Source organism: Chenopodium quinoa, unplaced genomic scaffold (genome assembly GCF_001683475.1).
Source record: "Chenopodium quinoa cultivar QQ74 unplaced genomic scaffold, ASM168347v1, whole genome shotgun sequence".
Taxonomy (NCBI): domain Eukaryota; kingdom Viridiplantae; phylum Streptophyta; class Magnoliopsida; order Caryophyllales; family Amaranthaceae; genus Chenopodium; species Chenopodium quinoa.
Genome location: NW_018745024.1, coordinates 4186930 through 4309985, shown reverse-complemented (window position 1 = coordinate 4309985; position 123056 = coordinate 4186930). Strand labels below are relative to the sequence as shown.

Below are 123056 nucleotides of genomic sequence, written 5' to 3'. Positions count from 1 at the left end.
TGCATGCGTTAAATTCAATGGTGATGTCAAAATTGCTCACAAGAAGTAGAAAGGTTACAATTGATGGTGTAGGATCAATGGTTGAAGCTATGATTGTAAAGCTGAGTATATGCATTTTCTAATTGAACTTTGAATGAGCCTTTTTTGGCTAAGTTTGAGGCTTGGGATCTAACTTTCATGGTTAGAAGTTAATATTTTTGTTGGCATAGTAAATGAGTGTAAATTTGACGATCATTGAGAATTACTTATTTCTCAAGGTACTCAATTAATTATTTAAGTTTACTTGAACATTTTCCTCTTGATTTCAGTTGTTTAACAAAGGATATTAAGTTCTTTTTTAAAATAGATTCTCGTAGATTTTAGGTTGTTTAGAGGCTAGTTAAATTGCATGCTCATTCATAAAGTTATATATCACCCCTAGCTAATTGTTCCATTAGCCTTCCATTAAGTAGGTTTTTAAATGATGGTACTATTAAAACATAAAATAACAACAATTAAATTTCTAAATAAATTGTATATGTGGAGCCACCATTTTCTAGCTCCAACGAGGGTTTTATTTATTTATTTTATTTTTGTTGATTATAGCAAAGCTTTAAATATTCTTATGAGATTGATCTGACATATGTGTTTGTATTTGATTTTTCATTGATCACCAGCCGTTTCAAAATTGTATGTATATCTAGTGAATACAAACAATGTTACAAACACTAAAATAATTGAATTTAACTTAATCATAGACAACTTTCCTACCTTTTATTTAGCGTCCATAAACATGGTAAACTGGTAAAGTACAATAATTTAGTACATGTTTGATACAATGCTTTAGGGTCTGTTCATATTTACTGAACTGAGCTGAACTGAACTTATTGGAGCTGAACTGAACTGAAAAATTAAAATGCATAAAACTGAACTGAACTGAACTGAGCTGAACTAAACTGGTTGGAGCTGAACTGAACTGAAAATAAGTAAATATGAACAAGCCCTTATTTTATTTTATTTTATTTATTTATTTTTTTTTGAAGAAAAGATACAATGGTTTATTGTAAACTGGTAAACTTGAATTTTCTCTGTTTATTTAGTTCATCAATTACATTTCTTTTTTCTTTTTTTTTCATTATATGTATGGATAAACCCTTAGTCATGCTAAAAGATTATTGTTTATTAATTGATGTATATATAGAAAAAGCTGTGGATTTAGCAAGTAAGGTTGGTGGAAAAGTTATCAAATTTGCTGAATTAGATTAATTCGCTCCGGAAGAGGGCATGATTTTGGCAAATGCTACACCTGTTGGAATGCAACCAGATGTTAATAAGAATAAGATGGTTATTTCTAAGGTAACCATCTTTCCTAATACCTTCACACCTAAATAAGATACCTTACTATACTTGACTCTTTATCGTCAATAATGATCTTACCATAATTTATATTTTAGGTACGTAATTATATACTTTGTAATATGCTTCCTAGTACAAAATAGTATTCTTATAACCATCTTTCCTAATACCTTCACACCTAAATAAGATACCTTACTATACTTGACTCTTTATCGTCAATAATGATCTTACCATAATTTATATTTTAGGTACGTAATTATATACTTTGTAATATGCTTCCTAGTACAAAATAGTATTCTTATTCATGAAAGTACTTCATGAAATTGAAATTTACTTACCAAACTATACTGCTATGTGATCAAAAAAGTTGATAAAGTTTACCGTCTTTCATTAAAATTGTCTGATGGGTATATTATGTAGAAATAGAGGAAATATAAGTTGAGAAATTTGAGACACGCATAATCCAAACCTTATGTCGCATTAGCTATCAAGCATTGATTAGTCTAGTGGCATGGTAACTATTCGGTATTGATGACCTTAATGTCACAGATGAACACGAAAAAATAGATGAATGAATTAAGCATTTTAAGGATACGATTCTCTTATTAAATTATTTTCCTTTCGTTCTCAAAGAGTATTACAATGTAATGAAATAGTAGTAGTAGACTAGTAGATATACATGCACATGTTTTTTTTTTTTTTTTTTTTTTTTTTTTTAAGGGTTTTGTTCAATTCAACATCGATTAGGAATACATGCATATAAATTTGCATTAGTTTGCACTAAATTTATTTTCATTATACCCCATATTACTAATGTGAATTAAATTTGCGTTTCTTTTGCAGAAAGCTCTAAAGCATTACTCCCTTGTATTCGATGCAGTTTATACCCCAAAACTAACCAAACTATTGAGAGAAGCTCAAAATTCAGGAGCTACTATTGTTTATGGAACAAAAATGTTCATTAATCAAGCTTTCATACAATTTGAAAAGTTCACTGGTTTGACAGGTAAAATACGGAGTGTATATATATATATATATATATATATATATATATATATATATATATATATATATATATATATATATATATATATAACCTCTTAATATAATCTAACACTTCTGACTTCTTAATATCATTTCCTTTCTGTGTGTATTCTCATGACGTTTGTTTTCGCTTGATTACACAGCCCCAAAAAAGCTTATGAGAGAAGTCTTGGCAAAGAACACATAATAAGGGTTGACATGAGCTATATTTGACTTCTAATTTTGAGAAATTTGTAAAATCAAGTATTATTGTATGAACGTAAGCTACTAATGTATAATAATGTTATCGTAGCGTATAGTAGTATTTGATTTATTTTCCATATTGACATAATTAGAAGAATAGTTTTTTTTTTTTTTTTTTTTTTTTGAAAGAAAGAAAGAATAGCAGTATATAAATTACTGAAATTAGGACCAACAAGAGTTGGCTTAAGTGGTAAGCAACTTGATGCCCTTACTTAAGGGAGGTCTCGAGGTCAAACCTTACCGAACGCAGAATACTCTTGTTGGAAGACTCACCAACTATAAGTCAAATGTGCAACCCGAGTTGGATCCGAATGTAGGTGAAACGGGTGGGGCAAGCTCAATACGATATTATTTAGTAAGTGGATATAAGATAGTACATTTATAAGAAAATTGTTTCTTAATTTGTGAGTGTAGGTTTATTTTTGTATAAATATTCTACCTTTCGATCAATAATACTCAAACCATACTATTAACTCTTTACCCTAATTAACAATGCCTAATTCGAAAAATAAGTCTGGGTAAAAAAAAAAGGATTGGTATTGGTGGATGACTGGATGATTATAGAATGGAGTATGTATGAATAAATCTAATATATATATAAAGGAGAGTTTTTCTCCGAGTTTTTAGAGAGCCACGTAGGATTTATTTTTCTTAGCGCGCCATGTAGGATTTTGAATTTAAGTTGTAGCCAATTAAATAAAAGATAATTTATTTTACAATTAAATAATTCAAATGCCACGTTAGCAAAATTGACGAATGAAATTTTAAAATAATTAAATACAAAATATTATCTTTTGAGATTAGTAATTTTATCTAATATTTTAAAGCTAATATAATACGCAGTAACAAAAATCACATAAATATGAAAAATATTTTTTTAAAAAAATACTAACAAACCGTGCATCGCACGGACTTCATCTAGTTAATTTATAATAGGGTGCATACTTTCTCCATACTCCGTATTATCGTGTTTGAATTAACAATATTAACACACTACCCTTTTACCATGTATAGTACTTCCCTTGGTTCCATTTTATTTTTTACAAATCGACTTTTATGTTTGTCAATGCATAATTTTAATTTTAATTATTACTATCTTTATTAACATCACAATTTAACATTATGAAAATATAATGTATATCTATATAAATCTAACTCAATTCTGGAAATTGATTTTAGCATACTCTTAATTAATTTTGGCACACCTATCTGAGAGCACAATTTTATATGCTCTTCTCGCATAGGGTTGTGCCAAAATTAAATTGGGTTAGTCAACAATTAGATTTTTAGAGTTGATAGCGGCATGAGACTCGTGATCACATCATAATCACCCCCACCCACCACCACCATGACCGGTGGCGGCAGGAGCGATTTCCTCCTCTGCCTCGTCCAAAATCGCCAACACCAAAATTACACTTTCTATTATCAAGGGTTTCCGCTTCCTGTTGATTCAGTTAAAGGTGAGGATCAATCGCCATTGATGAGAAAAAGGGCAAAAGCGTCTTATAGGAAAAATAAAGAGACAAGGGCAAAATCGTCAGCACACTATTCATTTTCAATAGTGAATTTGCTGCTACTTTTTACAAGCTACATACAATAAAAGGGGTTTTGGTTTACCCCTGTTCCTCTCTCTCCTTTCACCTCAATCCTCCATTTTTTCTTCTTCTTCGACGATCGGTCAAACCAATTTTTATTAGTTATTCTTCGTCTTCGTTTCGCCTTCGTTCTTTCGTCGACTGTACCTTGGCGCTGCTGGTCATTCTTACACTGTTAGTTTTCTTTCTTTCTTCTAAAATTTATTGAATTATAATTTGGTGTTACAAATTGAGGATATTGAAATTGTTTGGGGTTAAATTCATATTAAATTGTTTTCTTTTTTTACTTTTCACTATCATATCTTGGGATGTCTCTGAAGCTTCAAAGTAGCAATTTCTCTTTTAATCTACATTCTACACCGAAATTGCTCTTGAAAATGTATTTAATTGGGTGAAAGAAAGATAATATTGAATTAAAAAAACAAAATAGTATTACCTCTGTTTCGGCAATTCTTATTATATGCAAAATAATATTCATTTGTTGCATAATAACTAATAAGAAGCGGAGGTAGTATTAATAAGTTAATTGCCATATGAAAGGATGAGAAAGTGCCATTGACTCCCCACCAAACCCATCCACTATTGCAGTTCTACTGGCACCTAACCTCCCTTGTTCAGTCACCTCTACCTAACCTCATACTTTAAAATTTTCACAGTCCAAAAAGATTTTACCTTTTTCAATTTTGAGTTTCCCCTCTTCCTCTCTCCTCCATTGAAGCAGCTTCCGAGGTAAATATGTTATCTTTTTATAATAACCGAATATCAATTAATTGAATTTTGAAATATATATATACTTTCTCCGTTCTATTAATATTGCAACAAGGAGATTACGCATCTCAAAACACATTTTATATGCTAAATATCTATAGTTGTGTAAGAGTAAAAATTATATAAAGTTGATATTGTGAAAGTATTTTATGAGACGAAACCAACAAGATCTTACTTGAGTATATTTTGCTTAAGATATAAATCATATTATATGGTCAAACAAGAGTGATGAATAGTGTAAAAAGTCCATTGTTGCAATATTAATAGAACGGAGAAAGTATATTTTTACGTAATTTGTTAATTTATAAAGGGAAATTCTCTTTGGTAGACCTCTAATAATAAACATTCTCAGTGGTCAAATACAAAAAAAGTTATTATCTTTGGTGAACCATGTTTTAAAAAGTTTTATCAATGGTAACATTAAGCAAGGTAATTAGGCATTTTAAGCGTAACTATGGTTAACTAATGATGTAATGACTAATTTGACCCTATAGTTAACCCTTTCTTAGATTTTTTTAAAGGAAAAAAAAACCCCAAACCCCTCACCTAGCCACCAGCACCACTGCCGGCGGCTAATCCCCAGTCGGCTTGCCTTCCGACCTCCGGTCGGTGACGCCTGACCTCTACCACCTCCGGTCGGCGACGCCCCACCTCGGCCTCGTTCCTCCTCCCTTTCCCATTTCCCCCATCAATCACCACCTGCCCCACCTCCTCTCTTTCCCAGTTCCCCCACCACCGTTCGTGTGCCCTTATCGCACCCAAAACCACCACGAAAACCAACACCCCTCCCCGACAAAACCACCACAAACCCTTGAAATCTACCCAAAACAACCAGAAAACCGAAACCCATTTCCTGGGTTTGGTTTCGAAACCCTAAACGGGTTTGGGTATTTTCTGGTGTTTTGGGGTTTTTAAGGGTTTTTGGCCGGCGAACAAGGGAGGGGGGGTCGTTGGGGAAGGGCGCCGGTTTTGTGGTGGTTAGAGTGATCGGCGGTGGGCATTGGGTGGGGAAAACAGGAAGGGTCGAAAAGGGGGGAGAGAGAGAGGAGGTGGGGGCGGGGGAGGCGGAGCGTCACCGGGGGAGGCGGGGCGTCACCAGGGGAGGCCGGCGCACCAGCGAAAGAAGAGCTGGGCGCCGGTGCCGGCGTCGGTGGGGGTGTAGGAGGGGGAAGGGGAGGGGGAGAGGGAATGGTGGGGAAGGTGGTGGTAGGGTGGTGTTTTTATTTTTTATTTTTTTAATTAATTTTAAAATGGGGGTATTTTAGGCATCACAACTTTTTTTTTACTTAGAATGATTAACCATGGTAAAGAAATGCCTAATTACCTTGCTTAATGCTACTATTGATTAAACTTTTTAAAACATGGTTCACCAAGGATAATAACTTTTTTTGCATTTGACCACTGAGAATGTTTATTATTAGAGGTCTACCAAAGAGAATTTCCCATTTATAAATAATCTTGATACTATTTGTTTCATGTGGATTTGAATCTAATTATAAAAAACTAGATTTAAGCTCATAAGATATATAATAATTTTAGTATTTATTTTGATCTATGGATCACTATAATATTTTTATTTTAATTCTTTAATTTTTTTTTAATAGAATTCTTTAATTTTTTCTGTGTACTCTTTAGTTTGTTTTTTTTTTTTTGAAAATATATATAGAGAAAATAAATGTTATACAATAGTAAAATATTAGTACAAAAGATACCTGATATGTTTTTCAGATTAGGTGTTACTTTTATTTTCATCCTTAGTTTATATTTATGAGATGCAGACAAATCATTAGGTATAAGAATGATAGAACCAAATCACGTAGCTGGAGATTCGAGTCAGCTTCCACCCTTAATTGACTCAAAAAAGGACTCACCTTCCCAATCAAGCTGTCCTAATATGTATGAGTGTCATCTGATCTTGTATTGGGTCGGTGGAATCAAAGAAGGAGGTGGAGGAATCTTTTCCTTCGGATTTTTCGACCTCGCTCCACGTAAGCTGCCTGTCATGCCCTGTTCGCTATTGTGAATCCTCCGAATGTCAGTTTCATAACTTGCACATACCTACACACATAACTATTAAAATGAGCAAAACTGGTTCAAGTGAATATGTGTAGGTTTACAAGTACATTTCTTTAACATTGAGACAAATATATAATTGATTGACATTATAAGTTAATATTTTGTAAAGATATACTTTGTTAACAAGATAATATTAACCTATTATCTATCGTAGACCAATATAAAACATGCGGGTTTTTTTAATAAACATATACGGAGGACTTCGTAGTATTAATAAGTTAATTGCCATATGAAAGGATGAGAAAGTGCCATTGACTCCCCACCAAACCCATCCACTATTGCAGTTCTACTGGCACCTAACCTCCCTTGTTCAGTCACCTTCACCTAACCTCATACTTTAAAATATTCATAGTCCAAAAAGATTTCACCTTTTTCAATTTTGAGCTTCCCCTCTTCCTCTCTCCTCCATTGAAGCAGCTTCCGAGGTAAAGATGTTATCTTTTTATAATAACCGAATATCAATTTCATAATGTAGTAGTGTTAATCGTTTATTATATCTTCAGTATATTCAATTTAGGTTCTTTTAAGGTAGATTATTGAGCTAATTGGGTAAAAATTGCTGATAATTGTGTTTCTGGGTCTGTTAGCAATCTAGAATCTTCAAATGGGGGAATATATTGGAAGAAATCCGACATTGCAATTCCTAACTACATTGGAAGTATCATTTCCTAAGTTATTTAGTTGTTTATTGCATTATACGCTAAATTTTTGCCTCAAGGCTAAAAATTGGCAAAATTATAGTATTTAGTTTCTCCATGACAAAGTAGTACTACAGTTCTCCTAGCCGCATGATACTATGTTCTCCATAACAATATAGTACATACACGAAATATGTTTCTACCACCAATATTTCACCATTTCAAGGGCAAAAAAGTAACATGAACAACAAGAACATCATTTCACAAAAGTAGTACCCAAAAAATGGTGATTTGCTCAATTCTCCATCAAATCATGCAATTTTTGTCTCAAATTTCACATAAACACACATACAAGTAAATTCATGGCAAGAACTTCAATATAAAACCTCAAAATCAAAAATCCCCAAATTGATTTTTAAGGGTTTTTCATGAAATTACTCATTTGAAGCAAATTCGAGACAAAAATTAAGAGGAACTTACATAGATCCTTGTAGAGGTTCGAATATGAGGAGTATGGCAAAAATTTGGAGTGAATTTGGTGAAAAATTGAGCAACAAAAGCTCGAAAAAACTCCGGCAACCCAGCAGACCACCGCGACACGGTCAGTCAATGCCGTGACACCGTGAGCCTGAGAAGAGACGGAGCTCCAGCGACATCGGCGGCAACTTTAGGCAATAGCAGCACGACAAGCAGCAGTGATTAGCAGCGAGTTGCATCGAAAATAAAAAGGGGGGAAGCAGAACCGCCGTGACACGGTAATTTATGCCAGCCGACGGTAGAAGCTCCGAGCACCGGTGAGTACGTGCCGAGACACGGTAATCCGAGCAAAAAGATTTTTCTTTGGGTGAAAATCGGACAAGAAAGAGGAATGGTGGATGAGCAAAATGGGAGAAATGGTTGATATTTAAAACCAAAAAAAAAAAAAAAAATCCTGTGCAACGAACCCCGTTCCCACGTAACGGTCATATATTGTGTGGTGCACATGCTTTGACTGGTCAAAGATGCCAGTTGATCGATTTTTCAGCCAACAAATTTCCCGCGCCACGGGAATTTGTTCCGCGTGACGGGCCCCCCTGCCGCGTCACGGGAAACTGCTCCGCGTGACGGGGACCCGTGCCATGTCACGTGAATCTTTTCGTGACACGGTGGCTTTGTGCCTGCCCTACACAGTTATCTGCGAATATTCCTCACATTTTGACTAAAATTACCATTTTACCCATGGCAAGCATCGAAGTCTATTTTTCGGCATTTTAAACACCTAATATGGTCGGATAATCGATTTGAAGGTGTGAATCATCTGCGGCCCACATTCGGGGATAATCGAACCATCATATACTTGCAAATTTCAGCAATTGTCGGCTTTCCTCAGGCATGGAAAGCTTTATCGGTGGATTTTTCTTCAAGTATAGAAAACCGCCAAGTCGGCTTTCCTCAGGCATGGAAAGTGTTATCGGTGGTGTAGGGAATAATTTCAAGCCTTTAAATTCCACTAGCTTGAACCCCACTGTGATCATACACTAAAGTACGGTGGCGTCCAAAAGGGAAGAAGATAGAGCAAAAGAGTCGCCAACAAAATTTTAGGAACTTGTAAACCGTTCATAGGATGAAGGTTACACCCCTTAACAATCCAAGAGATCGTCAACTCCATAAGCTCTTGAACCAAATAAGGGTTCGGGGATGATGGTACAAATCCAACCTAAAAGAGATTGAACCTGCCCTAATAATAGGCCTCTAGTTTATTCTGATCGTATTCATGTGCGCTTTTTAATTAACATGCAATCAATAGGATTAACTCTAAACCTGTTTAATCTATGTTGGTTGAATTTAATGCACAAATAAACTATTATTGGCGATCACTTGAAATTATAATCAAATTAACCCTAACAAGATTATTAAATATCTTATTAAGCATGATTACAAGTACAAATTACCTTTAAACATGCAATAAAGGTGATCAAGCAATAACAATGAAATAACAAACAACATAATAAATAATCAATATCATGAATAATAATTAACAATCATATCATCATAAATAAAATAATCATCATCAAAATAATAATATATTATAACAATTATAATTAAATCATGTTCATGTTAACATTAAAGCATAATAATAGCAAGATCCTAGACATGATACTAACAAGATTAATAACAAACCCTAGCATGTCACTAAGCAATAAAAATCAAAGCTTTAACCTTAACATGATACTAACAATCATAAATATTAGGAAGAACATAGGAAGCATCGCAACAATCATATTTAATATTAAAATTACCCTAGACATGATACTAGGAATATCATAATGACAATTGAAACATGATTTCTACATCATAACATCAATTAATCAATTAAAGTACTTACTTTGATGCCTCGTACCTCTTTCTAATAACAAAATACGCACGTTAGTAACTTCAAGGAAAATAATAAACAAACAATTAAATTAAATAATTGAAAGAGAAATTTGGGACCAAACCCTTGAAATTAAACCTTTCACGTTTAGGGTGAAGGCAACTTCGAATATGGCTAGGTGTTTCTAGATCTTGTGAATAAGGAATTTTGTATGAGAAAACCAAGTTTAGGAGGAGATGAATGAGAGATTAAAAGAATGCCAATGAATATTGAGAATTGATAAATCTTGATGAAAATTGGTGCATGAAAACAATTGGTGAATGAAAACGGAGTTTTTAATACGATATTTATAGAGAAAATCAGCCAAAAAAGATAAATTAACAAAACAGAGTCTGACGCTCAGGAAACAGAGCTGGCGCCAACCCTGGCTAGCTGGCGCCAGGCACCAGCACTAGCGCCAGGCGCCAATGGCTAGCGCCAGGTGCCAGGCCTGGTTCCAGGCTCCAAGGCTTGGGGTTGGACGCCAAGCTTGATTTTAACGCGTTTTCGAATATCCGATAAGTTTACCGTACTGGAGGATAAAATAATATAATTTCTTCGAAAATGCTATTTGATTTTGATTAAAACTCTGAAAAGTCAACAAAGTCAACTTATCAATGCTAATTGATTTAGGAATGAAAAGAACCTTCTAGAAGAATCTAGAAGACTAAAACTATTCCTAATTGCATTAGGAATGATAAATCATATTAGGCCCTCCCCGAGATCATTGGGCCGCATATAAAGCTCAAACCGGGCTCAGTTTGGTAAATTGGCCATAACTTCCTCAATATTCATTGGAATTGGGCTTATAATATATCGTTAGAAAGGTCTTTGCAAGCCCCATCCAACTACACTACTATTGGACCCATATCATGGACCAACCAAACTGGATTGAATGTTTTCTTAAAATACAGTTTTCAAAAACAGAGAGAAGAGAAAAGAGATAAAAACTTTCCGCAACACTAGACTTTCCACACTTTCGTTTCATTCGATTATGATTCGACGTGAAAGGTACTCATCACTGGGATTGGTTTTGGGGAGACACAAATGGGTGTCTACAGAAGCCCCCACTTTGATTGAGTTTGGAGAAACGCGAGTTTCAAAAGACGAAAGCCAAAGTAGAGATAGGGACGGAGAATGATTCAGAACGTTCTGCGATCCTAAATCATTCTTGTAACGCCGATGCCTGCAAAACTAGCATTAGTCAAACAGATAAAAGAGTTAAGAAACGCGTATCTTGCACCGTCGAGCATACGTCTCTGAAAGTAACCGATTGTTTTGATGACCTCCTGCAAGCTAGAGAATGCCATCCTGCTTGAAAATCGCTACGCCTGTAACTGCTTCCAAATTTGGAAGATTGCTTCGCCCGAAACAATCCTCCTCCGCATTGACAATATTACACATCCTAGGGAATACCATCGAAGATTATTTCTCTTAAAACAATATCTATCCGCATTGATAATATTCCACATCCTAGGGAATACTATCGAAGATTATTTCGCTTGAAATAATCCTCATCCACATTGATAATATTCCACATCCTAGGGAATTCCATCGAAGATAACTTCGCCCGAAATTACCTCCAGTTGTTCGTGACAACTCTCCGCAAACTAGGGAAGGTTGTCAAAGATATCTTCTCTTGAAGTCATCCTCATTTGATGCGATAATTTTCCAAAGGAAATTACCGAAGATCCACGCCTGTCGATCTTTAAAAGTTCGCCTGAACTTTGCTTCCGCTATGCCTGTACGTCGGTGCTCTTTTGCTTTGAACCTGTATGTCGGTGCCCTTTTGCTTTTGAACTTATATGTCGGTGCTTTATTTGCTAATGAGCCAATGCTTAGGCGCTTTAAGCCAAGTAAGACGATCTCTTATCCGGTCGATCACTTTATGTAATCAAGCCGATGACTAAATCATGTCAAATTGCTTAGAGGGGCTAACTAGCGTACCAAGGAACCCAAAAATATGTTGCAGAAGGCTAGCACAACCTCATCAGGTGGCTGGATGCTTTGGCGTCGCTGAAAAACCATCAGCGCCAGCTATTTGGTGTTAGCCAGGCGCTGATGTTGGCGCCAGGAGCCAAGCCTAATTTGTGACGCCAATGCATAGGGACTGGCGCCAGCACGGAATCTCCCTTAAATACCCCTTTCCTCTTCATTTTGCTGCTCCATTCGTCGCGAAACTGCTCGAGGAAACCGAAAGCTTCAATTGCTCATTGCTTGCTCGTTTCTCAACCGAATTCGCTCAAATTTGTTGCAAATAAAAGCTCTTCTCATCTATTTTCCTGATGTATGTAAGTTTTCTTCAAACTTAAATCAGTTTTTATGAATTCTTGGCATGTTTATTCACGAATTTCATGAAAATTAGAAATTTATAATGCTCAATTTGCTTTGTTTGTCAAGTTTTATGCCATGAATTTGCTTGATTATGTTTTTATATTGCCTTGGGAGTAATTTGAGACTTGTTTGACTCAATTTGGTGAAGAAATGAGCAATTTGCCATTGTTAGACCTCTTAAGGTCGTGAAGAACAATGTGACTCGTTCTTGATGTTTTTGCTAGCAATTCTTGTCCAATTTGTCACAATAATTACTATAGTATTGCAAGAAATTGTTTGATTCCTTGAAAAATGTCGTTATGCTAAATTTGAATTTGTGCTCTGTTTTAGTACTACGTACTCTGTTTTTTTTGCGAACATAGTATCATGCAGCTAGGCGATCCTTAGATATTATAGAACCTTAATTCATGATAATTCTGCACAATGTAGCATGGCTAGAAAGCGAGGCTCGGGTTCAAGGTCCCGAAACACTAGACGGGAGCATGAGCCCGTAGAGGACGACGCCACGCCGTCCACTTCACTCGGTCGACTTCCGGAGGGGGACGAGCGAACTCTGTTCTTTGTCCCTGTCCACCACATTTCTGAGAGGGTGAGACAAGGTACCGAGCCCGGGAGGACACGACATCACGACTCTGGATGTGACGGTTTAGGCGATTTATACAGCATGCACATCACCAGGGATCCTGAGACGAGGCTCCTATGGGAGTCTTACGGGCTAGCTACTCTATTTGAGGTCTCCGAGGCTATGGTCGCCTCCAGCGGGGGTCATCACGTAGTGCGCGCTTTGGTGGAGTTCTTCTAGGACACCACCAACACCTTTCATTTCCCTTGGGGCGAGATAATGGTCACCCCTACGGACTTCAGTCTCATCACAGGACTGGAGTTCACTTCTGTGCCACTACCGTTTGACGGTGGGATCGACGTCTTCTCTTCATAGGTCGAGGAGTTGTTGGGGCCGATTGCTATTCGGGCCCGAGCTGAGGTCGAGGCGACTCAGTTCAGTGCTAGGGGAATTTGCCGCTCGACGCTGGCAGCGGCTCTTGACGACAATGTGACCACCCGAGAGTAGTGGGTGCGCATCTTTGTGCTGATGTTGTTGTCAGGGACATTCTCTCCTGACAAGGGTAGTAGGTCATTGCTTTACTACCTTCCTGCTGTCCGTGATCTCCTGCGGATCGGGACTTATGACTGAGCCAACTTGGCCTATGCTGACTTCGTTCGTGCGCTGAGGGACTCGTGTCGTCATCAGTCCTTTAGGACGAACGTCGCTTTGTATGTTTTTTGGAAGGTTGTAGAGGTAAACATTATTCCTTATAAAGTTTAGCCCTACATATTAGTTAGCATTTTACTCACACTTTTAACTCCTTGTAGATCTGGTTCTACGAGTACTTTCCTTCCGTTGCGCCGGCGAGACCATTGCCGCGGGGATTTCCAGTGAGTGCCTCTTGGGGCGGCCACCATGTGGACATGTCTACTGCACGTGTCCGGAGTTGGATCATCTCGGTACGACTTTTATCATTTATCTTGCTTTTCCGCGGTGTTTTAGATATATTCTTGCCTGATTGATGCTTTTTATAGGGACCTGAGGTGGTATACCGACCGTGGGGCGGTTGGACAGTCCCCGGATTAGCCGCACAGTACTCTGCTGAGCGTCGCTATTTTCTGGGGACCTATGGAGCGGTCGCGTACTTAGGAGAGAGGGTCGCTAGACATCACTCTTCTGATGTCTTCGTCGTCCCTGCCGCTCCACCACGTTATATGTTCGACGAGGCGCGGTTATCGAGCATGTTTGAGGGAGCTGGTACCCCTTGGCGGTCCCATGTGATCCTCGGGCGGTGTTATGCTGAGGAGCTACTAACTTTGTTAGCTCCAGCCCCCGTACCGGCTGAGGATGTTTGGGTAAGATTTTCAGTTCTTTACTTTTCACTAAGTAGCCCCCAAGTAATGCTTTACTGATTTTTTCTGCTTTATCAAGATGGTGCTGCTGAGTTCGTGCCACCCCGTATGTCTATCCACTATCAAGGGATGTACGGGCCGATCGAGGAGATGATTTCTCCGGCTCCCGAGGGCGAGCGCTTCGTAGAGCGGTGGATTCCTCGCCACCAGACTCGAGTAAGCCTAGTTCTTTTCAGAATTTTGTGTTCATATATCATGCATTTTTATTGACTTATTTTTCTGACAGTTTTCACGCGAGGTGGTTTTGGCTATGGCACGATGCATAGAGCCTTCCGGAGCCAGCTCGTCCGGATGAGGAACGCGACCACCTGTCGTCGGGATGATGTCGTCCGAGAGGTAGCCTTTCTTTACTCATTATTTTTGCATTGCTACTTCAATTTTACTTTGTTTCTGATTTAACTCTTTTTGCAGGGCTAGCCTATCGCTTCTCACACCCGCACGAGACCTGAGGGGCGGAGGGATCTAGCGAGATCTAGCTCGAGACGTCGTCGCACTTCGTCAGGGGGTAGAGGCGGTCGCTTTGAGGCTGCTCGAGCCGATGTTGCAGAGGGCTCGGGATCTTCTTCTGAGGGTAGTCACATTGCACCGGTAGGAGAGGCTACCTCGGCTTTCAGAGGTGGTGGGATGTACGAGGTGGGCTCGTCATCGCAGCAGCCTCCGCGGCCTCAGCCTCAGGTTGATCCTGGCTGGAGTGGTCCTATCTTGAGTCTTCCTCCTCCTACGGAGACTGGAGCTGGTGCTGGAGCTGGAGCCGGTGGAGAGGTGACTCCTCGTACGACACAATTTTACAACATGACGGGCCTACGTCCTCCGGCGCCGTAGTTTGTTCCTGTATATATTTTATTTTGACTTTTTTATAGAACTTTGCCTTTGACTCATTATTTAGACACATTTTGTATTATTACGAATTTATTTATTGTTGTGTGTTTGTTTGTATGTGCAAGAAAAGTGTGACAACAATTTTGCGCAAAATTTCCGTCATTTTTATTATTGATGGAGGGTATCCGACTCTCCCCGAAAAAGAAAAAATAAAAAAAAGGAAAAAATTAAATAAAATGTCGGGTGTTTGGAATTTAAAATAAAGTCCAAAAAGAATAATATAAATTAAAAAAATAATAGCTATATTTAATTAATTAAGAAAAGGATAAAAAAAAAGATGTTTATGAGAATTAAACGGAGCCATAAAGTCATTAACCGACTTGAGTTTAATATTAAAAACGCAAGCTGAGCACGCGCGACTGTCTTGGTGAATTGGCGCCAGCTGGCGCCACACTATGGCGCGTGGCGCCAGGCGCTACACTTAGCGTGTGGCGCCAAGCTCTGGTGGTTGGCGCCAATCACGGGTGTGACGCCAATTGAAGCTGAATCCGTGTTTCATTCTGATTAAATCTCTTCGCAATTTGTGCATAAATAGCCCCCTGCCCAGCCGATTCTTCTCATAATTCCAGCGAATAAAATTATTATCTTCTTTAGAAAAAAATAATAATCATGTCTTTAGCCATCAAAACCTTCACCCAATACACTCATGAATGGTGTCGATCTCTTAATGTTAGAGACAGAAAAGAATTAGATTTATTTCACTTGGGGGGAATTTATGGCATCAAAGGGGTAGATCTAGACCTCGACTTCATACATACTGCTCTAGAATTTTGGAATGTTGATACTCATTGTTTCAGAATAGGGTATGATGAGATTAGCCCTTTGCCAGAGGAATTTGGTGCTATTTTAAGGTTCCCTGCAATAGACCTCGTAGCAATCCCTAGAGTAGATGCATACTATTATAAGGGTTTTGAGCGCTTCTTTAATTTAAAGGAAAAGGATTTATCAAAAATAGTGAATGGCAACATAGTTAATTTGAAAGAATTCGCATGCCATTATTTTGATAAACCTCTTTCTGAATCTTTTCATATATACAGAAGAAGGGCGTTCTTATTTTGCATGCTCAATCAATTTTTTCTTAGTAGTGGTAAAAATAATGAGGGTCAATAAATTATAACCACTGTTTTAGAACAAATTGAATCAGGGAGAAAACCAATGCCATTAATAGTTGGAGAGACTATGATTAGTCTAGATGAATTGAAAAGGGACCCAAAAGCGCCTCTTCGCGGTTTTTCAATTTTATTACAGGTAGAAAAATAATATTTTTAATTACAGAAATCAAAAAATATAATTTTATATTGTAATAATTTATTTGCATTGTAATTTTTTTTATAGATGTGGTTAATGGAGAGGCTAGGATTAATTAGCCCTCCGGACGACATTGAAAAGTATACTCCCAATTGCTTCGTGAGAAGGAAGAAGCGCATCCCTAAAATTGTGCGCCATGGGTGGAGAAAAGTATTTGAATCACGTGATTTTGCTATCAAGTGGGTCGTCCCATGGTGGAAAATAGAAAGGATGGTTAGTGTTAACAAGCAACCTTTCTGCCGTCTTCTTCTCGTGTTACTTATTATTATCCATGCAGGGTAAAAAGACAATACGGCTTGCTTCAGAATATTCCTTCCAGGCATCTTCGTCCTCCCTATGAGTACCCTGTATCTCAAGAAGTAGATAGATTCAATGCTTAATGGAGCGCTAGACCTTTGTGGGAAGTGATTACCCAAAAAGTTCCTCCTTCTTTGCCTAATGATGTAAAGAAGTGGTTGCTGAAGAAATCTTTGATTGATCAAGGTAGAACCGATGTGAAGAATCGTCTAGGTGATAGGGTGACTCCTGCCAAAGAACGCTTAGGTGCAAGAATTGAATTCAAAACACCTACAATGCCAAGGAAGAAAAATACTACCAAAGACAAAGGAAAAAGGAAAGCTAACACCACAGACAAAAAAGTTTGGGTGGAAAAGAAGCATGGAGTGCTAGCTGAAGGGGAGACCATCTACTCCAAGATTGAATGTAGGTCCTCTAAAGGATGCCTACTAGCTAAAGTAATGGATGAAGAGGAGGAAGCAGAAAAGAATTGGAAAAGAGCTAGAAAAAAAAAAAAACATTGCTTAGCTTTAGATTTATTAGACTTAGATTGTTATTTTTATTTAAAGTTAATTTATTTCAGCCTTATTTAAATTCCATCAATAATGTAATTTTATTTTATTAATGAAATTTTAGCTTTCAATTAAATTGTTTTACTTTAAATTTATTTTATTAAAGCAATGAAAATCGAAAAAAATTAATGTTCCAGAAATTCTTCGAGTACGGAAGTCGAAAATTTTCCGAAAAACACCGAAATTCGCCCAGATTTTATTCCTAAATTGGCGCCAGTCATTGGCATTTGGCGCCTCCCATTGAAGTCTGGCGCCAGGCGCCAATTCCATCGGCTGACGCTGATGACTTCTGGCTGGCGCCAGGCGCCAATTCCATCGGCTGACGCTGATGACTTCTGGCTGGCGCCAGGCTCTGTTTTGCGACGCCAATAATTCACCGATTTTCTGTTGACTTTTTAATTTATTTTGGAATGCGGAGATGTCGAAAAATAAAGTGGCCGCACCCGTAAAGGGTTGCCTACATATCCTTTCTTAAGGAATCAGGCCGAACGTAGCTCTCTTGAGTATCCTACTCAAGTAATTATGGGTAGTATTTTTTAAGTTGGTCAAGATTAGTCATGTTCGAGAATTCATTGCCATCCATATCAGTTAGTTTTGCTGCACCTCCTGACAGGATTGTTTTGACAATGTAGGGGCCAGACCAGTTAGGTCTAAATTTTCCCCTTGGGTCTAAAACATTTTTCCTTAGTGCTTTTAATACCAAATCTCCTACTTTGATATTTCTTGTCTTGACCTTATTATTAAAATGCCTAGCCATACGAGTTTGGTAACACTGAGTGTGATGTAGAGCTTCTAGTCGTTTTTCGTCGAGTAGAATCAATTCTTCATATCTTGCCCTAATCCATTCAACTTCATCGAGTTTACTCTCTAACGCAATGCGTAGAGATGGTATTTCTAGTTCGAAAGGTTGTACGATATCCATTCTATATACTAAGAAAAATGGTGTATTTCCCGTTGATGTACAGATTGACGTGCGATAACCCCACAATGCGAAGTGAAGCTTGTCAGGCCAATCTCATTTTCTTGATGATAGTCTTTAGATTTTTATTAGCTGCCTCGACTGCTTCGTTTGCTTGAGGTCTATAAGGGGAAGAATGATGATGTTGAATGCCGTATTTTTGTAGCAATTCTTCACATTCGGCTTGAAAGTGAGTTCCATTGTCCCTTATCATTTCATGTGGGACTCCATATCGACAAACAATATTTCTCTCGATAAAGAGTGCTACATGTTTTGCAGTGAGTTTAGCGTATGATTGCGCTTCGACCCACTTCGTAAAGTAATCGATTGATACTAGAATAAATTCGTGGCCTCCTATTCCAGGGGGAGTGATTTTGCCAATTATGTCAATTCCCCATGTAGAGAATGGCCATGGCGATGTGTAGGTGTAGAGCAAAGATGGAGGGATATGTTGTAAATTGGCATAAATTTGGCACTTAGGGCATCTTTTTACGTATTGATGGCAATCCCTATTCATTGTAGTCCAATAATATCCTTCTCGCATTATTTTCTGGACTAACATTTTGCCATTTACATGAGTGCCACAGATTCCTTCGTGAACTATTCTCATTACTCTTTGTGCATCCACCTTTCCTACACATAGGAGAGCTCGACCTTTAGGTACCCTTTTATGTAGCTCGTTGTCTATGAGTACGTATTGAGAAGCCAAAAGTCTCAATGCTCGCTTTGCTCTTTTGTCAGCATGAGGAGGGTATTCACCATTGGTGACATAGTTGAGTATGTCTGTGTACCACGGTTCTTCTTCTTCTTCTTCGCCTTGGACTAAGTCGTCGTCTTCTATAACCTGGATATATGCTGGTTTGTGCCTTTTTTCGATAGTTAGAGGCATTTGCTCGATTTCTGTGGGAATGCTAACCATTGAGGCTAATCTTGCCAAGGCAGCAGCAAATTGGTTTTCTTCTCTAGGTAGATATGTGTATTATACCTTCTCTAACTGATAGGTAAGAGTTTCCAGATAGGTTTAGTAAGGGGCTAGGCTTTCGCTCCTCACTTTCCACCTTTTAGATATCTGATTGATGATCAAAGAAGAGTCTTCGAATATCCTTAGCTTCTTTAATCCCAATGCCAAAGCTGTTTCAAGACCTACCACGCATGCTTCATATTCAGCAGCATTGTTGGTAACGTCGAAATCAAGCTTTATAGAGATTGGAACGTGCTCTTCTTTAGGTGATACTAGTAGCACTCCGACGCCACATCCCTTTTGGTTTGAGGCTCCGTCGAAATACAAGGTCCAAGTATCATCTTCAGTGACCATTAAGTCTTCATCTGGAAATTCATTTGTCCTGTATTGGTGTCGAGTCTTCTATTAGAAAATCTGCTAGAAAGTCCGACACCACGGATCCTTTAATGGCTTTTTGTGGCATAAACCGTACATCGAACTGGGCTAGATTGACTATCCATCTTGATATGCTTCCATTGAGTGTAGATTTCTCGAAAAGATATTTGAGTGGATCCAATCAGGAGACTACGAAAACGGTATGTACCAACATGTAATGTCTTAACTTAGTTGTGGCCCACACCAAGGCGAGGCACAATTTCTCGAGCGGTGTATAGCGTGTTTCGTATTTGAGCATCTTTTTACTTAGGTAATAGATTGCGTTTTCTTTGCCTTCTACCTCTTGTGCTAGCATGGCTCCCATTGTCTCTTTGGTAACCGTCAAGTATAATCTAAGAGGTATTCCGGGAAGTGCTGGCGCTAATATGAGAGGATTTGCGAGATAGGCTTTGATCTTTTCAAAGGCTTTTTGACACTCGTCATCCCATATTACTGGTACGTTCTTCTTGAGCTTCTTGAAGATTGGTTCACATATCGTCGTCAGTTTTGATATGAACCTACTTATGTATTGCAACCGGCCAATAAATCCTCGAATTAGTTTCTCGGTCTTGGCCGATGGCATTGACATGATTGCTTTAATCTTGGTTGGATCTACTTCTATTCCTCTAGAGCTTATGACGTATCCCAAGAGCTTGCCTGAGGTGACTCCAAAAGCACATTTTGATGGATTCAACCTCATGTTATATTTTCTTAGCCTTTCGAAGAATTTCCTTAAGGCTATTTGATGGCCTGGACGGTCTTTTGATTTTACAATCATGTCGTCGACATATACCTCGACTTCTTTGTGCATCATGTCATGAAGTAAGGCAGTTGCTGCACGTTGGTAAGTAGCACCCGCGTTTTTCAACCCGAATGGCATTACCGTGTAGCAGTAAGTGCCCTATGGTGTTATAAAGGTTGTTTTCTCCATGTCTTCTTCTGCCATGAGAATCTGGTTATACCCTGCATATCCATCCATGAATGAGTGAAGCGCGTGATTTGCCGTGTTGTCTACCAGAATATCGATGTGTGGCAAAGGGAAGTCGTCCTTTGGACTTGCCTTATTTAGATCTCGATAGTCGACACACAACCTTACCCTTCCGTCCTTCTTTGGAACTGGGACGACGTTGGAGACCCATTCGGGGTATTTGGATACCTTGATGAAACCTGCAGTTATTTGTTTTTGAACTTCTTCTTTTATTTTAAGTGCTACGTCAGGTTTCATTTGACGCAACTTTTGTTTTACGGGTTTCATTCCTGGAATTAGTGGTATAGTGTGTTGAGCTATTTCTCTATTAATGCCTGACATATCTTTATATGACCAAGCAAATACATCGATAAATTCTTTAAGCAAGTTAATTAAATCGGTTCTTTCTTGTTTATTCAATGTTAGTCCGATTTTAACTTCTCTTTTATGAGTTGAATCATTCGAGATGTCCACTGTTTCAGTTTCTTCAATTACCGGTGTTTTCTTTTCGAGTGTTTCCATTGCTTTAATAATTTATTTGTCTTTTTCGTCGTTAGCTAAGCAATGCTCGTCATCTTGGGTTAGAGAAGAACACAAGAAGTAAGGAGAATGAGAAATATCATTGTACTTTGAGATCATTACATCAAAGAGTGATATGTCCTCAGGGATTGGATCACTAACTATCCTAGGAGAAGAAATAGGAGGGGAAGGTGTTACTACTAAAGACTTAGAAGACTCTAAAGGGGAAGACTCAGACTCAGACTTAGACTCATACGACTCTTCGAACATCGGTCCTTGCCCTGTCGTGATTGATATCTTCCTTCCGCTTGGAGTAGTCACTTTGATAGTCTTGCGCCACCCTTGTAGTGATCCTTCGGCTGGAGTAATTAGCTTCGAGGGGTCGAAGCTTTCACTTTGTAGGACCGTTTGAATGAGCGAGGAGTTATCTTCTTCGTAAGTTGGCCCATTCTTTTCTCGCCCAAACAATAGTCCCATGAAGTTAAAGTCAAAGCATGGGGGTGCTTTCTCCTTGTGGACGGGAGTTGGGATTTCATCAGTGAAGTAGTAATCCAAGAAGATCTCGAATCCTGGTTGTCGTATGCCGTTTACAACAAATGGCTCGGGAAATTCATGGCATGGATAATCCTCTCCTTCTTTTATGAACTGACAATTAAGCGTAAGAGGGTACTGATCCATTGGAATTGCTTTCTTTTGAATGCGAGCGTCCCTACGTGCTTTCAACTTGTCCTGGGCTCGCTTGAGATCTTTCCGAGTCGGTTCGAAACCAAGTCCGAAAGTATCTAGCTTAGGGAGGCCAGGTGACTCCAGCGATTTTGCGATCCCTTTCTTCTTTCCTAGGGTCATCCCAGGGAAATGTCCTTGTTTCTTCAGCATGGTGTTGACAATCATGTTGGAATGGGGGTCATGGCAAAGAGATGTCCTTTCATCCTCCTTTATTAAGGAGACTTCTTCGTTAAAGCCCCATAGGTCTTCATCATCTTCGTCGTGCTCCACATTAATGATTTGATTTTCTATGGATTTGATTCTCATTGGCGAAGCATCGATAGTGATTGGAATTCCTCCAACTATGGCTTTTACTTGTTGATGGAGAGACGAAGGGACGGCCTTTAGATCATGAAGCCAAGGGCGTCCCAACAACAAGTTGAATGAGGCTTTGATATTTACTACTTGAAAAGTAGTAACATGTTCTATTGCTCCTGCCGTTACATTTAGGGTTATTTTGCCAAGAGCTTGACGACGAGTATTATCGTAGGCTCTTATTCCTTGTGTGGACGGAGTTAAATCTTCATCCTTTATGCCGAGCATCCTCGCAGTTCTAAGTGGACAGACATTGATAGCCGATCCATTGTCTACAAGAGTCATGGGAACATTCATCCTCTTGCAGACTACCGTGAGGTTTAATGCCTTGTAATGTCTGTCACCTTCTGGGGTAAATCTTTGTCAGAGAAGGTGATTAAATTAATCGGACTAGGAAGGTCACTTGTGAGGAAGTTGACTAGTCCCTCAGGAGTAGTGTCAGAATCTATCCCGATTTTATCCAAGGCATTCATTACAGCCAACCTATGTTCTCGAGATGTTGCCAGAAGTTTCCACACATTCATCTCAACTTTTGTCTTCTTAAACTGTTTAATAATATCATTGTCTTCGATGATAGGTATGGGAACTTGTTGTATAGTGGGCATAGGTTGCGATGAAACGGGAAGTTGCATTCTCCCAGATCTTGTGAGGACATCTATTGATGAATCTTCTTCAGCCCAAATGTCATATGTGGTGTATGATAGAGAAGGTGAAGGTCCTAATATGTCCTTTAGGTAGACATCTTCTTCATCACTGTCTTAAACTCCATTGATGGTTATATCCTCTTCTTGTTGGGTTTGGACTAGTTTCTTTTCATCAATCATTTTTTGTACCAAATCCTTGAATTTGAAACAGTTTTCTATAGTGTGCCCCCTTGATTGATGATATTGGCAGTAATATCTATCTGTCCTTTTTAATGACTCGAATGGTCTTGGTTCGAGAGGTTTGACCTCGCCACTCTCGGAGAGCATTTAGAACATTTGCGTATATGGGATCCCAATTGGAGTGTAGATTCTATTGCTCTTCTTGGGGTTTTCAGTGACTTGTAAGGGAAAATACTTTGCCTCATAAGTCGTTCTCACTGGTGTGAATTCTCTTTTAGGTTCTTCTTTTGGAAGTGGAAGCTCATCATATTTCTTATGGAGTTCGTTCATAACTTTGAGAGCTTCATGTAGTAGTTGCGATGCCTCCTTCATGGGCAGTGTGAGCAATTGTATGTCTTCCTTATTTGCCGGTTCTGGAAGGCTATCTTTGACATCGAAGAAGGTCTCCTCTTCTTTTTCTATGACATTGATTTCTTCAACAGGTTTAATGAGAGATGAGGGGTCAATCTCGTTTTCCTCGTCGGAGATAGCCAGAGTATGAGCTAGAGGTGCATTGTCGATGCTTGGCTTCTTACTGGAAGGGGGCAACGACAGTTTGTTATTGTCGATTAGGTCTTGGATGGCTTCTTTAAGCTTCCAACAGCTTTCAGTAGAATGGCCCCTACCTTGGTGATACTTGCAGTGTGCGTTGGGGTTCCAGTTAACCGACCTCTTCTCGATTGGTGGGTCCCCAAATGGTCCAATGGGAGTTATATGACCTTTTGAATTTAATCGATCAAATGCGGTGTCATAACTCATGCCAAATAGGAGTGAAGTTCCTCCTAAACGATTTCTTCTGTCCTTGGTTGTTCATGGCAAGAACTTCTCCTAAATTAAAGGTGCTAACATTATTTGAGTGGACGGTTTTGGAAGAAGAAGGATTATCGTTCTTCTTTCCTTTCCAGCCACTGTTGGAGTTATTGTTGGCAGCATTTGACTTAGCCAAGTCATCTTCAATATTGATCCCGATGTCATAAACAGCCTTAAAGGTATAGAGATTATTTTGATATTTAAGATGCTTGGAATATTTTTCTTGGAGATTCTTGATTAACAGTCTCACAGAGTCTTTTTCACTTGGCACCTCAATCATTTTAGCTGAGGTTTCTCTCCACTTGTTAAAGAAAGAGGTGAAGCCTTCATTCTCTTTCTGTTTGAGGATTTCAAGTTCTCTATGGTCAGTCTCGACTTGAATGTTGCACTTGTACCTATCAACAAAAACGTTTGCTATAGACTCCCAGGTAGAGGTCTTTTCTTTCTCGAGAGAAAAGAACCATTGTTGGCAAACGGTCTCGAGAGATAATGAAAAAAGAGAAGGGAAGACCTTCTTATCAATACCCTTTATACTCATTATTGTTTCAAATGCTCTTAAATGGAAGTAAGGGTTGTCAATTGCTCTGAATTTTGGGATGTCGTTGGCGTTGAAGTTCTGCGGAAGAAGATCTTTGTCCACCGAGACCCCTTGTGATGTAAGCTCTTGAAACTTGTAGTCACTAGACAACTTGCTTAAACTCTCTTGCATGAGGTCCATTTGTTATTGCTTCACGGGATCGTCAATCCTAAGTGCGAGAAGCTTAAGTGTCTCAATCACAGTAGCCAGTTGGTTCTTAAGATCATTGACTTCTTCTTGAGTTGCCATTATGACTCTTGCTTTCCTCTTGTGAGCTATAGGTTTGTCAAAAAGTTGGACTTGTACGAAGAGGTTATCTTTGATTAATCGTCCTTCTTTTCTTGACCACGCGCTGTAAATTAAACCATTTTGCGTTTTAATTACTTGACTCGAATCAACTTGACTTTATGGTTTATTTTAAGGGAAAAAAGAGAAAAAGGAAAAGGGGGTGCATATTTTTGGCAAAAATAATGTATATATTTTTATGTTGGAGGATTAATATCCGACTTACCCCCCTAAAAAAATGACGAAAAAAACGCACACACAAGACTCTCTTAATCATGGTCAAGGTATGTGTATTGGTGTGTGCGTTGAGTGTAAGTGACATGCTTGGACTCTTGTGTAAGACCATGGGACTTAGTGCCTAAACTCGATCATTGATTCAATTAAACATTATTGACAGCAAAATTAACCGAATTAAACAGAAAACTGATTAATTAGACCTTAGGTGATGACTCGACAAATAATCTGAACTGTCGGCCAAGCGACAGGACTGGCGTCACACTGTGGAGCTTGGCGCCAGACAACATAGCTGTCGTCAGGCGCTACACTCCATAGTGTGGCGCTACAGCTCAGACCTTGGCGCCAATAGTGCACAACTAGTCAAGTAGGCACAATATGATGCAATGCGTTCGCAACCTAACCATGGCTCTAGTTCTCTAAAGTTCAGGATATGGTTTAGTCAAAGAGGGTCCATGGTTAATTGTCCAGATGCACTGCGCGGAAGCCTAACCGTGAAGGGTTGGCGCGAGTGGATGGGACACCGCGAGTTTTAGAAAAAACTCGCTTCCATGGTTTGGTGAATTCAACATCTCGGATGTACCCTTTATTGCACGGAGCGTTCAATCGGGTAGATTGAGCATGAATTCCCAGAGGGTTATATCCATATGTAGAACACATACGAGTTTCAGAAAAGTGAGAAAAAATTCAATCAGGAAGTAGGATCGAGCAAACAATATGAAAAACCGGTTGAAATTAGAACGCATATTTCTGGCTCGGTATTGGGGGAAATTGGCGCCAGCAATCAGAGACTGGCGCCATTTTTTAACTGTAGCGCATGGCGCCAATACTGGCGTCTGGCGCTACGGCTAAAAGTCTGGCGCCAAGCTCTGGCCCCTGACGCTACATCCCACATGCCTCAGCAGCTTTCCGTGCTCGATAAAATTTTCCAGTTTCGCGCGGTGTTATTTCAGTCCTAGTTGTGAAAGACGTTTCTCAAATTTCCTACGTGTTAAATCCTACGTTTTTAAATCATTACGGATGGTCTTTTGCATATGACAATAATGTTAATCAAAATTACGCACATGAAATACTTAGAACTTTTCGAGTCTCATCCACTCATTCTAAATCATTACCGAAACAAATTCAGGAATTAAAATAGAAATCCTCCCCAGCAGAGTCGCCAAAAACTGTAGGGAATAATTTCAAGCCTTTAAATCCCACTAGCTTGAACCCCACTGTGATCATACACTAAAGTACGGTGGCGTCCAAAAGGGAAGAAGGTAGAGCAAAAGAGTCGCCAACAAGTTTTTTAGGAACTTGTAAACCGTTCATAGGATGAAGGTTACACTCCTTAACAATCCAAGAGATCGTCAACTCCATAAGGTCTTGAACCAAATAAGGGTTCGGGGATGATGGTACAAATCCAACCTAAAAGAGATTGAACCTGCCCTAATAATAGGCCTCTACTTTATTCTGATCGTATTCATGTGCGCTTTTAATTAACATGCAATCAATAGGATTAACCCTAAACCTGTTTAATCTATGTTGGTTGAATTTAATGCACAAATAAACTATTATTGGCGATCACTTGAAATTATAATCAAATTAACCCTAACAAGATTATTAAATATCTTATTAAGCATGATTACAAGTACAAATTACCTTTAAACATGCAATAAAGGTGATCAAGCAATAACAATGAAATAACAAGCAACATAATAAATTACCAATATCATGAATAATAATTAACAATCATATCACCATAAATAAAATAATCATCATCAAAATAATAATAAATTATAACAATTATTATCATAATCATGTTCATGTTAACATTAAAGCATAATAATAGCAAGATCCTAGGCATGATACTAACAAGATTAATAACAAACCCTAGCATGTCACTAAGCAATAAAAATCAAAGCTTTAACCCTAACATGATACTAACAATCATAAATATTAGGAAGAACATAGGAAGCATCGCAACAATCATATTTAATATTAAAATTACCCTAGACATGATACTAGGAATATCATAATGACAATTAAAACATGATTGCTACATCATAACATCAATTAAAGTACTTACTTTGATGCCTCGTACCTCTTTCTAATAACAAAATACACACGTTAGTAACTTCAAGGAAAATAATAAACAAACAATTAAATTAAATAATTGAAAGAGAAATTTGGGACCAAACCCTCAGAAATTAAACCTTTCACGTCTAGGGCGAAGACAACTTCGAATATGGCTAGGTGTTTCTAGATCTTGTGAATAAGGAATTTTGTATGAGAAAACCAAGTTTAGGAGGAGATGAATGAGAGAATTAAAAGAATGCTAATGAATATTGAGAATTGATAAATCTTGATGAAAATTGGCGCATGAAAACAATTGGTGAATGAAAACGGAGTTTTTAATACGATATTTATAGAGAAAATCAGCCAAAAAAGATAAATTAACAAAAAGAGTCTGACGCTCAGGAAACAGAGCTGGTACCAACCCTAGCTAGCTGGCGCCAGGCACCAGCACTAGCGCCAGGCGCCAATGGCTAGCGCCAGGCGCCAAGGCTTGGGGTTGGACGCCAAGCTTGATTTTAACGCGTTTTCGAAAATTCGATAAGTTTACCGTATTGGAGGATAAAATAATATAATTTCTTCGAAAATGCTATTTGATTTTGATTAAAACTCTGAAAAGTCAACAAAGTCAACTTATCTATGCTAATTGAATTAGGAATGAAAAGAACCTTCTAGAAGAATCTAGAAGACTAAAACCATTCCTAATTGCATTAGGAATGATAAATCATATTAGGCCCTCCCTGAGATCATTGGGCCGCATATAAAGCTCAAACCGGGCCCAGTTTGGTAAATTGGCCATAACTTCCTCAATATTCATCGGAATTGGGCTTATATATCGTTAGAAAGGTCTTTGCAAGCCCCATCCAACTACACCACTATTGGACCTATATCATGGACCAACCAAACTGGATTGGCTGTTTTCTTAAAATAAAGTTTTCAAAAACAGAGAGAAGAGAAAAAAGATAAATACTTTCCGCAACACTAGACTTTCCACACTTTCGTTTCATTCGATTATGATTCGACGTGAAAGGTACTCATCACTGGGTTTGGTTTTGGGGAGTCACAAATGGGTGTCTACAGGTGGATTTTTGGACCCATATCATGGACCAACCATTTTTGCATGTTTAAAGGGAATATGTAATTGAAAATCACGCTTAATAAGATAATTTGGACAACCGGTTTAGGTTCCTTTTTAATCTTGTTAATTTATTCAAGTGATCACAAATATTTTAGAATTATGTGTTGCATTAATATTCAACCAATTTAGCTAAATAATAGTTTAGAGCGAATTGAATATTTTGTTTGCATGCCTTTGAGATCGCAAGAATGCTTTTCACTATAAGAATCGAGTAGAGGCCAATACGGGCGAATGTGATTCTATGAATCACTTCGTACCATCATCCTTGATCCTCCTTTCGTGGTTCCGAACCATATGGAGTTAGTAATCTCATGGATTATGAATGGGCTGTAACCTTCATGGGACAATCGTTGTTGCCTTCGTTGTCCCTTTATCGTGGCTGCCTTAAATGATCCGTGAACGGTTTACAAGTTCCTTAAAAACTTGTTGGCGGCTCCCTAATTTCCTTGTTCCTAATCGTATTATGTCAATTCCCACTTCCTATGAGTGCCAAGCACATTCACAACATGCTTTTAACGTAGGCGCACTTCAAACGACGCCTACAGTTTGGCGACTCCACTGGGGACAACGAAGACGGAAATGGCCATGGATCCATATCCGTTCACCCTCAATGGCCAGTACATCAAAGAAGGGGAAGACTTCCCATGCTATGAATTCCCTGAGCCATTTGTCCACGATAGGAAGAGTGAACCAGGATTCGAGATATTCCTCGATTGTGACTTTGTTAATAAAGACGAAGAGCTCTTCACAACCGAGAAGTTAGCTAGCCCGAGTTCTAATGATCTAGGCATCAACCTGCTTTTTGGAAGGGAAAGGAATGAGTCTAAGCCCGTCTGCAATGATAAATCCGAACTCGTTCAAGCTGTCATAACAAACAAGGATTTTGACCCCTCCGAGTTAATCGTCCAAGCTGACAACATTTCAAGGGGATGGCGCAAGACATTGAGGATCATTACGCCAAGTGGAGAGAAGTTGGAAATAACCGTTGGCGAAGGCCCTATGTTTGATGAGTCTAAGTCGTCTAGGTCCAAGTCCGAGTCTGAGTCTAAGTCTGTAGGCGAGTCCTTAGAGTCTGAGGCCGACCCTCTTTCTGCTATAGAGTTCAATCCTGAGTCTCTTGTTGAGTCCTTTCTTTCTAGTCCAAATAATTTCGGTGAGGTCGCAGCCGACCTTGCCCCTCTTGATGTATTAGCCAATGAATTCAATAAAATGAGTACCTTTGCTTACGATGCGTGTCATTCCCCTAGCCCCGATCAATATTGCTTTGCTAATGATAAAAATGACAAAGAAATAATAAAAGCAATGGAAGAACACGAAAATTAAACATCAGTTATCGAAGATACAAAAACAGTTAACATTTCCAATGATTCGACTATTAAAGAAGTAAAAATTGGATTAACACTAAGTCAAGATGAACGCAAAGAGCTAATTAACTTTCTTAGTGAATTTGTTGATGTATTTGCTTGGTCATACCAAGATATGCCAGGAATTGACAGGGATATAGCTCAGCATACGATACCACTCATTCCAGGTATGAAGCCTATCAAACAAAAGCTGCGCCGTATGAAATCGGATGTGGCTCTCAAAATCAAAGAAGAAACCAGAAAGCAGTTGGCCGCAGGTTTCATCAAAGTATCCTAGTATCCAGAATGGATAGCAAATGTGGTTTCGGTTCCAAAGAAGGATGGAAGGGTCAGAATGTGTGTTGATTACAGGGACCTCAATAAAGCAAGCCCGAAAGATGGGTTCCCTCTACCTCACATTGACATTTTGGTCGATAACAGAGCAAACCATGCACTCCTATCATTCATGGGCGGTTACGCCGGATATAATCAAGTATTGATGGCCGAAGAAGATATGGAGAAAACCACATTCATCACGCAATGGGGTACATATTGCTATACGGTTATGCCATTCGGGTTGAAAAACGCGGGTGCCACCTACCAAAGAGCAGCTACAGCATTGTTACATGACATGATGCACAAAGAGGTGGAGGTCTATGTCGATGATATTATCGTTAAATCTAAAGATCGCCCAGGACATATTATTTCACTTCGCAAGTTCTTTGAGAGACTCCGCAAGTACAACATGAGATTAAATCCAGCAAAATGTGCATTCGGAGTCACGTCAGTCAAATTAATTGGATACGTGATCAGTTCTCGAGGGATTGAAATAGATCTCACAAAAGTAAAGGCGATCATGGCCATGCCACCGCCTAAGAATGAGAATGAGATTCGAGGTTTCATTGGAAGGTTGCAATATATAAGTAGGTTCATATCAAAGCTCACAGCGATATGTGAACCTATATTCAAGAAGCTCAAGAAAAATGTCCCAATCACATGGGATGACGATTGCCAAAAAGCTTTCGATAAAATCAAAGAGTACCTGGCAAACCCACCCGTGCTAGCGCCAGCAATACCTGACTTTCCTCTTCGACTCTACCTTACGGTCACAAGAGAAACGATGGGGGCAATGCTAGCACAAGAGATCAAAAGCAAGGAGAATGCAATCTACTACTTGAGTAAGAAGCTTCAAGGATATGAGACACGATACACACCACTTGAAAAATTGTGTCTCGCACTTGTGTGGGCCGCACAGAAACTGAGACATTACATGCTCACTCATACAGTGCATGTCGTGTCCAAGATGGATCCTCTCAAATACTTGTTCGAAAAAGCGACACTCAATGGCAGATTATCAAGGTGGATAGTTGTAGACACCCATTTGTGTCTCCCCAAAACCAAAACCAGTGATGAGTACCTTTCATGTCGAATCATAATCGAATGAAGCGAAAGTGTAGAAGGTTTAGTGTTGCGGAAAGTTTTAATTTTTTTTCTCTTCTCTCTGTTTTTGAAAACTTATTTTAAGAGAATAGTCAATCCAGTTTGGTTGGTCTATGATAAGGATCCAATAATGGTGTAGTTGGATGGGGTTTGAAAAGACCTTTCCAACGATATATTATAAGCCCAATTCCGATGAATATCGAGGAAGTTATGGCCAAAATACTAAACTGGGCCCGATTTGGTTTTTATATGCGGCCCAATGATCTAGAGGAGGGCCTATTATTAATTATCATTCCTAAAGCTATTAGGATTGATTATAGTCTTTTAGAATAATCTAGAAGGTTCTTTTAAATTCTAATGGAGTTAGGATTGATAACTATGTTTTAAAGAGTTTAATTGAATAAAACTACTCCTTTTAAGAATCCTTGTTTTGTACGAAGTGGAATATATTCAGATACTATTTTCATGCCTCATAATATTTATCCAAATTTTATATGGTTGGATAGATCTTGAAATTATCTTTCCAATGATACATTATAATATTAAATCCGAGTTATAACGAAAAAGATATGAATGAGACATGAAACTTTATCCAAAACTGACACCCTTCCACTATTTTGAATAGAACTTTTTATCTACAAATATTTTAATCTGATTCTAATTAGTTTGGAAAGTAGACTTTAAGAGCTTTCCAAAGACATATTATATGCCTTATTTAGACTTCCGGATCAAAAGATATGATAAAAAACAAAAACACGTTAAAAACAGGCTTGGCGCCTGACTCCAGGCATTGGCGCCAGGAACCAGGCCTGGCGCCTGGCGCCATCCATTGGCGCGTAGTGCTAGCCATTGGCGCCTGGCGCCAATGGCCAATGTCTGGCGCCAACCTCGTTTTGCGTGCGCCAAGTGCTCTGTTTTGATATTTTATCTTTTTGGCTGATTTTCTCTATAAATAACGTATTAAAAACTCCGTTTTCATTCATCAATTCACCAACTCTCATCAAGATTTTCTTGATTATTCTCTCTCTCTCTCTTTTTCTAAACTAGCCTTTTCTCAAATACAAAATTCCGCATTCACAAGACTTAGATACACCTAGCCATATTCGAGTTGCCTTCGCCCCAGACGTGAAAGGTTGAATTTCTGAGGGTTTGGTCCCAAATCTCTATTTCAATTATTTAATTTGATTGTTTTGTTTATTATTTTTCTTGAAGTTACTAACGTGTGTATTTTGTTATTAGAAATAGGTACGAGGCATCAAAGTAAGTACTTTAAATGATTTTAATTGATGTTATGATGTACAAATCATGTTTATATTGTTATTATGATATTCCTAGTATCATGTCTAGGGTAATTTTAATATTAAATATGATTCCTGCGATGCTTCCTATTTTCTTCCTAATATTTATTCATGTTAGTATCATGTTAGGGTTAAAGATTTGATTTTTATTGCTTAGTGACAAGCTAGGGTTTGTTATTAATCTTGTTAGTATCATGCCTATTGTAGGGAATAATTTTAAGCCTTTAAAATCCCACTAGCTTGAACCCCACTGTGATCATACACTGAATTACGGTGGCGTCCAAAAGGGAAGAAGATAGAGCAAAAAGTCGCCAACAAGTTTTTTAAGGAACTTGTAAACCGTTCACAGGATGAAGGTTACACCCCTTAACGATCCAAGAGATCGTCAACTCCATAAGGTCATGAACCAAATAAGGGTTCGGGGATGAAGGTACAAATCCAACCTAAAAGAGATTGAACCTGCCCTAATAATAGGCCTCTACTTCATTCTGCTCGTATTCATGTGCGCTTTCTGATTAACATGCAATCAATAGGTTACCCTAAACCTGTTTAATCTATGTTGGTTGAATATTAATGCACAAATAAACTATTATTGGTGATCACTTGAATTATAATCATATTAAACCTAACAAGATTATTAATTATCTTATTAAGCGTGGTTACAAGTAACAATTCTCTTTAAACATGCAATAAAGGTGATCAAACAATAAAGAATAAATACCAAGCAACATAATAAATAATAATCATAACAATAATTATAATCGTTATCAAAATAATAATAATAATAATAATCATCATAAATTATAACAATTAAAATCATAATCATGCTCATGCTAATTTTAAAGCATAATAATAGCAAGATCCTAGGCATGATACTAACAAGATTAATAACAAACCCTAGCATGTCTGTAGGAAATAATTTCAAGCCTTTAAAAATCCCACTAGCTTGAACCCCACTGTGATCATACACTAAAGTACGGTGGCGTCCAAAAGGGAAGAAGATAGAGCAAAAGAGTCGCCAACAAGTTTTTAAGGAACTTGTAAACCGTTCATAGGATGAAGGTGACACCCCTTAACGATCCAAGAGATCGTCAACTCCATAAGGTCATGAACCAAATAAGGGTTCGGGGATGATAGTACAAATCCAACCTAAAAGAGATTGAACCTGCCCTAATAATAGGCCTCTACTTTATTCTGATCGTATTCATGTGCGCTTTCTGACTAACATGCAATCAATAGGATTAACCCTAAACCTGTTTAATCTATGTTGGTTGAATATTAATGCACAAATAAATCTATTATTGGCGATCACTTGAATTATAATCACATTAACCTAACAAGATTATTAATATCTTATTAAGCGTGTTTGCAAGTACCAATTCCCTTTAAGCATGCAATAAAAGGTGATCAAGAAATAAAGAACAAATAATGTATCAAGAAACATAATCAATAATAATCATGAATAAAATAATCATTATCAAAATAATAATAATAATTATATTCATAATCATCATAAATTATAACAATTATAATCATAATCATGTTCATGTTAATATTAAAGCATAATAGAAATAGCAAGATCCTAGGCATGATACTAACAAGATAAATAACAAACCCTAGCATGCCACTAAGCAATAAAAATCAAATATTTAACCCTAACATGATACTAACAATCATAAATATTAGGAAGAACATAGGAAGCATCATACTTTTAATCATACTTAATATTAAAATTACCCTAGACATGATACTAGGAATCAAAATAACAATCTAAGCATGATTTCTACATCATAAAATTAATCAAATCAATTAAAGTACTTACTTTGATGCCTCGTACCTCTTTCTAATAACAAAATACACACATTAGTAACTTCAAGGAAAATAACGATCAAAACAATTAAATTAAATAATTGAAATAGAGATTTGGGACCAAACCCTCAGAAACTAAAACCTTTCACGTCTAGGGCGAAGGCAACTTCGAATATGGCTAGGCGTTTCTAGATCTAATGAATGCGGAATTTTGTATCAAAAAGCAAGGAAGAAAAGAAAGAATGAATGTTAATGAAAGTTGAATGAATATTGATAATTGGTGAATGAATAGAATTGATGGTCGATGATGCTTGTTGATGAATGATGAAGATAGTTGGTGAAAACTTAAGAATAAAGAGAATTGGTGAATTAATGATAGATGTAGTTGATCAATGAAGAGAATTAATAAATCGTAATTGATGATGAAAACGGAGTTTTTGATACGATATTTATAGAGAAAATCATCCAAAAAAGATAATTTATCAAAACAGAGTCAGAAGATCAAAAACCAACCTTGGCGCCAGCCCTGGCTCATTGGCGCCAGGACCAGTGGCTAGCGCCAGGCGCCAATGGCCGGCGTCTGGCGCCAATCCTGATTCCAGGCGCCAAGGCCTGGGCTTGGACGCCAAATTGGATTTCAACGCGTTTTCGAAAATCTGATAAATTTCCCGTACTGGAAGATAAAGTAATATAATTTCAGTCGAAAATGCTATTTGATCTTGATTAAAACTCTGAAGAATCCTAATTGAATTAAGAATGATAAGAACCTTCTAGAATGTTCTAGAAGACTAAAACCATTCCTAATTGCATTAGGAATGATAAATCATATAAGGCCCTCCCCTAGATCATTGGGCCGTACTTAAAGCTCAAACCGGGCCCAGTTTAGTAAATTGGCCATAACTTCCTCAATATTCATCGGAATTGGGCTTATAATATATCGTTGGAAAGGTTTTTGCAAACCCCATCCAACTACACCACTATCGGACCCATATCATGGACCAACCAAACTGGATTGGCTGTTTTCTTAAAATAAAGTTTTCAAAAACAGAGAGAAGAGAAAAGAAATAAAACTTTCCGCAACACTAGACCTTTCCACACTTTCGTTTCATTCGATTATGATTCGACGTGAAAGGAACTCATCACTGGGTTTGGTTTTGGGGAGACACAAATGGGTGTCTACAGAAGCCCCCACTTTGACTGAGTTTGGAGAAACGCAAGTTTCGAAAACGAAAGCCAAAGTATCGATAGGGACGGAGAATGACTCAGAACGTTCTGCGATCCTAAATCAATCTTATAACGCCGATACCTGAAACTAGCATTAGTTAAACAGATAAAAGAGTTAAGAAACGCGTATCTTGCACCGTCGAGCACACGTCTCTGAAAGTAACCGATTGTTGCCGCTTCGCTGTTTTGATGACCTTCTACAAGCTAGAGAATGCCATCCCGCTTGAAAACCGCTACGCCCGTAACTGCTTCCAGTTTGGAAAATTGCTTCGCCTGAAACTATCCTCCTCCGCTTTGATAATATTCCACGTCCAAGGGAATACCATCGAAGATTGCTTCACTTGAAACAATCCTCAGTTGTTGTGAAAACTCTCCACAATATAGGGAACGCCACCTTACTGTTTGTTTTGACGATCTTCCGCAATCTAGGGAACGCCGTCTATCAATGTTGCTACATCTTGAGCCTTCTCTTGAATCAGAGTGACAACTTTTCCAATCATAGCAAAAGTCGTCGAAGACTGCCCATCTTGTGCTATCTTCTCAAATCTTGGGTGACAACCTCCACAATCTTAGCGAATGCCGTCGATGACCGCCCATCTCGTGCTATCTTCTCAAATCTTGGGTGACAACCTCCACAATCTTAGCGAATGCCGTTGAAGACCGCCCATCTCGTGCTATGTTCTCAAATTTTGGGTGACAACCTCCACAATCTTAGCGAATGCCGTCAAAGACCGCCCATCTCGTGCTATCTTCTCAAATCTTGGGTGACAACCTCCACAATCTTAGCGAATGCCGTCGAAGACCCACTGTGATTGACTCGAGGTTGACTCGACTCAAAGTGTTTGACACATGTGTTAGACTCATGACCCGTGTGTGCATTGTAATGTGATCGTGCGACTTGAAAATGCAAAAAGCAAAAATTTTCCGTCATTTTTGTTTTGTGGAGGGTACCGACTTTCTCCCGGAAAAGAAAGATGTGAAAAAGAAAATCAAAAGTTTGAAGATGCATGTTGAATGAGCTTAGTCAAATGTTGTTTGATACTATCTCTCAAGGTGCAAGGATTAATCCATCCTAGGCTATCTCAATGGTTGACTCAATGATGAAAGTATTTAGGTAACTTAGGCACGGAGGCTAAGCACTTCATACTTTGTGATGCAATGATGATAATGATTGATTTTGACGAAGCATGCTTCAGCGTTAAGATTTCATGACAAAGGGTTCCTAAGGGAAGTATATTTGGTCATGTATTTTCGTGCAGTGTGTGATAGTGACACTAAAGCTAGGCCGCAAGAGCTAAGTGTGTGGAAAAACATATTATTGAAAAGAGTCAAATGGTGGCGACTCTTAGGCTAGGTAAGCTAATAATGTAGGGATCAAGCCCCCAAGTCTAGCTCTAAATGAATAGGGATGAGCATAGGGAATCCCTTGATATGATCATGGTGTAAGTGTGTGAATGTGAATATGAATGCATGTTTATTACGGCCGCACCTCGATGTGAGGTTGCCTACGTATCCGTTAGGAATCAGGCCGAACGTAGCTCTAGCCAAACCTCGCACAAGTGTGTGTATACCTCAAAAAGGTCTTTTAAGGGTTGTAACGTGGTTAGGCTAAAGGCTGAAGAAGAAGGGGATAAAGGCTCAAGACCCTAGATAAGCCCCCAAGGTGTGCAACTTCGCTTTTGAATATTTGTATTTTTATGCTTGAGGTTTTCTACTCTTTTTTTAGCTCTTTTTGTTTTAGCATTTATTTTATTTTAATAAGTGTGAGCAATCTCAATCATGCGGTCTATCACTCACTTGGCATTCATGTTTCTCAGGCACGGTACCGAGCACTCGATAAGAGACGCAATCTGAGACGTGTTCTTATCGAAGATATTTTCATATCAAAGACATTGGAACACTTGCCCTTTTGTACACTTGTTTTGTTGTTTTTTTTATTATTGCCTATTTTTTGCTATTGCTTTCTTTTAAATTTGCTCAAGCTTTCTTTAGAATTGCATAAGTTGCACGCCATCCCATCCCAAGGTTAGGTAGATGTAGGTTGAAAAAAGAAGGGTCTATCGTTATACGAGGCTCAAAGTGGTTTATGAAGAAAGGATGTAAATTAGAAACGCGAAAGGAGATATGATGTGGCTACAAGGGGTGCCTCAAATCATTGGTATACCTTGTGCTTAATTTGACATGGATTTTTTTTTTTTTTAATTTTTTTTTTATTTTTTTTTTAATTTTTTTTTTGCAATGCAATGAAATATACAAGGAAATAAATTCTCATTTTATTAAAAAGGGAAAAAGGAAAAATCAACAAAATTAATCTAAAGGAAAAGAAAAGGTGCCTATGCTAGACTTATTGGGGAAAGAAATGATGAAAAAGAAATAGAAAAAAGAGGCCATGAAATCTTGTCGTAGCAGCTCGCCTCTTGTCTTGTGTTGTTTCCTTTATCATCACTCGCTCTTCTTGTTAACTGGAGGCATGGGAAGCTTGTTATTATCAAACAAATGTTGGATAGCCTCCTTTAGCTTCCAACAGCTCTCAGTAGTATGACCCCTACCTTGATGGTACTTGCAGTGTTCGTCTGGATTCCAACTAGGCAATCTCTTTTCAGGTGTGGGATCTTGAATAGGTCCAATGGGAGTAATGAGTCCTTTGGCATGGAGTCGACCGAAGGCAGTATCGTAGCTCATCCCAATGGGGGTGAAGTCTTTCCTTAGTTGCTTCTTAGATCCTTGGTTATCCATGGCTAAAACTTCACTGAGATCAAAGGTACTAACATTGTTACTAGAGTGGGCGTTTTCGGAAAAAGAAGGATTGTCGTTCTTCTTTCCTTTCCAGCCACCGTGGTTACTATTGTTAGTAGCTTTTTTCTTTACAAGGTCATCTTCGATTTCAATTCCGATGTCATAAACGGCCTTGAAAGTATTCAAATTGTGTTGATATTTTAGGTGCTTCGAATACTTTTCTTGGAGATTCTTGATAAACATCCTCACAGATTCCTTTTCTGTGGGGACTTCAATCATCTTAGCGGAAGTTTCCCTCCACTTATTAAAGAAAGAAGTAAAGCCTTCATTTTCTTTTTGTCTTAGCATCTCAAGTTGTCTATGATCGGTTTCAACTTGGATATTGCACTTGTACTTATCAACAAAAGCGTTTACTATCGATTCCCAGGTAGAGGTTTTCTCCTTGTCAAGGGAGAAGAACCATTGTTGGCAAACGATTTCAAGAGATAGTGGGAACAGAGAGGGGAAAACCTTCTTATCGATACCCTTAATGGTCATTATAGTTTCAAAAGCTCTTAGATGGAAGTAAGGATTATCTGTTGCCTTGAATTTTGGGATGTCGTTGGCATTGAACTTCTGCGGAAGAAGTTCCTTGTCCAGCGAGACCCCTTGCGAACTCATGCCCTGAAATTTATAGTCACTAGATAGCTTTCTTAGACTCTCTTGCATGAGATCCATCCGTTGTTGCTTCACGGGATCATCGACCTTAAGTGTGAGGAGCTTCAATGTTTCAGTCATGGTAACCAATTGGTTCCTAAGCTCATTGACTTCTTCTTGAGTTGCCATTATCTTCTTAGCCTTCCTCTTTTGACGAATCGGTTTATCAAAAAGCAAGACTTGAATAAAGAGGTTGTCCTTGATTAATCGCCCTTCTCTCCTCGACCAAGTACTGTGGGAAAGGAATTTGGGGATACTTATTGTTAATTATTTGACTCAAACTTTATTCAACATGCAATGGATGGAGGAGGTGAAGAAAGATGGAAGAATGTGAAGAGGATTTAGATGGAGGGATATGAAGGATTAGGAGTAGAATGTTCCCCAACTCAAATGGCGGAAAAGACCGACTCATGCATGAACCTAGGACATGGCCATTGCGATGTATACTCAAAGTGTGTGCTAAGACTAGTGAGTGCAGGTGACATATTAAGACTCGTGTCATGACCATGTGGCTAGACTATGTGACCAAGACTCGATTAATGACTCGACAAGGTGTTATTGACGGCGAAAATTAACCGAATTAATTAGTAAACTGGTTAATTAGACCCTAGGTGATGACTCGACAAATAATCCGAACTGTCGGCCAAGCGACAGGGCTGGCGTCGCATTATGGTGATTGGCGCCAGACAATTTAGTAAATTCTGGCGCTACACACTATAATGTGGCGCTATAGCTCAGACTTTGGCACCAATATTGGGGCTTCGGTCTGGGACTGTTTTCGGTATTATTAGTCAACTGGGGTATGCCTAAAGTCGTACTAGGTCAATTCCGATAAAAAAAAAGACTTTATTGACTCAAATTAATTAATTAATTAGGCAAAGTTCTTTAAGTCATTAATTATAATCTCAACACAAATCAACAAACGGTTAAGAGGAGCATGGAATATATATGCACAACAAATAATGCACAAGTAGTCAAGTAGGCACAATATGATGCAATGAGTTCGCAACCTAACCATGGCTCTAGTTCTCTAAAGTTCAGGATATGGTTTGGTCAAATAGGGTCCATGGTAAATTGTCCAGATGCACCGCGTAGAAGCCTAACCGTGAAGGGTTAACCCGTGTGGATAGGACACCGCGAGTTTTTAGAAAAAACTCGCTTCCATGGTATGGTGAATTCAACCTCTCAGATGTACCCTTTGTTTCCAGGAGCGTTCTATCGGGTAGATAGAGCATGAATTCCCAGAGGGTTATGTCCATATGTAGAACACATATGGGTTTAAGAAAAGTGAGGAAAAATTCAATCAGGAAGTAGGATCGAGCAAACAATACGAAAAACTGGTCGAAATTAGAACGTATATTTCTGGCTCGGTATTGGGGGAAATTGGCGCCAGCAAACAGAGACTGGCGCCAACTTTTAACTGTAGCGCCTGGCGCCAATACTGGCGTCTGGCGCTACGGCAAAAAGTTTGGCGCCAGGCTCTGGCCCCTGACGCTACTTCCCACATGCCTCAGCAGCTTTCTGTGCTCGATAAAATCATCCAGTTTCGCGCGGTGTTATTTCAGTCTTAGTTGTGAAAGACATTTCTCAAATTTCCCACGTGTAAAATCCTATGTTTTTGACTCATTACGGATGATCTTTCCAATGAGAACCTTTTTATGCATACGACAATAATGTTAATCAAAATTACGCACATGAAATACTTAGAACTTTTCGAGTCTCATCCACTCATTCTAAATCATTTCCGAAACAAATTCAGGAATTAAAATAGAAATCCTCCCCAGCAGAGTCGCCAAAAACTGTAGGGAATAATTTCAAGCCTTTAAAAATCCCACTAGCTTGAACCCCACTGTGATCATACACTAAAGTACGGTGGCGTCCAAAAGGGAAGAAGATAGAGCAAAAGAGTCACCAACAAGTTTTTAAGGAACTTGTAAACCGTTCATAGGATGAAGGTTACACCCCTTAACGATCCAAGAGATCGTCAACTCCATAAGGTCATGAACCAAATAAGGGTTCGGGGATGATGGTACAAATCCAACCTAAAAGAGATTGAACCTGCCCTAATAATAGGCCTCTACTTTATTCTGATCGTATTCATGTGCGCTTTCTGACTAACATGCAATCAATAGGATTAACCCTAAACCTATTTAATCTATGTTGGTTGAATATTAATGCACAAATAAATCTATTATTGGCGATCACTTGAATTATAATCACATTAACCTAACAAGATTATTAATATCTTATTAAGCGTGGTTGCAAGTACCAATTCCCTTTAAGCATGCAATAAAAGGTGATCAAGCAATAAAGAACAAATAATGTATCAAGAAACATAATCAATAATAATCATGAATAAAATAATCATTATCAAAATAATAATAATAATAATATTCATAATCATCATAAATTATAACAATTATAATCATAATAATGTTCATGTTAATATTAAAGCATAATAGAAATAGCAAGATCCTAGGCATGATACTAACAAGATTAATAACAAACCCTAGCATGCCACTAAGCAATAAAAATCAAATATTTAACCCTAACATCATACTAACAATCATAAAATACACACGTTAGTAAATTCAAGGAAAATAATGATCAAAACAATTAAATTAAAGAATTGAAATTGAGATTTGGGACCAAACCCTCAGAAACTAAAACCTTTCACGTCTAGGGCGAAGGCAACTTTGAATATGGCTAGGCGTTTCTAGATCTAATGAATGCGGAATTTTGTATCAAAAAGCAAGGAAGAAAAGAAAGAATGAATGTTAATGAAAGTTGAATGAATATTGATAATTGGTGAATGAAGAGAATTGATGATCGATGATGCTTGTTGATGAATGATGAAGATAGTTGGTGAAAACTTAAGAATAAAGAGAATTGGTGAATTAATGATAGATGTAGATGATCAATGAAGAGAATTAATAAATCGTAATTGATGATGAAAACGGAGTTTTTGATACGATTTTATAGAGAAAATCATCCAAAAAAGATAATTTATCAAAACAGAGTCTGAAGATCAAAAACCAACCTTGGCGCCAGCCCTGGCTCATTGGCGCCAGGACCAGTGGCTAGCACCAGGCGCCAATGGCCGGCGTCTGGCGCCAATCCTGATTCCAGGCGCCAAGGCCTGGACTTGGACGCCAAATTGGATTTCAACGCGTTTTCGAAAATCTGATAAATTTCCCGTACTGGAAGATAAAGTAATATAATTTCAGTCGAAAATGCTATTTGATCTTGATTAAAACTCTGAAGAATCCTAATTGAATTAAGAATGATAAGAACCTTCTAGAATGTTCTAGAAGACTAAAATCATTCCTAATTGCATTAGGAATGATAAATCATATTAGGCCCTCCCCTAGATCATTGGGCCGTACTTAAAGCTCAAACCGGGCCCAGTTTAGTAAATGGCCATTACTTCCTCAATATTCATCGGAATTGGGCTTATAATATATCGTTGGAAAGGTCTTTGCAAACCCCATCCAACTACACCACTATCGGACCCATATCATGGACCAACCAAACTAGATTGGCTGTTTTCTTAAAATAAAGTTTTCAAAAATAGAGAGAAGAGAAAAGAAATAAAACTTTCCGCAACACTAGACCTTTCCACACTTTCGTTTCATTCGATTATGATTCGACGTAAAAGGCACTCATCACTGGGTTTGGTTTTGGGGAGACACAAATGGGTGTCTACAATGTCACTAAGCAATAAAAATCAAATCTTTAACCCTAACATGATACTAACATGAATAAATATTAGGAAGAACATAAGAAGCATCATAGAAATCATATTTAATATTAAAGTAACCCTAGACATGATATTAGGAATTAAAATAACAATCTAAGCATGATTTCTACATCATAATATCAATTAATCAATTAAAGTACTTACTTGGATGCCTCGTACCTCTTTCTTTCACGTCTAGGGCGAAGGCAACTTCGAATATGGCTAGGTGTTTCTAGATCTTGTGAATGCGGAATTTTGTATGAAAACCAAAGTTTAGAAAAGAGAGAGAATAAATTGTAGATGAATACTCAAGAATGAGGAGAATTGGTGAATGAAAACTTGTGAATCAAGAGAGTTGATGATTGATAGACGTAGATGATTATCCGTCTCTGAAAACGGAGTTTTTAATACGATATTTATAGAGAAAATCAGCCAAAAAAGATAATTTAACAAAACAGAGTCTGAAGATCGCAAAACAGTATTGGCGCCAACCCTGGCTAACTGGCGCAAGGCACCAGTGGCTAGCGCCAGGCGCCAATGGCTAGCGTCTGGCGCCAAGCCTGGTTCCAGGCGCCAAGGCCTGGGGTTGGACGCCAAACTGGATTTCAACGCGTTTTCGAAAATCTGATAAATTTACCGTACTAGAAGATAAAATAATATAATTTCTTCGAAAATGCTATTTGATCTTGATTAAAACTCTAAAAAGTCAACAAAGTCAACTTATCAATGCTAATTGAATTAGGAATGAAAAGAACCTTCTAGAAGATTCTAGAAGAGTAAAACCATTCCTAATTGCATTCGGAATGATAAATCATATTAGGCCCTCCCCTAGATCATTGGGCCGTAAATAAAACTCAAACCGGGCCCAGTTTAGTAAATTGGCCATAACTTCGTCAATATTCATCGGAATTGGGCTTATAATATATCGTTGGAAAGGTCTTTGCAAGCCCCATCCAACTACACCATTATTGGACCCATATCTTGGACCAACCAAACTGGATTAGCTATTTTCTTAAAATAAAGTTTTCCAAAACAGGGAGAAAAGAAAAGAAATAAAACTTTCCGCAACACTAAACCTTTCCACACTTTCGTTTCATTCAATTATGATTCGACGTGAAAGACACTCATCACTGGGTTTGGTTTTGGGGAGACATAAATGGGTGTCTACAGAAGCCCCCACTTTGATAGAGTTTGGAGAAACACGAGCTTCGAAAACGAAAGTCAAAGTATTGATAGGGACGAAGAATGATTTAGAATGTTCTGCGATCCTAAATCAATCTTGTAATGCCGATAACTGCAAACTAGCGTTAGTTAAACAGATAAAAGAGTTAAGAAACGCGTATCTTGCACCGTCGAGCACACGTCTCTGAAAGTAACCGATTTGCTGCTGTACTGTTGCTTTGATGTTTTGATGACCTCCTGCAAGCTAGAGAATGCCATCCCGCTTGAAAACCGCTACGCCCGTAACTGCTTCCAAATTAGAAGACTGCTTCCTCTAAAACGTTCCTCCTCCGCAATGATAATATTCCGCGTCCTAGGGAACATTAGCGAAGATTATTTCTCGCGAAAAAATCCTCATCCGCATTGATAATATTCCGCGTCCAAGGGAATACTATCGAAGATTATTTCTCTCGAAATAATTCTCATCCACATTATGATCATCTTCCATGCCTAAGGGACTATGATCGAAGACAACTTCGCCCGAAATTACCTTCAGTTGTTTATGACAACTTTCCGCAAGCTAGGGAATGATGTCGAAGACATCTTCTCTTGAAGTCATCCTCATTTGATGAGATAATCTTCCAAAGGAAATTACTGAAGATCCACGCCTGTCGATCTTTAAAAGTTCGCCTGAACTTTGCCTTTGCTATGCCTGTACGTCGGCGCTCTTTTTCTTTGAACCTGTATGTCGGTGCCCTTTTCTCTTGAACCTATATGTCGGTGCCTTTTGCTAATGAACCTATATGTCGGTGCCTTTTGCTAATGAGCCAATGCTTAGGCGCTTTAAGCTAAGTGAGACGATCTTTTTATCAGGTCGATCACTTTACGTAATCAAGCCGATTACTTAATCATGTCAAATTTCTTGGACGGGTTAACTGGCGTACCAAGGAACCCAAATTATATTGCAGAAGGCTAGCACAACCCCAACAGGTGGCTGGCTGCTTTGGCGTCGCTGAAAATCCATCAGCGTCAGCATAATGGCATTAGCGCCAGGCGCTGGCGTTGGCGTCAGGAGCCAAGCCCATTTTGTGACGCCAATGCCTAGGGACTGGCGCCAGAACAGGATTCTCTTTAAATTCCTGTTTTCGTTTCATTTCTTGCTCTGGTTCGTCGCGAACGCTGCTCGAAGAAACCGAAAGCTTCAATTGATCATTGCTCACTCGTTTCTCAACCGAATTCGTTCAAATTTGTTGCAAATCAAAGCTCTTTTCATCTATATTCCCGATCTATGTAAGTTTTCCTCAAACTCACACCGGTTTATATGAATTCTTGGCATGTTTATTCACGAATTTAATGAAAATTCGAATTCTATGATGCTCAATTTGCTTCGTTCATCAAGTTATATGCCATGAAATTGCTTGTTTATTCTTGTATATTTCCTTGGGAGTAATTTGAGACTTGTTTGGCTCAATTTGGTGAAGAAATGAGCAATCTGCCATTGTTGGACCTCTTAAGGTCGTGAAGAACAATGTGGTTTGTTCTTGACGTTTTTGCTAGCAATTCTTGTTCAATTTGTCACAATAATCACTATAGTGTTGCAAGAAATTGTTTGATTGCTTGAAAAAATGTTGTCATGCTCAGTTTGAATTCGTGCCCTGTTTTAGTACTACGTACTCTGTTTTTTGCGAACATAGTATCATGCGGCTAGGCGAACCTTAGATACTATAGAACCTTAATTTATGATGATTCTGCACAATGTAGCATGGCTAGACAACGAGGCTCAGGTTCACGGTCCCGAAACACTAGACGGGAGCACGAGCCTGTGGAGGACGTTGCCACACCGTCCACTTCGCTTGGTCGGTTCCCGGAGTGGGACGAGCAGACTTTGTTCTTTGCCCCTGTCCACCACATTTCTGAGAGGGTGAGACGGGGACTCGAGCCTGGGAGGATACGGCATCACGACTCTGGCTGTGATGATCTAGGAGATTTTTATAGGATGCACATCGCCAGAGATCGCGAGACGAGGCTCCTATGGGAGTCCTGCGGGCTAGTTGCTCTGTTCGAGACCTCCGAGGCTATGGTCGCCTCTAGCGGGGGTCACCACGTAGTACGTGCTTTGGTGGAGTTCTTCTGGGACACTACCAACACCTTTCATTTTCCCTGGGGCGAGATGATGGTCACCCCTACAGACTTCAGTCTTATCATAGGACTGAAGTTCACTTCTGTACCGCTGCCGTTCGACGGTGGGATCGATGTCTTTTCTTCAGAGGTCGAGGAGTTCTTTGGGTCGATTGTTGTTCGGGCCCGAGCTGAGGTCGAGACGACTCAGTTTAGCGCTAGAGGGATTCGCCGCTCGACGGTGGCAGCGGCTCTTGATGATGATGCGACAACCCGAGAGCAGTGGTTGCGCATCTTTGTGCTGATGTTGTTGTCAGGGACATTCTCCCCTGAAAGGGGTAGTAGGGCATTTCTTTACTACCTCCCTGCTGTCCGTGATCTCCAGCGGATTGGGACTTATGACTGGGCCAGCTTGGCCTACACTGATTTCGTTCGTGTGCTGAGGGACTCGTGTCGTCACCGGTCCTTTAGGACAAACGTCGCTTTGTCTGCTTTCTGGAAGGTCGTAGAGGTAAACATTATTCCCTATAAAGTTTAGCCCTACATGTTAGTTAGCATTTACTCACACTTTTAACTCTTTGTAGATCTGGTTCTACGAGTACTTTCCTTCCATTGCGCCGGCGAGACCATCGCCGAGGGGATATCTGGTGAGCGCCTCTTGGGGCGGCCACCATGTGGACATGTCTACTGCACGTGTCCGGGGTCGGATAATCTCGGTACGACTTTTGGTGTTTATCTTGCTCTTCTGTGATGTTTTATACATGTTCTTGCCTGATTGGTGCTTTTATAGGGACCTAAGGTAGTATACCGACCGTGGGGCGGTTGGACAGTCCCTGGATTAGCTGCGCAGTACTCTCTTGAGCGTCGCTATTTTCTGGGGACCTACGGAGCAGTTATGTATTTAGGAGAGAGAGTTGCTAGACAACACTCTTCTGATGTTTTCGTCGTTTCTGCTCCTCCGCCACGTCATATGTTCGACGAGAGACAGTTGTCGAGCATGGCTGAGGGATCTGGTTCCCTCTGGCGGTCCCATGTGATCCTTGGGCGGTGTTACACTAAGGAGCTACTACCTTTATTAGCTCCAGCCCCTGTACCGGCTGAGGATGTGAGGGTAAGAGTCTTAGCTTTTTACTTTTCGCTAAGTAGCCCCCGAGTAATACCTTACTGATTTCTTTCTATTTTATCAGGATGATCCTACTGAGTTTGTGCCGCCCCGTATGTCTCTTCACTACCAGGGGGTATACGGGCCGATCGAGGAGATGATTTCTCCAGCTCCCGAGGGCGAGCGCTTTGTGGAGCGATCGATTCCTCGCCACCAGACCAGGGTAAGCCTAGTTTTAATTCAGAATTTTGTATTCGGTTATCATGTATTTCCACTAACTTATTTTTCTGATAGTGCTCACGCGAGGTGGTTTCGGCTATGGCACGATGCATAGATGCCTTCCGGAGCCAGCTCGTTCGGATGAGGAACGTGGCTACCTGCCGTCGGGACGACGTTGTCCGAGAGTTAACCTTCCTTCACTTATTATTTATGTATTATGACTTCAGTTTTACCTTGTTTCTAATTTAATTCCTTTTTGCAGGGTCAGCCTATCGCTTCTCACACCCGTACGAGGCCTGAGGGGCGGAGAGATCCGGCGAGGTCTAGCTCGAGATGTCGTCGTACTTTGTCAGGAGGTAGAGGTGGTCGTTCCGAGGCTCCTTGGGCCGACGTTGCTGAGGGCTCAGGATCTTCTTTTGAGGGTGCTCCTGCTGCACTGGTAGGAGAGGCTACCTCAGCTTTCAGAGGTGGTGGGATGTACGAGGTTGGCTCGTCATCGCAGCAGCCTCCGGGGTCTCAGCCTCAGGTTGACCTTGGCTGGAGTGGTCCTGTCTTGAGTTTTCCTCCTCCTACGGAGACTGGAGCTGGTGCTGAGGCTAGAGCTGGTGGAGAGGTGAGTCCTCGTACGGCGCAGTTTTATGGCATGATGGGGCTACGTCCTCCGGCGCCGTAGTTTGTTTCTGTATATGTATTTTATTTTGACTTTTTTATAGAACTTTGCCTTTGACTCATTATTTAGACACTTTGTATTTATCTATGTTATTGTAAATTTATTTGATTGTTTATTATTATGTTAGTGCGTGTTAGTGTGTGCAAGGGAAGTGTGATAACAATCTTACGCAAAAATTCCGTCATTTTTATTATTGATGGAGGATATTATCCGACTCTCTCCCCCAAAAAGAAAAAATAAAAAAGGAAAGGAAAACGGAAAAAATGCTGGTTTTTTTTTGAAAATTAATATAAAATCCAAAAAAAGAAATAAAATTAATTAAAAATAATTGCTATATTTAATTAATTATGGAAAAAGATAGAAAAGATATTTAGAAAAAATTAAACGGGGCCATATAGTCATTAACCGACTCAAGTTTAATGTCTGTGTACCATGGTTCTTCTTTTTGTTCTTCTTCTTCGTCTTGGACTGAGTCGTCATCTTCTATAGCCTGTATATACGCTGGTTTATGCCTTTTTTTGATAGTTAGAGGCATTTGCTCGATTTACGTGGGAATCCTAACCATTGAGGCTAATCTTGCCAAGGCATCAACAAATTGGTTTTCTTCTCTAGGTAGATATGTATATTCTACCTTCTCTAACTGATCGGTAAGAGTTTCCAGATAGGTTTGGTAAGGGGCTAGGCTTTCGCTCCTTACTTTCCACCTTTTAGATATTTGATTGATAATTAGAGAGGAATCTCCGAATATCCTTAACTTTTTTACTCCTAATGCCAGGGCTGTTTCAAGGCCTACCACACATGCTTCATATTCAGCAGCGTTGTTGGTAACGTCAAAATCAAGCTTTATTGAGATTGGGACGTGTTCTTCTTTAGGTGACACTAGTAGCACTCCGACGCCACATCCCTTTTGGTTTGAGGCTCCGTATAAATAGAAGGTCCAAGTATCATCTTCGGTGACCATCAAATCTTCATCTGGAAATTCATTGTCTTGTATTGGTGTCGAGTCTTCTATTGGAAGTCTGCCAGAAAATCTGACACCACATATCCTTTAATAGCTTTTTGTGGCATAAACCGTATATCAAATTGGGCTAAGTTGACTATCCATCTTGAAATACGTCCATTGAGTGTTGATTTCTCGAACAAATATTTGAGTGGATCCAATCAGGATACTACGAAAACGGTATGCACCAACATGTAATGTCTCAACTTGGTTGTGGCCCAAACCAAAGCGAGGCACAATTTCTCGAGTGGTGTATAGCGTGTTTCGTATTCGAGCATCTTCTTACTTAGGTAATAGATTGCATTCTCTTTGCTTTCTACCTCTTGTGCTAACATGGCTCCCATTGTCTCTTTGGTAACCGTCAAATATAACCTTAGAGGTATTCCGGGAAGTGCTAGCGCTAATACGGGAGGATTTGTGAGATAGGCTTTGATCCTGTCAAAGGCTTTTTGACACTCATCATCCCATATCACTGGTACATTCTTCTTGAGCTTTTTGAAGATTGGTTTGCATATCGTTGTCAGTTTTGATATGAACCTACTTATGTATTGCAACCGGCCAATAAATCCTCAAATCTGTTTCTCGGTCTTGGGCGGTGGCATTGACATGATTGCTTTAATCTTGGTCGAATCTATCTCTATTCCCCTAGAGCTTATGACGTATCCCAAGAGTTTGCCTGAGGTGACTCCAAAAGCACATTTTGATGGATTCAACCTCATATTATACTTTCTTAGCCTTTTGAAGAATTTTCTTAAGGCTACTTGATGAATTGGACGGTCCTTTGATTTCACAATCATGTCATCGAAATATACTTCAAATTCTTTGTGCATCATGTCATGGAGTAAGGCAGTTGCTGCACGTTGGTAAGTAGCACCTCCGTTTTTCAACCCAAATGGCATTACCGTGTAACAGTAAGTGCTCCATGGTGTGATGAAGGTCGTTTTCTCCATGTCTTCTTCTGCCATGATAATCTGATTGTACCCTGCGTATCCGTCCATGAATGAGAGAAGCGTGTGATTTTCCGTGTTGTCTACCAGAATATCGATGTGTGGCAAAGGGAAGTCGTCCTTTGGACTTGCCTTATTTAGATCTCGACAGTCGACACACATCTTTACCCTTCCGTCTTTCTTTGGAATTGGGACGACGTTGGCGACCCATTCGGGGTATTTAGATACCTTGATGAAATCTGCAGTTATTTGTTTTTGAATTTCTTCTTTTATTTTAAGTGCTACGTCGGGTTTCATTCGACGCAACTTTTGTTTTACAGGTTTCATTCCTGGGATTAATGGTATAGTGTGTTGAGCTATTTCTCTATTAATGCCTGGCATATCTTCATATGACCAAGCAAATATATCGATAAATTCTTAAAGTAAGTTAATTAAATCGGTTATTTCTTGCTTATTCAACGTTAGTCCGATTTTAACTTCTCTTTTATTAGTTGAATCATTCGAGATGTCAACTGTTTCAATATCTTCAATCACTGGTGTTTTCTTTTCAAGTGTTTCCATTGCTTTAATAATTTCTTTATCTTTTTCATCATTAGCTAAGCAATGTTCGTCATCTTAAGTTAAGGAAGAACACGAGAAATAAGGAGAATGAGAAGTATTATTATACCCTGAGATCATTATATCAAAGAGTGATATGTCCTCAGGGAATGGATCACTAACTATCCTAGGAGAAGAAATAGGAAGGGGAGGCATTATTGCTAAAGACCTAAAAGATTCTAAAGGGAAAGAATCTGAGTCAAACTCTGACTCCGACGACTCACCGAACATCGGCCCTTGCCCTGTCGTGATTGATTTCTTCCTTCCACTCGGAGTAGTCACCTTGATAGTCTTGCGCCACCCTTGCAGTGATCCTTCGGCTGGAGTAATTAGCTTCGAGGGGTCGAAGTTTTTTCTTTGTAGGACCGTTTGAATGAGTGAGGAGTTATCTTCCTCATAAGCTTGCTCATTCTTTTCTCGCCCAAACAATAATCCCATGACGTTAAAGTCAAAGCATGGGGGTGCTTTCTCCTTACGGACGGGAGTTGGGATTTCGTCAGTGAAGTAGAAATCCAAGAAAATCTCGAATCCTGGTTGTCGTATGCCATTTACAACAAATGGTTCGGGAAATTCATGGCATGGATAGTCCTCTCCTTCTTTTATAAACTGGCCATTAAGCGTAAGAGGGTACTGATCCATTGGAATTGCTTTCTTTTGGATGCGAGCGTCCCTACGTGCTTTCAACTTGTCCTGGGCTCGCTTGAGATCTTTCCGAGTCGGTTCGAAACCAAGTCCGAAAGTATCTAGTTTTGGGAGGCCAGGTGATTCTGTCGATTTTTCTATCTCCTTCTTCTTTCCTAAGGTTATCCCAGGGAAGTGTCCTTGTTTCTTTAGTATGGTGTTGATAATCATGTTGGATTGGGGGTCGTGGCAAAGAGATGTCCTTTCATCCTCTTGGATTAAGGAGACTTCTTCGTTAAAGCCCCGTCTTCGTCATCTTCGTCGTGCTCCACGTTGATAATTGGGTTTTCTATTGATTTGATCCTCATCGGCGAAGCGTCAATAGTGATTGGAATTCCTCCAACTATGGCTTTCACTTGTTGGTGGAGAGATGAAAGGACGACCTTTAGATCATGGAGCCAAGGGAGTCCTAACAACAGATTGAATGAGGCTTTGATGTCTACCACTTGAAAAGTAGTAGCATGTTCTATTGCTCCTGCCGTCACATTTAGGGTTATTGTTCCAAGAGCTTGATGACGAGTATTATCGTAAGCACTTATTCCATGTGTGGACGGATTTAAATCTTCATCCCTTATGCCGAGCATTCTCGCAGTCCTAAGTGGACAGACATTGATAGCTGATCCATTGTCTACAAGAGTCATGGGAACATTCATCCTTTTGCAGACTACCGTTAGGGTTAACGCCTTGTAGTGTTTGTCACCTTCTGGGGGTAAATCTTTATCAGAGAAAGTGATTAGATTAATCGGACTAGGAAGATCACTCGTGAGGAACTTAGCTAGTCCCTCAGGAGTGGTGTCAGAATCTATCCCGATTTTATCCAAGGCATTCATTACAGCCAACCTATGTTCTCGAGATGTTGCCAGGAGCTTCCATACATTCATCTCAACTTTTGTCTTCTTAAACTGTTTAACGATGTCGTTGTCTTCGATGATAGGTATGGGAACTTGTTGTACGGTAGGCATAGGTTGTGTTGAAACGGGAGGTTGCATCCTCCCGGATCTTGTGAGGACGTCTATTGATGAATCTTCTTCAGCCCAAATGTCGTCTGTGGTGTATGATACAGAAGGTGAAGGTCCTACTATGTCCTTTAGGTAGACATCTTCTTCATCAATGTCCCACACTCCATTAACGGTTATGTCCTCTTCTTGTTGAACTTGGATTAATTCCTTTTCATCAATCATTTTCTGCACCAAATCCTTGAATTTGAAACAGTTTTCTAGGGTGTGCCCCCCTGATTGATGGTACTGACAGTAATATCTATCTGTCCTTTTTAATGATTCAAATGGTCTCGGTTCGAGAGGTTTGACCTTGCCACTCTCGGAGAGCATTTCGAACATTTGTGCATATGGGATCCCAATTGGAGTGTAGACTCTATTGCTCTTCTTGGGTTTTTCGGTGACTTGTAAGGGAAAATACTTTGCCTCATAAGTCGTTTTCGCTGGTGTGAATTCTCTTTTAGGTTCTTCCTTTGGACATGGAAGTTCATCATATTTCTTGTGAAGTTCGTTCACAACTTTGAGAGTTTCACGTAGTAGTTGCGATGCCTCCCTCATAAGCAGTGTGAGCAATTGTATGTCTTCCTTGTTTGCTAGTTCTGGAAGGTTATCTTTGACATCGAAAAAGATCTCTTCTTCTCCTTCTTCGACATTGGTTGCTTTGACAGGCTTAATGAGAGATGAGGGGTCAACTTCGCTTTCTTCATCGGAGATAGCCAAAGTATGAGCTAGAGGTGCATTGTCAATACTTGGCTTCTTACTGGCAGGGGGCAACGACAGCTTGTTATTGTCAATTAGGTCTTGGATAGCTTCCTTGAGCTTCCAACAGCTTTCAGTAGAATGGCCCCTACCTTGGTGATATTTGCAATGTGCATTCGGGTTCCAGTTAGGCGATCTCTTCTCAACTGGCGGATCCCCGAATGGTCCAATGGGAGTTATAAGACCTTTTGCATTTAATCGATCAAATGCGGTGTCATAACTCAGGCCAATAGGAGTGAAGTTCCTCCTAAACTGTTTCTTTTTGTCCTTGGTTGTTCATGCAAGGACTTCTCCTAGATTAAAGGTGCTAACATTATTTGAGTGGGCGGTTTTGGAAGAAGAAGGATTGTCGTTCTTCCTTCCTTTCCAGCCACTGTTGGAGCTATTGTTGGCAGCTTTAGATTTAGCCAAGTCATCTTCAATATTGATCCCAATATCATAAACAGCCTTAAAGGTATGAAGGTTATTTTGATATTTAAGATGTTTGGAATATTTTTCTTGGATATTTTTAATGAACAGTCTCACGGACTCTTTTTCACTTGGTACCTCGATCATTTTAGCTGAGGTTTCTCTCCATTTGTTAAAGAAAGCAGTGAAGCCTTCATTCTCTTTCTATTTGAGGATTTCAAGTTCTCTATGGTCAGTTTCGACTTGAATGTTGCATTTGTACCTATCAACGAAAGCATTTGATATGGATTCCCAGGTGGAGGTCTTTTCTTTTTCGAGAGAAAAGAACCATTGTTGGAAAACGGTCTCGAGAGATAGTGAGAACAGAGAAGGGAAGACTTTCTTATCGATACCCTTAATACTCATTATTGTTTCGAATGCTCTTAAGTGGAAATAAGGGTTGTCGATTGCCCTAAATTTTGGGATGTCGTTGGCGCTGAACTTCTGCGGAAGAAGATCTTTATCCACCGAGACCCCTTGGGATGTGAGTTCTTGAAACTTGTAGTCGCTAGACAACTTGCTTAGGCTCTCTTGCATGAGGTCCATTTGTTGTTGTTTCACAGGATCATCGATCTTAAGTGCGAGAAGCTTCAGTGTCTCAGTTACAGTAGCCAGTTGGTGCTTGAGATCATTGACTTCTTCTTGAGTTGCTATTATGACTCTTGCTTTCCTCTTGCGGGCTATAGGTTTGTCAAAAAGTTGGACTTGTATGAAGAGGTTATCTTTGATTAATCGTCCTTACTTTCTTGACCACGCGCTGTAAATTAAGCCAATTTGTGTTTTAATTACTTGACTCGAATCAATTTGACTTTATGGTTTTTATTTTTGTTTAAAAAAAGTATGCATATTTTTAGGGAATTAAGTATTATTATTTATTGGAGGATTAATATCCGACTTACCCCCCCAAAAGAAAATGACGAAAAAAGTGCGCACACAAGACTCTCTTAATCATGGTCAAGACATGTGTATTGGTGTGTGCATTGAGTGTAAGTGACATGTTTGGACTCTTGTGTAAGACCATGGGACTTAGTGCCTAAACTCAAACATTAATTTAATTAAGCATTATTGTCAGCAAAATTAACCGAATTAAACAAAAAACTAATTAATTAGACATTAGGTGATGACTCGACAAATAATCCAAACTGTCGCCCAAGCGACAGGACTGGCGTCACATTATGGTGGTTGGCGCCAGACAATTTAGTAAATGTCTGGCGCTACACACTATAACGTGGCGCTACAGCCCAGACTTTGGCGCCTGTATTGGAGCTTTGGTCTGGGACTGTTTTCGGTATTATTAGTCAACTGGGGTATGCCTAAAGTCGTACTAGGTCAATTCCGATTAAAAAAAACTTTATTGACTCAAATTAATTAATTAATTAATTAATTAGGCAAAGTTCTTTAAGTCATTAATTTTAGTCTCAACACAAATCAACAAACGGTTAAGAGAAACATAGAATATATATGCACAACAAATAATGCACAATTAGTCAAGTAGGCACAATATGATGTAATGAGTTCGCAACCTAACCATGGCTCTAGTTCTCTAAAGTTCAGGATATGGTTTAGTCAAATAGGGTCCATGGTTAATTGTCCGGATGCACCGCGCAGAAGCCTAACTGTGAAGGGTTAGCGCGTGTGGATGGGACACCGTGAGTTTTAGAAAAAAAAACTCACTTCCATGGTTTGTTGAATTCAACATCTTAGATGTACCCTTTGTTGCTAGGAGCGTTCAATCGGGTAGATAGAGCATGAATTCCCAGAAGGTTATGTCCATATGTAGAACACATATGGGTTTCAGAAAAGTGAGAAAAAAAATTCAATCAGGAAGTAGGATCGAGCAAACAATACGAAAAACAGGTCGAAATTAGAACGCATATTTTTGGCTCGGTATTGGGGGAAATTGGCACCAGTAAACAGAGACTGGCGCCAACTTTTAACTGTAGCGCCTGGCGCCAATACTGGCGTCTGGCGCTGCGGCTAAAAGTTTAGCGCCAAGCTCTGGCCCCTGACGCTACTTCCCACATGCCTCAGCAGCTTTCTGTGCTCAATAAAATCATCCAGTTTCGCGCAGTGTTATTTCAGTCCCAGTTGTGAAAGACATTTCTCAAATTTTCTACGTGTAAAATCCTATGTTTTTGACTCATTACGGATGGTCTTTCCAATGAGAACCTTTTTATGCATATAACAATAATGTTAATCAAAATTACGCACATGAAATACTTAAAGCTTTTCGAGTCTCATCCACTCATTCTAAATCATTGCCGAAACAAATTCAGGAATTAAAATAGAAATCCTCCCCAGCGGAGTCGCCAAAAACTGTAGGGAATAATTTCAAGCCTTTAAAATCCCACTAGCTTGAACCCCACTGTGATCATACACTAAAGTACGGTGGCGTCCAAAAGGGAAGAAGATAGAGCAAAAGAGTCGCCAACAAGTTTTTAAGGAACTTGTAAACCGTTCACGAGGTGAAGGTTACACCCCTTAACGATCCAAGAGATCGTCAACTCCATAAGGTCATGAACCAAATAAGGGTTCGGGGATGATGGTACAAATCCAACCTAAAAGAGATTGAACCTGCCCTAATAATAGGCCTCTACTTCATTCTGCTCGTATTCATGTGCGTTTTCTGATTAACATGCAATCAATAGGTTACCCTAAACCTGTTTAATCTATGTTGGTTGAATATTAATGCACAAATAAACTATTATTGGCGATCACTTGAATTATAATCATATTAAACCTAACAAGATTATTAATTATCTTATTAAGCGTGGTTACAAGTACCAATTCCCTTTAAACATGCAATAAAGGTGATCAAGCAATAAAGAATAAATATCAAGCAACATAATAAATAATAATCATAACAATAATTATAATCGTTATCAAAATAATAATAATAATAATCATCATAAATTATAACAATTAAAATCATAATCATGCTCATGTTAGTATTAAAGCATAATAATAGCAAGATCCTAGGCATGATACTAACAAGATTAATAACAAACCCTAGCATGTCACTAAGCAATAAAAATCAAATCTTTAACCCTAACATGATACTAACATGAATAAATATTAGGAAGAACATAAGAAGCATCATAGAAATCATATTTAATATTAAAGTTACCCTAGACATGATATTAGGAATTAAAATAACAATCTAAGCATGATTTCTACATCATAATATCAATTAATCAATTAAAGTACTTACTTGGATGTCTCGTACCTCTTTCTTTCACGTCTAGGGCGAAGGCAACTTCGAATATGGCTAGGTGTTTCTAGATCTTGTGAATGCGGAATTTTGTATGAAAACAAAAGTTTAGAAAAGAGAGAGAATATATTGTAGATGAATACTCAAGAATGAGGAGAATTGGTGAATGAAAACTTGTGAATGAAGAGAGTTGATGATTGATAGATGTAGATGATTATCCGTCTCTGAAAACGGAGTTTTTAATACGATATTTATAGAGAAAATCAGCCAAAAAAGATAATTTAACAAAACAGAGTCTGAAGATCGCAAAACAGTATTGGCGCCAACCCTGGCTAACTGGCGCCAGGCACCAGTGGCTAGCGCCAGGCGCCAATTGCTAGCGTCTGGCGCCAAGCCTGGTTCCAGGCGCCAAGGCCTGGGGTTGGACGCCAAACTGGATTTCAACGCGTTTTCGAAAATCTGATAAATTTATCGTACTGGAAGATAAAATAAAATAATTTCTTCGAAAATGCTATTTGATCTTGATTAAAACTCTAAAAAGTCAACAAAGTCAACTTATCAATGCTAATTGAATTAGGAATGAAAAGAACCTTCTATAAGATTCTAAAAGACTAAAAACATTCCTAATTGCATTAGGAATGATAAATCATATTAGGCCCTCCCCTAGATCATTGGGCCGTAAATAAAACTCAAACCGGGCCCAGTTTAGTAAATTGGCCATAACTTCCTCAATATTCATCGGAATTGGGCTTATAATATATCGTTGGAAAGGTCTTTGCAAGCCCCATCCAACTACACCATTATTGGACCAACCAAAATGGATTAGCTGTTTTCTTAAAATAAAGTTTTCCAAAACAGGGAGAAAAGAAAAGAAATAAAACTTTCCGCAACACTAGACCTTTCCACACTTTCGTTTCATTCTATTATGATTCGACGTGAAAGGCACTCATCACTAGGTTTGGTTTTGGGGAGACACAAATGGGTGTCTACAACTATGATCTTGCTATTATTATTATGCTTTAATGTTAACATGAACATGATTATGATTATAATTGTTATAATTTATGATGATTATGAATATTATTATTATTATTATTATTATTATTATTATTATTATTTTGATGATGATTATTTTATTTATGATGATATTATCATTATTATAATTTATTATTATCGTTATTGATTATTTATTATGTTGCTTGATATTTATTTTTATTGCTTGATCACACCTTTTATGCATGCTTAAAGGGAATTTGTACTTGTAGTCATGCTTAATAAGATAATTAATAATCTTGTTAAGGTTAATTGTGATTATAATTTCAAGTGATCGCCAATAGTAGATTTATTTGTGCATTAAATTCAACCAACATAGATAAACAGGTTTAGGGTTAAACCTATTGATTGTATGTTAATTAAAAAGCGCACATGAATACGATCAGAATAAAGTAGAGGCCTATTATTAGGGCAGGTTCAATCTCTTTTAGGTTGGATTTGTACCTTCATCCCCGAACCCTTATTTGGTTCTAGACCTTATGGAGTTGACGATCTCTTGGATCGTTAAGGGGTGTAACCTTCACCTCGTGAGCGGTTTACAAGTTCCTAAAACTTGTTGGCGACTCTTTTGCTCTATCTTCTTCCCTTTTGGACGCCACCGTACTTTAGTGTATGATCACAGTGGGGTTCAAGCTAGTGGGATTAAAAGCTTGAAATCTATTCCCCACAATAGTCAATCTTGCTCAGTTTGACTTGAGATTTGTACCACAAAAAGCCATCAAAGGTTCTGCGGTTTCTGATTTCTTAGCAGACTTTCCATTAGAAGAAGTTGAGAAAGAAGAAGATGAGTACGATTTCCCTGACGAAGATTTACTCATGACCGAAGATGATAGTTGGACGCTCTATTTTGATGGAGCTTCAAACCAAAAAGGATGTGGTGTAGGAGTCTTGCTTGTATCACCCAATGAAGAGCACATCCCAATTTCCATGAAGCTCGACTTTGATGTCACAAACAATGCCGCCGAATATGAAGCATGTATTTTGGGATTAGAAACAGTTGTCGCCTTGGGAATTAAGAAGCTCAGAATCTACGGTGATTCTTCACTAATCATTAACCAAATCTCCAAGAGATGGAAAGTGAGAAGTGAAAGTCTCGCTACATATCAAGCTCATTTAGAAACTCTCATGGAGCAACTAGATGAAGTGGAATATACGTATTTGTCGAGAGAAGAAAACCAATTCGCCGACGCACTAGCTAAATTAGCATCAATGGTGCGAATTCCAACGGATACAATCAGAATGTCGTTGACCATAGAAAGAAGATATGAACCGGCTTATGTTCACGCACTCGACGACGAACCAGAACCACAAGAAGAAGAAGAAGAAGAAGAAGAAGAAGAAGAAGAAGAAGAAGAATAAGAAGAAGAAGAAGAAGAGCCATGGTATACAGATATCCTTAATTATGTGACAAGAGGAGAATACCCTCCTAATACTGATAAAAGGGCACGCCGTGCTTTGAGGCTCCTGGCCTCACAGTATGTGCTCATCAGGGGAGAACTCCACAAGAGAACTGCAATAGGGAGAAATCTCTTATGCATAGCCAAGAAAGAAGCACATAAAACCATGGAAAACCTTCATGCCGGTATATGTGGAACGCACATGAATGCAAAGATGTTAGTCCAAAAGATTCAACGTCAAGGTTATTATTGGACTACTATGGAGAGAGATTGTCACGAATACGTCAAGAAATGTATGAAGTGTCAAGTCTACGCTAATTTACAGCATGTTCCACCTTCGCTTCTCTACACATATACTTCTCTATGGCCTTTCTCCACTTGGGGCATCGACATCATTGGAAAAATAACACCACCAGGACAAGGCGGGCATGAATTCATCCTCATAGCGATCGACTATTTCACCAAATGGGTCGAAGCTGCCTCATATGCTAAGCTGACGGTGAAACACGTAGCTCAGTTCATTGAGAAAAATATCATATGTCGCTATGGGGTACCACATGAGATGATCAGTGACAATGGAACACATTTCCAAGTCGAATGCGCGGAATTATTGCAGAAATATCATATATATATCAAGCATCACAGATCATCACCTTACAGACCACAAAAAAATGGTGCGGTCCAATCGGCCAACAAAAACGTGAAAACTATCATCGAAAAGATGACAGAAAATTACAAGGATTGGCCAAGTAAGCTACATTTCGCCCTTTGGGGTTATCGAACCTCTGTTCGTACATCAACGGGGGCTACTCCTTTCTCTCTAGTTTATGGGGTCGAAGCTGTACAATTAATAGAACTCGAAATCCCTTCTCTTCGAATCGCATTGGAAAGCCAACTAGATGAAGTCGACTGGATTAGAGCAAGATATGATGAACCAGTCTTACTTGATGAAAAACGCTTGGCAGCTTTGCATCATATCCAAACCTACCAACAGCGTATGGCGCGACATTTTAATAACAAAGTCAAGACTAGGAATATCAAAGAGGGTGACCTTGTGCTTAAGGCACTTCGTAAAAATGTGTTAGATCCAAGAGGAAAATTCAGACCGAATTGGTCAGGCCCGTACATCGTTAAAACCATCTTGTCTGGCGGAGCAACACAATTGGTAGACATGGACGGTAACGGCTTCCACAATTTAACCAACTTGGATCAACTCAAGAAATTCTATGCCTAGTCGCATGGGTTCATGACCCAATAGAGCTACGTTTGGCCTGATTCCTTTTTTTAGGATACGTAGGAAACCCCTCAAGGGGGGCCCGGCCACTTTAAAAAAATAAAAATCCTCCCTCCGCCGATCAAGTATACGCGTCAGTTCAGCATTGCGTCACGACTAAAAAAAAACTGCCGCGACACAGGACATTCCACCGTGTCACGGTACAGTCCACCGTGGCGCGGTGGACCTGAGCGCAATAAATAAATAAATAAATAAAATAAATAAAAAAATTGTCGTGATGCGGGAATCTGCAACGTGTCACGGGATTTTTCACCGTGACACGGTGGAATTTCAGGTTTTCCGAGTTATTTTAGTGACGTATTATTTGCGAATTCATTATTCATTCGAGGCTTTTATTTTCATTCTTCCATTGCGTCCGATGATACCGGCGGCAGCTTTAGGCAATAGCAGTACGACAAGCAGCAGTGATTAGCAGCGAGTTGCAGCGAAAATAAAAAGGGGGGAAGCAGAATCGCCGTGACACGGTAATTTATGCCAGCCGACGGTAGAAGCTCCGAGCACCGTTGAGTACGTGCCGAGACACGGTAATCCAAGCAAAAAGATTTTTCTTTGGGTGAAAATCGGACAAGAAAGAGGAATGGTGGATGAGCAAAATGGGAGAAATGGTTGATATTTAAAACCAAAAAAAAAATCCCTTGCAACGGACCCTGTTCCCACGTAACGGTCATATATTGTGTGGTGCACATGCTTTGACTGGTCAAAGATGCCAGTTGACCGATTTTTCAGCCAACAAATTTTCCGCGCCACGGGAATTTGTTCCGCGTGACGGGCCCCCCTGCCGCGTCACGGGAAACTGCTCCGCGTAACGGGGACCCGTGCCATGTCACGGGAATCTTTTCGTGACACGGTGGCTTTGTGCCTGCCCTACACAATTATCTGCGAATATTCCTCACATTTTGACTAAAATTACCATTTTACCCCTAGTAAGCATCGAAGTCTATTTTTCAGCATTTTAAACACCTAATATGGTCGGATAATCGATTTGAAGGTGTGAATCATCTGCGGCTCACGTTCGGGGATAATGGAACCATCATATACTTGCAAATTTCAGCAATTGTCGGCTTTCCTCAGGCATGAAAAGCGTTATCGGTGGATTTTTCTTCAAGTATAGAAACCCGCCAAGTCGGCTTTCCTCAGGCATGGAAAGCGTTACCGGTGGATTTTTCTTCAAGTATAGAAAACCGCCAAGTCAGCTTTCCTCAAGTGTGGAAAGCGTTATCGATGGATTTTTCTTCAAGTATAGAAAACCGCCAAATTCCTTTGTCGGCTTTCCTCAAGCATGGAAGGCATTATCGGTGGATTTCTTCAAGCATAGAATGACACCAAATTCATACGTCGACTTTCCTCAAGTATGGAAAGTGTTATACGGTAGGATTCTTCAGGCTTAGAAAACTACCAAACTCCTCAGTTGACTTTCCTCGGGCATGGAAAGCATTTCAACATACGTCATCCGGTGGATTCCTTCAAGCATAGGAAGCTGCCAAACTCATTTGTCACCGATACACTGGTGCCAGATACATATTATATCCTTTACCCTTTTATCTGTAGAACTAACATTTTTCTGCTGGTATCGGTGTATGGAGAGTGATTTAGGATCACAGAACGTCTTAAATCATTCTCCATCCCTATCGGCTACTTTGACTATCGTTTTCGAAACTGACGTTTCTACAAACTCAGTCAAAGTGGGGGCTTCTGTAGACACCTAAAAATGTCTCCCCAAAACCAAACCCGATGATGAACAACCTTTCACCGCCACTATTGGTCGGGTTCAGTATTTAATCCCAAGAGTGCTTAAAAAATCGTATTTGATTAAATTCATATTTTTGAACAGTCCATGGATTAGTCTTGATGTTTGGAAAAAGCATAATTTTTAATTTCAGCCCAAACTTATTATTTAATTTTAGCCCAAACCTTTTTTATTTTATTGTTTTGTTATTTATTTTTGGCCCAAACCTTTTATTTATTTTTATTTAATTATTTTCTTACTTTAACCCAAATGATAATAAGTCAGAAAAGGCCCGAAATTATCAATCGACACTTAAAATGCCGAATGAATTTAGGGTTAAAAATGTATTTAGACGGAAAAAGGGCTGGGAATTCCCGCGCCATGGCAGGTATCTACCGTGTCACGGGAATCATTCCCGTCTGACGGTGGGATTTCCCGTGACACGGGAAGTCTGCCGTGACACGAGAATTTCCATGTCTTTTCCGCGTAAACCCTTAACGCGTTTTCTTTCCCGTTTTCTGAAAATTTCCCGCGTCACACCAAAATTGCACCGTGTCACGGGAATGTTTCCCGTCTGACGGTGGCACTTCCCGTGTCACGGTACAGTTTGCCGTGTCGCGGGATACTTTTTTAGGGTTTTTATCATTTTAGGGTTCCGTGTGCTCCCTCAGCACATTTTCCCTATAAATACCCCCTCATTTCTGATGAACGGGGCAACAATTAATTCTCTAGTTTTTATTTTTCTCTCTTCTATGCTTTAGCCTAAACACTAGCCTACCCTTCTCATTTTAAAAAATTCCTTCTTCAAGTGCTCAAAGGAGTCCATACTTTACTCGTGGTTCTGTCCTTAAACCAAGGCGTGAAAGGTAGAACTATTTGAGGGTTTGGCCCCAAGTCAACTCTACTTTATTTAATTTAATTTAATTATTGTTTTATTATTTCCTTGAAGTTACTAACTCGTTTGTTATTTTGTAGTTACAAACAAACAGAATCAAAGTAAGAATTATGTTCCTTTTATTTCTATTATTTTTCTAACGATTTTATGTTGTTGGAATTGTGGTTAAATTGCTTCCAATAATAATGGTAATTCTATTGTTATTTTGATCACCATATTTCATGTTTAAAGGGAATATGTAATTGAAAATCACGCTTAATAAGATAATTTGGACAACCGGTCTAGGTTCCTTTTTAATCTTGTTAATTAATTCAAGTGATCACAAATATTTTAGAATTATGTGTTGCATTAATATTCAACCAATTTAGCTAAATAATAGTTTGGAGCGAATTGAATATTTTGTTTGCATGCCTTTGAGATCGCATGAATGCTTTTCACTATAAGAATCGAGTAGAGGTCAATACGGGCGAATGTGACTCCATGACTCACTTCGTACCATCATCCCCGATCCTCCTTTCGTGGTTCCGAACCATATGGAGTTAGTAATCTCATGGATAATGAATGGGGTGTAACCTTCACGGGTCAATCGTTGTTGCCTTCGTTGTCCCTTTATCGTGGTTGCCTTAAATGATCCGTGAACGGTTTACAAGTTCCTTAAAAACTTGTTGGCGGCTCCCTACTTTCCTTGTCCCTAATTGTATTATGTCAATTCCCACTTCCTATGAGTGTCAATCATATTCACAACATGCTTTTAACGTAGGCGCACTTCAAACGACGCCTACAGTACCCATTATGGTTGATACCCCAGATCAAATGTTGGTTCAAGTTAGCAAAGCTAAGGAACAAGGGGCTGATTTGGTTGAGCTTCGAATAGATTTTTTGAAGAATTTCAACCCAGATCATGATCTTCAACTTTTGATTAAAAACAGTTCTTTGCCTACTTTGATCACTTTCAGGCAATTTCTAATCTTCGATTGTAATTTTGTTCGGGCATTTTCTGAAAATTTGGTTTTTGGGTTTAGAGTATGAATTTGGGAGTTGTGTAAGTTGATTCATGAAGAATAATTTAATTGTATGATGTTTTATGATTTGGGTATTTAGAATTTTGTGCTTATGAAAACTAGAGTATTGAATATTGAAACTATTGTACATTGTGAATTTTGAGTCAAAAACTTGATTGGAAATGTGATAGTGATATGGTTCTTGAGTCTCGAGAAATATAGAGTGAGATGATGCTTTGGGCAGGGGTGACATTCCCAATATGCAATCTTGTAAAGTTGAGATTGTCAAAGAATGCTATTCTTGTATAAGTAAGAGGGAATCATTTAGACCATCGTCACTCATGGTATAAAAATTTATACCACCCCTCTCTCTCTACCACTTTCTCACTCCTCCACATCATCTATACCACAATACAATATATTTTCTTCAAAAATCACCCCACCCATGGTATAAAAAAAGTTTACCAACACACTTTCTCTCTCCTATATGTATGAATTATACACTTAATTAAATTATAATTATATTTGGTTTTATGTTGAAAATAACTAATACTATTTATAAAGTTAATTAAATAAAATAAGCAATTTAGGTAGAAAAAAGTGAATTTCAAAAATATATAAAACTGTATCAATATGGGTGTCTATGTGTATGTCTTGAAAAATTATGAACAAAAGTAATTTTTTCATAATTTTTGACTTTATAATTTTTTTTCTTAAAATGCAGTTGAAAAAAATAAATAAAAGATGTATGACAACGATGTGACCCGGTTGGTTCATGTTTCACGTGGAACGAAGCAAAAGTTTATCATGGGATGGTATATACCATTTAATGGTATAGTTTTATGCCACCAATGTAGTAAAGATTTGCAGCTTTTGGATGAATATTTACAAATCTGCAAATACGGAGTATTGAATAAGGTTGGTTGAGTCTTTGATAATGATGATGTGTGTGTGCAAGCTATGTAGGGTCCACCTTCATTTACATTAATGAAACCTGCTATGTCAATTATAATGGAGAGTGCAAACCGAATCATTTCAATTACATGCTTAGATGAGGCAGACCTATATGACTTTGACAGTATCATTTCTGCAAAGTGAAAAAATTAGTTCTAACTTCAAATTTGAATGTGTAGTTTGGTTTTCTTTTTCTTAACATCCAAGGAAAAACAATATAATAGTATATTATAAATAGAATTTCGAATTCATAAATCAGGTAGTACAATATAAACTACTTTTTCATAATCATTTATAGTTGTTCATGTGGTATTTAGACCTGCATTGGAAGGAGGTCAGTATGATGGTGATGAAAGCAAGCGAAGAAATGCATTGTACAGAGCCATGGAACTAGGAGCTGACTATATAGATGTCGAGCTTAAGGTTATACTATTCCTTTGTCTTTTGTTTGTTGTAAATCTAAACCTGTATTTTATTAGTTTTCATGTTATTGACAAGTTGATGTGGGAGGTATGTTTAGCGGATTTGCGTAAGTGTAGTATTGTATGCAACAAAACGTGATAATTGTTTATTTGAGAAAAATGGAGTTGCATGTTTAGTACTTCATATATCTCAAGATTCTCAACACTATTGTCTTAAAGATAATGTAAGAGACTTGAGCATCTTTAACTAGGATACACAACGATGTTTTAGATAGATGATCTAATCTGTCCTCATAAGCAAAAAGTAGTCCAAAATTTGCCCATTATCATTTCACCTAAAGAAGGTGTTTGATATTATAATGATGTGGTTTGGTTTGACTAAACTCAAACCATATTTTGACTAATTTTCTTAAGAAAATATTATCATTAGGTTTGTCTCTATGTGAAATATTCAAATATTTTCACTAGTAGAAAAATATAATAAGACACCCCTATAAAGGCACCGGTTCAGGCCAAACCGGTGCCCTAAACCGGCCCAAAATTAGGCGCGATTTTACACAAATAGAAAAGGCACCGGTTCAGCCCAAACCGGTGCCAAAAATAAAAAGAGCACCGGTTTGAACCGGTGCCTTTACGAACTGGTCCATTTAAATATAAAAAAAAACCGCCCTTATAAAAAACCCCCCTAACCCTAATTATCTCAGCCGCGTCTCTCTCCTCTCCTCTCCTCTTTCTCTCTCCTCCTCCTCTTCTTTCTCGCCGATCTACCTCCTTCATTCTTCATCTTTCGCCGATCTACCTCCTCCAACAATTCGAAAACCACCAACAAATCGACGACAACAACATGCAACAAAGATTTTGAGGTTTTTCAATCGATTTCTTGGTTTTTTTTTTAACATTTCAATCGATTTCTGGGTTTTTCGAATTCAATTTTTTTTTTTTTTTCAATTTTTTCGATTTTGATCGATTATTCGAATTTAATAGTTTTTTTCCGATTTTGATTTTGTAAATTTCGATTTCAGGGTTTTGCATTTCGATTTTGTTGTTTAATTTTTTTTTTCTATTTCTCGGTTTTTTTTTCGATTTCTTTTTTGATTGTGTTTTTTCCGATTTTGATTTTGTTTTTCGATTTCAATTTCGATTTCTGGGTTAATTTTCTGTTAAAATAATATATTATTTTGGGTTAATGCATGTGGTGTTAGTGTTTTTATTTTCGTAATTTTTAGGTTTTTTTCCTGGGTTTTTTTTTTTCCATTTCAATTCTATTCTAATTGGGTTTTTTTTTTTTTTTTTTTTTATCGATTTTCATTTTTGATTTTGGATCTCCTGGTTTATTTTATTTTTGATTTCATTTTTATTTTTCGATATCTGGGTTTATTTTTTTTCAGATTCGAATTTTTTTTTTCGATTTTTTTTTTGTTTTCTGGGTTTTTTTTTCGAATACTGGGTTTTTATAATTTATTTTTTTATTTATTTTCTGGGGTTTTTTTTAATCGAGTTTAATTTTATTTATTTTCTGTGTATTTTTATTTATGATTTTCTATTTTGATTTTTATTTTATTCGATTTTTTTTCTGGGTTTTATTTTTATATTTTTATTTTTCGATTTTTCACAGCTTAATTAACTCATTTTAATCAATTTATTTTGGTTGTTATAATTGGTGCAGGTACTTATATCTTAAATTGAAGAATCAAGATGCAAGTATATTGATTTAGATGTTGTATGGGTTTTTTTATTGTAAAGTTGTAAATTTTTATTTTGATTTATATTGTATTTTTTTTTATTCATATGTTGCAATTTTTTTATTTTGATTTATATGTTGTAATTTTTTTTTATTGATTTATACTGTAAATTTTTTTTGATTATATACATATTGAACAGATTTGATTTATATGTTGTGATATTTGATTTATATTTTGTATTCTCATTTCATTTTAGTTTATTTAATTTATAAGAAAAAAAAAATTTGGGCACTTTTGGCACCGGTTAACCAGTGCCAAAAGTTGTGAATTAAAATTTTTTGGTACTTTTTGGCACCGGTTTGAACCGGTGCCTTTTTAAACCCCTTTTTGGCACCCTTCACATTGGCACTGGTTCAAACCGGTGCCTTAGGCCGGGTTTGAACCGGTGCCAAATTCATTTTTTCACGTAGTGTTTATTTTTGCAATTTTTACTAATACATTGTTTAATTTGAATCTTTGTGTTTTCATATGGTTTAATTCTAATAAGATTATAAGAGTAAATAAAACTCTCACTTTTTTTTCCCCTAGTTCAACTTTCATGTTTTCTATTGCACAACTTTGGTAAGAGTATGTGAATAATGCAAAAGGCAAAGTGTAGATTAAAAAGAAAAAAATGGAGGTAGTAAACTCCCAAAATAAGGTAAAGAGAACATTACAAGGTTGATGGATTTATATTTATATATTTATTTGTATTACCCCATTGAGAACCATGATTCACTTTTGAAACCTCAAAGGAAAAGTAGAAATAGAATTTATTTATTTCTTGGACCTCTATTGTGATTATCTTACATAAAACATATGCAAAGGGAATTATACACTTTTTCTGACTTTACAATTTTACATGGTATATGCCACTATGTTTATGGTTATTTCAATATAATGCTTATTAAAGAGCTATCGTGTCTCCTTTAGGTCTTGACTCAAATCTCACCAATCACCAATAGGATTTGATTAGAATGAATCTTAGGTTTTTATTGCACAAGTATGGCATTTATGTATAATGGTTTTCATTAACTAACATGGGTATTTGTTACCCTACGTTGTTCGTATTTAAATGATGGGACTTGAATTTTTGAAAATAAGTCGGTATCTCATCATTTTCCTCTTGTAGGTAGCGGATGAGTTCTTTGACTCTTTTGGTGGAAAGAAGCCTTCAAGGACCGCAATTATTGTCTCCTCTCATAACTATCAAAGCACACCATCACTTGAAGAGATAGGAAATCTTGTATCAAGGATACAAGCAACTGGAGCTGACATTGTAAAGATTGCAACAACCGCTACAGATATTACAGATTGTGCACGTATTCTTCAAGTACTCACACATTCTCAGGTGTGAAAAAAAAAGGCCAATGATTTATGTAGAATTGTAGATAATATCTGTCATATAATTTGGAAGGAGATCACCGATCAAACTTACATCTTTTAACATGATGCCCTAAGTTCAATTTTCATGCAGGCAACTGGGGGGGTGTTTGAAGTATGCCTTAGTACAAGGTTTCTGATTCGTACAAAATAATTTGAAGCATAATTTTTTACTATAAAATTGTACAAAAGTGGGACTATTGAGTATTTGATTGAATTTTACATTTACATTTCCAGGTTCCAATGATTGGACTTGTTATGCGTGAGCAAGGATTGATGTCAAGGATACTTTTTGAAGACGTATTCTTCTACTGATTTTGCTGGATTCAGGTACCACTACCTTTCAAATTACTCATTGACTACTATTATAGTTTATGTAAGTTCCAAGACTGCTAACCCCACATGTCTCATGTACACTTGGGAAATTTTTTTGTAGACGTCTATATCCCTACAGTTTCTTACAAAATTTCATAATTAGCCAATCAGATTTCAGCACACCATTTGTGATATTTTGTGACAGTGGCAGATGTCAATACTAGTTAATGTAAAGTTACTTATTCATTTAATTAGCTTGTGATATTATGTCATCCTTTTGCTATTGGAAATAGCATATTTATTGTATCATTATATTTCCTAGATAACAAGTAAACAGAGTTCTATTGCTATTTCATACTACGCTACATTTTCATTCGATGATGCATATTGTGCAGTGTCACACTACCTCACAAGATGGCTGCACTTGAGTGCTCTGAAGAGGTTGATCCCATAGCTAAGGTATAGCAACTCTTTGCTTTGATTTTGTGAATGAGCTTTGTTCGTACTATAATTTCCACGGTCATTGATCGGAAACTTTGAGAGCTTCAAAGTGGACGAGCTCCTCCTTTTTTCCTTTCCTCTTCTTATGGACTTCTTTCTTCGCATGGTCATCAATGTGCAACTGTCTGGTTAATGTTATATTTTTATGATCTACTAAGTTCGTCTTCTATGGAGGTAGGTATAGGTGAGGACTACACAGATTCATCATTTCAAAATCTGGTTTGGTGTAGGCATTGTTCTCTCCACCTATATTTCTCTCATTATATCTTATCTTATTAGTCCCGAACTTGTATAATCTGAACTAATTAACCCTTATTTTATACGAATTATTATTTTATTTGAACTAATGAATCCTTATCTTATTTTATCTTATCATATTAGGCATTGTAGGTGTTATTAGACCTTTTTAGAACCTATTAACCTATATCTTATCTGAACTTATTAGCCTTTATCTTATATTATTACAACTAATCTGAATTTATTAGCAGTATCTTATTAGAACTAATTTGAACTTTTTAAATTAAGTCAAAAAGCTATCAGTCTTGATGAATTAGACGACTTTGCTCCAGAAGAGGGGATGATTCTTGTAAATACTACATCTGTTGGGATGAAACCAAAAATATCCGAAACACCTATTTCTAAGGTTCAGGCCTCTCCTTTTTCTTATGCATTTTCCCCTTTAATTACATATGCTATTTCAAGTATTCTTAAAATAATTAAATTGTGATTATTTGTGTACCGTTTCAGTCAAAGGATTACTATGGTTGTGGTAACAATATTTAATTGTGATTATTTGTGTTAATTGTTGTAGAGTTTAGATGTAGCATATGGCGAGAACCATCCCAAGGATGCTAAGGATAGCAATGGCCCTTTGTCTATGAGTGAGGTATAATAATGTTTATTATAATGTTCTTATATTGTTCTACCTTTATTCTGTTTATTTTAATCTTTTATAATGGAGTTGTATATTGTTTAAATCCATGTTAGGGTTTTGTTCATGAGTTTGTTCAACCTCGTGGATATGACTATAACACGAGGCGGAGGAGGCATGGTGCTCCAAAAAACTCAATTCCAAATCAAGTAAAACGGAAAAAAACGTTGTTCTCGATCGTCCTCTGAAGCAGGCCTTGTGGCCTCTGAATCAAGCAACTCCAATACTCATGTGCCATGTGCTGAAGAACCTCACCTCTGTCATGTTATTTCTGCTCGTGATGTTTGTTCATTGAATTGGTTGGTAACCATGCTAATTAGTATGTACATGTTTTTTATTGTGTGTTTGTTTTAGCTGATTTTGCTCTCCCTCTGATCTCAATTGAAGGACCATATCTTCAGATTTGGTGTGTCTATTAACTCGACTTGTTACATGGGTAATGTTAAAGCAAACTCAATTGTCATAATACCTTTTTTTTTACATGTCACCACGCTTATGGTTTTTTTAAACAGTTTCATAATGTACGTATTGGAGTACGGGAAGGTTGTACTGTTGTGAGAATGCCTCTTAGTGCTCAGGTTTGTTGTTGTCCTTAGCATTAATGTTTAGAAGATATTCTATTTGTTTGAAGAGCACTTACTCATTCTGCTGTTTATGCAGACTGTAGAGTTCTGTGGTGGTGCTTATGGATTTCAACTGCTTTTACATAGCCTAAACAACTTTCTCCAATCTCCGTATAGTCAGTTTTTGGCAATTGTTGCACAGGGTAGTTTTTGATTGTTTTGTCACATTTTGGTCAGAAAATTGGTTGATTTGGACAAATCTGATTGAAACTTATGGAACAGTTGCATGATGGAGAAGTTGGAAGAAGTTGTACTTGGCTTGTTGCAAAATCAAGAACGCTAACAATAAATGGAGAGCCTACTGAGTTGTGTGTCTTGCGAGCTGACTATCCATCACCGTCCCTTCATGTTATAAAGAGCCTTGTAAGTCTATTAATGGTGTCATGTGTCTTTATAGGAGGATGATATTGGAATTAGGGGTGAAAGTTCGGTTTTCGGTTTGGTTTATAGGCCAAACCGAAACCGAACCACCCTAATTCGGTTTTTGGTTTTTGGAAACCAAACCGCACCACTTTACTTTTGAAACCAAACCAAACCAAACCATATAAATTTCGGTTTCAAAAGAAAAAACCGAACCAAACCGATTTTTTTTTGGGCCTTGTTTATTTGGGCTTTAATCTGAAATTTTTGTGGGCTTAAATCATATAAATGTTATATTCATCAACATATGTAGTAGCATAAATGCTTAATGAGATTTAAACAACATTAACAAGTTCTAAAACTTCAAAGTTATAATTCAAAGTTTTAAAAGTTCAACACTTCATCCAAAAATAAATAAAATTGTTCAACATTACAACTTTAACAATTGTTTAACAGCAGTAGCAACAAGCAGCATAGACCAAGTTCTAAAAGGCAGTAAAAAAATTGTTTAACAGCAGTAGCAACAAGCAGCAGGGCAGCAGCAGCATCATAACAGCAGGTCAGCAGCAAAAGCAGGTCAACACTCAGCAGCATAGACTAAGGCAGTAGCAGTGATAGAGCAAGGCAGTAGCAAGTCTGGCAAGTGGCAACAGCAAGTCAGCAATGAGCAATGAGCCACATCAGTCTATTATTTCAAGCACTTCATCAATATCAGCATCACCAACTGCCATATTCTTCAAGTCTATCATAATTCATAACAAAAATAACCAAGTTAAAATATATACACATAATGAAAATAAGTAACTTATGATTAGATGTTCTTATATATTACCCTCTTCAAGAAGCTCAACTTCCTCTAAAAATTCTTCAATACTTGGAAATGGTGAAGCACGTAACCAATTTTGAGCACAAACAAGACCTTCTACAACTCGAGGAGTTAATGAGCTCCTAAACTGATCTAGAACCCTGCCCCCAGTGCTGAATGCACTCTCAGAAGCTACTGTCGAAACAGGGACAACAAGAACATCACGGGCAATTCTCCCCACAGTAGGAAACCTTGAACAATTGAACTTCCACCAGCTCAAAATGTCAAATTCATCAATATCCTCCGCTGTATCCTCCTCCAAATATTTGTCTAACTCTATTTTTGCATCTCCATCTCTCTCACACTTGTGTTTCTTATACTTACTCTTTAAGACTTCAATCTTTTTATGTTTGGGACTCAATGGAGTTTTGCCATCCTTACTTGAAGACACTTCCTCCCTATTCACATCATTACCAGAAGAAACACGATACTCCTCATACAAAGCATTCAAAGCTACCTTCACATTATCAACTAACTTTGATGCAACAATAGGGTCATAAATTTCAGTTATCATCCACTCAACATAATCAAGCTTATAACGAGGATCAAGGACAACGGCAATAAAAATCAGGAGGTTTATTTTTTCTGGATCACCCCAATACTTTTAATATTTTTCTTTCATTCTACAAGCCATAAGACACATATCCACATCATCACTTGAAACCAAATCTTTCATAAGTACAGCAACACTCACCAATTCATGAAAAAACAAATTCAAACTGACATATAAAGAGCCAGAGACATGCAAGGTCAGATCATAAAAGGCTTGTAGAAATTCAGAAAGTCTTCTTACATTATTCCAATCATCAGAATCTTGGCTACCCTTACCATCCCTCTCATTCAAATCAACTACATAGTGAGGGTCTTCCCCAGAATACCTCTCAAAAGCATCTTGAAGCTCAATAGCAGCATTCAACATCAAATAGGTGGAGTTCCATCTAGTAGGCACATCAAGGCACAATCCCTTTTTTGTGTTGATTTTTTCATCTAAGACACATTTTTTAAACCTTTGCAACCTAGCAGGAGATTGTTTGATAAACCTAACAGCATGCCTAACACGTTGAACCGACTCATTAACAGTTTTCAACCCATCAGAAACAACCAAATTGACAATGTGTGCAACACAACGCATGTGAAGGAAACGACCCTTAAGAACCCCCAGTTTTCCACCCATTTATTTTCCTTCTCATATACCCAATTGCAGTATCATTTGAGCTAGCATTATCAACTGTTATGCACATGACATTTTCAAGCCCCCAATCAAGCAAACACTTTTCAATTTCTTTGCCAATATCATCACCCTTATGACTAGAAATAGGACAAAAATTCAGAATTCTTTTGTGTAATTTCCAATTATTATCAATAAAGTGGACAGTCAAGCACATGTAATTGATTTGTTGTATAGAGGTCCATGTATCAGTGGTTAAAGAAACTCTTGAATTACACCTTTTTAACACATTTTTCAGCTTTCGTTTTTCAGTTAAATATGTTTCAAAACAATCTTTGGCTACTGTAATTCGAGAAGGAACATTAAATCTAGGCTCTATTACACCACAAAAATGTCTAAAACCTATACCTTCAACAAACTTAAATGGAAGTTCATCAACAATCACCATAAATGACAAAGCTTTTCTAATACTACCAGCATCAAATTTGTGGTATGTCAACCCACTAGTACCACCACTTGGTTCTTTAGCACTTTTAAATGAAAGCAAACTTTGTTTTGAATCTTTAGGGGTGTTAAAGGGATACTTACGACATCGCGAAATATGAGCCCATAACACACTAGTGCTGTTTTTCTTTGCCCCACACTTGTAGCTCATCCCACAATACTTGCAAATTGCGTGCATTCCAGAAGGTAAGTCTTCTTTATCAAAGTGCTCCCAAACTTCAGAGCGTTCTTTCATCCTCTTCCTTTTTGCTCCCTGTTCTTTTTTCTGATTTTGAGAGACTTGGTCAGTCTCATGTTCGGATTGAGGCTAGTCAGGAACACCACCCACGTTGGTTGTCATTCAATAATTCGTGGTTGAATAACAATCTGTAAGAATACATGCAAACTCATAAATTAAGAATATTGGATCTTTTAAAGGGAATAATAATTATACCCCTAATAAACAAAATCAGTAGTAACTGGCTAACTGCACCAAAGACAATAACAATTTAGCAATAATAATTAGCCCCCTAAGATTCCACCCCACCACCCAAAAACAATCAAATTAAGCACTAACTGACTAACTGTACCCAAAACAAGTAAAATCAAAATTAACAATAATAACAAAGATCAACAATCTAATAAACACTTATCAAGACAATGATAATGCTATTAATCATGCGAACCCTTGAATTAATAACTAACTAATAATCTGAAACAATCTTCAACAGAGTCCAATCGAATAGAGCTTCAAAATACCAGAAAATTCAGAATGTTTTACTAGACCAAAACCCTAATCAGAATGTTTTACTAGACCAAAACCCAAAATACCCTTGAATAGACCAAAACCCCGAAGCATCAAAATACCAGAAAATTCAGAATGTTTTACTAATTTGTACAGAATAGAAAATTCAGAAACAACATCGCAATATGAACATCAAGCATAGATTAAAACCCTAATAAGAATGTTTAACAAATTTGTACATGTAATTTGCAGATTTTCGTAATTAACATTTAACACTAATCATAATTAAAACCCTAAAAAATATGAACATCAAGCATAATCAAAACTTAAAAGCATACCTTTGGACGGTGGACGGTGTCACAGTGAACGCCTGAACGAGTGCGCTGTGCCGGTGAACGATGGAGAATTGGAGAGTGAGAATTCTGAGAAACACAAAAGAGATGATTGAGAAACTGAGAAAGTGAGGGTGAGAGACTGAGAAATTCGCAATGAGGGTAGGGTAAGAGGCGAGGAACTGAGGAAGTCAGGAGAGAGAATCAGAGAATGAGGGTTAGGGTTTTTTTTTCCTTATATACTTAGGGTAAATCTGCCAATCTGGGCCTAAATTTCGGTTTTCGGTTTTTTTCGGTTTTCCATTTCCTCAAACCGAAACCAAACCGAAAACCGAAATATTTTTTTTAAAAAAACCGAACCGAACCACTTCAAAAAAAAAACCGAACCATATTTCTTATTCGGTTCGGTTTTCGGTTCGGTTCGGTTTTAACCCGAATTTGTTTCACCCCTAATTGGAATGCATTATGAATGAATGTGTTTTATTTTTCAGGGAGGAGCTTCAAAAGAATTGTTTGCTGCTATTTATGAGGAATGGTTCAAACAGCTCCCATGTAAATTCCTTGTACTAGCTAAATAAGTTCTTCAAAAGAATGGCATTTTTCTGTCTTGTTTTATAGAATACTATGTTTATTTGTGTTGTATTTGTTGTTGGTCTATCCATTCAATGAGTCCACATAAATTTATGGGGTGCACCAAATTATAGGTTACATATTTGGACTGTCATGTTACATATTTGGACTGCCCAAATTATAGGTAGTTTTGACCAAATTTGGACTGGCCTGTTACATATTTAGACTGGGCTGTTACATATTTGGACTGGCCTGTTACATATTTGGACTGCCCAAATTATAAGTACTTTTGACCAGATTCATTCTATGTCAAAGAAAATAAGAAAATAGATTTTGAAAAATAATCTTGACTAAATCTGACCAGTGATTGACTAAAATCTGATATAATTTAGTGTGACCTTTTTTAGTTTATTTAGCATGAAATTTTTTTTTATATTAATCTTAAAATATTGATAAACCAAAAAATAATGACAAGGATTCCATAAAAATTACCAAATTTATTTTACGAAAAAGTTCATATTATAACCCTCCAAAATTAATATAAATCTTAATTTTTGTATTTTAATTTTTTGATTTTTTAATTCGACCAAAATTCATTCAACTAATACTATTATAGTAATTCATAACACACAATGGCAATTACATTGCCTTAATTCATATATTAAACAAAGTACTAGACTCACATAAGTCTTAGTTAATACAAACCGTCTACATACGAATTACATAAACTAAAAACGATAATAATTAAGACAAATCAGTAGCAGCAACACTTTTTTTGAAATAGCCTTTGAAATAACACGTCCCGCAACAGCAACAGATCCTAGGCATGAGCACCAACGGGAGCTGAAGAACCACTTCCCTCGCCAGCAGCGGCATCCAAAGAACCACTTCCCTCGCCAGCAGCGGCGGATGCAGCAGGCTACATGATTATAGATCACACAAAATAATTAGTACTAGGCAACAATTAGATTACAATTTATATTAAAAAGTAAAAAAAGGGAAAATTATAGAGTACACTTACCATAAGAACACCCAGGACCCTCAAAGGGCAATCCCCCATTGCAGCAACAACAAACTCTCCCAAAGAAACCTTTCTTTCATTCCAAATCACAGCCACGCCACCACATATCCCAATACTCTCGTCAAGGGACCAGTCAACGTCGTTTCCTAGAACCTTAACAGCCTCTTCAAAGTTCTTCCTACCAACCCTAAGTTCTGTTATAATGTAAATGATTGGCTTGTGTACAGCAACAACATTAATAAGATTCCCCTTAAATGAAGGACGGATAACACCACGTGCATTCCATACAACAATGCTCGAGCCTAAGTCAAATGATGGACTACCTTTTTTGAAGCTACAGTAAAGTCCAACATCCATGTACCTAAGAAAATGGTCAATCTTAATCCTACCAGCACACGCAGTAATCACTATTTCACTCAATTTGGCATGAAGATAGTACACTTGGAAACCATCACTGTAGCAAGCCAAAGATGTTTCTACCTTTTTAGCAGTTAGGGGGTACACCAGACCTGCTACATCTATGTTCGGGATAGGGTCAATAACACTCTCAATGAAACGAGGAATTACCTCACTAATGAGGCTAATATCATAAGACACATCTACACTATCACCTTTGTTCAGTTTATTAAAAACATCAACAATGTTAATTCTACCAACAATGTCAACTAAATTTGGTAAATGTGCGGGAGCAGGGATACCTGATGGACCAATCATCTGCATTCCATCCAATTTTGATTCCCACGGGCTTTCTGGACTTCGAATGATGTTTCTGATGCATTGATCACTCAGAAGTTGGAGTGTGCCACCTTTTCCCGTAGGGCCAAAGAACATGTATTTGTTGAAGTTCAATTCAGGAACACCAGTGTTGTTGGGATTACGAAAGATAACTTTGTTTGGAGGTGAGGTTACTTGGAAACAACCAGGTGAGTAAACAGGGTTTTTGGGGTCGAATTGCTGTCGAGCCATTGAATGGAGAGTGTAAATATTTCGACTGAGAGGGTAACAAAAAAGAGAATTGGAGCACGGTTTTTGCTCAGGTCAATGTTTCAATTTATACTCACAACATCTTCTTCGTTTTAAAATTAAAATTAAAAAATATGGAAAAAATATAAAAATATTAAAATACAATAAATTAATATACAATAAATAAACTCAAGGTCTAAGGACACTTGTCCACAATTCTTGTTCATGGACAATTTGACACTTGGCTTTTACATATTTTAAATAAAAACCTAAAACCTTATGAGACAATACAATGTAGCTAAAAACCTAAAAACCTTATGAGACAATACATTGTAGCTAAAAACCTAAAAACCTTATGAGACAATACAATGTAGCTACATGTAATTAAATACATCTAATTAAGTACACAAAATGTAGCTCACATATAGGTCACACATTTGTTTTGGCTCAAAACAACACTAATTTGCTAAATAATTAACATAACTTAATTATGGTAATACATTTGGAAACACGGGGTGCTTGGGTGGTCATAATATTCTACAATCATCTCTTGTTTGATGTCTTGGGGATGAATGGTACTATTCAAACCATCCTGTATGTGACAATGGCTAAGATTATTGCTTTCGTCCCATACAAATTTCAAGATTGCATTCCATTTGGTCTCACCCAAACGCATTGTCACTGCCGTGTCATTCTGAAATCCAGCTAGGTGTTCACGTGCAAATTGGAGTGGCACATACTACAATTGTAAATTGTTAGTTAGATAATAAGTTAAAATATTAACAATTTTAAATTAAATTCAACTATATTAAAGGACAGGACAACATTTTCAATTTTAAGGGTAAACATGTTAATATGTGACCAATATGAAACTATGTACAAAAATAATAGTATTATAAGGGTTTCATTTCAAAACAAATAAAATAACCATTAAACCAAGATCAGTGTAATATCGTTCTATGGATGCCTTAAACCATGGGACCTCTTCATCGTTATTTGTGGAGTCGCTACTAATTTCTTGTGGTTCATTATTGTTTATTTCTAACCCCCGACCTATATACTCTAACACGAATGGTTGACATGTCACACAAGTAAATCTTTAGATGGTCCCCGATGAATATATGATTATCGTTTACAAAGCCTTCCCAACCATCTTCAATAAAATACTTCCAGTGATCACCCATTTCCACGTTTCGAACAATACAATTCCATGGTTGAGAACCTAGACCTCGGTACACATTAATGTTCCCATTGTGTGTACGAAAGAACTGGCCCAACGATGCGGGAATTCGCTGTCATTTATAACAGATCAAAACAATATATCTATACTTAATTTATCATTTTTATGTTATATTAGTAAGATAAAGAATTATGTACTTATCACACATACTCTGTGTGTTTGGTTGACTACTATTTCGAAGCTACGGTAATTCCAAGTAGCCATCATATGCGCATCTGGCATTAAAATTAATCTCATATGTTGTTACAATTTTTTTTAATAATTACAAAAATGACTAGTAAATTAAAAGCATAAAAATGTTAATGTATTACCTGTTCCACTCTTACTAGAATTGATTGATGTAGTTGTTGAATTTCAGCTCCCAAGCCTCCTATTATAGGCATAAAAATGAGAGTGTATAGTACAATTATTGCCTTAATCAAATTTTTTGTACGAGGTGACAATACATTCAGGGTATCAAATAGGTATGTAGGTGGCTTCAATACATACTCTATACCCTAGGTATTTAATTAATAATCTTTTTTTTCATCTCATGTACATATCATTTTCTTATATTTTCCTAACAATTTCTAGGTCAGTGTATCAATTAAATTAAATTTCGAATTTAAATGTTTTCATGTAATTTTATTTCAACAATCTTGTGCATCTATGTAGACACCCATTTGTGTCTCCCCAAAACCAAACCCAGTGATGAGTACCTTTCACGTCGAATCATAATCGAATGAAACGAAAGTGTGGAAAGGTCTAGTTTTGCGGAAAGTTTTTTATTTCTTTTCTCTTCTCTCTGTTTTTGAAAACTTTATTTTAAGAAAACAGTCAATCCAGTTTGGTTGGTCCATGATATGGGTCCAATAGTAGTTTATTTTTATGGGGCTTGCAAAGACCTTTCCAACGATATATTATACGACCAATTCCGATGAATATTGAGGAAATTATGGTCAATTTACTAAACTGGGCCCGGTTTGAGCTTTATGTACGGCCCAATGATCTAGGGGAGGGCCTAATATGATTTATCATTCCTAATGAAATTAGGAATGGTTTTGGTCTTCTAGAATCTTCTAGAAGGTCCTTTTCATTCCTAATTCAATTAGCATTGATAAGTTGACTTTGTTGACTTTTTAGAGTTTTAATCAAAATCAAATAGCATTTTCGAAGAAATTATATTATTTTATCTTCCAGTACGGTAAACTTATCGGATTTTCGAAAACGCGTTAGAATCAAGACTGGCGTCCAACCCCAGGCCTTGGCGCCAGGCGCTAGCCATTGGTGCCTGGCGCCAGCTAGCCAGGGTTGGCGCCAACCTTGTTTCCTGAGCGTCAGACTCTGTTTTGTTAAATTATCTTTTTTGGCTGATTTTCTCTATAAATATCGTATCAAAAACTCCGTTATCATTCATCATCGACATCTATCATTCACCAATTCTCCTTAATCAGTAATTCTTTAGCATTCTTACATTCATCTTTATTTCTTACTTTGTTTTCATACAAAGTTCCGCATTCACAAGATCTAGAAAAACCTAGCCATATTCGAAGTTGCCTTCGCCCTAAACGTGAAAGGTTTTAATTTCTGAGGGTTTGGTCCCAAATCTCTCTTTCAATTATTTAATTTAATTGTTTGTTTATTATTTTCCTTGAAGTTACTAACGTGTGTATTTTGTTATTAGAAAGAGGTACGAGGCATCAAAGTAAGTACTTTAATTGATTTATTGATATTATGATGTAGACATCATGTTTATATTGTTATTATGATGTTCCTAGTATCATGTCTAGGTTAATTTTAATATTAAATATGATTGTTATGATACTTCCTATGTTCTTCCTAATATTAATTCATGTTAGTATCATGTTAGGGTTAATGATTTGATTTTTATTGCTTAGTGGCATGCTAGGGTTTGTTATTAATCTTGTTAGTATCATGCCTAGGATCTTGCTATTTTTATTATGCTTTAATATTAACATGAACATGATTATGATTATAATTGTTATAATTTATTATTATTTTGATGATGATTATTTTCTTTATGATGATTATGATTATTATGATTCTTCATGATTATTATTGATTATGTTGCTTGATACATTATTTATTCTTTATTGCTTGATCACCTTTTATGCATGTTTAAAGGGAATTGGTACTTGTAATCACGCTTAATAAGATAATTAATAATCTTGTTAGGTTAACTTTGATTATAAATTCAAGTGATTGCCAATAATAGTTTATTTGTGCATTAAATTCAACCAACATAGATTAAACAGGTTTAGGGTTAACCTATTGATTGTATGTTAGTCAGAAAGCGCACATGAATACAATCAGAATAAAGTAGAGGCCTATTATTAGGGCAGGTTCAATCTCTTTTAGGTTGGATTTGTACCATCATCCCCGAACCTTTATTTGGTTCATGACCTTATGGAGTTGACGATCTCTTGGATCGTTAAGGGGTGTAACCTTCACCTCGTGAACGGTTTACAAGTTCCTTAAAAACTTGTTGGCGACTCTTTTGCTCTATCTTCTTCCCTTTTGGACGCCACCATACTTTAGTGTATGATCACAGTGGGGTTCAAGCTAGTGGGATTTTAAAGGCTAGAAATTATTCCCTACAGCTTTTGGTGACTCCCTTGGGAGGATTTCTATTTTAATTCCTGAATTTGTTTCGGCAATGATCTAGAATGAGTGGATGAGACTCGAAAAGTTCTAAGTATTTCATGTGCGTAATTTTGATTAACATTATTGTCATATGCATAAAAAAGATCTCATTGGAAAGATCATCCGTAATGAGTCAAAAATATAGGACTTTACACGTAGGAAATTTGAGAAATGTCTTTCACAACTAGGACTGAAATAACACCACGCGAAACTGGAAGATTTTATCGAGCGCAGAAAGCTGCTAAGGCATGTGGGAAGTAGCGTCAGGGGCCAGAGCTTGGAGCCACACTTTTAGCCGTAGCGCCAGACGCCAGTATTGGCGCCAGGCGCTACAGTTAAAAGTTGGCGCCAGTCTCTGTTTGCTGGCGCCAATTTCCCCCAATACCGAGCCAGAAATATGCGTTCTAATTTCGACCGGTTTTTCGTATTGTTTGCTCGATCCTACTTCCTGATTGAATTTTTTTCTCACTTTCTAAAACTCATATGTGTTCTACATATGGACATAACCCTCTGGGAATTCATGCTCCATCTACCCAATTGAACGCTCCGTGCAACAAAGGGTACATCCGAGATATTGAATTCACCAAACCATGGAAGCGAGTTTTTTCTAAAGCTTGTGGTGTCCCATCCACTCGCGCCAACCCTTCACGGTTAGGCTTCCGCGCGGTGCATCCGGACAATTAACCATGGACCCTCTTTGACTAAACCATATCCCGAACTTTAGAGAACTAGAGCCATGGTTAGGTTGCAAACTCATTGCATCATATCGTGCCTACTTGACTAATTGTGCATTATTTGTTGTGCATATATATTCTATGTTTCTCTTAACCGTTTGTTGATTTGTGTTGAGAATAAATAAATTAATGACTTAAAGAACTTTTCCTAATTAATTAATTAATTAATTAATTTGAGTCAATAAAGTCTATTTTTTCAATCGGAATTGACCTAATACGACTTTAGGCAAACCTCAGTTGACTAATAATACCGAAAACAGTCCCAGACCGAAGCTCCACTATTGGCGCCAAAGTGTGAGCTATAGCGCCACAATATGGTGTGTAGCGCCAGACGACAGCTAAATTGTCTGGCGCCAACCACCACAGTGTGACGCCAGTCCTGTTGCTTGGCCGACAGTTCGGATTATTTGTCGAGTCATCACCTAAAGTCTAATTAATCAGTCTTCTGTTTAATTCGGTTAATTTTGCTGACAATAATGCTTAATTGAATCAATGATCGAGTTTAGGCACTAAGTCCCATGGTCTTACACAAGAGTCCAAGCATGTCACTTACACTCAATGCACACACCAATACACATGCTTTGACCATGATTAAGAGAGTCTTGTGTGCGCGCTTTTTCCGTCATTTTTTTAAGGGGGGTAAGTCGGATATTAATCCTCCAATATAAATAATAATACTTAGTTCCCTAAAAATATGTACATTATTGTTGCCAAAAATATGCATCTTTTTTTTTAAATAAACCAAAAAGTCAAGTTGATTCGAGTCAAGTAATTAAAACGCAAAATGGCTTAATTTACAGCGCGTGGTCAAGAAAGGAAGGACGATTAATCAAAGATAACCTCTTCGTACAAGTCCAACTTTTCGACAAACCTATAGCCCGCAAGAGGAAAGCAAGAGTTATAATGGCAACTCAAGAAGAAGTCAATGATCTTAAGAACCAACTGGCTACTGTGACCGAGACACTGAAGCTTCTCGCACTTAGGATCGATGATCCTGTGAAACAACAACAAATGGACCTCATGCAAGAGAGCCTAAGCGAGTTGTCCAGCGACTACAAGTTTCAAGAACTCACATCCTAAGGGGTCTCGGTGGATAAAGATCTTTTTCCGCAGAAGTTCAACGCCAACGACATCCCAAAATTCAGAGCAATTGACAACCCTTACTTCCATTTAAGAGCATTTGAAACAATAATGAGTATCAAGGGTATTGATAAGAAGGTCTTCCCTTCTCTGTTCTCACTATCTCTCGAAACCGTTTGCCAACAATGGTTCTTTTCTCTTGAAAAAGAAAAGACCTCTACCTGGGAATCTATAGCAAACGCTTTTGTTGATAGGTACAAATGCAACATTCAAGCCGAAACTGACCATAGAGAACTTGAAATCCTTAAACAGAAAGAGAATGAAGGCTTCACTTCTTTCTTTAACAAGTGGAGAGAAACCTCAGCTAAAATGATCGAGGTACCAAGTGAAAAAAAGTCCGTGAGACTGTTTATCAAAAATCTCCAAGAAAAATATTCCAAACATCTTAAATATCAAAGTAACCTCCATACCTTTAAGGTTGTTTATGATATTGGGATCAATATTGAAGATGACTTGGCTAAGTCTAAAGCTGCCAACAATAACTCCAACAGTGGCTGGAAAGGAAAGAAGAACAACAATCCTTCTTCTTCCAAAACCGCCCACTCAAATAACGTTAGCACCTTTAATCTAGGAGAAGTCCTCGCCATGAACAACCAAGGACAAAGGAAACCATTTAGGAGGAACTTCACTCCTATGGGCATGAGTTATGACACCGCATTTGATCGATTAAATGCAAAAGGTCTTATAACTCCCATTGGACCATTTGGGGATCCACCAGTTGAGAAGAGGTCGGTTAACTGGAACCCCAACACACATTGCAAATATCACCAAGGTAGGGGTCATTCTACTGAAAGTTGTTGGAAGCTTAAGGAAGCTATCCAAGACCTAATTGACAATAACAAACTGTCATTGCCCCCTGCCAGTAAGAAACCAAGCATTGACAATGCACCTCTAGCTCAAACCTTGGCTATCTCTGATGGAGAAAACGAGGTTGACCCCTCATCCCTCATTAACCCTGTCAAAGAAATCAATGTCGAAGAAAAAGGAGAAGAGATCTTTTTCGATGTCAGAGATAACCTTCCAGAACCAGCAAATAAGGAAGACATACAATTGCTCACACTGTCTATGAAGGAGGCATCGCAGCTACTACGTGAAGCTCTCAAAGTTATGAACGAACTTCACAAGAAATATGATGAGCTTCCATGTCCAAAGGAATAACCTAAAAGAGAACTCACACCAGTGAAAACGACTTATGAGGCAAAGTATTTTCCCTTACAAGTCACCGAAAAACCCAAGAAGAGCAATAGAGTTTACACTCCAATTGGGATCCTATATGCACAAATGTTCGAAATGCTCTCTGAGAGTGGCAAGCTCAAACCTCTCAAACCGAGACCATTCAAGTCATTAAAAAGGACAAATATATATTACTGTCAGTACCATCAATCAGGGGGGCACACCATAGAAAACTGTTTCAAATTCAAGGATTTGGTGCAGAAAATGATTGATGAAAAGGAATTAATCCAAGTTCAACAAGAAGAGGACATAACCGTTAATGGAGTGTGGGACATTGATGAAGAAGATGTCTACCTAAAGGACATAGTAGGACCTTCACCTTCTGTATCATACACCACAGACGACATTTGGGCTGAAGAAGATTCATCAATAGACGTCCTCACAAGATCCGGGAGGATGCAACCTCCCGTTTCAACACAACCTATGCCTACCGTACAACAAGTTCCCATACCTATCATCGAAGACAACGACATCGTTAAACTGTTTAAGAAGACAAAAGTTGAGATGAATGTGTGGAAGCTCCTGGCAACATCTCGAGAACATAGGTTGGCTGTAATGAATCCCTTGGATAAAATCGGGATAGATTCTGACACTACTCCTGAGGGACTAGCTAACTTCCTCACAAGTGACCTTCCTATTCCGATTAATCTAATCACCTTCTCTGATAAAGATTTACCCCTGGAAGGTGACAAACACTACAAGGCATTAAACCTCACAGTAGTCTGCAAAAGGATGAATGTTCCCATGACTCTTGTAGACAATGGATCAGCTATCAATGTCTGTCCACTTAGAACTGCGAGGATGCTCGGCATAAGGGACGAGGATTTAACTCCGTCCACACAAGGAATAAGAGCCTACTATAATACTCGCCGTCAAGCTCTTAGCAAAATAACTCTAAATGTGACGGCAGGAGCAATAGAACATGCTACTACTTTTCAAGTAGTAGACATCAAAGCCTTATTCAATTTGTTGTTGGGACGCCCCTGGCTTCACGATCTAAAGGCCGTCCCTTCATCTCTCCACCAACAAGTGAAAGCCATAGTTGGAGGAATTCCGATCACTATTGACGCTTCGCCGATGAGAAACAAATCCATAGAAAATCCAATCATCAATGTGGAGCACGACGAAGATGATGAAGACCTATGGGGCTTTAACGAAGAAGTCTCCTTAATCCAAGAGGATGAAAGGACATCTCTTTTCCACAACCCCCATTCCAACATGATTGTCAACACCATGCTGAAGAAACAAGGACACTTCCCTGGGATGACCCTAGAAAAAAAAAGGGGATAGAAAAATCATTGGAGTCACCTAGCCTCCCTAAGCTAGATACTTTCGGACTTGGTTTCGAACCGACTCGGAAAAATCTCAAGCAAGCCCAGGACAAGTTGAAAGCACGTAGGGACGCTCGCGTTCAAAAGAAAGCAATTCTAATGGATCAGTACCCTCTTACGCTTAATGGTCAGTTCATAAAAGAAGGAGAGGATTATCCATGTCACGAATTTCCCGATCCATTTGTTGTAAATGGCATATGACAACCAGAATTCGAGATTTTCTTGGATTGCTACTTCACTGACAAAATCCTAACTCCCGTCCATAAGGAGAAAGCACCCCCCATGCTTTGACTTTAACGTCATGGGATTACTGTTTGGGCGAGAATAGAATGAGCCAGCTTATGAAGAAGATAACTCCTCGCTCATTCAAACAGTCCTACAAAGCAAAAACTTCGACCCCTCGAAGCTAATTACTCCAGCCGAAGGATCACTACAAGGGTGGCGCAAGACTATCAAAGTGACTACTCCAAGTGGAAGTAAGATATCAATCACGACAGGGCAAGGGCAGATGTTCGACGAGTCGTCAGAGTCAGAGTCCGAGTCAGAGTCAGAGTCTTTCCCTTTAGAGTCTTCTAAGTCTTTAGCAATAACACCTCCCCTTCCTATTTCTTCTCCTAGGATAGTTAGTGATCCAGTCCCTGAGGACATATCACTCTTTGATGTAATGATTTCAGAGTATAATAATATTTTTCGTTCTCCTTACTCCTTGTGTTCTTCCCTAACCCAAGATGACGAGCATTGCTTAGCTAACGATGAAAAAGACAAAGAAATTATTAAAGCAATGGAAACGCTCGAAAAGAAAACACCAGTAATTGAAGAAACTGAAACAGTTGACATCTTAAATGATTCAACTCATAAAAGAGAAGTTAAAATCAGACTAACATTGAATAAACAAGAAAGAACCGATTTAATTAACTTGCTTAAGGAATTTATAGATGTATTTGCTTGGTCATATGAAGATATGCCAGGCATTAACAGAGAAATAGCTCAACACACTATACCACTAATCCCAGGAATGAAACCTGTAAAACAAAAGTTGCGTCGAATGAAACCCGACGTAGCACTTAAAATAAAAGAAGAAGTTCAAAAACAAATAACTGCAGGTTTCATCAAGGTATCCAAATACCCCGAATAGGTTGCCAACGTCGTCCCAATTCCAAAGAAAGACGGAAGGGTAAAGATGTGTGTCGACTGTCGAGATCTAAATAAGGCAAGTCCAAAGGACGACTTCCCTTTGCCACACATCGATATTCTGGTAGACAACACGGCAAATCACGCGCTTCTCTCATTCATAGACGGATACGCAATGGTACAATCAGATTCTCATGGCAGAAGAAGACATGGAGAAAACGACCTTTATCACACCATGGGGCACATACTGCTACACGGTAATGCCATTTGGGTTGAAAAACGCAGGTGCTACTTACCAACGTGCAGCAACTGCCTTAGTCCATGACATGATGCATAAAGAAGTCGAAGTATATGTCGACGACATGATTGTGAAATCAAAGGACCGTCCAGGCCATCAAGTAGCCTTAAAGAAATTTTTCGAAAGGCTAAGAAAATATAATATGAGGTTGAATCCATAAAAATGTGCTTTTGGAGTCACCTCGGGCAAGCTCTTGGGATACGTCATAAGCTCTAGAGGAATAGAGATAGATCCAACCAAGATTCAAGCATTCATGTCGATGCCACCGCCCAAGACCGAGAAACATACTCGAGGATTTATTGGCCGGTTGCAATACATAAGTAGGTTCATATCAAAACTGACAACGATATGTGAACCAATCTTCAAAAAGCTCAAGAAGAATGTACCAGTAATATGGGATGATGAGTGTCAAAAAGCCTTTGACAAGATCAAAGCCTATCTCGCAAATCCTCCCGTATTAGCGCTAGCACTTCCCGGAATACCTCTTAGGTTATACTTGATGGTTACCAAAGAGACAATGGGAGCCATGCTAGCACAAGAGGTAGAAAGCAAAGAGAATGCAATCTATTACCTAAGTAAGAAGATGCTCGAATACGAAACACGCTATACACCGCTCGAGAAATTGTGCCTCGCTTTGGTGTGGGCTACAACTAAGTTGAGACATTACATGTTGGTACATACCGTTTTCGTAGTCTCCCGATTGGATCCAGTCAAGTATTTTTTCGAGAAATCAACCCTCAATGGACGTATTTCAAGATGGATAGTCAACTTAGCCCAGTTTGATGTACGGTTTATGCCACAAAAAGCTATTAAAGGATATGTGGTGTTAGACTTTCTGGCAGACTTTCGAATAGAAGACTCGACACCAATACAGGACAATGAATTTCCAGATGAAGATTTGATGGTTACCGAAGATGATACTTGGACCTTGTATTTCGACGGAGCCTCAAACCAAAAGGGATGTGGCGTCGGAGTGCTGCTAGTATCACCTAAAGAAGAACACGTTCCAATCTCAATAAAGCTTGATTTCGACGTTACCAACAACGCTGCTGAATATGAAGCATGCGTGGTAGGCCTAGAAACAGCCCTGGCATTGGGAGTAAAGAAGTTAAGGATATTCGAAGACTCTTCTTTGATTATCAATCAGATATCTAAAAGGTGGAAAGTAAGGAGCGAAAGCCTAGCCCCTTACCAAACTTATCTGGAAACTCTTACCGATCAGTTAGAGAAGGTAGAATACACATATCTACCTAGAGAAGAAAATCAATTTGCTGATGCCTTGGCGAGATTAGCCTCAATGGTTAGGATTCCCACGGAAATCGAGAAAATGCCTCTAACTATCGAAAAAAGGCATAAACCCGCATATATACAAGCTATAGAAGACGACGACTCAGTCCAAGACGAAGAAGAAGAACAAGAAGAAGAACCATGGTACACAGACATACTCAACTATGTCACCAATGGAGAATACCCTCCTCATGCTGACAAAAGAGCAAAGCGAGCATTGAGACTTTTGGCTTCTCAATATGTACTCATAGACAATGAGCTACATAAAAAGGTACCTAAAGGTCGAGCTCTCCTATGTGTAGGAAAGGTGGATGCACAAAGAATAATGAGAATAGTTCACGAAGGAATCTGTGGAACTCATGTAAATGGAAAAATGTTAGTCCAGAAAATAATGCGAGAAGGGTATTATTGGAGTACAATGAATAGGGATAGCCATCAATACGTGAAAAGATGCCCTAAGTGTCAAATTTATGCCAATTTACAACATGTCCCTCCATCTTTTCTCTACACCTACACATCGCCATGGCCATTCTCTACATGGGGAATTGACATAATTGGCAAAATCACTCCCCCAGGGACAGGAGGCCACGAATTTATTCTAGTAGCAATTGATTAATTTACAAAGTGGGTCGAAGCGCAATCATACGCTAAACTCACTGCAAAACATGTAGCACTCTTTATCTAGAGAAATATTATTTGTCGATATGGAGTCCCGCATGAAATGATAAGTGACAATGGAACTCACTTTCAAGCCGAATGTGAAGAATTGCTACATAAATATGGTATCCAACATCATCATTCGTCCCCTTATAGATCTCAAGCAAACGGAGCAGTTGAGGCAGCTAATAAGAATCTAAAGACTATCCTCGAGAAAATGACAGAAAATTATAAGGATTGGCCTGACAAGCTCCACTTCGCACTGTGGGGTTATCGCACGTCAATCCGTACATCAACGAGAAATACACCATTTTCTTTGGTATATGGAATGGATGTCGTATAACCTGTCGAACTAGAAATACCATCTCTACGCATTGCGCTAGAGAGTAAACTTGATGAAGTTGAATGGACTAGGGCAAGATATGAAGAATTGATCCTACTCGACGAAAAACGACTAGAAGCTCTACATCACACTCAGTGTTATCAAACTCGTATGGCTATACATTTTAATAAGAAGGTCAAGACAAGAAATATCAAAGTAGGAGATTTGGTATTAAAAGCACTAAGGAAAAATGTTTTAGACCCAAGGGGAAAATTTAGACCTAATTGGTCTGGCCCCTACATTGTCAAAACAATCCTGTCAGGTGGTGCAGCAAAACTAACTGATATGGATGGCAATGAATTCTCAAACATGACCAATCTTGACCAACTTAAAAAATACTACCCATAATTACTTGAGTAGGATACTCAAGAGAGCTGCGTTCGGCCTGATTCCTTAGGAAAGGATACGTAGGCAACCCTTTACGGGTGCGACCACTTTATTTTTTGACATCTCCGCGTTCCAGAATCAACTAAAAAGTCAACACAAAGTCGACAAATTATTGGCGTCGCAGAACAGAGTCTGGCGCCAGCCAGAAGTCATCAGCGCTAGCCGATGGTATTGGCGCCTGGCGCCAGACCTCAATAGCTGGCGCCAAACCACAATTACTGGCGCCAATTCGAAAATAAAATCTGGGCAAATTTCGGTGTTTTTTCGGAAATTTTTCGACTTCCGTACTCGAAGAACTTCTGGAAAATTATTTTGAGCTTCATGCTTTAATAAAATAAATTTAAAGTAAACAATTTAATTGAAAGCTGAAATTTCATTAATAAAATAAAATTTCATTATTGATGGAATTCAAATAAGGCTGAAATAAATTAACTTTAAATAAAATTAACAATCTAATAAATCTAAAGCTAAGCAATGTTTTTAATCTTTCTTTTCCTCTTTAGCTCTTTTCCAATTCTTTTCTGCTTCCTCCTCTTCATCCATTACTTTAGCTAGTAGGCATCCTTTAGAGGACCTACATTCAATTTTGGAATAGATTATCTCCCCTTCAGCTAGCACCCCATGCTTCTTTTCCACCCAAGCCTTTTTGTCCGTGGTGTTAGCTTTCCTTTTTCCTTTGTCTCTAGTAGTATTTTTCTTCCTAGGCATTGTAGGTGTTTTGAATTCAATTCTTGCACCTAAGCGTCCTTTGGCAGGTGTCACCCTGTCACCTAGACGATTCTTCACATCGGTTCTACCCTGATCAATCGAAGATTTTTTCAGCAGCCACTTCTTTACATCATTAGGTAAAGAAGGGGGAACCTTTTGGGTAATCACTTCCCATAAAGGTCTAGCGCTCCAGTAAGCGTCGAATCTATCTACTTCTTGAGATACAAGGTACTCATAGGGAGGACGAAGATCCCCGGAAGGAATATTTTGAAGTAAGTCGTATTGTCTCTTTACCCTGCAAGGATAATAATATGTTACGCGAGACAAGCTTGGAAGACGGCAAAAAGGTTGCTTGTTAACACCAGCCATCCTTTCTATTTTCCACCATGGGATGACCCACTTGATAGAAAAATCACGTGATTCAAATACTTTTATCCACCCATGACGCCCAATCTTAGGGATGCGCTTCTTTCTTCACACGAAGCAATTGAGAGTATATTTTTCGATGTCATCCGGAGGGATAATTAACCCTAGCCTCTCCATTAGCCACATTTGTAAAAAATTGCAATGCAAACAAAATTATTATTACAATACAAAAATATATTTTTTGATTTCTGTAATTAAAAATGTTATTTTTCTACCTGTAATAAAATTGGAGAACCGCGAAAAGGCGCTTTTGGGTCCCTTTTCAATTCATCGAGACTAATCATGGTCTCTCCAACTATTAATGGCATCGGATTCCTCCCTGATTCAATTTGTTCTAGTATAGTGGTGATAATTGATTGACCCTCATTATTTTTACCACTACCAAGACAAAATTGATTGAGCATGCAAAATAAAAACGCCCTTCTTCTCTATATATGAAAGGATTCTGAAAGAGGTTTATCAAAATAATAGCGTGCGAATTCTTTCAAATTAACTATATTTCCATCTACTATTTTTGATAAATCCCTGTCCTTTAAATTAAAGAAGCGTTCAAAATCCTTATAGTAATATGCATCTACTGTAGGGATTACTACCAGGTCTACTGCAAGGAAGCCTAAGATAGCACCAAATTCCTCTGGCAAAGGGCTAATTTCATCATACCCTATTCTGAAACAATGCGTATTAATATTCCGTAATTCTAAAGCGGTATGTATGAAGTCTAGGTCTAGATCTACCCCTTTGATACCATAGATTCCCCCCAAGTGAAATAAATCTAATTCTTTTTTGTCTCTAGCATTAAGGGATCGACACCATTCATGAGTGTATTGGGTGAAGGTTTTAGTGGCTAAAGACATGATTATTATTTTTTCTTCTGAAGAAGAGAATAAATTTTTTCGCTAGAATTATGAGAAGAATCGGCTGAGCAGGGGGCTATTTATGCACAAGTTGCAAAGAATTTTAATCTGAATGAAATACGGAGTCAGCGTCAATTGGCGTCAAAACCCCGACATTGGCGCCACCTTCCAGAGCTTGGCGCCACACGCTAATTGTAGCGCCTGGCGCCACGCGCCATAGTGTGGCGCCAGCTGGCGCCAAGTCCCCATGGCAGTCGCGCGTGCTCAGTTTGCGTTTTTGATATTAAACTTGAGTCGGTTAATGACTTTATGGCCCCGTTTAATTTTCCTAAATATCTTTTCTATCTTTTTTCTTAATTAATTAAATATAGAAATTATTTTTAATTTATTTTATTTCCTTTTTTTGGATTTTATTTTAATTTTCAAAAAAAAAATCGGCATTTTTCCGTTTTCCTTTTTATTTTTTCTTTTCGGGGGAGAGAGTCGAATAATATCCTCCATCAATAATAAAAATGACGGAATTTTTGTGCCAAAATTGTTATCACACTTCTTTTGCACACACTAACATACACTAACATAATAATAATCAATCAAATAAATTTACGATAACATAAAAATACAAATGTGTCTAAATAATGAGTCAAAGGCAAAGTTCTATAAAAAGTCAAAATAAAATATATATACAGAAACAGACTACGGCGTCGGATGACGTAGGCCCATCATGCCATAAAACTGCGCCGTACGAGGAGTCACCTCTCCACTAGCTCCAGCCTCAGCACCGGCTCCAGTCTCCGTAGGAGGAGGAAGACTCAAGATAGGACCACTCCAGCCAGGATCAACCTGAGGCTGAGACCGCGGAGGCTGTTGCGATGACGAGCCAACCTCATACATCCCACCACCTCTGAAAGCCAAGGTAGCCTCTCCTACCGGTGCAGCAAGAGCACCCTTAGAAGAAGATCCCGAGCCCTCAGCAACGTCGGCTCGAGCAGCCTCAGAGCAACCGCCTCTACCACCTGACGAAGTACGACGACGTCTCGAGCTAGACCTCGCCGGATATCTCCGCCCCTCAGGTCTCGTACGGGTGTGAGAAGCGATAGGTTGGCCCTGCAAATAAAAAATAAAAAAAAGAGAGAGAGATAATTAAATCAGAAACAAGGTAAAACTGAAGCCATAATGCAGAAATGATGAGTGAAAAAAGGTTACCTCTCGGACAACGTTGTCCCGACGACAGGTGGTCGTGTTCCTCATCCGGACGAGCTGGCTCCGGAAGGCATCTATGCATCGTGCCATAACCGAAACCACCTCGCGTGAGAACTGTCGGAAAAATAAGTCAGTGAAAATACATGATAAATGAACACAAAATTCTGAATTTAAACTAGGCTTACACCAGTCTGGTGGCGAGGAATCGACCGCTCCACGAAGCGCTCGCCCTCGGGAGCCGGAGAAATCATCTCCTCGATCGGCCCGTATATCCTCTGGTAGTGAATGGACATACGGGGCGGCACGAACTCAGCAGGACCGTCCTGATAAAACAGGAAAAATCAGTAAAGTATTACTTAGGGGGCTACTTAGCGAAAAATAAAAAAGCTAAGAATCTTACCCTCACATCCTCAGCCGGTACAGGGGCTGGAGCTAATAAAGGTAGTAGCTCCTCAGCGTAACACCGCCCAAGGATCACATGGGACCGCCAGAGGGAACCAGCTCCCTCAGCCATGCTCGACAACCGTCCCTCGTCGAACATGTGACGTAACGGAGGAGCAGGAACGACGAAGGCATCAGAAGAATGTTGTCTAGTAACTCTCTCTCCTAAATACACGACCGCTCCGTAGGTCCCCAGAAAATAGCGACGCTCAGCAGAGTGTTGTACGGCTAATCCAGGGACTGTCCAACCGCCCCACGGTCGGTATACCACCTCAGGTCCCTATAAAAAGCACCAATCAGGCAAGAACATATCTAAAGCACCGCGGAAGAGCAAGATGAACACTAAAAGTCGTACCGAGATGATCCAGCTCCGGACACGTGCAGTAGACATGTCCACGTGGTGGCCGCCCCAAGAGGCGCTCACCGGAAATCCCCTCGGCGATGGTCTCACCAGCGCAACAGAAGGAAAGTGCTCGTAGAACCAAATCTACAAAGAGTTAGAAGTGTGAATAAATGCTAACTAATATGTAGGGCTAAACTTTATAGGAAATAATGTTTAATTCTACGACCTTCCAAAAAGGAGATAAAGCAACGTTCGTCCTAAAGGATCGATGACGACACGAGTCCCTCGGAGCACGAACGAAATCAGCATAAGCCAAGTTGGCCCAGTCATAAGTCCCGATCCGCTAGAGATCACGGACAACAACATCAGCACAAAGATGCCAACCCGCTGCTCTCGAGCGGCGAATCCCTCTAGCACTAAACTGAGTCGTCTCGACCTCAGCTCGGGCCCGAATATCAATCGGCCCCAATAACTCCTCGACCTCTGAAGAAAAGACGTTGATCAAACCGTCGAACGACAGTGGCACAGAAGTGAACTTCAGTCCTGTGATAAGACTGAAGTCTTTAGGGGTAACCATCATCTCGCCCCAGGGAAAATGGAAGGTGTTGGTGCTGTCCTAGAAGAACTCCACCAAAGCGCGCACTACGTGATGACCCCCGCTAGAGGCGACCATAGCCTCGAAGGTCTCAAACAGAGTAACTAGCCCGCAGGACTCCCATAGGAGTCTCGTCTCGAGGTCCCTGCGATGTGCATCCTGTACAAATCGCCTAGACCGTCACAGCCAAAGTCGTGATGCCGTGTCCTCTCGGGCTCGGTTCCCCGTCTCACCCTCTCAGAAATGTGGTGGACAGGAGCAAAGAACAGAGTCTGCTCATCCCACTCCGGGAGCCGACCAAGCGAAGTGGACGGCGTGGCGTCGTCCTCCACGGGCTCATGCTCCCGTCTAGTGTTTCGGGACCGTGAACCTGAGCCTCGTTGTCTAGCCATGCTACATTGTGCAGAATCATCATAAATTAAGGTTCTATAGTATCTAAGGTTCGCCTAGCCGCATGATACTATGTTCGCAAAAACAGAGTACGTAGTACTAAAACAGAGCAAAAATTCAAATTGAGCATGACAGCATTTTTCAAGCAATCAAACAATTTCTTGCAACACTATAGTGATCATTGTGACAAATTGATCAAGGATTGCTAGCAAAAACGTCAAGAACAAACCACATTGTTCTTCACGACCTTAAGAGGTCCAACAATGGCAGATTGCTCATTTCTTCACCAAATTGAGTCAAACAAGTCTCAAATTACTCCCAAGGCAATATATAAACATAAACAAGCAATTTCATTGCATAAAACTTGACAAACAAAGCAAATTGAGCATCATAGAATTCGAATTTTCATGAAATTCGTGAATATTCATGCCAAGAATTTGTAAAAACCGGTGTGAGTTTGAGGAAAACTTACATAGATCGGGAAAATAGATGAGAAAAGATTTGATTTGCAACAAATTTGAGCGAATTCGGTTGAGAAACGAGCAAGCAATGAGCAATTGAAGTTTCGGACTTCTTTCGAGCAATTTCGCGACGAACAAAGCAGTAAATGAAGAAGAAACGGGCATTTAAAGAAAATCATGTGCTGGCGCCAGTCCCTAGGCATTGGCGTCACCATCTGGGCTTGGCGCCTGTCGCTAACATCAAATGGATGGCGCTGATGGTTTTTTCAGCGACGCCAAAGCACCCAGCCGCCTGTTGAGGTTGTGCTAGCCTTCTGCAACATATTTTTGGGTTCCTTGGTACGCCAGTTAGCCCCTCTAAGAAATTTGACATGATTAAGTAATCGGCTTGATTACATAAAGTGATCGACCTGATAAGAGATCGTCTCACTTAGCTTAAAGCGCCTAAGCATTGGCTCATTAACAAAAGGCACCGACATACAGGTTCAAAGCAAAAGAGCGCCGACGTACAGGCATAGTGGAGGCAAAGTTCAGGAGAACTTTTTAAATATCGACAGGCGTGGATCTTCGGTAATTTCCTTTGGAAAATTATCGTATCAAATGAGGATTATTTCGAGAGAAATAATTTTCGATAGTGTTCCCTAGGATGTGGAATATTATCAATGTGGATGAGGATTTTTTCAAGCGAAATAATCTTCGATGGTATTCCCTAGGATGTGGAATATTATCAATGCGGAGGAGGATAGTTTCAGGCGAAGAAATCTTCTAATTTGGAAGCAGTTACGGGTGTAGCGGTTTTCAAGCGGGATGGCATTCTCTAGCTTGCAAGAGGTCATCAAAACAATAGGTTACTTTCATAGACGTGTGCTCGACGGTGTAAGATACGCGTTTCTTAACTCTTCTATCTGTTTAACTAATGCTAGTTTTGCAGATATCGACGTTATAAGATTGGTTTAGGATTGCAGAACGTTCGGAATCATTCTCCGTCCCTATCGATACTTTGACTTTTGTTTTCGAAACTTGCGTTTCTCCAAACTCAGTCAAAGTGGGGGCTTCTGTAGACACCCATTTGTGTCTCCCCAAAACCAAACCCAGTGATGAGTACCTTTCACGTCGAATCATAATCGAATGAAACGAAAGTGTGGAAAGGTCTAGTGTTGCGGAAAGTTTTTTATTTCTTTTCTCTTCTCTCTGTTTTTGAAAACTTTATTTTAAGAAAACAGCCAATCCAGTTTGGTTGGTCCATGATATGGGTCCAATAGTAGTGTATTTTGATGGGGCTTGCAAAGACCTTTCCAACGATATATTATAAGCCCAATTCCGATGAATATGAGGAAATTATGGCCAATTTACTAAACTGGGCCCGGTTTGAGCTTTATGTACGGCCCAATGATCTAGGGGAGGGCCTAATATGATTTATCATTCCTAATGCAATTAGGAATGGTTTTGGTTTTCTAGAATCTTCTAGAAGGTCCTTTTCATTCCTAATTCAATTAACATTGATAAGTTGACTTTGTTGACTTTTTAGAGTTTTAATCAAAATCAAATAGCATTTTCGAAGAAATTATATTATTTTATCTTCCAGTACGGTAAACTTATCGCCAGGCGCTAGCCATTGGCGCCTGGCGCTAGCCACTGGTGCCTGGCGCTAGCTAGCCAGGGTTGGCGCCAACCTTGTTTCCTGAGCGTCAGACTCTGTTTTGTTAAATTATCTTTTTTGGCTGATTTTCTCTATAAATATCGTATCAAAAACTCCGTTATCATTCATCATCGACATCTATCATTCACCAATTCTCCTTAAATAGTAATTCTTTAGCATTCTTACATTCATCTTTCTTTCTTACTTTGTTTTCATACAAAATTCCACATTCACAAGATCTAGAAACACCTAGCCATATTCGAAGTTTCCTTCGCCCTAGACGTGAAAGGTTTTAATTTCTGAGGGTTTGGTCCCAAATCTCTCTTTCAATTATTTAATTTAATTGTTTGTTTATTATTTTCCTTGAAGTTACTAACGTGTGTATTTTGCTATTAGAAAGAGGTACGAGGCATCAAAGTAAGTACTTTAATTGATTTATTGAAATTATGATGTAGACATCATGTTTATATTGTTATTATGATGTTCCTAGTATCATGTCTAGGTTAATTTTAATATTAAATATGATTGTTATGATGCTTCCTATGTTCTTCCTAATATTAATTCATGTTAATATCATGTTAGGGTTAAAGATTTGATTTTTATTGCTTAGTGACATGGTAGGGTTTGTTATTAATCTTGTTAGTATCATGCCTAGGATCTTGCTATTTTTATTATGCTTTAATATTAACAAGAACATGATTATGATTATAATTGTTATAATTTATTATTATTTTGATGATGATTATTTTATTTATGATGATTATGATTATTATTATGATATGATTATTATTATTCTTCATGATTATTATTGATTATTTATTTCTTGATCACCTTTTATGCATGTTTAAAGGGAATTGGTACTTGTAATCACGCTTAATAAGATAAATAATAATCTTGTTAGGTTAACTTTGATTATAAATTCAAGTGATTCCCAACATAGCAATATAGCATACTTTCCCAAGGCATAGGTCACAATATGACAAAAGACTTGTTGTCCCTCCAAATCTTATCCATATCTTTGTACAAAAAATTGAAAATGGTTTTACTTTTTATTCATTGTTAAACAATTAAAAATACGTCCAAACATGTTTTATAGTAGTCTTTAGTTTTTGCACTTTATTATTCTACCCTGTCATCTTTTAACGGTGCCATCAACATTATTTATTAAATCCCCCCATTCCCCAAAATATTAAATTTATTTATTTTTTACAATTTGAATTGCATAATTTATTAAATCAAACTAATTGTTTACATTTTTATAATCCATAATTTTCATCCATAAGTAGAATAATATATGTAGTAATTTTTTTGTTTTGGCTTTCAATACCTAATTGAATATGTATTAATTTTTTATTTTTTTTATTTTTCATAGTACAATTGTACATAATATGTTATGGCTAAAAAGAAAGAAGATTTTGGGTAAAAAGATGATGCATCCTGTTTTGTTTTATCCACCGGGTTTTACATAAAGCAAAGATAGGAACTTATGAAGTTGGCTAAGGGTGTAATTCAGCTGTATAAAAGGTGATACATAGTCTTGTGAATTGTCATCTCATGACATTTTTTTAAAAAAGCAGCAAAAAGATTCCATAATTTAAATTAGTTGATGGTACATGCAATAGTGATGGTACTTTCCATTGTTTATCATAAAATTAAGTTAGGGCTTTGAGTTTCACAAATGGATTGCTAATATTTTAACGCTTAACATTATCTTTGTTTGAATTTTTATTTTTTAAAAAATCCACCTCTACAATTTTGGTTTATTAATTGTAATATTGATTTCGCAAAAAATTAAGTAAGGGCTTTGAGTTGCAAATGGATTGCTAATATTGATTTGTGTCTTTTTAATTTTAATTTATTCAAGGTGAATTGTGTTGATTTGTGTTTTTTTAGTGATACTTAAAGTGAAAAATCTAGGCCTTTTAAGCTTTCTTTTACAGCAAAGCCAGTGACAAAGCGAGCACTTTAAGCTTTCTTTTGGAGTAATGCCTTGTCTTGTCAAATCAGTACAACGTTGGGGAAGGGCATGCCAACTGAAATTTCTTTTGCATAGGCTGAACCTATGACCTAAAATCTGGATATGTGCTCCCATGATTTGTACTATATTACATATTTAGATAAGGATTGAAGCAACAATAAAAATAAAATTTTGGATGCCTAATAATTTCATTGACATTTGTTAAGTAATATTTAAAAGGTACGGATTTAATAATTTATATATTTTTATTATGATAAAAATATTTATTATGATATCTTCATTTGATCATTAACAATTATTTTAATGAACCACATAATATGAATTTTGAATACAAATTATATGGTCAATGTAAAAAATAAAACAATATGTATTTTTGCGAATTTTTTTTGGAGGAATATCAATATGTCCAAATCATATGCCTAGAACTGATTTTGTTCATGTTGAACCTTTATATTTAATATAATTTTTAAATAAAAGATATTTGTTTGAAGTTGTTAGGATAAGTAATGGCATGATATTAATAGGTAGAGTAGTTATAGGCCGGGAAATTTTATTTTTTTAAATCAAGTAGTATATGCTTGGTCTTAAGGCAACACATGGGGTTATAAGCTAAAAATTGTCCAAGCTGGCAATCCTTGTATCAAACATTAGCAAATAAATCCATTCTTGAAGTGCAATGCTGACCGTTGATGAATTATGTTGAGCTTTGTTGATATACATATTGGGATGTAGGACTTGCGTAATCAGTTACTAATAACAAGATGTTAAGTTTGCATTGACCGATTAAAAATGTCATTGATGGTGGGATTGGTTTTAGGTTGACAAATCCATATTTAAAAGTTTATGTTATCTATTATCGGTTGTACACCATTAGTTAAGATTTGAAATTGCTTTCATAAACAAGCACATCAATCTATGTTGTGTTTAGGGTTTGGATTTATCGACGATAAACATTTATTTAAACACCGTACAATTCTTACAAAACTAATAAGGTTAAGGTTTACATTAATGGTTGAATGACCCAACATGCAATAACCCAGGGTTAATCGATTGTTAGGGTTTAAAATGTCATAGACCGAGTTAGAGTTCAATTAATCGAAAGATACAATGTAGGGGGTAAACGATAATACATGTTATTAGTTTAAGATATTGTTATAGTTAAATTAATAGAAATTGTCTTATTATTTGTAATTTAACACGGGTTTAAAATCCCATAAAGCCAGTAACAGTGCAATCATTCGAAAGATACAATCTAAGGTTAATCGATCGTATTAATAGTTGATGTGGGTTTAAGATTTATGTAGTATTGAAATCGTCTTATTAGTTATGATTAAAGTTTTACGGTAATAGGGTTTAGGGTTTTTGGGGTATCTGGGGTAGCTAGGGTTGTAGAGTTTAGGGATTATGACTTAGGGTATAGGCATATAGGGTTTAGGGTATAGAATCTAGGGTTTACGGTAATAGGGTATAGGGTTTTTGGGGTATCTAGGGTAGGGTTTAGGGTTTAGGGTGGATTAAGGTTTAGCGTTTAGGTATTAGGGATTATGACTTGGGGTATTAGGGCATGGCTCATCTATGGTTTAAGGTTTAATGTCAAGTGTTTAGGGTTTTGAGTTTAGGGTTAATGGTCTAGGGTTTAGAATTTACAGTCTAGGGACTAGGATGTAGGGTTTAGGGTTTAGGGTTCAATATCTAGTATCTAAGCTTTAGGGTTTGTGATCTAGGGTTTAGTATTTAGGGATTTAGGGTATAGGGTTTAGGGTTTAGGGATTAGGGTTTAGCGTTTAGGTATTAGGGTTTAGGGTTTGGGGTATCTGGGATAGGGTTGTAGGTTTAGGGTTTATGAGTTAGGGTTTAGGGTTTAGGGTTTAGGGTATTTAGGGTATCTGGGGTAGGGTTTAGGGTTTAGGGTTTAGGGTTAGGTTTTAGGGTTTAGGGTTGTAAATAAAAGATTTAGGGTTGAGGGTTAGGGTTTAGGATTTAGGGTTTAGGGTTGTAAATAAAAGATTTAGGGTTTAGGGTTTAGGGTTGTAAATAAAAGATTTAGGGTTTAGGGTTGTAAATAAAAGGTTAGGAGGTTGTGAACTTGCCATGTGTGTGGATGACATTACATAGATAACAAGTATCCTTTATATACATACTTTTCAATGAAGTGAAGATACTAGAGAAACTCAAATTCCTTTACACAAATTTTAAAATGGATACAAATCCAGATTCCATTGTTTCAAAACTTGCAAATTTACAGATAGGTAAAATGAATACACATAACCTGAAATACCACCCTTCCAATGTAACATTGTATTTTGATCTTGTTTTCCCTACTAATGAACCCGAAATGGATTTTAATTCAACGACATATTTCTTTGACGACTCGGACTTATCCATGATTAATGAATGTCCAGTAAGCATGTTAGTAGATGAATTGTGCAGTACCCCAGAAACAGGTGTTATGTACGGGTCACCAAACCGAGTCATGAAATTTTCAGCTACCGATGAGGCCCAACCAGCCTATACGCCTGTTCTCAGGGATATGGATGCTTATGGACGACGGGGCGCCTCAATTTACATGAAATGGTATTTCAATCAAACCTCTGAGTTAACGCCAGATTTAATACCAAGGGATTTAGTCCATGTGTTTGATTTGAAAATACTAATTAGGCCTAATGAAATCCCAGTATACACCCTCCCATTGAAAACGAAAGAAATTTTACTTGGTGCCAATAGACACGGTGTCCATGTACTGAATGTAGAGCATGGAATTGGACACATTCAAATTAACGTGCATTCATGCATAACGGATTTGAATGATATTAGATTTTTCAGTGTCTCTATTAGTTTAGAAAAGGCAGCGTTTTTGAACTCAAGTCGAAGCTTTAGGAAGGGATCAAAGGTCATTTTCTGGAACGATAAGAGTGTCCACAGACCCTCCTTTGCTGAGAATGTTGCAATTTTGTTGGAAACTTACTCCCCTATGATGGTTATTGTGACCGAGTCAAGAACTAGCAAGATGCAATTGGCCTACATCACGAAGCAGATTATGGGTGGATATCTGGTTGAGGCAATTGGGTCGATTAAAGGGCTGGGTGGAGTTCTCGTTGTAAGGGACAATCGTGCAATACCGATTTACCGTCATAAACAATCTAGCCTATATGGACACGTGTTGTCTACAAAAATAATTGTACGTTCATATATCGACACGTGTTATTTACAATAATAGTTGTCCGGTTTTACCTGTATTTGCATGGACTAATCCTTTTTAATTTATTTGATGTTGTTTAATTAAGAAGCCGGGTTTGATTGAGAAGGCCGATGTAGGAGGCGTACATGGTGAGGAGGACACGGACAACGATGACTACGAGTACTTCTAGTATGTCATTAGGTATATTTCAAATAGTTGAACCTTTAAGCACCATTTGAACAAGTACGGTGTCTTAAAATAGTTGTTGCACATTTTAATATTAGTTTTAATATCAATGTTAGTTTTAATAACAATATTAGTTTAGGGAATTTTTTGAACAAATACGGTATCTTAAAATAAATAGTCATATTAATACTCTTATTAATATGAATATGACTATGGTTAAGTTTACAATTAAATCATTTGATATTATCTTGTATACTGTACTACTATTTGATAACCAATTACACATTTACCTCTGTTTTATCCATTGGTTTTTTAGGTGAGCAATAAACCAAACAAAGGAGAAGATAAAGTTGCCTAAGGGTTAAATTCAGCGGGAGACAAGGTGATGACATCTATTTGTGAAAGGTCAAATCCAACAAAGACATATTTTTTTTTTTTGTAAAAGAGATAAGTAGTCCATAATTTAGGGGATAGAGGTAAGTACCTATTTAGATGCAATTCTCGAAGTTGAAGTTTCCAATGTCTAAACAAAATTTGTAACTATATGCTTGGTAGAAATTTTACCTTAATATTTTCAGCTTTTGATTAGGGAGTATGTAATGTTCTTTTTAGTTACTTTCATGATCAATTGATTTTTTTTTAATTCATAAGTGAGTTATAAATTGTAATGTGCCGCTAACCTTATCTTTACTTACATATTTTCATTTTATAGATTTGAATGAATCGCAAAATATTGTAATCATCAAAGAAATAATTTTAATTTGCGACCCAAAGCCAACGGCATCCAAACTTATTATATCTTAATTAGATCGATAATAAACAATAATTTTAAAGTTTTAATTATTTAACTAATAAACTTACTTAAAGGTTCGCAAAGCCAACGCTATCCAAACATATTATAGTGTTGGTAATATTAGATCGATAGTAAACGATAATTTTAAAGTTTATTATCGCCAACGCCTTCCATATATATGATAATGTTAATAATATTAAATAAATAATAAAAGATAATTTTAAAGTTTTAACAATCATTACTAAGCAGTACACTAATGACATTAAATTAAATCAAAGAACCATACAGTAAATATTGTATTGTGAAAATTTTCCCGCCTTTAACTCTCCAATGTGTCAATTGGTCATTGGATGTCCTTTACTATAAAAGTCATGATGGTGGGTAACTTTATATTCGCCTCCAAAATATGAAAAAAAAACCTCCACATCTCTCATTAGGGTTTCCATGGCTTCCCTAAACAAATCCTTTTCTTCTCATTTGGGACCCAAATCAAATCAAACACCCAAGTTTTCAAAGCCTCTTGTATCCAAATCAAAACCAAAGCCTCTTGTAGCATCCAAATCAAAACCAAAGCCTCCATGTCCTACCAAAAATAGGAACACCAAGCGTTTCCCTCGGAAGCAACAAAGTCTGAGGGTTTAGAGCTTGAATCATAATGCCTCTATGAGGATTATGGAACATGCACCAACCCACCAGTCTGGCCTAGCTACTAAAGCCAAGGTAAAGCAACAAATGGGTAATGGCTTGGTAGTCGTCCAGGCACTTAAAGCAAACAATGATGCTGTTGTAGATGGGAATGTGGGTCCTGTGGTTGAGCAAGATGTGATGCAACATGGAGTCGAGGAAGAGGGAGCTGTAAACTGCCACACAATTATTGTGAAAAGTAAACAACGGTATGACATGGGTGTTGTTTATGAGGTGAGGGATGATGAAACATTTGAAGCCATATATGGTGATTATGATTCCCGTTTAGATCTCACAATCCTGGAGATTGTTCTGAAGAAACAAGGCTTGATAATTGCACCAACGGATACAACTGCTAGTGTCAGGATCCGTACTGGTGACATCATTTCTGTCCAGAGAGTGGTAAAATTGATTTACTTTGTTTGTTTTCCTTAGCTATTATGTTGTTAATTTTTATAAAGTTGTTTAATTTTTGCTTTTTTTAATTGTTATTTAATTTTTTATCATACTGTGAAAGTACTTGATATTTATCTATTTATTTTTTTGAATGTTTGAAGGATCCCACGAAGAATATGAACACAAGGTTTAAGTTCTTCTACAACAGGAACACTTGTACTCCTCCCCACGAGGTCAGGGTGTACGGGAAGCTCACTTTGAAGCTATGGAGGTTGTTTGACAAATGGGCTGCTGAGGTCAACAGAGACCCGAACTGCTTGAAGTTAATGCATCAAGACATGGAATTGAAACGCATCGCAATTCCACAATTGGACAAGCAGGGATTAAGAATGTGGACTATGTTTATGCTTTCCCAGAGTCTTATTAGTTGCATCAGTGCATGGTAGTATGTAGTAGTTATTGGTTAACATTTTGTATAAGGATTGTGTTAGGTAGAGGTCATTCCTATTTAGCCCAATAGGTTATTAGCCTTCTTTTGGGGATGTTTGGGTTTAGGGTTATTAGCCTTATTTTGGGGATGTTAAGGATGATTAGTTGCAGCAGTGGAAGCATGTTATTGTAAATTTTTTTAAAAATGTATTGCGAATGCACCATGACTTGTATGGGCCTAATTAAGAATGAATGATGGGTATTTTGATGACTAATGATGGATATTTTGATGACTAATCCAGCGTATATTTTTAAAGTATGCTTAATACATATTGCATGTTAATTATTTTTTTATATTTCCCTATTTCTGAAATAAATTAAACGGTGATACATGTTAATTAATTCTAAACATAAAATTAATAGTGGAAAAAAAAAGTAAAGAAAAAAAATATAAAAATAAACAAAGGAGAAGGTAACGGCTCATATGGACCTAATTAAACGATATGTCATGAATAAACCTAAATAAACAATATGTCATGATTACTTAAACAATAATTGCATAGGTCATAAAGTTTGCAAAATAAATCCATGGACTAAATCTCTCGACACAAGGAGATTAGTCATTAAACATCCCAAAGTACACATCCCAAAGTTTTAAGACTAAAATAAACATACTTGAAAAGTAATTTTTAAAAAATTCCTCCACCTAGTCCTTCCATACTTCTGATTCCAAGTGCGCCACATTCTGCAAATGGGAAAATCTTCTAGTTGACAAAAACAAAATATGCAAATAAATAGCTACATCCGTATAGAAGCATTGCATTATAATACCTTAAGTTGTTCTAATTCCAATTGTGGCCATACACCTTGTCATATAAAAATTATGATCAATGTTGGGTTTGGATTCATGCCATACAACTCAACGCGAACTTTATCATCGACTTCAACCTCCTCATCGCGAATGAACTCTAGCATTCCTTTCTTGATACTGCAAGAAACAATCTTAAGATTTTTATCTCTCCTAATGTGTATTGTGGCTTCATACTTCTTAGTGTTATTATACAATGCAACTTTGGTTTCTTTTCCAAGTCCGTTGAAATGTGCTCTGGAAAAGGCTAGAGGGTCGTTCTAAAACAATTAAATAAATAACTAAGTAAGATAGGATTGTGTAACAAAAAACATGTTCAATTGTAACAAGAAATCAATTACAACTTACAAGTGTTGGTTTCCAAACATAGTTGTATAGGAACTGGAAATTAAAGTGCGATTTTTCAATTTCCGTACTCGATCCTACTCCATTTCCAGTTATTTCCATGTCATCCCTCCAAATCCTAACCTGATATATCATGTCCACAATGGTATGTAAGGTCAACAAAATACGATCTCCAAGTTGTAAGTTGTTTGATCTTACAAAATCGCCCCAACCCTTGCTTAAAAAACGTCTCAACACTGCCATCACCCCAAACAATTTCTTTTAAATGGACCATGTGTTTAGTATTATCACTTCCGCGTTGTAGAGTCAAAACAATCTCTCCTCGGTTCTTATCCCACGCGGTCCAGTACTCATTAACCCCACGAGTTACACAATTTGGAAGAGGCTGATGACAAAGTAAATAGCAAAGGAATCACAATTCACAACGAAGGATTTTAATTAATAACAAAGGACCACAATTAAATCCTTTGTTTGTATGATAATTTACATAGCAAAGCTACATATTATATGTTCAATTACATAGCCAATGAACTCACCACATTTTTCAACCGCCTACGAGTGTCGATCTCGAATTCAAATCGGTTAACGAACATTGTAGCTCCTACTAAAGGATTAGTCTAACAAATGGAGAAAAATTGAAAATAATAATAATAAAGGATTAGTCCAATTACAAACAAATGATTTAATTCAATTACAAACAAAGGATTAGTCCAATTACCAACAAAGGATTAGTCCAATATAAAAAGGATGTACTCTAGTTAATGTTAAAAAATAGTAAAAATAAATCAAATAAATCATACTATGTCCTTTTGTTAAAATTAAAACAAAGAAATCAAATTAAAATAAACAAGGAATTATGTCATTTTCTTTATATCAAAGAACCACTAGAACATAATTATACTACCAAAAATAGCAAAATAACTGACAAATCGGTATCAATTACCCAAAACAGATCTAATAAAATAACAAATCAGGACAGGACATGAGTGTGTTTAAACAAAATAATGTCTTTATAAACATATAAATTGAACTATCACAAAGACGGAAACCACAAAATACGACTTCAAACAGGACAAATTATAAAGAAAATTAAACAAAAATAACAATTATTCATAGGAAAATGTCAAATGTAGAATTGTTCTCATATGGGTTAATCAAAATTATCGTTAAACTACAGGAAATACATAATTAGAGCACTTCAGTCGCATAATTTAAATGAATGCATGTAAATAAAGTAAAAAAAAATGAAAAGGCTTGAGAATACAGCGAAATACCTGGTTGAAGTGAAGTAAAATTAAGAATCAAATTGTATTTTGAGAGACAAATATATTTGATGATGAACATGGGTTAGGGTTTGGATTTTTAAGTGTAGTAGTGTTGGTGTTTTGTTTGAAAGGCAATGAAATTATAAGAGGGAGCTGAGTAATTAATTGTGCAATAGAAACGTTACTTTTTTAAAAATAATATATTTTTATTTATTTGAAACACAAGAAGTTGCGAACGGAGTTAATAAAATGTTTTAGGACATTGTGTCACGGTCGTGGCACCATCCCAATTAGAGGTGCCAGTTTGGATAACCGGATGGAGTTTGGGTCGTATATATTCTGGTCGGGTCTATTCTGGTCGAATATGTTCGGATCAAAATTATCCTTTTTACTCGGATCAGGTCAGATCGGGTCAAATTCAGGCCCAGGTCTATCAAGTCCGGGTCGAGTACGGCTCGGGTATACTTGAGATCGATTGACTTTCGGTTCGGATATGTTTGTTTGGATCAGGTTTAAAACGGGTTAACCAGGTAACTTCGTATAGGGTAATTTCTGTTCCTTTTTGGGTTTGGCTGGATTTTGGTTGACTTGACCAAAATCATATCCAAATAAGGTTATTTTTAAACTAGAGATATTGTTTTGTGTTTACCTTATTTTTGGGTCAATATGATTATTAATAACTATCCATTCTTGAAGTTTTCTCATTTGAACAAGTTATGTGTAATTTTAATCTTTGAGGAAAATTGAGATTGAATAATTATTGATGAGTTATCATACCTATATAAGTGAGAAGTGTGACCGAGCTAGTGATACATTGACGAATAATAGTTACATATGGTGATTTATACAAAAATGTATGTCACTTTTTTTTAATTATTTCAAGTTTACAACTCTTACTATTACTTTAGTTTATTACTTTAGTTTATTGATGATTCAATTTTTTAGCAATATTTGTTAGAGTAGTTATTTTTACTTATTCAATTTGTATATAATTACTAATTCAATTTGTATATAGTTACATATGGTGATATAATTACTAAATATATAGTATAAGAATTTGAATATTGATGAATAATAATTAATCGGATCGGGTTAATATGAGTTCGGGTCAAAACAAATCGGATAATATCGGTTATTAAACAGGTCTATTTCGTATCGTGTTGAGCTGATACGCATTGACTGAGTAACCCAACAGACTGCTTCGTGCCGGGTTGACTCAAATGTTGGTTGACCAATGTGGAGTACCTTTAGTTGGTTAATATCAGATCATGATTAATTATTACGATATAAGTAGTTTTGGTTCTCTTTAATTTTTATGTTTAGTTGGTTTATTACGATGTAATCCCGGTAATTTAAAGTTACGCTAAGATTTTATGTGATGATGTTTAGATGATTGATTAATAAATTCAAGTTAATCAAATTAAGGATTAACCTTAATTAAAGTTAAGGTTAAACTTGGGTTCTAATTTCGATGCAATTTCGAAGCACGCAAATTGACTAAATTAAGTTCACTCAGCAAATTAAGTTCACTCGGTACATTTAAAAATATCATTTCTCCATAAAAAGCTAAGCGCCTTTTCATTTCCTCTCTTCTTCAACGACAACACTCCATTTTCAAACCTTCAAGGAACGTGAAAATACAGTAGCAAGGCTCTTCCGACTCCGTATATATACAATTGCGAGGTAAATCATCTACGCTGTTCTTGCAAATTTTTTTTTTTTTTGTGGTTTAATATTTGCTAGAAAATGTTTCGAATATTTATATGGCTAATGTTTGGGTTTAATAGTTCTTTGATGTAGAGTTGAATTGTGTTTTAAAATTAATTAAGTTTTGTTTGTTTCATAGGTTTTTATTTTGTTTAATTACATTGAATTATCGCTGAGGTTTATGGGTTGAATAGTTCTAATTGGTTGAATAGTTCTTCTAATGTAATTTACCGAATTCACTTGAATTCCTGTTGCAAAATTAGTTGAATTAGGAGGTTACTAAGGTAATACTTGTTGTAATAATTGTTTGTTTATGATATAAATTACAGTGAATTATCACTCCGATGTTGAATTGAAACAATAGAAAAGCAAATTAAAAAGTGTTAAAAACAGGGAACAGTTGTTAATAAACTCTGTACTGAATTATTGTGTGTTTATGATATAAAGTAAAATTAATTATCAACCTTATTATAATTGAAACACTTGAAAAGCGTATTTAAAGGTCTTAACAATATGAAATTCTTGTAAAAAAAACAATGATTTTCTGTATTTGGTCGTTGACTCTTGATTTTAATTACTTAGGATCATGGCCAACCTTGATGACCTGCACCCACTCCTGTGTATGGGAGACATTTTGGATGTGCATGTCTTCAGTCGACTCAAAGACCCTGCGGACAGTGAGTGCATTACAAGTGTCTGCAGGGGGTGGAGGAGGATAGCTCGTCATGGGCTTGACGACAGTCACCGTCTGTTGTCCATGGAGGACATTATGTGCAACAATATATTTCCAAGACTTGATGTTTGGGATGGTATGTGTGTCAAGCTGGTTTGCAAGGACTTCAGAAGGATGTGGTACAGGCAGACTTTGGATGCCGAGACAACTCTGAAGGAGCTAACCACCAAGGACTGGGCCTTGGACTCTCTCATTGACAGTGACGGGAGTGAGTTCCGGAAGGGGATGTCTGGAAAGTGGTGGGCTTACTGTGATGGGTTCAAGTTGTTGTTTGGGGAATAAAAATGTTCATCTGTTTAATTTCTGAAAACTATTATCTGTAGCTAAAGTTTATGTAGTTTTGACAAGTTTTTTTGTTTTGATTAAACTTTTTTAAAAAAATTAATCTGTTTATAAACTTATTTTGTTGAGCTTAATATGTTGTTCTTTATTTTTTTATAATATAAATTTGGAATGTGACGATAAGAAGAGTACAAAAGGGTTTATGGATTGCAAACAGTTACAGTACAGGGCTATTGTTGAAGAACAATTTACGAAAATAATTAGGGTTTTTATGAAGATTACAACAAAAAAAAGTACATGGGTTATTCAAAACAAATTTTAATTCAATTGAAGCACAAGGGTTATTTGGAAGGACATTATATCACGCTTGTGGAACCCTCCTTACACAGCATAATTGTCTACATTTTCCCAAAATTAAAAAACAACTGGCCGTAGTATAGGTAGGGGTGGTACAACCGACAGGTTTGTAAAATATGGGTCGTTATTTATAATTTGAACTAAATTGGGTGTTTATTTCAATTTGGGTCGTTATTTTTAATTTACAGGTTTGTAAAATATGGGTCGTTATTTTTTATTTACAGGTTTGTAAAATATGGGTGGTTATTTTTAATTTGAACAAAATTGGGTGTTTATTTCAATTTCAAGACATGTTATTAAATTTTAGGGTGGTAATCTACAAAAAAACATTAAAGTAAATGAACATTCCCGGAAAATACAAATGTGAATGGGCGGTCAAAAAAATATGTGTCGTTGGGTAGCCCGCCCGGCCCGTTTATAATAATAATAATAATACTATTTTAATAATTTTATTTAGTTAGTGTTATATTTAATAATAAAAATAATTCTTTGTGTATTATGACATATTTTGTGTGTTTTTAATTTCCATTAGGACATATTTTTTGGTTTTTAATTTCTATTTTGTGTGAATAAAAAATTTTAAGTGTACCAAAATATTTTTAGCACATGTAAATAATAAATACTTCATCCAAGGAGAAATAAATAAAGTACATAAGTCATATTTTTTTTAGCCAAATAAAATGAGGGTATATAAGTCATATTTTTTTGGTAGTTATATTTTTTTGTTAGAGTTGATCATTTTGTGTTATTGTATGGGACCTTAAATTGTGAAATGTGACTAACATTTTGGATGTCCAAAAATGTCAATACTGACTATCATTCGGGGACGGAGGGAGTACATTAATTAGTGTTATAAAAATAAATCAAAATTTTTATGCCCGTTAGCCCGCAGTGAAGTCCGGCCCGTTCAGTAAGCGGGCATGGACAATGTTCGGGTTTGATACATGAAGCTCGTTGGACAAAAAAATAGGCATAAACCGGCCCGCTTCCCACCCAAGCCCGCAAATGATCAACTCTATTAGGTTCGACTCCTGGAAGCCCCCCAAATCCCAATTTTATTTTATAATTTTTTTTTAATTCTAATTTTTTTTTTGGGGGGGTTTTAAACTATAAATTGAAGGGGTGGTCTTTTTTTTATTTTTGTTTTTAATTTTTTTTTGGTAGTTATATTTTTAAAAATATGGTGGTTTTAAAAGATGAAAGGGGTATTTTGGGAAAGTGAAATTTTCCAAAGTCGCGAGTAATTTGGACCGGGGGTAGTTTGTTACCATTTCTAATTAATATTTTAAAATATACAACTTATATTTTAATTTTTAAAACGTATCACCATCTTGGAAAAGGTTTATTACTATTACTACTTTGTTGTGAAAGGTCAATAACGGAATTGCTTTGGTTCGTGTCCGTGTCTGCTATTTTACATAGTCCGTAACACGTAAATAATAAGAAACATAGTTATAACTTGTCTTTGCTTAATTTAATTGGGAAAATTGTAAAACCACGTGTAATTTTTTATTTTTCCTTTTTCTGAAATAAAATTAACTCATCCTAATTAAAAAAAAAAAAACTTGTGAATTAATTTGGGAATTCAAACGACACGTATGCATCATACCATGATATAATAACTTCTCCCACTATCTTTATGGTTTATCAACTTCCTTTTTCGCATAACTTCTCCTGTGAAAATATTTTTCTGTTTTCACATAATAGTATTTTCTTCCAATTCTTCCCAATATCCTACTTTTATTTTAATCAAAATGGTGAAACAGAACAAAGGGAAACAACCAATGGTAGTGACAGAGCACGATCAACCCAAATACACAGAACTCCAATTCCTTGAGTTGAGGCAGAAAATGATAAAAGACCAATTACTTAACTACCAGTGCTTGTGCAACAACCTTGACAGTGAATTGCGTGATGTTGAGACAACCATTTCTAAAATTTATATTGAAAAGGCAAAGGCCAGTGAAGCACAAAAACAAAAGGAACAGGGGGTGAAGGACAGTACGCTTAAGTTAGGGGGTGGGAGGAGGCCCACCAAGAGGGCAAAGTCACAGGCTATGAAGAGGGCTGCTGCTAGGGTTGGGGATGTGCAAGAGGGAGTGGGAGATGCTTCTGGTCAGGGAGCCGCTGGTGCAGGAGAAGCTGTTGGGCAAGTTGGTCAAGGAGTGCAACCAAGGCGCAGGCCAAGGCAATGGACGGTCAGGCAGAGGAGATCCAGAAGCCCCATTGACGTTCCGTACCCTGCTTATCATGTACGTGATCACTGGTCTCCGGAGGTTTCTGGCCAGGATTCAGGTGCATACGGGCACTCGACTTCAACAATCGAAAAGCTTGACTGATGAGGTTAATAGATTTACGACAACTACATCTGATTCTGTATTTTGTTTTTTGATAAAATGTGGAATCTTTTTAGGTAGGGGGATTAGATTAGATTATTAGTTGCTAAAATGTTTTATTTTCTTGATTTACAAATTATCTAGTTTGATACTCTGTTTTTCTTTTGAACAATCAAGTTTCAGTGTCTTTGATTATTAATTATGTGTCCGGTTCATGGTTTATCAATTAAGTGTCTGGTTTTTTGTTTTTGATTTTATTTGTTAATTAAGTATTGTGAATTTAGTAGGGTTTATGTTTGATTGGATATAAATCAAATAAGTGTCCGGTTTATGGTTTATCAATTTAAATCAATTTGGTTTATCAATTTAAATCAATTTGTTTTATCAATTTAAATCTTCTTATGTTGCACACGCAATTTGCGTATGTCTCATGTAAAATTATAATGTTCATATAACGCGTGTCCATATAGGCCAGATTGTTTGCGATTGTTATAATGTTCATGCAGAATAAGAAATTAAAAATAATGTAAACAAAAGGGTGGTAGGTTTTTTTTCTAAAAGGGTAGTTATATTTTATAAATTACAGTGGTTGGTTTTTATTTTGAAAATGGTAGTTATATTTTTTATTTTGAAAATTATAAAGTGAAATTACTTTATATAATCATGCTGACATGGGGTAGTTATATTTTTTATTTTGAAAATTATAAAGTGAAATTACTTTATATAATCATGCTGATCACATTAAGTAAATGTTAAACTGTACTGAGGTGAATTCAAATCAATCAATTAGGATTAAAAACGAGTCCGGTCCACTTTCGTGAGACAAGTCAACTTTCGGGTAAACAGTCAAATTTAACTGATAACGACTTCTCTTCTTTAATAACAATCGTACTGGTCTCTTTATTCTTATTGATGCTTCTGTTATTTTAATGACGCTTAAGGTCATCTTTCAAAATACAACAATTTATTGATGTAAATCAAACTAACACCCGGTTGAGTTTACATGGGATAATATAATTGATGATTCTATTATAATTTATTATTAATATTAATCTATTTTGACTAATTTAATAAATGAGGAATTGGTATATTTAATACATTTTTAATGTTTTTATTGACGATTCTATTCGAAGTTTTATTAATGAAGTCAAATGTATTTGAAACTTATTAACGGTTATAGCTTATTGTAATGAATAATAATCATATATGTAACTTATTATAATGTTTTTAATATTTAGAAGTTTCAGATTATAAATATAATATTCTCAAAGTTATTATCGCAGTATTTGGAACTTATTACACTGAACGACGCGTGATTTTGTCATGCATTCCTAACTTCATACCAATTCAACCAATAAAATTATTCCTTATCTAACACCCCGGGGCGCTCGTTAGCAAGATCGTATTATCAATACATATTAGAAATAATAAATCGTTGTCTAAAAATAGGAACATCGACTAACACACGTGCGTGTAGATAGTGTGCATAAAAGGAAATTTACGAAAAAGGTACTTTCTAAATATTGCCTTTTAAAATTCAAAGTACAATGCTTGAGAATTGATAAAGACTTTATTCTTTATTCTTTCAAGAGTTAGTCATCATTGCTTGCTTGTGATTGGTCCAATTATATCTTTATATTGCGTGATGTGTAGCATTGCCTCTGTCTATCACCTTCATTTTATTGCTTGCTTTTTCTGACTCTTTCTATCACCTTCTATTTCCATCTCCCAACAATGGAAAGCACTGATAGTACCGCCACCTCTGGGAAAGTTTTTGCACCACCAATCTGGAAGCCGAATGAACTGAAATCAAAAGAAGAAAATGCAGCAAGCTTTCGTTTGTATGTTACAGAGATATAGAAGAAGATGAATAGTCATCTAGAATTTCTGGAAGAACAAGGGAAGACCAAAAAGGAAAAAGGAGAAAAAAGTAATAAAAGGAAAAGATAAGATGTGAGGGATGGTTGTGGAGAGTGGCCAATTATTATTGTCGATTCAGACAATGATGGTGCTGGTGAGGGTGCTGGTCAGGGTGATGGTGTTGATGGTGGTGGTGCTGGTCAGGGTGATGGGGGTGTTGATGGTGTTGGTGTTGGTCATGGTGATGGGGGTGTTGATGGTGTAGGTGCTGGTGCATGTCAGGGTGATGGTGCTGGTGAGGGTGATGGTGCTGGTGGTGGTGAGGGTGATGATGCTGGTGAGGGTGATGGTGCTGGTGAGGGTGGTGGTGCTGATGAGGGTGATGCTGATGGTGAGGGTGATGCTGATGGTGCTGGTCAGAGTGATGGTGAAGAAGAGACAAAAGAGGAAAGTGAAGAAGACAAACAGAGTGATGAGAATTCTCAAAGTGATGAAACTTCGGACTCAGAAACTGAAACTGAGAAAGAAGTAGTTGTCAATTCAGACGAATCATTCAAAACAAGGAGCGATACGTACGATTATGATGATCACAGTGGTTCGGATTCTTCTTCTGGGAACAATCACGAAGCAACTCCAGAAACAAGTGAAGATTCATCAATGTTTCGTATGAGAATGTCTGATAATTGACTGCATGTCTGTACCTAAAGGCTTTTTTTGGATCTATTGTAGGATGATGAAAATTAAAGGTTTGTTGTAAGGGTTTTTTTGGTTTTTTGTATCTGTTTTGATTGATATCTCCTTTGATTGGGTGGGAAACCTGTAATCAATGTAATTAGCAGATTATGATAAGGTAGGTTATAATTAATATAAGTATGATATCAGTATGATATTAACAATGGCTTAACTTGATTATAAAATGTAACTGTTGTTTTATGATATTACACAATGGCAATGTAGATATTGGTTCACTTAAATCCATTAGTGCCCAAATTACAATTTGACAGTATCAGTTGCTCAAAGGCTCATCATAATATACAAAATATTTAAAACATTACAAATTCAGTCAATATGCTCAGCGCAAAATTGATTCACATATGCTCAGCGCAGAATTGATGAAAAGTTTATAACAGAATCGATTGCGCTCCAAATAGACAAGCTAATTTTGACCCTTCTTTCGCTTCCCCTAAATAGACACAAACACAGGCTTTAGAGATAACTCAATCAACCTTTACAAATATTGATTATAAACATAATTTCCATTACCGGCTTTTTCACAGATTGTCGTGTGTCTGGCGCATCAATGAGTTGAGTCTGATTACAGCCCTGAAGGCATACACACATTTATAAATGTATAAGAACAGCCTAACAGGTATAAAATGCTTTGTAATGAAAGGAAACGGTAACAACAGACCAGGTAATACCTTAGCAGTTTTTAACTTGCGGTTGTTGTAGCCTAACTCAGCAAGAGTTTTGATCCTAGGTCCTTTTGTTCGCCCTTTAGGAGTCTTTTTTGAAATCAGATCTCCAATGTTGGAGGTTGAGCTGATGGGGCTGTTGTTGGCCATCTCTGGGTTGGATATTGATTGCTGACACATTGGAATAGTTGCAGGAGTAGAAATTGGTGAGGTACAATTTAAATCATCCAATAACGGGTCATTGCCCAAGACTTGAGCTTCAACAGCAGCCTCCCAGAACTCAGCATAAGGATTTAACATAAACAATATTAATATACCGGCTTCTTCCCAAATTGGCTTGACTCTGGAAATTCAGTTGGTTGCGCCTGAGTTTGAGAGCCCTGAAAAGCAAAACAAAGAATGTAATAGCAACATAACACTAAGTAAGTATGGAAATGATCTGCAATATGGAAAGGTAATACCTTATCATTTTTTAGCTTGCTGGTCTTGTACCCTAACTCAGCAAGCATTTTGTTCCTAGACCCCTTTGGTCGCCCTCTAGGTTTCTTTTTTATAACTGGATCTCCAATATTGCAAGGGGAGTTAGGAGTATGATTGCTTAAAGGCGTGAATTGGCTACCTCCTGAAATTTGTGGACTCATAGCAGCTAATTGAGTAGTGGCAGCTAATGGAGTTGTTGCAGAGGGTGTTGCTTGAGGGGTTGACATCGGAGTAGGGACAAGGGGATAAATTTTAGAGTTAATCTCCGGATTTGGTAGCACCAATTGTTCTAACAATTTTGCGCGCTTCTCTTTCACCACCTTGTGAAGCTTGGAAATTTCTTTGCGAACGGCCTCAACTGTTTCATCATCTACTGGAGACGCATCATCACACAAAGCCTCAAGGTCAGGGATCAAAGTGTTGTACCGTTTGCATTCCTTGGTCTGTAAGGGATCATGGTAAGCAACTTTTACACGTGTGTGCCTCTTCACAACATCTTTCCGCCACCGAACAAGTACAAATTTGGGAGGAATATCTTTAAACCTATTATCATCCCACACTCTTATGATGTGCCTACATAGAATGCCATCCTTCTCAAACTTGCGACAGTCACAAGAGCTGTCTTTTGTGACAGGGTTAAAGGTAACTAAGTACAATCTTTTGAAGTCAGTCAGCTCTTCCTCAGTGGTACCACTTTTTTTAATCCAAATTCTATCTTCAATTACATACTGAATAGCCGCAGAGCTTATAACATCTTGGACCTTGGGGATGACATACAACATATGGCCACATTCTTTTTGTAGTTCTTGGAATTTTACATCAGTGTAGATTTTTTGAAAAAACTTCTCAACTTTGAAATCACTAACAAGCCGCCTGGCGTATTTGGAATCCCTATCATCAGCATCAGTCTCATCATCACCCTCTTCTTCAATGCTTGGCTATACTTTTCAGGGAATTCACATAATTTAGTGTGCATGTCAACAAAACCATCGAAGAACCTGTTTATGCTCTCAACCCTCTGCGTCGTTTTCATCCCGGCCCAAAAGTACTCCTTCATGAAAGCAGGCACCCACATGTGCCGCTCTACAAACAACTCTTGCAGCCACTCATTATCTTCTAACTTATACAACTTCATTGCTTCACACCATCGTTTTTGGAATTCATCGATAGTGAAGCTGTCGTATATGACATTCTTCAAAGGATTTTTGAAATCATTGTACCTGAGAAATGCAGACGGATAATCAAACTCATACCCTCCTTACAAGAAAGGAACAGGACAAAAATCACAGAGAACAATCCCATATGATCAGAACATCATAACATCAGAACATCTAAATTCCATACACCATTAGGCAGCAATAAATACTTACAGTGCACACTTCCCAAGTTTTTCAGGAATTTTTTTTAAGATATGCCATATGCACCATCGATGCCGTGTGTTTGGCATAACTTCAGCTAGGGGCTTCCTCATTGCAGGGGCTTGATCTGTAAGTATGGCTAACGGAGCTTTGTTGCCATACAGGACAACCAGTGACGGAATATCCAACGAAATGTGTCAGAATCTTCACGAGATACAAGAGCACAATCTAACAACAGCGAAGGACCATGATGATTAACTCCGACAAAATTACAAAACGGGAGCTCATACTCATTGGTGAGATAAGTTGCATCGAAACACACCACATCTCCAAATCTTCATATGCAGCTATACTACAGGCATCAACCCAAAGTACATCCTTCAAACGACCTTCTTCATCCAAACGATTGACATGGAAAAATTTATGGTTGTCAGATTGCATGTAAACAAAGTATTCCATCATAGCATTCGCATCTCCCCCGCCATCTTCGATCGTATTTTCTTATACACCTCATGTTGCATATCCTTGACATTTGGCAGGTTCTCATTTTCGGTTCCCAAACAACCACGGATTTTAGTCACTGGTACTCCAACCTCATAATAATTAACCAACCTCTTACGAACAGTAGATGTCATTTTCTTCATACGATATTCTTTAACTAACTTAGCCATAGCGGGGTCCAACTTATGACTATGCTCTAATTCAACCCTTATCAGCACCCAAAGCCCTTCCCTATTAACACTAGCATAAATCCTAGCTTCACACTCACATTTTTTGGATTTTCTTTTGCACCGCGCAAGCTCATTCTCTACTATGTCCCCATTCCTATTCCCAACACTTCCTCCAACTTCCATTAGCTTTTCCCTTTTCCTTGCCTCCCTCTGCGCCCTCAGATTGGGTGGACCCCAACACTCACACTTCCAAGTCATCCCCCTAATCTCTTTCTTAGGAGTATAAGCAGTTTGAACTCTACTAACTCCAAACCCACATTGCTCTGCGTAAGACTTATAAAATTCCTCTATTTCCCTCCAACCATTGAATATCATACCAACTTCTGGGGGATCAACAGAGGTCATAACAGAGACCTTGCTTGTTGAAAAATTTGTTTCAACAATCTCCATAGACTGAATTGGGGAAGAGGTTTGTATTGGTGTACGCCACTTATCATTATTAACACTGTCCAACTTCTCTGTAACCAAATACTCATCATAATCACCATTACTACAATCAACTTCAATCAAATTAGATACCGGATCACAAACACCTACATCATCTGCATCCCTTACCATAAACTCATCCATCTCAGTAATATCACACCATAAATCAACTATCAAACCTATCCCAACAACAATAGCAATCATTGTTAACCCAGGTCAAGTATAGATCAATATTATACTACGCTACTAAGAAACAATAAATAAATCCAACGCATAACATTCCAAACACATATAATATCCCAAAAACAAATTTCAACCACTATAAAGATTATACTTTAAAAACAACAACTGAACGAGTTCAACATTATTACAATTAACGAACAAAAAGTATGGAATTTTAAATCGCATTGCCAAAATTAAGCCATTCAATAAAAATTACCAATTAACAAACAAGTAATTACCAAATAACAATTTAGCCACGTATGGGATTACCAATTTCTACAAAAAAATAAGCTACACATCTCACAATTCAACAACATTTCACAATTCATCAGCAATTACCATTTACAAAACAATTCAAAGAAAGAATCGACAGAATATCACCTCGATAAAGCCGCCCAAATCACATCAAATCTATGGAAAATGCTACTTAGGGATAGCCTTACCAATTCCACAAGTAATTCATGGGGACACCAAGGAAAGAGGAGGGCAGAGCGAGTGAATAGAGAGAGGCCGACGAACAACTTCAGAGAGGGATGAAGAACAGGAACAAGAAAGAACATGTTAGTTGAAGTGAAGACAGAGAAAGAAGAATAGAACAAACAGTGTTAACATACTTCAACTAATGGAGATGTGGTCCCATATTTGTTATTTTATTAAACAATTTCAACTGTCCTACGTGGCATTTGAGAGAAACATGCATAAATCTCTCGGAGAGTAACCTGGGCGTACTCGAAATAAAGTAACTGAGTGTATTACAATAAAATAAAGTAAAAATAAAAGAGGTGTTCATCACTGGAATATCTGAATCACCGGATGGAAGAGTATGATGTGATATTGACATCTTTAGTGTACCATCCTGATAATTTCTTACATCAAGCTCAACAATAACCCAGCTTTGGAGGAGACATAAAGATCGTTTTTTTTTTTTAATTTATCTCCTTTTGTAAAAATCGCAGCATTGGCAATCATTATTATTGTGGGTAAATTTGACAAAATGTGGTTGCACTTCATATAGTAGCAATGTATAAGCTGCAATGTCTACATAAATGATGCTTTGTCTCATGCTCTCAAGTAATGTGAACCTTTTACGTTATTTCATGATTAGTTTTGATTCACCATCAAGTTGAACCATGTTCTTTTCCTGTATGCTCTTCCACAGAAAGCTTTGAAGAACTATGCTCTTGTTTTTTATGTGGTTTATGCACCAAAATGAACCAGACTCTTAAAAGAAGCCCAAGAATCAGGGGCCATCATTGTATATGGTACAGAAATGCTTGCTAATCAAGCGTACAGACAGTATGAAAAGTTCACTGGTTTGCTAGGTAAGATCATAACTGGATATACTTACTTCATTAACTTATGCCATCGATGAGTTTTTGAGGAAGGGAAAGCAGGATAATTTTCTTCATTCTGGCAGTTACCACAAAATAAATCCTAGATTTAAGCAACACCCTTTATGAATGCTTCAATTCCACTTGATTGATTAATATTATTGCTATGTTTCTGCTGATCATCTGATCTGTTTCTTCTGCCCTTGCTGACTTCTGTATTGCCTATAATACAGCCCCAAAGGAACTAATGAAGGAAGTCCTGGAAAAGAGCATGTTATGATGGATTTGTTAGGTATTTCCATGATATTCTCCCATCAATTCTTTTGTACCAAATTTTGTAATTTTTCTGTAAGCACGGTGTGCCTGTAAACATTTTTTTTTCAAATGGCACGAGGCTACAAAACTGGAGGCTTCTTTTGTAAAGCAAAGCTGTTATAGAGGGCCTATAGGCCAATGTATCTTATTTTTACTTAGTAAGGGAAGTCTCTGATTAGAAACCTCGTTTCTGTCCCTGCTTTGCCCTCCAATATAGAATAAGTTATGTATCATTAAACTCTTTGCAATGGTGAGAAATTTTCAGGTGCAACTTACTGTGCACCACACCGCTTTTAATAAAAACCCGTATTACTGTTATTAAGACTGCTTGCTCTCAAACATTCCTAGCATTTGTGGTAGACGAAAGTTCTCACAAATTACAGTCTTAGTAGTGCTAAAAGCGTTCAGTTCAGTATCGCGGCTACAATGAGCTATGTTTAAATACCTGGGATAAGTGAGCTTAGACTCGATCCAATATGTACCTGACCCAAAAAAAATATCATAAGAACCGTTGTGTAACATCATGCTAACTCGCTTACTCGTGATTATTACCTTACAAATACTTATTCTTGTACAAACAGATCAGATTTTACCAAATAAATTCTGATTAAAGTTGATCAGAACATAACTTCTTATTACCATTTGTTTCTAGTTCATCTTTAATTTTGTATTAATAGAAATATTGAAATTTTGATATTAAGAGATTCACGTTGAGACGAATTTATCAAGGTTTCGTTTAATAAGATCTCAAGGATAAGTTATATTAGCACCATGATGAGTGACATTTATGTTACCCTTAGGGGTAGTGTATTGGTCTCTTTTCTCCTGTTTTTCTTAGGTTTTCTACCTCTTTTCTCCTCTTATGGCTTCCTTTTCTTTTATGGATGAAAAGTATGTTTATTTGCGCTTGTTTTGATAATCTTAATGCATAATTTTATCATCCCCATGCTCTCGTGATCTTTGCTATCTTTTGCAGGTTCCATGACGGTCCTAAGCACGGTAGGAGGCCCCTTGGCCAAGTATGGAGGCATGGACAAAGACAAGAGGAGCACAAGGGAAGAAGAGGAAGCAAGAAGAGGAAGTTCAAGAGGAGGTGTGGCCGAACCTCTAAGAGGTTCGGTCGAACCTAGGTGTGGTCAAACTTTTGAAAAGTTCGACCGAACCTCCAAGGCAGTTTCAACCAAGTTTTCAGCATGTTTACAGGAGGGGTCGAACCAGAAAAGTTCGACCAAACATGGATCAGGGAGGTTCGACCGAACCTACCTTGAGTTCGGCCGAACCTACCCTGAGTCCGACCGAACCTACCCAGAGTTCGGTCGGACCTTTTCCCGTTTCAGCTGACTTTTTGCGGAGCTTCCTAAGCAATTTTGTAAGGGGTATAAATAGTTTTTTTTGCTCATTAAAGAAAAAAGATTTTTTTTTTTAGTTTAGAAGAGTTTTTAGGTTAGTTTTAGGTTTTTAGAGAGAGAAACTCTCAAATTTTGGAGAGAGAAAGTGAGGAGCACAATGGTTTTCATGGATTTTGGATAATCAAAGGAGGAATTTGATGATTTGAAGATCTCCATTTTATATCAATGAGCATTTCTTACTCTCTTCTCTCTTTATGCTTTATTAATCGCTTTGTTAATCATGTTTGAGTAGATTTCCTTCTACTAGGTGTTGAGTGAAGCTTTGTTATGGTTAATTGAGTTATTTGAGACAAATTTGATGATAATTGTGTGATTAAATTGATTGAATTGATGATGGCATGTTGTTTGTTTTAGATTGGATTGATCTCCCAAGATAGCAAACTTAATTGCATGTTAGTTCTAGTTTGACAAGGGATTGTGAATTAGAATTTATATATTTGATTGCATTTTGGGTAAATTTCTTCTATGCACCTAGTCAATGAGGGATCTAGGCTAGGAATTTGAGAGATTGCTCTTGATGGTAATTAATTCCCATTTTAATTCTTTCTTTGCATGATTGATTATCAAATCGATTCCCATTAACTTGTTAATTGTTCAAAGTGGATCTTTGCCCCTAGTAGACTTTGTAATATCTTGATCTTTATATGTGTGTTAGTGTAGTTGTAGTGTCCACTATCCATAAACCGACTTCGGCGTAGCTTAAGCATTAGATCGAGAACAATCCAACATTACCGTTCCTTGTGGTTCGACTCCGAACTTACCACTAGACTTGTTTAGGGGTTAGTTTTAGGATTTATAAATTTATTTGATTGAGTGTGGAATGTGCGACCGTTCTAACGCCCGTCAAAATGGCGCCGTTGCCGGGGAACGGTGTCAATACTTGATTGTTTTTTATTGCTTGAGTCTAGGTCTTTGTGTATACTTTTCTTTTTATTTTATTTTTTTTAATTTTTTCTTGTTTTTGTAAAAAAAATGGCAAGTAACTCGTTTCCTCAATATGACAATGAGCCTTTTTGTGAATATTTCAATAGACTTGAGGGATATTTGGATTTTTATTGTTGTAGTCTTTGGGAGGCTTGTGAGATTTGTTATTTTGGTTTGAATGAGCAAACTAGGGATGAAGTTGAATGCATGCATAATGGTGAATTTAGAGCATTATCAATTGATGATGCTTGGGATTTTTATGTTTGGTTTGCTTGGGATGTCTATAATAAGGGTAATCATGATTCTATTATTGATATGCAATGTGTTGATACT

The 123056-nt window shown here is 37.5% G+C and overlaps 2 protein-coding genes, 3 long non-coding RNA genes and 1 pseudogene across 5 annotated transcripts; 4 read left to right on the top strand and 2 right to left on the bottom strand.

The window, feature by feature from the left end:
* Positions 1-13608: 13608 nt before the first annotated feature.
* Positions 13609-14042, top strand: LOC110708975. Its single transcript, XR_002508811.1, has 3 exons — positions 13609-13722; positions 13797-13928; positions 14004-14042. It is a non-coding gene; the product is annotated as an uncharacterized LOC110708975 (long non-coding RNA).
* A 31857-nt stretch (positions 14043-45899) lies between these two features.
* LOC110708841 lies at positions 45900-120355 on the top strand (annotated as a pseudogene).
* On the top strand, positions 65771-67105 carry LOC110708341. Its single transcript, XR_002508711.1, has 2 exons — positions 65771-66077; positions 66881-67105. It is a non-coding gene; the product is annotated as an uncharacterized LOC110708341 (long non-coding RNA).
* Positions 70126-71125, top strand: LOC110708340. Its single transcript, XR_002508710.1, has 5 exons — positions 70126-70364; positions 70453-70501; positions 70578-70643; positions 70726-70831; positions 70911-71125. It is a non-coding gene; the product is annotated as an uncharacterized LOC110708340 (long non-coding RNA).
* On the bottom strand, positions 71721-72453 carry LOC110708337 (zinc finger BED domain-containing protein RICESLEEPER 2-like). Its single transcript, XM_021886448.1, has 2 exons — positions 71881-72453; positions 71721-71790 (listed from the first exon to the last, which is right to left on the bottom strand). Exons 1-2 carry the CDS (start codon positions 72425-72427, stop codon positions 71729-71731), a joined length of 609 nt encoding a protein of 202 aa, XP_021742140.1. The 5' UTR covers positions 72428-72453; the 3' UTR covers positions 71721-71728.
* On the bottom strand, positions 71781-75000 carry LOC110708339 (zinc finger BED domain-containing protein RICESLEEPER 2-like). Its single transcript, XM_021886450.1, has 2 exons — positions 74648-75000; positions 71781-73951 (listed from the first exon to the last, which is right to left on the bottom strand). The coding sequence occupies exon 2, from the start codon at positions 73085-73087 to the stop codon at positions 72518-72520; it is 570 nt and encodes a 189-aa protein (XP_021742142.1). The 5' UTR covers positions 73088-73951; positions 74648-75000; the 3' UTR covers positions 71781-72517.
* Positions 120356-123056: the final 2701 nt, after the last annotated feature.

Excerpts from the sequence above, each read along its gene's own strand:
- LOC110708339 (XM_021886450.1), bottom strand. The coding sequence starts at position 73,087 with ATGGGTGGAAAACTGGGGGTTCTTAAGGGTCGTTTCCTTCACATGCGT.
- LOC110708337 (XM_021886448.1), bottom strand. The coding sequence starts at position 72,427 with ATGATAACTGAAATTTATGACCCTATTGTTGCATCAAAGTTAGTTGAT. Across the intron at positions 71,791-71,880 it reads AGTTGAGCTTCTTGAAGAGG|ACTTGAAGAATATGGCAGTT; the intron begins GTAATATATAAG and ends GAATTATGATAG.